The sequence below is a fragment of the Sinohyriopsis cumingii genome, chromosome 14 (assembly GCF_028554795.1).
Source record: "Sinohyriopsis cumingii isolate HCF-2022 chromosome 14, ASM2855479v2, whole genome shotgun sequence".
In the NCBI taxonomy this organism is placed as follows: domain Eukaryota; kingdom Metazoa; phylum Mollusca; class Bivalvia; order Unionida; family Unionidae; genus Sinohyriopsis; species Sinohyriopsis cumingii.
In genome coordinates, this window is record NC_142974.1 from 41,461,794 (window position 1) to 41,605,972 (window position 144,179).

The following is a 144,179-nucleotide window of genomic DNA, read 5'->3' on the forward strand; positions in this document are numbered from 1 at the left end:
GTCCGCGCGTTGTTTTTTTGGTCATGATCTAGGTAAGATGAATTTTCAAAAGGTGTAATAAAGACCTTAACCTCCTTACAACCCTTAAAGGAACCACCTGGGGATCCAATCAAGAAACCTTACTAGCTTTATATAAATCGTTAATTAGATCTAAACTAGATTACGGATGCCAAATTTACAACTCGGCACCGCAAAATAACCTCAAAAAACTAGATAGCATACAAAGAAAGGCCCTAATTATTTGCACTGGTGCACTACCATCCACATCACTAGTGGAACTTCAAATCTTAACTGGAGAACTGCCGCTGCACCTTAGAAGACAAGAACTCACCCTCAGATATGCAGCCAGGCTAACAACACACCCCGACACACACCCCACCCGGCTAGCTATAAATAAATGCAACATACCTTTTAGAACTAAATTATCACAAAACATACCAGCAGGGAAATTAGTCCATCAATTAGTTGAACAACTTCCTATAGACAAACTCCAAGCAGAAATTGCAAATCACTATGACAAAGAACCATGGATAAATATCAACCCCACAGTTAACACCCTCATTACGAAATATGGCAATAAAAACGAACAGGAACTCAAACTAAACACAATCTGTACAGAAGAAATCAACTCAAAATATTGCAACTACATTAAGATTTACACTGATGGATCCAAAATTACAGAACCACCCAGAACAGCAGCAGCTTACGTAATCCCCGAACTTAACATTAAAGTAGGAAGAAGACTACCTAACCTCTGCTCTATATACACAGCTGAATTCTGGGCCATACTTGAAGCACTCAAATGGATCAAAGAGAACAAAATACCCCAAGCGGTAATAATAAGTGACTCGCTAAGCGTCATAAACTCAATACTTAATAACAACACCAAATCAAGAGAAAACTATCTTAGGCAAACCAATTTATTGTTAAAAATACTGAACAATAATAACTTACAAGTAGAATTTATGTGGATACCATCCCATATTAACATACCAGGTAACGATATGGCAGATATAACAGCTAAACAAAAACTAAACGAAACCACTCACATCAACCTAGATTATAGCATATGCGAACTCAATAGCATATCTAAAACCCTCATTGATAATAAATGGCAGGAATTATGGAACACAAGCACTCAAGGCAGGAAACTAAAAACCATCATTAAAGAAGTATGTAGAAATAGGAAACCACCCAAAACAAAAGGCAGTGAACAAAAATTCATAAATAGAATACTCACGGGCAAAACCAAGCTGGCTAACAGCTTCGGACAGTACATAGGACCACAACCACATAACCCTAACTGCTACCACTGCAGGGTCCCAGAAGACATAGAGCATATTTTTAACAACTGCCATGCACTTGAAAAAGAAAGGGCTAAGTTTAAAGTTAAACAGCATAAAATTGGATCCCCTACAACATACCCAGAATTCTTGATGAACACAAACCCCAATATTAATCTAACATTCAAAAATATCATAAGTTTTATACACGAATCCAATCTACTCAAAAAAATCTAAGAAAGTAAATCAAAGACCAGTTAAAAATATAACAAATCACTGTTTGGGAATTATGACGGCCGGCTCGGTCTCGTGGGTTCACAGACTGACACAGCCGTTCATAGCCCGAATAATAAAAACCAGTTAAGGACGAATATTACAAAATCACTGTTTGGAAATTATGACGGCCTGCTAGGTCTCGTAGGTTCACAAACTGACACAGCCGTTCATACCCCGAATAATAAAAACCAATTAAGGCCACAAAAAATTAAAATAGGAAAATAGGAATTAATTAAAACAGGACTCCATAATAACATACAAACAACCATAAAAACAAGTTTTCATTCCAAACCAATAAGATAGGGAATCAAAATAAATAAGGAATTGATGAATAAAAAAAAAAAAGAAAACAAAACAAAAAAAAAAATAAAAAAAAACAAAAAAAAAAAAAAAAAATACTCCTAACCGTCTCCTTGTCTCTTAAACAACATCTGGCTGAACTTTTAAATCAAGCTTCCACAGCTATTTCTACTAACATACTCAGCCAAATCCAGGCAATGTTGGCAGACGACACTGAAGAATTTGAAACTTCCACGCTGGCAGCGGCCCTGGAAGTATCATCATCCAGCGGCGATGAAGCTGATGAACCTGCACCACCTAAACAGAGTGGAAAAAAGGAAGGCTCTGTCTACCGGAATATCGGACTGGGAAAGGCAATTGATGATATCAAAAAAGCGGGCCACTTCGTCAATGCCACAAGACCGGGTGTCCTAATGTGACCTCATCGCTGCCGACCAATCGTGGCGGGAGTCACATACTGCTTGGTTTGACACCTGGGGCATTTCAATCCAACTAAGAAACACGAGTGTGTGGTGTGACTATTCCCACTCATGTCTATTAACCTTTCAGTCAGGTTGTTAAGGACTAGTTAGTCCTACACCTGAGTGGCTAAATTAAAAAGTACTCTTTGAGTACATAAAAGCCTGGGGGATGAGGCTCCTTTTCCTTCCCCCATGAGTAATTAAAAATCACGCAGTGCGTGAATAAAAAAGTGGTACATGTTCAAAAGAACGAAAACCACTATAATCCAACTAACTAACTAACTAGATGAATTTTATGTTTTTAGGGGGATGTTTTCCTTCACGTCCGCGCTTTCAGTATAAATTAAAAACTGATCGTCAGTTGGGCCCATCGTCGACCTGTTAACAGCAAGACAATGAATACAAGGATTGTGAAGCTGCTAGAACTCCAGATGCACCTGGAATATGCCAGGCGCATAGTAAACGAACTATCAGCGGAGGCTATCGTAGAAGAAGCAAGAATAAAGAAGGAAGAGGAGGAGAGAAGAGAGAGGGAAGAAGAGGAAAAGAAAATAGGAGAGAGGATGTCATACAATATTCCCGAGACAGAGGATTGGGGTGCTGAAGCGAATCATCCCGCCTCTGCACTCTCAAGACAAAAAGTAAAAAGAGACTGGAGTCAAAGATGTGTGTGTGGCGCCAGGCCTGGAAGGTGCCACCATTAGATAGGTGCATCTGGAGTTCAAAAAACAGCCCTTTTAAGGGCTACCCAATACTCTAGAAAAAAAATAACTATTAATTTGCCAATGTGTGTAGGTAGAGTAGTGTGAATATAAACACTAACTCTTTATTAATAGTGGGAGTGTATGTGTTTGTGTGTTTTTGTTTGTAAATGTTCAAGGAAGTTTGTGTGAATATTAGATTATGGGTTTCTTTATTGTTTCTTAGCGTATGTGGAGAGTATAGTTTGGGTTTTATTATATGAAATGAGAAAGTAGGGGGATGTTTTCCTTCACGTCCGCGCGATGTTCGGTCATGATCTAGGTAAGATCAATTTTAATGTCTTAGGGGGATGTTTTCCATCACGTCCGCGTTTTTCGTATAAGAACCCACAGTATTCGTCGTTCAAACCATTCTGAAAAGAATAAAAAAAGAAGATGGCTTCAAACCACCTTAACAAAATTGAAAAATTGCAAAACGTCCTGGACAATTTAGGAATGTTTGAGCAAATGTTGGTTAACCTAACCGAGGATCACTACTCTTATAGTCCCCATAGAGTGAAGATGGAGATAAACAATTTACGAGAAATGAAGGTAATCATCAGTGATCTGTTGAAAGAAATAAAGGAAGAGAAGGAGGATGAAGAGGAAAGGATAAGGATGAGAGCATGGAATGAAAAAATTGAAAAAGAAGAAGAAAATGAGAAGAGGAAGAAAGAAGAGGAGGAGAAAAGAAAGAAAGAAAAGAAGAGAAAAAGTGTAAGGGAGAAAATAAGAAGCTGGTGGAGAAATAGAAGAAATTAGAAGAAGAAGAAAACCAAAGGCCCTTTTCAGGGCCAGCCATATTTCTCGAAAAGAGATAGCCTTTCAATTGCCTACCCCTTTTTTAAATTTAAATTTAAATTTAAATTTAAAAAAAAAAAAATCCCATATTCAATTCCTATTGAGGCTAGAGTGTCCCAAGACTTTTTCCCATGTTAAATTCCCCTTGAGGCTAGATTGTCCCACGATTTTTCTCCATGTTAAATTTCCATTGAGGCTAGATTGTCCCAGGGGGTCCTGTAATGATAATTCCCATTGAGGCTAGGGTGCCCCACTTTACTACTCACGTATTCACACATAGACAGATCGATGCCAACACTCTGATGCTAACACGTATTCACACAGAGACGGATCGATGACAACGCTCTGAAGAGGCATAGAATATAAATTATATGAGTAGCACGAGTCTCAAGTGACTCCGTATTATGAATATCGGTCCAAACTCGTACATGAAGTTCACAAACATTTGAACGTGCAAGATAATATCTCACTTCCTACTTTGCAACGAACCTGAATTTGATTCAGACATTGCTCGCATCCTATTTAGGAGACTCAAACATCCGGTATACGGATCCCAGTGAAGTGTGTAATAAAACACATTTGAAACATGCTTATTGAACCCAACGCCAGGGGAATTAAATGTGTGGTCAATGATATGAACAGAGAAAATAAAACAATTTGCTAAGGAATATTTGGAGTCTGCAGACAGTTTGCTTTACATATCAGATTCTGTCAGAATGTCAATACTCATACGAGAAGCCATCTTGATATAAACATTGTTATGAATTGTGTTTAATTACTCTGCTTTTAAGTATATTAGTATTCTAGAAGTTTGTCAATGCATTTCTATCTACCAAGTTGTTATGTACCTGAATTATATATACCATGTTTTTATGTATATGAATTATATATACCATGTTCTTATGTATCTGAATTCTATCTACCATATTATGTACCTGAATTCTCTCTACCATGTTGTTATGTACCTGAATTACAGTCTAACATGTTGCTATGTACCTGAATTATATATACCATGTTGTTATGTATCTGAATTATATATACCATGTTGTAATGTATCTGAATTATATCTACCATGTTGTTATGTATCTGAATTCTATCTACCATATTGTTATGTACCTGAATTCTATCTACCATGTTGTTATGTACCTGAATTCTATCTACCACGTTGTTATGTACCTGAATTCTATCTACCATGTTGTTATGTACCTGAATTCTATCTACGATGTTGTTATGTACCTGAATTCTATCTAACATGTTGCTATGTACCTGAATTCTATCTACCATGTTGTTATGTACCTGAATTCTATCTACCATGTTGTTATGTACCTGAATTCTATCTACCATGTTGTTATGTACCTGAATTCTATCTACCATGTTGTTATGTACCTGAATTCTATCTACCATATTGGTATGCACCAGAATTCTGTCTACCATATATGTACCTGAATTGAAAATATCAATATTTACTGATTCGAAAATAGAAGTCTATTATCACCATTGGCCTTGTGACATAGAGATGGATATGGTATGTTAAAAATATGGTTTTGTGACATTGATAGAGATGAATATGGTATGATAAAATTAGGGTCATGTGACATCGATAGAGATGGATATGGTATTTTTTTTAAAAAATTCGGAATAAGACAGCAAGAATAAAAGTGCAACCGTCAGTTGATTACCTAATTTTTGGACAATGTTTTGCAATATACATTGCACAATTCACTGATGATTATACCTTAACCCAACATCATTTATAACTTGAACAATGTTCCATTGATACTGAGCACAAACATTGTATGTTGATTAAGTTATGGCATGTGCAAGGTGAATTATCATATGAAATAAGCTATGGCATGTACAGTGTGAAAATCATGTTAAATAAGTTATGGCATGTACAGTGTGAAAATCATGTTAAATAAGTTATGGCGTGGACATGGTGAATATCAAAACTGTATATATGTTGACTGTAATCCAGCAAATTAACAGTTTACATGTTTGGCATGATCATGTTCCAGACCCCTCATATCAAAACAGACTGTCGTACATACCCGTATGTTAGTTGACTCCAACTGAACAACATTCGCATTAATCTGCCGTCGCATAACGCACCAACAGAGCAGGGTCCATTTTGGTTGTTCTACTGATTACTTCTCTAAAACTGCACAGACCCTGATCCGCTGGCGCATTATATGAGGGCGTATATGGGTCTTTGCAGCCAGATCTGACTTGTGCGCTAGTATATACGGTATAAGGTATTCGCTACTTAGCCGAATATTTGTGTTGCTTTTCTAATCACGTGGCCATCCTAAATTCCACAATTCTATTGACCATATATTTGTAATGAGACCAAGTGTAATTTTTTGTTTTTGTTGGTTTTAACGGTGCTTAGAACACATTTTTACTGTATCATGCTAAGAAAACAGGAGTCAAGTACGTTTGTGAACGACACACCGAGGCAGATAACCGGGCTAGTCCAGGCGGCTATAAAAAATAATAACAATAATGACGACTTTGTATAGCGCCTAATCTTTAGAAACTCTACTCGCTTTGCAACATTATACAACACCTATAAGATAAAACCATAATAATATTATTACAAAAACAAACAACATGAAATTAGAAAACATTTAAAAATAAAAAACATACTGAGAATATTTCGGGTAGGAAACATTATTAGGTCTTTAAGTTTGTTCTTGCAGCCGAAATAAGTGAGTTTTGAGAGCCCTCTTGAATGTGATCACTGTGTCTTTGTGTCTAAGTTCAGTGGGCAATTCATTCCCCGTTGCTGGGCCCTGGTATGCAAAAGAACGCTGTCCATATGACTTTGTTTTCATAGTGGGAATAATGGGTATACGATTGTCAGAAGAGGAGCGTAAGTATCTTGCTGGTGTGTACACATGGGTGAGGTCAGATAGGTATGTTGGACTAGAGTCCGACATTGAAATGTAGCACAAAGAACAAATTTTGTGTTTGATTCTGGATCGAATGGATGGCCAGTGTAGGGTACAGAGCAGCGGGGAGGTGTGCTCTGATCGTGGTACTCTAAGTATGATCCGAGCAGCTGTGTTTTGAACTTTTTGAAGTTTCTGGAGTAGATATTGAGATGAACCAGACAGAAATGAGCTACAATAGCCCAGTCTTGAAAGTACTAATGAACACACAAGTGTTTTAGTGGCATCAGCTGAAAGATATTTGCGAATTGAGCTGATGCGTCTCAGCTCAAGATAACCCAGACTTGTCGAGGCGGGTATAAGTAACTAGGGCTGGTCGGGGGGGGGGGGGAGGAGGGATATTGATCCCGCAAATCTTGGAGCATGAGTCCGAAGCATTACCGAACTTATCTACCACTAGATATAGAACAGGGTTGCACAAAACGCGGCCCGCGTCTGGATCTGGCCCGTGAACGTGTTCTGTCAGGCCCTCAGGTCAAATTAAAACAACGCAGAAATCTAGCCGGTGAACAGTAGTTATATTAAAGATATGTTTATTCCACTTCATTAAACCACCAAATCTTTATTCTAATCCAACAAAATCCATCATACTATGCAAATTGTTAATTAAATCTTTAGAATCATCAAAATTGGTATTCATGGTAGATATAATTCACGTACATAACAACATGGTAGATAGAATTCAGGTACACAACAACATGGTAGATAGAATTCAGGTACATAACAAGATGCTTTCTTTCTCGTCCGTAACTTCAGGCATCTAAAGCAGCGCGTTCACCAAACTCCAACACTTTTGATAGGTTCTTACAAAGTATCAAAATAACAGGCATTAAATGTCTCATTTCAGAAATAATTCATCACGACATCAATGAATGCCCGAAATACAATTAAGAAAAATAAATATTCCAGGACAAAAAGAAAAACCCCAAAGCCCCGATAACCTATCCAGAATGTCTACATCCAGAAGGTACAAACTATCGACACAATATATATAAATATCCTGAGATACCATTTTGATGTAGGACAAAGGGAAAAATATAACTCTAAAGATATAACAGCAAAGTATCACATCTCTTATCTAAATACAATCCGTTCGTACCCATTATAAAATGATAAAATTCCTCTCGTCTAGACTGGGTGACGGGTAGCTCCGTCACGGTGAAGAGGATTGGTATTTCATTCCCACTAGAAGAAATGGTTCACAGTTTGGTTGGATCTATAAAACACTCCCGGGCAGAAGGGCTACCTCACCCGCTCTCAGACAATCTGGTGGAATACCCCAAAATAAGTATCATTTTCTAACACCAACACCTGTATTGCTACAGAAAATTCCCTGTAAGATCTCTTCAAAGAAACTCAGTCTCTACTTCTACCCACAAATCTTGTATTGACTTACCCTCCAAAAATCATCGTCGTTGTTCTTTCTTAGTAGGATATTGGTATCGGAGAGTTGCCACGAAATAATATGAGTAAACGCTTATACCAAAAAGACAAATTAAATCTTAAGCCCAGACGATCATGCCCAGTTGCGCAAGGTGGCAATGATATGGTGGTTCACTTGTAACAAATCATCCATAGGTCCATCTGATAAGACCAAAATGCAGTGATACAAAAGCCCATAACATCAGTCTCCGCCGCACAAGGTGGTAATGTTTGCTTCACTCACAGGGAATTAACAATAGGAAAACCAATAACCATTTAAATTTGTATCTTCTCTTAGAACGTTTAGGAGACTGAGTCATTTATTTTGACACCTGTAGTTATGAACTCTAATGCCTTGAAAGAGCCTGAACTGACCGAGTAAGATCAGGCCGTTCGCATGAAAACATTACAGGCACGCAAATTTATACATTTACAAGACCAAATTGTAAGTCGACTTTAGAAAAATTTGTGTACTAGAAACAAATGCGACTTCTAGACCACAAAAGTTTACGTTTAGACACTGAGCTCCCGTATAAAAAAAATGTCAAAATTCTAAGGCCAACTCTTGATTTTGAATACGAAGAGCGATCATACAAGATGATTGTCTATCTTCTGTTCCCATCGAAAGCTATGCAGTACCATCTTGTCCGTCATCTATTACCATTGAAATATATGCTGTACGACCTTGTCTATGATCTATTACCATCGAAAGCGATGCAGTGCGACCTTGTCTATCCTCTGTTACAATCGAAAGCGACGCAGTGCGACCTAGTTTATCCTCTATTACCATCGAAAGCGATGCAGTACAACCTTGTCTATCCTATATTACCATCGAAAGAGGTGCAGTACGACTTTGTATATCCTCTATTACCATCGAAAGCGTTGCAATACGCCTTTGTCTATCTTATATTACCATCGAAAGCGATGCAGTACGACCTTGTCTATCTTCTATTACCATCGATAGCTATGTAGTACGACTTTGTCTATCATTTATTTCCATCGAAATAGATGCAGTGCGACCTTGTCTATCCTCTATTACCATCGAAAACGATGCAATACGATCTTGAGTATCCTCTATTACCATCGAAACCGATGCAATACGACCTTGTGTATCCTCTGTTAATATCGAAAGCAATGCAGTACGACCTTATATATCCTCTATTACCAACGAAATCAATGCAGTACGACCTTGTCTATCCTCTATTACCAACAAAATCGATGCAGTACGACCTTATATATTATATATTACCATCGAAAATGCAGTATGACCTTGTCTATTCTACATTACAATCGAAAGCGATGCAGTACGACCTTGTCTACCATCTATTACCATCGAAATAGATGCTGTGCGACCTTGTCTATCCTCTATTACCATGGAAAGAGATGCAGTACGACATTGTCTATCCTCTATTACTATCGAATGCGATGCAGTACGATGTTGTTTATCCTCTATTACCATCGAAAGCGATGCAATAAGACCTTGTCTATCCTCTATTACCATCGAAAGCGATGTAGTGCGACCTTTCCTATTTTCTATTACTATCGAAAGCTATGCAGTGCGACCTTGTCTATCTTCTATTACCATCGAAAGCGATGCAGTGCCACCTTGTCTATCCTCTATTACCATTGAAAACGATGCAGTACGATATTGTGTATCCCCTATTACCAGCAAAAACGATGCAGTACGACCTTTTTATCCTCTGTTACTATGGAAAGCTATGCAGCACGACCTTGACTATCCTCTTTTACCATCCAAAGCGATGCAGTACTTCCTTGTGTATCCTCTGTTAATATAGAAAGCGGTACCATTGGTGTGCATTACTGCGCTACTAGCGAAAATGATGCAGCGCGACCTTTCTGATATTACTGAGAAAGGCTAAGACGCAGAAGTTGGTTATGTTTGATTGACTTACAAGGAATAAATAATTTGACGCCGCAATCTGCCCCCTAAATAACTTGGAATACAAGGTGGTCAGATCTCCAAAGCAACAGGGCCAACCGCACAGTTATTTATAATTTAAAAAAACATGAAAGAAATAGTTCAGCTAATGCACCGACAGTTTCTCCAAACAAAATTTGGGCCCAAAAATTAAACAGCATAAGGTGGTCAAAAACCAAATCATCAGGCCCATTCACACATGGTGAAACTGTTTGAATCAAATCAACCTACAACCTAAGATAAAATTAAAAATGCTTACAAAATTAGGAAAAATATGCTTTTAATCCTGGACATGATCCGATGCACACTATTAACTCTTTCTTCTCTAATTACTCTACACTAACCAGACCACCAATAGTACCGAGTCTTTATGTTCAAATGTCAATATCCAGGTGCAAGACGACAACATTAACATTTGGAAAAACATACAAGAGTCTCAATGTTGGATCAAAAGAAGCTGGCCAGTGACATCAGGACGTTGCCCTTTCCGGTCCGTCTCCTTTGCAGCTTTCGAACACGTAAATTTAAAAGTATGCGGTGCATTCATTAAAGCATCCAATGGGCACTTGTTGCCAATTCGGTGGTGAATTACGTGGTACGCATTGCATACACTATTGGTCGCACACTACTTGAATCCAAGATAAGTGTTATGTGTATCTATATATTTTGTAACTCCTGGTATATGATCGTATCTAATTTTTGTAATTTGTATTCATGGCTGTAAATTGTACAGATTATTGTTATTTGATGGTATATGTCCATAGGGTCGGTTAAAAGATATTAAAGAATGCAAAATTGTGTAGGATTTATATATAGATGCTTACTTACGTATTGACAGGTACTAATTATAGAATTATTAGTAAACATGTTTTCCCATTGGACAGATCGGTCAGATGGTATATTAGAAGAATTAAATTAATTCTTATTGGATGAGTTAGGTCACATGAATATGCATTTTTAACATTATAATTAGTAGTATAATCTGTCACGTGGGGGTATGTTTTGAAATATAATCGTAAAAGGTGTAGAACTGACCAATCAAATTTTATTCCTATTTTTGGAGTACTTCTTATTTCTTGTGTTTCTGTTGTAACCTCAAGTCTGCAGACGTGTTTTATATGGTACTGAGATATTATATGAGAGGAAAAACATTTGTTTGGACGTTTAAGTGAAAACAGAAAGTGCTCATTTTTAACTATGATATTATCCTGGAACTATTTTGAATTATTCAAAACAAATCTACTGGAAGTAATAATAAACTAAGCACAATTATTTCTAAAAGTGTGTGATTGTGCAAAGCGTACAATTTGCAGATGCGTTATATGAACACGTCCGTTGTCAAATCTTCATTTTTGGAGGTGCTCGGTGGTACACGTAGTAAAGTTATTCAGTTTCGGAGGAAAGTAAATCTTGCTTGTAGTTCGCAAACCCATAATATCTAAATAGACGTGATCGGTTTCAAAAGAAACCGGAACTTGTGAAGTTTGTCAAAGAAGTTCTGGACAACGTCATTGTGACAACGTCACGATTTTTAGCGGACCAGTACATTTCCAATGTTGAAATTTATACGGAACTTTTCATTCTTTTGGACTTTCACTGAACTTTATCAGGAATAATTTGGATTCACTTCAAAATACTGTAAGTTCCTCTCACATTTTCATTTACAATTTTGATAATAAAGTTATTTGTTAAGTTTTACAAAACTTATTTGTTTTGGTACTTTCCGTTATTTGGTTTATTACTATAGATTCGGGACAATCAATAAGTATGTAATCATGCCATTCATGGTCGATCTAGCCAGCAATGTAAGTGTGAAATTTGAGCACAGATATGAGTCTATCGGACAGACAAGAAAACTGCCTGAAAAGGTGGATGAACTGGACATATATCCTCACATGAGTGAAAGCGTGTATATAGACGCTCAGACACTCTTCCTTGTGTGTTGGGTGTGTGTGTGTTTGGATAGTAATACAAAATGATGTGCTGGATTGCACGGTTTGTGGAATAATTAAAGTATGGGTGCTGAATTGTAATGGTGTAAAACAAATTGCAATTCTATAAAAAAGAAAATATGGGTAATGTTAACATAAAATTTCACGTTTGGCTCGATAAACTAAACCAAAATGTAAACCTAGGGCAATGTTAATTTTTTGTTAGGTGCTATAAATGTTTGGTTCCATAATATCATTTCCCATGTCAACGTATGGACCATTTTAAAATTACGTTTTAAAATCCCGTTTGGCTCTATAGTGTCCACCACATATTAACCAATGGCTTAATGCTAATTACCGATGACTCTAAAGTGCACCCCACAACTACTGAAAGCTGTTTAGTCATTTTATACGTGAATAAATAAATAAATAAATAAATAAATAAATAAATAAATAAATAACACTGGTGGTATACGATGTAAACGAAAACATAAATACGAAAATCCATGAAATGATTTGCAACCTAAACAGGTATGACACCCGATTCTATTTTGCTAGTGTCAAAGTCACTAAATGTAAGATCAATACAGGAAGTAGAATTTTGCATTGTTCTTCATTCCTCAATGACTTGATTTATACCCTATCAGTATGGCTGCATATGACGTCATGTCAGCAGGGACTTTTAAACAGTATTATAATTTTTATTTTAACACAGTACTTTGAAGTTGTTTTTAAAATCAGTCTATCATTGAACGCACGCCATGCAAACTAAATGTGTCTTCTTTAGTCTGAATAATGAGAAAAACATCGAAAAGAGGTCGCATTATTGGAAAGTTCTATTTAGATGACAACGGTATGTGGGATACATCTTCCTGTGCATCCCCTACATCATGCTATTTTATGTCGGTCAATGGAGATCTAAGCGTGATTTTTTTTTTAAAAAATGGAAAATTATCCACAACCACCATTACTATAGTCAGTTGGAATAGGAGCTCACGAACAAGAATAGGTCCACGTTGTTAGAGAAGAGGGTCTGTTAAGAATTATTTTATTTTAATTTGTCAAAGTCGATATTATCAAAGGTTAAAGAAAATATATAATATATAATATGTGAATATATTTTGGTATTTCTATATCCTACTCTTTAATTACATGTACATATTAATATTCGCCTTTTATCCGAGCTGTTCAATCATACACATCCGAGTAACTTTATTTCATGAGTTATGCTCTAAATATAAAAATTTAAATAATTCGTATAAAAATCACTTAAATAAAATTTTATTTTGTTCTTTATAATTACTGAAACACGTTCAAGTCATAATACATTCGTTTTCATACATATTATGGTAAACAAATGTACATTTCGGTTTATTTCTGCTTTTGAGCTAATTTCGCCCTTTTTGTAACCCTGTTCAGATTTATACTGATCACACACTTTGATGACGTAATTAACATAATACACAAATGGCATTACAGCAGAGAAGTTCGGCGGGTTCCTGGGGTATGGCGAAAAAGAAAGTCCAGGTCTGCTATTCCTTTACAAAATTAAACCCATGTGAAATATTTTTGTGCTAATATGCTTTTGTTGGAAGGATTTAGTTATGAAGTGGAGGCCTAGTTATTTAACAGTTTGCGGTCGAAGCAAAGACTTGTAAGGCACCACTATCATCACTGGCACGTATGATCCAAGAATTTGTTCTCCGCCACTTGTTGTCGATCCCACCATGGCGGAAGTTCGACGGTGGGTTCATCTTTCTCTGTCTATCTGTATTGTAGCACCATGTATCGAGGATTATGTGCAGTTGCTGATCTTGGCTTATATGTGTAATAGAAGAGGAGACATTCTAAAGATCGCGTTTGGGAATCGAACCCGGTTTGTCTCTCTCACAATCCTAGGTACATACCATTGAAGTGAAAGATCCAGAATAGCTCGGCTGGTTAGTAAGTGTCATCATGTATATCATGTATGTCGATTGCTACACTCATTTCCCCATGAATGACACCGTCTTTATCTCAGAGCGGTCAGACTCCATTCCCAACCTGGCCACCAGCTACTTAGTCCTACAACGTAAGACACATCACCCGATATTTTTGGTGGGGGAGGATGATGGGTCTTACTGCCTAACTAATGGCGTTGTGTAGCATGTTTTGATGTCAACTAACAGTATAACAAAAGTCAAATTTTCAGAAATATCACACACAACTGGCAACCATTAACAACGCTTTTCCATAAAGTAAAGTTATGATGGTTTTGTCAGACTTTACTTACCCTGATATCTTTTCTCTAATAAATTCAAATTCTCACAAAAGAAATGGACCAGTTTTCAAGTTTCATTGGTCTACATATCAGTTGGCTGGAAAGCGATGAAAGTCGGGAATGCCAAAATCGGGTTAAGTTGAAATATTCTTTAACGAAATGAATAAAAACATATTATGCCTATTGAAACTGTAAGCAGCATTTCGTTTCATTGATGAAACATATCCCCCACATGAACTTCCTTAAGTATACTTTGGCACACCTCGACAAATTCAAATTTATTTCAGCAAAACAAATTTTCATTCTGCCAGATAAAGACAGCATGGTAAGTATATTAATTGCTCATAAATTAGTGGGAGAGTATCGATATAAGCTGCTAAGTGTGAGATATTCCTGGAAGTTTGACTGACATCAGAGCACACACAGGTCTCGAAAACGCTTAATTACACGTATTTGGATGCCAATTTTTGATCTGGGATGCAGTCAATCACTGATGTGGGAGTCTTCCGTCGCATGTAATACTAATAGATGTGCGGCAAAATTCAATGACTTGCCAGTCCTGCTTCAGTCACCTGCTTTGTGGGAAAATGTGTTGATCAGTTAGCTGTGCTGATATTTACAATGACAGAATTCAGTGACTGAAAGACCCTTTGATAAATACATGTTGCCATTTTATAAGAGTACACAAAAAAACAACATCATGCAATAGCTGGGCGACAAGTTCAAAGGCTTTGACTGGCAGCCGGGTGAAAAATGTACTGATATTTACAGTGATTGAATTCAGAGGCAGAAAGACCTAGAGATGTACATGTGGTCATTTATAAAAGTACATCAGATAAACAACTTTAGCTTTCGTTATTGTGTTCATTTCCAGTGTAGTGGAATATGCAGTGCATGTGACCTCAGAATCAAGACATGTTGAGACTTAGACAAAATGCCAATCGTAAGTGGGTGCCAAGTTGCCTTGAAATGTAAACTTCACCTTCTTCTGTTGGGAAACGGAAAACAACTTCACCCTGTGATTATTTAAGAGGTACATTGACTGACCATACCATTCTTTTGTTCTAATGCCCCTTGCTTTAGCCCAGTTAGTTCTAGTGTTGTAGCGAAATGTATTCATCAAGGCTTCTTTAGCTTGGCCTAGTTTTTATATCAATTATGTTGACAAACAAACTCTTGCCCATTCACAAGTATTATGTTTTGATAGCTGATTCACCATTAACCCTTTTCCGAGTGGTCTAAAGCGCTCTTCGTTACGGATCACTGCCATCTCACCTCTGTCTGCGGCGGTTCGAGTCTAAGATTCAGCCAATGTGGGCATGTGAGAAAGCTTGCCAGTAGCTTCTCGTGGGTCGGTGGTTCTTTCCGGGGTTTTCCAGGTTCTTCCTCCACCATTAATACTGTCCACCATCTATAGCCTATCGTGTGCTGAAAAATGGCGTTAAACCCCACAACAACAACAACAACTTTTCTGACTAAGGTAGCAACTATCAATTTCCTGCTTGCTATCCTTTGATGATAAAACTTACAAACTTGTGTTTTAAGATCAGAATCGGTGAACCAGTAGGCTTGACGGGAAATAATGGCGGACTACGCTAAGTCTGGGATGTACCAGTTTATTAGATTGTCTGTTTTCTCAAATCATCGAGCAGATATATTCAGAAAAAATATACAAATCATTGAAACCAAAGCCTAGGTATTATTTTATTAAAGATTTAACTTTAAAATGCAAATTATGTAGGTCAGAAATGTATGGGACAATGCTCTGCTGTGGAATTCACGAGATGCACTTTAAGGTCTAAGCTGTTTTCTGACTTGATACGTATTTGTGAAAATATGGGGGAAAAACAGCAAATCAGATACTATTTATTTGCCTAAAATTACTACAAGTATGTATACAAATAAATAAACCATAAATATGTGCTCCTGTCAGTGGGCTGTTGTAATGAAGCTATATTATAGTGAGTGATTACATTACAAAAACCTCTCAGTCTAAAAATAGATGCACTCATGTCTGTGTTGATTCTATAGGAAAGAAGGGACTGCAACTTTTGATGGTGGGACTCCTTTTTTTACCAAACTGGGAGTCCTGGACTCCTAGCTTTAAAATCCTAGCGAGACCTCTGCTCATCCTATGAATTGGATATTGTATCCTGATTGCATTATGTAAATCCTTTGCATCAAAAATACACATGGCAACAATATGTGTGCATCAGTTATCTCCAACGTGCATCTCTGATGTATAAATGTGTGTAAATGGAAACACTGCCTGAACATGGTAGCATGAGATTCAAAGCCTGTCTAGTACACTAGTCACATGGTAGTGTGAGATTCAAAGCCTGTCTAGTACACTGGACATGATACTGTGAGGTTTTAAATAGACCTACAGTACTTAGTGGGGGCCCACAGTGGCTGATTGGTCTAAAGTGCTCACCATTATGGATCACTGGCATATCACCTCTTTCTGCATTGGTTCGACCAATGTGGGCATGTGAAAAAGCTTGCCAGTAACTTCTCGTGGGTTGGTGGTTCTTTGCAGGGTTTTACCGGGTTCTTCCTCCACCATTAATACTTGCTGCCATGTATAGCCTATCTTGTGCTGAAAATGGTGTTAAATACTACAACAACAACAACAACTTACTCAGTGCATGTTGTGCTCAGTGTCCCTTATAAATTGTTTATTCATAAAAATTATTATGAGCTCCTTTCATATTTTAATGACATTTTATTGTTTCACATCACATTTTAGTCATATTTCCATTTCTGTTTGATTAACTTTGCAACACATGTTAAATTGGTGTTAATTTTGCTATGCATGTTAAATTGGTGCTCATTTTTATTTATTTTGTGTTACCAAATAATGTTAATAATTGTATTCAGTAGTTTAATCCATTCATAGAAAGACATATTGCTTTAATCTGTGTTTAGAAATATATTGAGGACGTAACTCAGCAGTTACTGATCTATTTTGGCCATATTTCTCAGCAGTTACTGATCCATTTGGCCATGTTAATCAACATTTATTGATCCATTTGGGCATATTACTCAGCAGTTACTGATCCATTTGGCAATGTTAATCAACAGTTACTGATCCATTTTGGCCATATTTCTCAGCAGTTACTGATCCATTAGGCCATGTTAAGCAACAGTTATTGATCCATTTGGGCATATTACTCAGTAGTTACTGATCCATTTGGCAATGTTAACCAACAGTTACTGATCCATTTTGGCCATATTTCTCAGCAGTTACTGATCCATTTGGCCATGTTAATCAACAGTTATTGATCCATTTGGGCATATTACTCAGCAGTTACTGATTGATTTGGCAATGTTAATCAACAGTTATTGATCCATTTGGCAATGTTAATCAACAGTTATTGATCCATTTGGCAATGTTAATCAACGGTTATTGATCCATTTGTGCATATTACTCAGCAGCTACTGATCCATTTGGCAATGTTAATCAACAGTTATTGATCCGTTTGGGCATATTACTCAGTAGTTACTGATCCATTTGGCAATGTTAACCAACAGTTACTGATCCATTTTGGCCATATTTCTCAGCAGTTACTGATCCATTTGGCCATGTTAATCAACAGTTATTGATCCATTTGGGCATATTACTCAGCAGTTACTGATCCATTTGGCAATGTTAATCAAAAGTTACTGATCCATTTTGGCCATATTTCTCAACAGTTACTGATCCATTTGGCCATTTTAATCAACAGTTACTGTTCCATTTTGGCCATATTTCTCAGCAGTTATTGATCCATTTGGCCATGTTAATCGGCAGTTATTGATCCATTTGGGCATATTACTCAGCAGTTACTGATCCATTTGGCAATGTTAATCAACAGTTACTGATCCATTTGGCAATGTTAATCAGCAGTTATTGATCCATTTGGGCATATTACTCAGCAGTTACTGATCAATTTGGCAATGTTAATCAACAATTATTGATCCATTTGGCAATGTTAATCAGCAGTTATTGATCCATTTGTGCATATTACTCAGCACTTACTGATCAATTTGGCAATGTTAATCAACAGTTACTGATCCATTTTGGCATATTACTCAGAAGTTACTGATTCATTTGGCAATAATTAATCAACAGTTACTGATCCATTTGGCTATATTACTCAGCAGTTAATTATCCATTTGGCCATGTTAATCAACAGTTATTGATCCATTTGGCTATATTACTCAGCAGATACTGATCTATTTGGCCATGTTAATCAACAGTTATTGATCCATTTGGCTATATTATTCAGCAGTTACTGATCCATTTTGGCCATATTTCTCAACAGTTACTGGTCCATTTTGGCCATGTTAATCAACAGTTATTGATCCATTTTGTCTATGTTGCTCAACAGTTACTGATCCATTTGGCCATGTTAATGTATTGATCCATTTTGGTCATGTTGCTCAACAGCTTTTGATCCATTTTGGCCATGCTAGTCCGCAGCTATGTATCCATTTTGGCCATGTTACTCAATAGCTATTTATCCATTTTGGCTATATTACTCAACACAGATTGTAATTTTGGAATGCTAATCATTCCACTGTTCATTTTTGGCAAGCTGGTTGTATTGGCATGTCACTCAACAATGAAAACAGTGCCAGATAAGGGTTTATACACATTGATTGAGTGACATTAACTACATCATGGCATCACTACATGTGCATTGAAAACTTTCAACTCTTTCTATTACCACTACAACATATTAATGACTTAGTGTTTAAATTTTCCAATGCTAAAACTTGAAATAACTGCATGCAACAACTTTAACTGTGTAAAGCTATAACCATAATATGTACACATGAAGGAGAACTGACCATTGATTTAGGTACAGCAATTTGTATGATGCTGCATCAAAATGATGAAAATTAGATATTTTGTTTCTTCATCTTAATTAAGTACAATCTGATCATATGTTTCAAAACTTAGAGTACATGAAAAGTTCATTATGATATTTATAGAATTAGGTGTTTTAATATACACAGATATTTGCCCCCTTAATTGTGAGATGTTCTTTTTATAAAACTCTAATATGATCTGATGGGTCATCCTTAGCTTGTGACAAGCTGGGGTATCTTGTCCTGGTATTAAAATCATTTGGATATCTGTGTTACATCTGATGTTTGTGACAAGCTGGGGTATCTTGTTCTGCTTATAAACTCTTATGGAGAACTCTGTTACAGCTGAGTTTCTTGTTCTGGTTCAGTAGTAATATGGAGAACTCTGTTACATCTGATGTTTGTGACAAGCTCATGTATCTTGTCCTGGTTCTAAAATCCTATGGAGAACTCTGTTAATCTGATGTTTGTGAGAAGCTGGCCAGGGGAATCTTGTCCTGGCTCTAAAATCCTATTGAGAACTCTGTTACATCTTATGTTTGTGACAAGCTGGGGTGTCTTGTCCTGGCTCTAAAATCCTATGGAGAGCTCTGTTACATCTGATGTTTGTGACAAGCTTGGGTATCTTGTCCTGGCTCCAAAATCCTAAGGAGAACTCTGTTACATCTAATTTTTTGCTGTATGTGTGATGGTGAGGGCACATAATTCAGGACAGGCAACGGATGTGTTGATATAGTACCTGCCTCTGCTGTAATTTTGCAAGGAACATACAGCCTCTACAGCTTTGGCTGTTATTTTGCAAGGAACATAGCACCTCTACATTATTTGGCTGTAATCTTGCAAGAAACAGACAGCCTCTACAGTATTTGTTTGTAATTTGCAATGTGCATACAGCCTCTACAGTATTTGGCTGTAATTTTGCAAGGAACAGACAGCCTCTACAGTTTCTTGCTCTTTAAATCATCAATTAAAGATATTAATTAACTATATAATTGACAGTTTCTACACATTAAGGTGACTTTTTTGGCATGACTTTTTATGAACATGTGCAAATCTCAAAATATTGTGTCCTAGTATAGATCCTAAAGTAGATGTCAAAATTTTCATCGAAATGCTAGAAAACTGCTTTGAATATTTTGTTCCTTGTTTGATAATTATGGCCAATCCTTAGTAGGCACTCTCTGTAGGTCTTGGCTAAGATCAGTACTAGACCCTCTGTCTTAGAAATTCTAGGTCTGAGTTAGAAATGTCAGATCACAGCAAAGAAAGAGGGAATCTAGAATAATTACGTTCAATTCAAATCAGTGTATAATTTCACTGACTTTAAGAGAAAGTCAGTGAGAAAGAGGGAATCTAGAATAATTATGTTCAAAGCAAATCAGTGTAAAATTTCATTGACTTTAAGAGAAAGTCAGTGAGAAAGAGGGAATCTAGAATAACTATGTTCAAAGCAAATCAGTGTATAATTTAATTGACTCGGATTATCTGCTCAGATTTCATTCCAGTATTTACTTGGTTTTCCACTGACTGAATACTATGAATACTTTATTTCGGTTTACTTCATTGTGTTTGTGTGTGTGATTAGGATTTTTAATCTAGTTTGAACAATTTTTCAGTCACATTGCTACGATGTCTGCAGTGTGGCAGTTTATAGTAATGTCTAGCACTGGGGCATCATGCTTCAGACATGTAGTATGATGTCCCACCCAGTCACATTATTCTGACAGTAGGCCGATCAGTCCTAACACTAGCCTCCTAATGCTGAGTGTTTAGCAAGGCAGCTGTTAGTACCATTTTTGTAAGTCTTTGGAATGACTCAGCCTGGGTTCGAACCCATGACCTCCCGCATCCGAGGCAGACACATTAACCACTAGGCCACAGAGCGGTTGTGTTTAGTTCATTACTTTCTTGCCAACAAGGCTTTTTTGTGTAATGTTTTTTTTTTTTGAAAATGCATGTCCAAAAATTCAGTTAAAAAAACTTGGTGCGGAACTAGCTATTGTTGGTCCACAGGATTCACAGGTAACGCTGACCCTTTTGAACATAGGGGTTGCATGACTAGAATTGAGTGTCTAGGATGTACTAGAAATGCTTGCAAAGAACTTATATGGTTCTGTGTGAATTCAGTTTTCATTTCTGTACAATGAACTACACATTGTATGATTTAGCACTGGTATTTAATTTTTAAAGATCATTTCTAAATTAATATGAAATTTTGTTTTATTTTAAGCATAGAAAATGTTACAGTAAATATTGTTTATAATATTTCACAGGGGAAGATGAGAGAGAACTACTGTATCCAGATTCATTGTTTATTTTTCTTAAATGTTTATGCACAATTGAAATACGACTGGACGCCAGCACTAAACAAGGATGAAGGGCTTGAATTACCACCCATCTACACAGTCTTCTCATGTCATGTGACAGTTATGTCACATGATCACTATTAGTTGCTTATGAAGGCAGTGTGATACTGCCACAAATTTAGAAATCTTAATCAGAGTATGAGAATTTTAATAATGATAAGAAACATTTAATTGCATTCAACCAGCAGCCTTTCATTCCAAAGTACCGATTATGAACAAGGTGTGACATAGTCATGTTACCTGGCACTTTTGTTCTTATGCCTTTCTTGTTTAAATGACCTCCCGTGTTTATATGGTGTCAGTGTGTCATGTGATAAAAGTATTATAACTGAGTTACTTTTGTCATATGGACCACATAAAATAATATACTATAACCAATTTTACATTGTATCAAGCGAACATTATAACAAAATCTTTTAAATACACGAATCCAGTCTGCATGCCCTGTGCAGAATCCAGTCTGCAGGCCTTAGGTTGAGTCCAGTCTGCAGACCTTAGGCTGAATCCAGTCTGCAGGCCTGAGGCTGAATCCATTCTGCAGACCTTAGGCTGAATCCAGTCTGCAGGCCTTAGGCTGAATCCAGCCTGCAGGCCTTAGGCTGAATCAAGAGTGCAGGCTTTAGGTAGCACATGCGTGGCCTACATTTAATCATAGGGTTACTATTTAGAATTGGCTTCTCAGTACTACTGAAATTGTTATAAGTGTATTTTTGGACTATTTAGTCATTATCATCTTATTATAACTCAGCTTGTTATGAGTTATAAGATTGTTGTAAGTGGGTCTTGCTGCATTCTGGAGTTGCAATTTTCATAATAATAATAAAAAATTAAAAAAATTGTGCTTCATCTGTTTTGTGTGTTAAGAACGAAACATTCACTTCACTAGCTTTTTGTACGAACATGGATGAAGTTGAAGTTAAATATGGTCATTGTAAAATAAAGCTGCAGATGGTTTTGTACTGTATGTCCTTGACTGACTTGGAAAATGAAAAATTTCTGCGTTATAATTTCAGGTGTCATTTGTGATCCGTGATGAGGTGGAGAGGTACCACAGATCAGGTGTGAATGCCCTGCAGTATGATCTCACACTTAATCGGCTCTACTCGGCTGGTCGGGATTCCATTATTCGAATATGGAACACCAAAACAAACAAAGTAATTTCTATTTTACACTGCATTCTTAAATACACTAATGCTTTTATAAACAAAATTGCATATGAAAATAAGAATGGAACAATTTGTAAATGGTATGCTTGCTTGTAATTGGGATTTTTCTGAATTCTGGATTTTCCCTTGATATTTTATTCAGATTTCTGGGCAGGTGTCAGAGAATTTCACTTGCCAAGCATAATTTTTAACTTGCCCCATTGATGGCAGATGGTGGATGTTTCTGATCCTGAATTGTAGTGCATATATCTATATGTTTATCCATAATTTTCAAAGTTATGTTAGAACTGTTTTCAGGTTGGTGAAGTAAAACATTTGTTGACTTGGACATTGTACCCAGTTGTGTGTGTTTATAATCATTGGAAGTAAAGGTCAGGATATCTGGTTTATTATGCATATCCTAACTTCTTCAAAAGAAAACAAAATAAAAATGTCCTGAGTGTATTTATATTTGAATTTGTTGAAACTATTTCATTGACTACAAAGTAAATCACTACTTTAAATGAGCATATGTCTTCTTCAGATACATGAATTTATAACACTAAAGATAAAACTGGATATCTGATAGGTAAATTACAAATATTCATACTGCTATTGACATCTGATTGGTTAATTACATGAATTTATAACACTGAAGATAAAACTGGATATCTGATAGGTAAATTACAAATATTCATACTGCTACTGACATCTGATTGGTTAATTACATGAATTTATAACACTGAATATAAAACTGGATATCTGATAGGTAAATTACAAATATTCATACTGCTATTGACATCTGATTGGTTAATTACATGAATTTATAACACTGAATATAAAACTGGATATCTGATAGGTAAATTACAAATATTCATACTGCTACTGACATCTGATTGGTTAATTACATGAATTTATAACACTGAATATAAAACTGGATATCTGATAGGTAAATTACAAATATTCATACTGCTATTGACATCTGATTGGTTAATTACATGAATTTATAACATTGAAAACTATTGAAATCTGATTGGTTAATTACATGACATTGAAGATAACTCTGTGCATATTAAAATTAGCCAAATGCTGATCATCAATTTTCAGTCATTTAGACTAATTTCTATTAAAATTAAACTTTTGGAATCCTTAGGTATTTGCTGTAATCAGTTACAGAGACAAAATCTGAGTGATTGGTTCTGTTTATGCCCCACCATGACAGTAGCAGGGCATATCATACATACACCTGTACATATATATGTACATCCATGTGCAACACCTGTAAATACATCTGTCAATGGATATCTGCATTCTTCCACCACACCTGTACAACCATCTCCTACACCTGTCCATACATATGTACATCCTTTTGCCACACCTGTACATATATATGTCCATAAATCAATCTTTTGTATCCATCTGTACATAAAACTGACATGCCTGCATATATATTTATTATATGCCAATTTTTGTTTCTGTTAACTTATCAGAATCATGCAGTATTTTACTATATTGCACTTACATGCATGATACATGTGCCCAATAGTGTATTAGGAACTACTTTGTAGACAAATCATGTACGCTCATGTAGTAGACATTTTACATTTTGGCTGATACAGTTTGTTTCTGAATGAACCAAAGCAGCTGCTTTGTGGACTGCCACATACCAGCTGCTTTGCAGTATTCTGCATTAACTTTTTTTGATACATTGTTTCTGATTTAGGCTAGCAATAGATGCCAGACAGGTCATAAAATTGTTTGGGTCCCCATAAATAGTGTGCAAGTGATAAGGCATAAACATGTCTTTTTTAGCTGGTAATAAGAATGGCAAAAAATATACTTACAGTTTTACACCTTGAATTTCCTCAAAATATACTTAGTTCTGCAAATCTGAATTACATGAGCAATGTCATGGGTTCCAAATCTTTTTTACACATTTCAAAATAGTACTGTAATTTTGACTACATTCCAAGTGCAATAACATCGTCCTTACTGAGCTCAAAATGAAATGAACATTATCTTCCATAGTGTCTTTTTGATAATTACAATTGAAAGGGTTCATATTTTTCCCACATATTATTCCAAATATTTTTAATGACAGAACAGAAACACACATGCAGATGAGTCAACATGCTGCTCCCTTGTTGCACAAATCAGATGTTACTTCATATCGAATTGACAAGATAAATCTGGGGGTCCCGAGTGGTCTAAAGCGCTCTCCGTTACAGATCACTGCCATCTCACCTCTGTCTGCATGGGTTCGAGTCTCGGATTTGGCTTATGTGGGTATGTGAAAAAGCTTGCCAGTAGCTTCTCGTGGGTCGGTGGTTCTTTCTGGGGTTTTCCCAGGTTCTTCTTCCACCACTAATACTGGCCGCCATGTATAGCCTTTCATGTGCTGAAAACTGGCGTTAAACCCTACAACAACAACAAGATAAATTCAGTCCACTTTCATGAAATTTAGTAGAATCTACAAAAAATATCAAAATGTATTCATTCCAGACCAAATGGAAAGCTGTTGTAATGCGCATTCATTCAATTTCTTTTGAAAGTGATGTCAACTGTGCAACTAAATTCAAATTTAGCATGGTGGAGTTATGTGCACATTAATATTATTGTTGTGTACTGGTGAACCTGTGCTTGTGTATTTGGTGTAAAATACATCATAAATTCAATTACTTTGTTTCTTGTAGTGTATTTTTGTTTATCTGATTAATCCTTAGGTAGAAAATGAAAATGAGCATATAATAAAAAGGTTGCTGCATTTTTTATGGGAAAATATGAACTTGTTTTGTCGGATGGATATACTGCACTCCCAAGGTCATGCAGTTTATTTATCCGGAGAAAAAAAACTAGTTCATATTTTCCCATACAAATGCAGTAACCTATAAACACACATGCACACACACACACACACACACACATATATATATATATATATATATATATATATATATATATATATATATATATATATATATATGTTCATGTGCTGCTCCTGTACATCATCTGTCCATAAATATGTAAATCCTTCTGCCACACCTGTACATCTGCACACACATATGTATATCAGTCCGCCACACTTGTACATTTGCCCATACATATGTATATCACACCTTGGTTAGGGCTTGCTTTTAGGTAATTTTTTTGTTCTATAATGTTTTGGTGAGTATATGTGTTTCTTGAATTCATCTCATTTTTGTAGTAAGAATATTAAGTAAGAACATTTTGAATGCATTTGTAGAAAGGGCATGGTAACCATCCTCTCAGTAAGTCACTTTATATGTTAATGTGTAGTAAGGGCCTGGTAACCACCCTCTCAAAGAGCCACTTTATATGTTAATTTGTAGGAAGGGCCTGGTAACCACCCTCTCAAAGGGTCACTTTATATGCTAATGTGTAGGAAGGGCATGGTAACCACCCTCTCAAAGAGCCACTTTATATGCAAGTGTGCAGAAAGGGCATGGTAACCACCCTCTCAAAGAGTTACTTTATATGTTAATGTGTAGAAATGGAATGGTAACCACCCTTTCAAAGGGTCACTTTAAATGCTAATGTGTAGGAAACGCCTGGTAACCACCCTCTCAAAGAGTCACTTTATATGGTAATCACCCTCTCAAAGAGCCACTTTAAATGCTAATGTGTAGAAAGGGCATGGTAACCACCCTCTCAAAGAGCCACTTTAAATGATAATGTGTAGATAGGGCATGGTAACCACCCTCTCAAAGAGTCACTTAATTTGCTAATGTGTAGAAAGGGCATGGTAACCACCCTCTCAAAGAGTCACTTTATATGCTAATGTCTAGCTGAAAATGTTAGCTTTTATATATTGAATTATTATTATTATTATTATTATTATTATTATTAGTTGTCTTAAATTATTATTATTATTATTATTACATGTGTTATTATTTTAAAATTACATTGTCTGCAAAAGAAATGGTTGATGTTCAGAGTTCTGACATGTCAGTGTCATATTTTCATGATTATGCTAGCATCGTTTATACTGTGCTGGATTCATAATTTAACTGTATGTTAATGTCGCATTCACAGACTATTGTGCATAATGTATATTTATATATAATGCTTGTGATTTGCAGGACCCATACATTTTGTCTATGGAACATCATACAGATTGGGTGAATGACATTGTGCTTTGCTGTGGAGGCCGAACATGTGAGTCAGATTTTCATTATCTATGACAATTATTGTTATTTAGGAAATAAAAATCTGCCATTTTGATCACAGGCATGTTTTCTTTTATAGATGCTTTACTATGGTAATGCGTAATGGGGCCATAGGCTAATGGAAACAAGATATGATTGCAAATTTGCAAATAAATGAAAATAAATTTTAGACTTATATTATTACACTTTCTGCCTCATTGCCTCTGACTTATCACAAAAAATAGCAAAGACATTTGTCATTTTGTCCATTTCTTTTCATGTCTGTCTGTCTTTTCCATGCTGTGCCATTTGAGGCAACTTGATGACAGTCTGTACACTTTAATATTATCTCAAGAAGTTGTGTATTACCTGCAAATATTGATTCTTGTCTTTAGGTAAAAGTCTGAGTTCAACCTTTGTACTGTTTATTTTCTCCTATTTAATTATATCATTCAACTAATATTTTATGTTGGTTTTACTTGTGTGCCCATGTTTAAGAAATAACATACACATTTGTTTTTTCTTTTGCAGTGATATCAGCTTCATCAGATACCACTGTTAAAGTATGGAATGCACATAAAGGTTTTTGCATGTCTACACTGAGAACACATAAGGTAACTTGAGTGGGCAGTGTGAATGGAAAAGTTAGTTATATTTAATGGGCTATGTGAGTGGATAAGACACATATATTTTAAAAAAACTTATATTTAATGGGTGTACTGCCTGGTATGTTTAGTGTACTGTCTGATATATTGGGGAAGTGCTTGATATTTTGGGTTTACTGCCTGATATGGTGGGTATACTGTCAGATATATTGGGTAGACTCATTGTTTATGCAAAGTTGACTTTCTTGTTCATTTATCCATATGCCACAGCAACCTGTCCGACTGATATATCAGCCAGCACACTATGGTTCAAGCTGGGAAAGAAATATAGTATTGTTTTCATTTGCACATAAACACAGACACATACACACATACACACACACATTCACCAAATTAACACTATTGTCATATATTTAGAGATTTATAATATTTAACATAAAACATTGAAAGAAGAAAGTAGTTACACATCAATTATTAAATATACTAGAAATGTGTCATTTTTAGTCCTGGGTTTGCTCTTTCTCACTGATTTGTATATCAAACTTACCTTTTCTTTAAGAACACCAAACAATAGAATTTCACCAAGCATCTTTTTATGCCACATCAGCTTTTAAAAATTAACTATTAATAGACAACAAACTGACTTGCTGCATCCAAAATACACAGCATCTAATTTAACATGTATTTCCATCAAATCAGAAACTTAAGTTTTATTTGGTCAGGTCCCAAAACAAGTAATGGAGGATAATAATAAAAGCTATTCTTTTGTCCTTTTCATAAGGACCTAGGCCATATAAACTTTGTCCTTTTATGTGCTGACACTGGGGTTAAAATATTGTCTACAGTATAGATCCAATGGCAATTGTTGAATTATAAAATCTTGATAAGTCCAGGAAATAAACTTTCATGCCTTTTTTACTTGTGCTTTTTGGCTATAGACAAGGATCATACAGATGCATGGGATAATTAAGACTGCTTTGTGTCCAAAGTCCATTAAATGTCCAAAGTCCATCATATGTCCAAAGTCCATCAAATGTCCAAAGTTCATTAAATGGCCAAAGTCCATTATTTCAAGTCATCAATCAGATATAAAAGGAACAGGAATAAAAGGCTTATTTACACTCGGGTTAAAAGCCAGAGATATATAAGGAAAAACAAGATAGTTTAATTTAAATATAAACTTTTTCATTATTCAGATGTTTAACATGACAACAGAAGGGATTAACAAAGACTAACAGTGTACTAGACTATTCAGCAACCAGATTACACTTTTCAGTTGACCATAATGTGTCACATTTATTAATGTTATTTTTCGAGGGAAAATTCACATTCACATAAATAATGAACTTTTATTGCATTATATATGTTTCCTGTCATGTCGGGGTATTCCTTCCCAATGTTCTACAGAAAACATTGAATTACTTGTTCAAAGCTTTATGGGTACTTTATACAACTTTCTTGGACATCTTACTAGATAATTTTCTAATTCAATTCAGTTTTGAATAAAGCATAAGTTGTCCCTTTTGATATGTCATTCATATTGATTTCCAGTTTTGTTTATATTGGTCAGTTACAACTTATTTTTACTGTGTTACCAAGGAGTTGTTATCAGAAAAAGAGTGTGTTAACCAAACATAAGTACTATGTTTTGTAGATGTTTTTTATGCCACAGATCTATTTATATTCAAGAGAGGGTTGACTTTAATGGCATTCATTTGAATTTTTTTCTTTCCAGGATTATGTGAAGGCATTAGCCTATGCCAAAGACAAGGAGCATGTTGCATCTGCTGGTTTGGATCGATCCATTTTTCTTTGGGATGTCAACACTCTCACAGCTCTCACTGCCTCGAATAACACTGTCACAAGTAAGCAGAGTCATCCAGGAAATAAGCACAGAGATAATTGCAAAATTTCACTGAGGCTTTCAACAAAGAATAAACATGAATGAAAAGGAGAGGATCTAGGTTTATATACATACCCATAAATATTGGTGATGAATATTTTCTTTTTAATGGGCCCCATTTTTCAAAACTTTTTATGATTTAATAAACTGGGAGTTTTACAGTAAGCATTACTATTATAAAAGTTGATGTCCTTAAGGCAGTGATAGGTAAAATTCAGATTCTATTGACTTCAGAAACATATGTATGCCATGTGCTTTTGGTCTTCGGTGAATTCATACTGTACCATTTAATCTGCATTTTGAAATAAAGTTATCTTTACTTTTTCTTGCCAGCTTCTAGTTTGAATGGTAACAAAGATTCAATATACAGTCTTGCGATGAATCAATCAGGCACTGTAATTGTGTCAGGCTCCACTGAGAAAGTTCTCCGAGTCTGGGACCCTCGAACCTGCCAAAAGATGATGAAGCTAAAAGGTCATTCAGACAATGTCAAGGCTTTAGTACTTAACAGAGATGGTACACAGGTCAGTAGAAACTGTTTATGTGTGTTATGTCACCAGTATTTGCAGGTTTTTATATAATAATAATAATAATGAGGGACTTTGTATAGTGCATAATCTTTAGAAGCTCTAAGTGCTTTACAACATTAGACAACACATATAAAACATATAATGATATGATTACAAAAACAAACACCATGAAATTAGAAAAACATTAAAAAACATGCTGAGAATATTTAAGGTAGGAAACATTATTAGATCTTTAAGATTGTTCTTGCAGTCGAAATAAGTGAGTTTTGAGAGCCCTCTTGAATGTGATCACTGTGTCTTTGTGTCTAAGTTCAGTGAGCAATTCATTCCATGTTGCTGGGCCTTGGTATGCAAAAGAACGCTGTCCATATGACTTTGTTTCCATACTTGGAATAATGAGTATACGATTGTCAGAAGAGGAGTGTAAGTATCTTGCTGGTGTGTACACATGGGTGAGGTCAGATAGGTATGTTGGACTACAGTCCAGCGGTGAAACGTAGCACAAAGAACAAATTTTGTGTTTGATTCTGGATCGAATGGATAGCCAGTATAGGGTACAGAGCAGCGGGGAGGTGTGCTCTGATCGTGGTACTCTAAGTATGATCTGAGCAGCAGTGTTTTGAACTTTTTGAAGTTTCTGGAGCAGATATTGAGATGAACCAGACAGAATTGAGTTACAATAGTCCAGTCTTGAAAGTACTAATGAATACAAGTGTTTTAGTGGCATCAACTGAAAGATATTTATGAATTGAGCTGATGTGTCTCAGCTTAAGATATGCAGTCTTGCATATGTTCATGACATGTTGGTGCAATGTGAGAGTACTGTCCAGAGTAACACCTAGGTTTCGTGCTGATTGTGTGAATTTAATGTTGGTGTTGCTGATATTTATTGTTTGAGGTAAAGGATGTGAATGCAAAAGTCTTTATGTTGTGATCAGAATGGCCTCAGTTTTATCATCATTCATCTGCAGATTGTTACATGTAATCCATGATTTCACATCAGAAATGCACCTCTCTACACCTTGGATGGTAGCATCAACTTCAGTTGGGTGGCTGTACAATTAGATAATTTTTTCATCCTTACATTATATATTTTATCTTGTTTTGCTTAGTTATACATTTATTTGGAAGGCATTATCTTCCTATTTTTTGTGCAATCAGTTTTTATATTTTTTAGAATATAACCTTTTGTTGGCACTAGACAGACATTTGTGCTAAGGTGCCATAAAGCACCAATACATTCATATATACCAGTATTTGCATTTTGTAAGTATTTCTTAATAACTGCAAGCACGCCTGCCTGGGAAACAAGTTCTCAGGTATTTTATACATTGTGGAAATCATTGTTTTTAATGAGAAGATTTTGTATACCTCTTTACATTTTGTATGGTTTGGGGGAAAAAATGGAAAAGAATCATTTATAAAAAATGCCAACTACAGAAAATAACTTTCTATCCATTTTTTTCTTCTTCATGTACTCAGCATTTGTAATCTCGTGTCCAGAAAATGTTATTTCTGAGACTGTAACATGTACAAATATTTCTGTCAAGTAAATGACCTAGTTACGCTACATTAGGATAGCTTTCTCAGCTACCTCTGATTCTAGCCATTGTGTGTATAACAAGGGAATTAACTCATACATGTTAACTCCCCTTTCTACCCTCTAGGTTGTTTTCTATTATAACCAGGTGTACTGGTTTTCACTTTCGCTTTCATGCTGTGAAGATGTCCTCTATAAAACTCATTATTATGTGTAGATCTTACTTATTATAGAACCTGTTTATGACAATGACAATGTAGCCTCTTTCACCATAGTGGAGAAAAATCATACATGATTCAGTCTCTTGAGTGTTAACTGTCTTAGCCAGTCAGATAAAAGATTAACTCATTAATATGCATAAATCTTGCTTATATTGAAACTCACGTACCAACCATCCACCAACAAAAGGTGGTCTCATAACAGGTACCTTTGTGTCTAATTAACTGAGCCTTTTAATTTTTTTTATTTGTAGAGTATATTTCTTATTCAGTTTCTTTTAAACTTGATTGGTTTGACGCATCAAGATCTTGGAGTACTTTGATTGTACCTGGTTTATATCATCAAGAAGTTGGAGGACTTTGATTATAATTGGTTTATTTCATCAAGATCTTGGAGGATTTCTTTTTGGTTGGTTTTTATCATCAATAGCTTGGAGGATTTTGATTGTGATGGGTTTAAAGCATTAAGATCTTGGAGGACTTTGAGTGTGATTGGTTTATATCATCAAAATCTTGGGGGACTTTGTGATTGGTTTATATCATCAAAATCTTGGGGGACTTTGATTGTGATTGGTTTATATCATCAAAATCTTGGGGGACTTTGTGATTGGTTTATATCATCAAAATCTTGGAGGACTTTAATTGTGATTGGTTTATATCATCAAAATCTTGGGGGACTTTGTGATTGGTTTATATCATCAAAATCTTGGGGGACTTTGATTGTGATTGGTTTATGTCATCAAAATCTTGGACTTTGATTATGATTAGTTTATGTCATGAAGATGATGGAGGACTTTGAGTATGATTGGGTTATATAACGAAGATGTTGGAGGACTTTGTGATTGGTTTACATCATCAAGATCATTGGGTACTTTGATTATAATTAGTTTATGTAATGCAGATGTCAGAGGACTTTGATTATGATTAGTTAAAATAACAAAGATCTTTGAGGACTTTGATTGTGATTGGTTTATATCAAGATCTTGGAGGACTTTGATTTTGAGCAGGAGGCTATGAATGTTAATTATGTTGTTATCTCTAGACAGAAATTTTATCAGGATTCGGTAAAATAACCATGATATAAAGTTTGTGAGTTTACGTAGGTTGTGTTAATACAATGCCACATGAGTCTGTATACTGAAATGGTCAATTCATTTGTTTTCCATGTGAGTGATATCAATATACTTGGGCCTCTTATTTCTGCTAATGCATGAAGTTCTACCGAAACTTGATTGCTATCACTCAGCTGATAATGAGAGACACAGTTGTAAATTTTATGTTATGGAATTTTACTTGAATCAAAACAAAGTAATCGAAATGATTATTCACAAACTTTTGTTTATTATTATTGATACTTAAACATTAATTTCAGTGTTTATCGGGCAGTTCAGATGGCACAATTCGGCTGTGGTCATTAGGGCAGCAGCGATGTGTAGCTACATACAGAGTTCATGATGAGGGTGTATGGGCCATTCAGGTCAGTAGCCACTGTAAAAGTTGTTGCTAGCATCCAAAACATTTAATTATTTTACTACCATCAAACTTCATGATATCTGGAAAATTGAGTCGTGAAGTACGATGTTGAAAATGTTTTTTTGTTCCTGCCGCACCTCCTTTCCCCCCCCCCCCATGAGAAAAGGTACAAAGAAGGAGTTTTAAAAAATGAATAAAATGATTTTGAAAGAAAACATATTTTCCTGCCACTCTTGATCACAAACTTTTCACAAACGTAAACTATTTGCAGTTTTCAAAGGAACTAAATTTATGTAATAATTTTTCATATTATAAGTGGTGGTACATTATAGCAATCTGGGTATGTCAGTCAATAAAATTTGCTTGAAATAATAATGTTATTTTACTGAATTGGGAATTTATTTTCTTCAGAAACTTAAATGTTCCATATGATTATGAGTAATTTAAAAGTAAGTAAATAAGAGATTATGCAAATTTTCACAAGAATTTTGTAACCAGCTGGAATTGATATTTCTTATCTACAACATGTTTGTTTTCTTAATTGTTAAACAAAACCTGAAAATTCTTGCTTTCTCATTGTTAGTAAAACTCCTAAGTTGCATCATGTATTATGTATGTACGTAAGTGACCCAATTCTTTATCCGATATGAATTTATGAATTATAGCTGTACGTGATGGTCAGATGTGAAATTACGAAAGTAGGAATTGTGTCAGTAAGTGATAGAATGTAGGAGGTTGATCTTGATCATCAATATATCAGTAAATCACAGTATTTTCTCTGGAATAAGTTTATCACTGATATACTGGAAACTATAGATACACTATGATGGTGGAATGATTCTTAAACAAAATGATCTAAACTGTAACAAAAACATTGTTGTTTATCTGTTGATTTGAATAAAGAGGGTGTGGGAAAACAACACGCTGACAGACTGAGCTGCTGATGATAATGAATGAAGAAAACTAATATACCTGTTTAAGTCATGTAGAAAATATGTTATTTTTTATGTTCGTTTTAAATCTAAAGAATTTTTAGGAAATCATAACATAATATTAGTTGTCTTGTATTTTTAAATATTCTTTTTTTCAATAATACCATATCTACATTTTGATTCGTTCTGGTAAATAGATTTTCTTTCCAATTTTGTATGTTTTTAACATCAAAGGATAACTTGCTGAAATTGGAAAGTGATAGTTGCTAACTTACTTGGGAAAGGGTTAATGGTCAATCAGCTATCAAAACACATGCATGTCAATGTACAAGAGTTTATCAATGCAGTTGATACCAACACCAGCTCTTTAATGGCTTGAAGCCTTCATTTCTCCTTGAGCCATAAGTGAACCTGTCATGGGGAAAGGAAGCTATAAGTGAGTGGTTACATTTTTTTTAAAAAACTCTTTCTAAAAATAGATGCACTTGCATGTTGGCTGTATCGATTTGGTTGGGGGAAAAAAGGGTTTAGTTCATTAATTTACTTACTTTAATTCTTCAGTGTGTTGTCCATGAACAGTTATGGTACAGTTTTATTGGCAACAAATAAATTAGGACGAACAGTATGATATGAAAGACCTGTGCATTTGCTATCATGTTTATGGTATAGGGGTTGTTCCAAAAAAGTTTAGAAATGTTTACAACTCCCATTTTATAGTGAACTTTCAGAAAGTAAAAACAAAAATTCATTACTAAGGGTAGTAGATTAAGCGCTTGCAATTACAATACTGTAATCTAGTTACTTGCTTAAAATTCATTACTATGTGTAGCTTCTATTTTTCTCTATTGAATGATTTCGTATTGGGATGTTTTAGAGTAACATTGAATGACCATCCTCCCTCACCTTGGCCCAGTTAGTTCCAGTGTTATGTTCCTCTAAAAAAAATCCCAGGGCGAAAACATTTTCACTTTTCTAACAGAAGGTGGCGAAGTTTACATTTTTTAGGTGACTTAGCCACCTACTTCACCTGGTAACATGACCGCTGACTAGGTGTTTTTTCACACTTATGATATTTGTATCATGACATTTTCAGGCAAATGATTCCTTCACAATGGTATACTCAGCTGGCAGAGACCGGAGGATCTGGGTAACAGATATCAGAAATGCAGAAAACCGAACACTGATCTGTGAAGAAAAAGCTCCAGTTCTAAAGGTAAACAAATTCACAAACACATATATGAAGTAGATGTCATGATTGTATGATGAGTCTTCTGGCTCCATGTTTCAATAGTCGGGTCTAATCAAAGAGATTTAGTCATGAAATAATATGTTAGGGCATGTTTTATGAACAAGAAATATCTCTGACTGGTTGATACTGCAGAGTAGAAGCTATAACTCGAGCATCATCTGTACTGTCTTTCATGATAATCCTTTAGCAGATTGTACGAATTAACAGATATAACACTAAATAATGACATTAACTGTATGACTAACCTTTATGAATTATTTGTTCTCCATGATTTTTGTTGATATTTATAATACAGTCATTCTGTTTTGTTTCTTGTCCTGCAAATGGACATTTTTTTTCTTCCACAGTTTTATCAGTGTATTAATTCTGCATGCTTTGAGTTTTAAAATCAGTGCTTACTGCACTGTGCAGCTGTGAATGATGTGATCATTACATTATGACATCATAAATATGACATCACTTTGACAATAGGAATATTTATAGGCCACTATCACAGGATACCTTGGGGTTCGACTACATATCTCTTGCTGAACAGTGAGTGAAAGAGCAAAGCAAACATCCATAAGTATCCTCTCGCAAGAAGATGTATTGACCAGTTTATGTGGAGACATCCCATAACCCATCCCAACATAATGAATCAGATAATGTTCTAACCAAATGGATGATCTATTTCCGTATTGACTGGACTGGGCCATATACAAGGGATCATAAGTGCCATGACTACAATATACACATGATAAGTCTCTAGAAGACAATCTGTTGTCCATATAGTCAAACCTGGTCTATACTGGCAATTACAGAGACTAGTCTAACCCACATACTACATCAGGACATTCCTTATGCCAAGCTTAGTTCCTCAAATTCCAACAGATGTGCTTCACAAATTTCTCTAGCCTTTGCCACTAGAAGGGACCTCATAATCAGTGACCGTTTGGAAGTCACAGTATCAATTTAGGCGCTCCACGCATTTAGTCAAGGGAATAAATGGGTGCATATTCATTGGATGTTCCACTTCATAATGGAGGCACAACATGAATAGCAGGTGGACAAAAGTTGCAATGCTCTCTACCTCCACTTATAGCTCAGACATGGCCCAAGATACACTTGGAACCTTCATTATCTATTCTCCACTTTAATGATCAGGTTGACAGAATTCGCAACATGCCACCATCCCTTTCAGTCTCAGCCACAGCTTAAGGATTTTCAGGTTGACCAACAAGTTTGCAGGGATGAGTGCATGCCACTGGAAAACAATCCTACAACTAAGTGGAAGCGTTACAGGATGATCAGTCGTTTTCACCCGCATTCCACAAGACGATCCTAATCTGAATGACATGCATACACACCCCTATTCCCATCCTATCAAAGATCCCAATCTTTTGTGGCTGAATGGGGAAGATCTGTCATGACATTAGGGTTACCCAACAGGTTTCCTGGGCACTCTATCATGTTCAGCACTGCTACTAGGCCTTTCGCAAGAGTTCTTCAGCTCCATCACAGTACTTATCAGTTGGTTCTCAACCTAAGCACATTCAATCAACTCTGTTATGCTCTTGGATTTGTAGTGGAATGCAACAGTGGGTCCTAATGCCATCCGTTGTGGAGACTACACTATGTGGACTTACAAGAGGTGTGATTTCAAGTCTCCGCTAAAATGGCTTCCAGTAGTTCTGCGATTTGTCTCCAATAGGCTACAAGCAAAATCAGCAAAACGTTTCTTATTGGTGGACCCATCTGCTTGCATTTCCTCCATGATGGATCATGTTCATGAAAGCCCTCCTCCCACTTTTATTATCGAGAAAAGGCTTCTGTTCATCAGGAATTAGATATTAGTAATAATTCATTTCTATTCTGGACACTTCATCTCTCAGTCATCAACAGGACATCTACTTAGATATTTTCATCCTGAATAAAGTGGGATATCTGTCATGCATATTGGACTAAACCCACACAAATGAATTTGCTCCACAGATTGGACTAAACCCACACCAATGAATTTTCTCCACGTATTGGACTAAGCCCACACCAATGAATTTGCTCCGCATATTAGACTAAACCCACACCAATGAATTTGCTCCACATATTGGACTAAACCCACACCAATGAAATTGCTCGAAATATTGGACTAAACCCACACCAATGAATTTTCTCCACATATTAAACTAAACCCACACCAATTTATTTGCTCCACATATTGGACTAAACCCACACCAATGAATTTGTTCCACATATTGTACTAAACCCACACCAATGAAATTGCTCAAAATATTGGACTAAACCCACACCAATGAATTTTCTCCACATATTAAACTAAACCCACACCAATGAATTTGCTCCACATCTTGGACTAAACCCACACCATTGAATTTGCTCCATGTATTGGACTAAACCAACATCAATGAATTTGCTCCACATCTTGGACTAAACCCACACCAATGAATTTTCTCCGTATATTGGACTAAACCAGCATCAATGAATTTGCTCCATATATTGGACTAAACCCACACCAATGAATTTTCTCCACATATTGGACTAAACCCACACCAGTGAATTTGCTCCATGTATTTACTAAACCAACATCATTGAATTTGCTCCACGTATTGGACTAAACCCACACCAATGAATTTGCTCCACATATTGGACTAAACCAACACCAATGAATTTGCTCCACATATTGGAAGTTAGGACAGTCAGCACCATCACTGCATATGAGTGAAACTGTTCTCTATCTTTCTCCATGCCATGGAATGGAGATCAGAGCACACTTATCTAGTTCATATCAGAGATCTCTCATCCTCAAATGTTCAAGGCATTTTGGAGGAACCTTTCTCCATGGCACAAAGGTTACCCTTCTAGATCATTCGACAATCAGATGCAACTTCACAACTTCTGCAGGAGGGAAATAATTTCCCTTTGAAGCAGATGGAGTCTTTTCCAGTAAAGTTATCTAGGAGTTGTCTCACATACCTTATGGGACAGGAGATGGTCTCTCCAGGGTAAGGTGATGTATCTCCCTCCACCGTTAACCTATTCTCCCTAGGTATTATAATTGGGTAAGTGTATTGAAGAAAAAACAACTTTTTCTTTGAGAATACTTACCGAGTCATAATACCAATGCACCTTCCCAGCCTCCCCACAGGTAAATCCACATAGAGAGCATGCCTCACACTACAGTAATAAGTGAGATGTTCACAGGCTTGGCGCAAATCCCTTCACCAAGGGGAAATCACTCACCTAGATTGGCAGATAAAATTTAGCTAAAAGTGTTAATTGGGAGGATTGTATTTACAAGAGTGTCTCCTAAGGTATTATAATTGACATTTTACTCGAATAAAAATTGTTTTTTCCAGCTTTAGATACATGGAAATATATTTTTAAAGAGTTACAGTTCCAAGCCCAAGAACATTAAATTATTAGTCCCTAATTTAATTGCGGTATACTGTAGTACCTATCACAGTGTGTTTAGAAATACTGTGATACTAAATAGTTTGTAGTACCCAGCTCAATTTATCAAGATACACAGCCAGCAGCTTGATACATTATTGATACACATATCAACTTGAAGGTCTTGTCATTTTGGATTGTCATTGGTCGGATAATGCCATTTCATATATGTTGATTGAACACTTCATCATGCTAATTGTAGAATTTGTAGACTTAAAGATGATTGGGAAAAAGTTAGATCTGTAGACCAGTTAAAGTTAGTGTTGAATATAAATAATTTTTCAGTATGTTTTTTGTTTGTATTCTGGTTCTAATCCCCATGGATTTTGCCCATTTTTGCCAAAGTTTTGACCTGCAGAGATCTAGGTTAGTAGTGAAAATTAGTGTAGATTTTTCATAGTCTATTTTAATTATGGCATTAATATATTAACTACGATGTAGTCTCATTGAAGTATTGGTACTTATATTAGTACTAGTAATATACTGATTACACTTTTTATGCTCAGGTTATGCCTTTTTTGCTCCTTATATTAACAAAAATTACTTTCTCTTGGGGTTGGCATGTATGGTGTATTGGGGTTGGCATGTATCGTGTATTGGGGTTGGCATGTATCGTGTATGAGCAGAGCTAACTACAGTGGAATCACTCCCTGCATATCTAAAACAGCTACAAGAATCACAAGCACAGCGTAGTAGAAAAACTATTTACAACATACACTTTCCTTTTACAGGTGTAACACAAGGTTACTTATATAGTTTAAAATCTGACCCATCACTGATTCCATGCAAATTTATTTTATCTCATTGGCATGTTCGGTCATTGATAATATATCAGCATTAAAGATTCTTTCCAAATTTATTTCCCTGGTACGATTTCATTACTTTACTGACCATTTAATAGCTGCCGTCATTTTACATTTACTTCGACGTCATTTGTATTTTAAAAAAAGCAGTGAATAAGATACATTCATTTGTATTAGATGGCTATTGTTTACCATGGGATGGAGAAACAGTAACCACCAATCAGAAGTTGACTGTAGTTTTCACTGCATAACATACTGGATGAGTAGGCTTCCAACTTGGATGCAGATAAGATACAAAGCAACAAATAAACTTTGCATAAAAGTGGCTATTAATTTATCAGTAAAGTTCTTAAATTATACATGGAGAACAAGCTTGGAATGTCTCCTTTTAGTTGAACATGTTATCACTAGCTGAATGTGCCAGCAGGCTAAGCAAAAGTGTGCACAGAATTGGCGAAAGGGGAGGGGAAAGAGTTAGAATTGCAAATTAGACAGCTTGTGTTATTTTATAGAAGGGGAGTGGGTGTTGTCAGTAGTGTTTATCTTTTCCTGACAAAAACAATTGCCTGTTCAAGTGGTTGCTCTCTGATGAATTCTCAAACTTAAAGAAAAAAAAGGCAAATGACTAATAATTATTCATGACTGCTAAAGGTTAAAATAACTTGTAGAGGGTAAATAATATTTTGTACTCATTCTTCATATCTTGTGTCAATATGGCAGAATGATTGAGACATGGGTATATCAATTAATCATTTCACCACTGCTGCTTTATCTAGAGCTGTGACCTTCAAATGACCTTGTACAGAAATTTCAGAGGATATGAAGGGCTACTTGTCATTTATTTCTCATTATCTTTATTTAAATTTATTAAGTCATAAAATGTGTTACAGATCTTTAATAAAACTGTAGCAATAAACAGGTGTGATAACTTAGTTTTGCTGGTAATGGCTGCCTTCCAGACTTCTTAGGGTCATATACGCCAGCTGATGAAGATCATTCTTAGCTCACCAGTTTACCACTGCTAAAAACAGAAAAACCTTTAAATGACATCTTCTTTAAAGCTGCTCAATAGTACTTGATCAAATTTGACTGACATCAACTTAAAGAGCAAATGATGTCAATCTGTCATGAAATATAGTGATCATTACTAAAAATAAGATGTCAGTCTGTTGTTAAATATAGTGATCATTACTAAAATGTTAATTCCTTAAATATAGTGATCATTACTAAAATACAATGTCAGTCTGTCGTTAAATATAGTGATCATTAATAAAATGTTAATTCCTTAAATATAGTTATCATTACTAAAATAAGATGTCAGTCTGTCGTTAAATATAGTGATCATTACTAGAATAAGATGTCAGTCTGTCATTAAATATAGTGATCGTTACTAAAATAAGATGTCAATCTGTCATTAAATATAGTGATCATTGCTAAAATAAGATGTCAATCTGTCGTTAAATATAGTGATCATTGCTAAAATAAGAAAAACTGTTCATTGACTTCTGCTCAACAGAATTGGCCAAATTTGAGTGAAAGAAGCCAGTATAAAGGGATTTTAGATTTGTACAAATGTTACTGAACATAACTTGACCAGATTTGAGATGAAACACCCAGGCACAAGGGCTTTCACTTTTTTAGCCCTTGGGTATATAGGAATCCTTGTGACCATCCATTCATTCATCTGTCTATCACACTATTGTGAACACAACTAGTCCCCCAGTTATCACCTGAAGATGCACATGTCAACAAATCTCTTTATGCTTGTAATTTGATGAGAGCTATCTTTTGTTTTTCTTGTTGCTGAGTATGACAGTATCTTGTGATGTCTCTGAGTATTGATGGATTGCTGTGATACTTGGCACATATTATGACCATTGTCTCAATATGTGTATATCAACAAATTACAGTAATCAGATATTTCTTTTTGTTGTTCAATTAATTGCCTTTATTAACTTACATATAGATGTATTAATGACAGAATTTGGTGATTGCAGTTAGACTTAAGATTTAAATGGAAGTTTGTAAATGTCATGATTACCATCTGAAGATGTGCATATCAACAAGGGAAGGTGCTCCTGCAGTCTTTGTTAGAGTTGTTGCCCCTTTTGACTTCTATTATTGTGTATTAGAGTCTCGTGTCTAACCCTGACCTTACCCTAACCCTAAACCCTAAATATCTTGATACATAAATATGAATGCATGTTCACAATTGTACTTAGTTTGCAAACCAGAACCATTTTGTGAAATTTTGCAAGTACATATATTTATTTTAGTGTTGCTCCAATTAAGTTCATGAATTGGTCACTTTCACTGAATTGGCCAGTTAATGGATATCAATCTTTGTGGTTGATTTCATTAGGAATCCTACTGTTTCTGCTGTTTCATATTCTTGGCTAATTTGAAATACCCCTTGATTCAGCATGATATTATGTGAACAGATCAAGTTATTTTTATTGGATAATTGATTGAATTGCAAAAGTTGATGATTTATCACAAAATTGTAAGCTGTTTCCAACTTGTATGTATCCCATTTATATAATGATTAATGTATTTTAATTTATTTCTAGCTGGAACTTGCACACACAGATCATCCTTCACTTTGGGTTGCTACAACAGACTCCTGTATCAGGAACTGGGTAATTATTATTATCATCCCTAGGCTTTATCATTCTAAATATAGTGATACACTCTATCTGTCTGTTTTTCTATTACCATATTTCCATCTGTCTATTACCCTATCTTGATCAGTCTCCCTATCCCCATCTGTCTTTCTGTCTGTTGCCCTATCTCCTGTCTGTCTGTCTTTACCCTATCTCCTTCTGTCTGTTTTCTATTTCCCTATTTCCATCTCTCTGTGACCTTACCTCCATCTGTCTGTCTTTCTGTTACCCTTCGCCCATCAGTCTCTCTGCCTGTTACCCATTCTCGATCAGTCTTTTACCCTATCCCAATCTGTCTGTTACCATATCTCCTGTCTGTCTGTCTATTACCCTATCTTCTTCTGTCTATTTGTGTATTACCCTATCTCTTAATCCCCATCCAGAGGTTCCTTGTAGGAGATAGGTTGGGTGTCAAAAGCTCAAATTTGTTACAATAACATTTTCCTTTTTAGTACAAAACTCGATACAAAACTCGATACATGTTTTCCAAGATATAATACGAGTGGATATGGGATTACAAAACCTGGTCCATGCTTGGGGTGATGTATAGGGAATGTTGTATGGGTCAGAGGGTCAAAAATGTTACTTTTCAAGTTGGGCTATTTTTAAACAGATTGGAGATATTGCTATAGTTAGGCATCGGAGTAACCTAAGGCTTAACTTTTTTTGGAAAATTTGGACAGTGTAAACTAAGTAATATTTATGGTTGGGATTCAATATGACGAATCCTGTAGGTGAAAGGAATTTGTCCCCATTTCTTGATTGTATTTCTACTATGCCGATTGCAGACAGACATAGACTTATTGTATGTTCATATGCCATTTTCATCTTGATCAGGATAAAAACAACACTTCCAAATGGACTGCCTGTTAGTTGTCAGTGAATAATACCAAAATATTGTCTTGCGGCAAGTACAGTGTTTATACAACCAAACACAAATATTAATACAAATACAGGTTATGAGGACTTGCATGAAAATTGAAGGAATAAACTTGCCTGTAGACACTCATGTTAAACAATATTGACAGAAACTTCACTTTGCGGTATTTAATTTACCTGTAATAGTTTCAAATTATTACAATCCAAATAACTGTAGATACAAGAATTGTGTACTAAATACTGTCATGAAATATGTAAACAGTGCATACCATATATGCATATCGGATGGGAAATATGGCATGAAAACATACAAATATTTGAATAGACAGTATTTTTGTGTACTGCAAACGTCTAAAGTTTCCAGCTTCACCCGGAAATTTATCCATTTTTTGTATATTGTGCCTATAAGATGACTCCTACTCTGCATAAATTGAATTTTCAGTATTAAAAAAACATCAACTTATAAGCGAGTATATATGGTCATTATACATGTATATTTAGTTAACTATGGCAAATAGCTCCAAGGCAAGTGTTTGTTTTATACCAAGACCACCGATGTTGAATGTGATTTTGTATGCCTTGTATACAGTTCAAGCAAGCTAACCATTTTATATCTCACAGGTTTATTATTGTGCACAATGACTTAGAAAATCATTTCTTTCCATTGTCCTAATGTAACAGGTGGAAAATTATAATAAATTTTACCCTGTATCGTTATAATAAGTAAATTTTATATTTGTCTAATTTCTGCTTATTTTGAATGTAACCTCAAAAATTAAAATTACAAAATACTCCATCAGTCTAAAGCAGTGAATTGAATTCAGTCACATTGCAAAACTTTTAATAATAAATATATGCACTATAATATAAAGACATACACTGTAATAGAAATATATACACTGTACTATAAATATATACACTATAATAAAATTACATACACTAATATAAATTTGAAAGTGCAAAAATGAGAAGTTACTATTGTAAGTACATTTGTTAATTCAGCAATCTTAAAAATAAGATATTGTGTAATGGGTATTTTGTGTAATGGGTATTTTGTGTAATGATTATATTGTGTAATGTGTATTTTGTGTAATGGGTATTTTATGTAATGAATATATTGTGTAATGGGCATTTTGTGTAATGGGTATATTGTGTAATGGGTATATAATGTAATGAATATATTGCATAATGGGTATTTTGTGTAATGGGTATATTGTGTAATGGGTATATAATGTAATGAATATTTTGTGTAATGGGTATTTTGTGTAATGAATATATTGCATAATGGGTATATTGTGTAATGAATATATTGTGTAATGGGTATTTTGTGTAATGGGTATATTGTGTAATGGGTATATAATGTAATGAATATATTGCATAATGGGTATATAGTGTAATGAATATATTGTGTAATGGGTATTTTGTGTAATGGGTATTGTGTAATGGGTATATAATGTAATGAATATATTGCATAATGGGTATATAATGTAATGAATATATTGCATAATGGGTATATTGTGTAATGGGTATATTGTGTAATGGGTATATAATGTAATGAATATATTGCATAATGGGTATATTGTGTAATGAATATATTGCATAATGGGTATATTGTGTAATGAATATATTGTGTAATGGGTATATTGTGTAATGGGTATTTTTTGTAATGAATATATTGCATAATGGGTATATTGTGTAATGAATATATTGTGTAATGGGTATATTGTGTAATGGGCATTTTTTATAATGATTATATTGTATAATGGGTGTACTGTATAATGGGTATTGTAGGGCCTTCTCATCATTCAGTGGCCATGACAACCAATAGTGTTAATGCTTAATGCACTGATGCAGAATGGAGTCTTTGGAAAAGGGAGCAGAGCAAATGTATTCTTTTGATTACCCATCAAAAGGTTTCAGAAAATTTTGATCGGCTTCAAAATTGTCAAATTTAATTTTTTCTTAATGTATTAAATGTTATGTAATGATGCAATTAAAAATGCCTTTTGTTGTGTGTTAATCCTCTCATCAAATTTATCATTTTTAGTCACTTAAAGCTGCCAACAAAAGACTGTCAGCAGGATATGACAATGACAGTGTGACTCCAGTATGTACACAGTCTGATGCTACTATTAAAGGTAAGATACAATTCTTTTTGTTGATGTTGTGCAATAATAGTGATACTGTTAAAATGCATTGGTATGGGATAAGCCAGTCACACATGAGGGTCAAAATTTGGAGGGAGAAACAAGGCCCTCAGATTCTGACCCTGAGGGCAGGATTTATGTATCTGTAGAGGGCAATAATTCCCTCTGCTTTTACATATGGGGGAATAACTCCCTCTGTTGTTTCTACTGAGCACCCATCGATCCTAACAAGCAATTACCTGGATACCCACTCAAAGGGAAATTGTATTAACTGTGAACCTGAACTGCTGTGTCGTATATTCATACATTCCAACCCCCAAAAGAAATATAAGCTATTACTAATATAAGTGGCAGAAAAGCATAATCTTAGCAGCAAAGGAGCAATCTATATATTGCATGCCATAATTACAGAAAACTATGAAAAATGTACATTTATTTTTGCTACTTACCTGGATCTGCGGTTAAAATTCTTGTCACAAATCAGCAAAATCCATGTGGATTTGTAGTTATTACAAGAGTATTGACCAAAACAAATTGATAAATTATTTATGCATAACACTCATTTTAACTAATCTACATGTCTAACTTTCACTGAATGGTTATGAAGTCCACAAATGATAAATTCTTTATTACATTACTGTTGAATTCTTCTTTCGCACTTTAAGTGCTATTGATTTGTCTTTTCATGACACAAGAAGATTTTATGTTTAACAAACTCTCTCCCCTCTAACATTTGTCAGTCATATAACATCCATGAGTCACACTGATAAAGCCCATTATCTGACACCATTTTTTTCCTTCAATTTAGAGGGGGCCCTGAGTGGCCGAGTGGTCTAAAGCGCTCTTCGTTATGGATCACTGCCATCTCACCTCTGTCTGCGGCGGTTCGAGTCTAGGATTCAGCCAATGTGGGAATGTGAGAAAGCTTGCCAGTAGCTTCTCGTGGGTAGGTGGTTCTTTCCGGGGTTTTCCCGGGTTCTTCCTCCACCATTAATACCGGCCGCCATGTATAGCCTATCGTGTGCTGAAAAATGGCGTTAAACCCCACAACAACAAATCCTTCAATTTAGACTTGTCTGCTATGTATATGTTTATCAAAATGTAATGAATCTGTGACACGTACAGTTACGGTGAATAGAAAATAAGAAAATTAGGTCTAACACAGCAGCCAATAGTCACATGACATGAGCTTTGAACTGAAATTGCTATTTTGTATCTCGCTTGCTCCTGACGTCTTTGATCTGAACTTGGAAACATGTTTTTATTTTAATTTTTAATGGGAACCCAGTTACCCATTTTATTACACAGGTTATTATCAATGGGCAGCGTGGCCCCAAGTGGTCTAAAGCGCTCTCCGTTACGGATCACTGCCATCTCACCTCTGTCTGCGTGGGTTCGAGTCTAGGATTCGGATAACATGGGTATGTGAGAAAGCTTGCCAGTAGCTTCTTGTGGGTCCAGGGTTTTCCCGGGTTCTTCCTCCACCATTAATACTGGCCGCCATGCATAGCCTATCGTGTGCTGAAATATGGCATTAAACCCCACAACATCAACATCAACATCATCAATGGGCAGCTACCTGATTACCTGGGTACCCATTGACAATTTTAGGGAATACCTCCCTCTGCTGTTTCATATGGCAAAATCTGTAGAATACCAGACAGCAAATACAGCTGAGGGAAAGGTTTTTTCATTCCAGGGATGAGTGAGTTGAAACACATACTTGGCCCAGGAATCTCTCTACTCAACACAATACACCTATCCACTGTGATACTTGTATTCTTACTGACACCAGCACTAAATGCAAGCTTGATACTAAAATAGGTCAAAACCATTAAAATACCTTGTTTGAAGTGAAGACAGTCCCATAGATAAATCTTATTATAAGAAACAAAGCTTTACCGCAAGAAATATCAGCTTCACACTTAGGCTGCAATTTCTTAAATGATTGTCATATTTACTGTGACACTTATCAGTCATCTAGGTGTAAATGAGTGTCACACTTACTGTGATATCAGTTGGCTAGGTGTAAATGATTGTCACATTTGCTGTGATATCAGTCAGCTAGGTGTAAATGATTGTCACACTTACTGTGACACTCAGCTATGTGTAAATGATTAAATGTCAAGAAGCTTTGGTTTTCAGTGAGATATCACACATCATCATGAGTTAGACATGTGGATGTCAAGAATCTTTGGTTTTCAGTGAGATATCACACATCATTATGAGTTAGACATGTGGATGTCAAGAAGTTTTGGTTTCAGTGAGGTTGACATTGCAGGGGTGGGAGTGGGAGACAAGTGCCCCACTCCTCCAGAAATGCCCCATACGGCTTGCGTCTCTGCGTCTCTGATTGCCTCCGTCAACTAAAATCCAGCTTCTGGCCTTTGTGAGTGGCTTAGCTTTGAAGTCAGGCGGACCATGTTTTCCACTAACAGGAGAAGGGGTGAAGGCGGGCCACTGGCACCTTAAAACCAGCATTCCTCATTCCCTTTGGTCCACCAATTGAGTGGAGATGGGGGATCTGCTGCATGGGCAACAGCTGATTCTCCATACCACCCTGCCCAGGCATCATAGCTCCAATGGAGAGGACACTCCAGCATCTTACAGTGTCAGCACAACACAGGAAGTAGCAGTTTATTTTTTCTATGTCAAAGCTCGATTGACACAGAGGTTAGCACTAGGGCATAACCGATTAGCATTTTTCTACTGATTTCCGATTCCGGATTTTGGGCATGAAATTTTTCCGATTCCGGATACGATTCAATTAATCGGAAATGCTAAATTAAAAGGTTTTTCAAATTAACTTTTTAAACCGTGTTACACACGTTTTGCATATCACACCGATGTCACAAGGGGAAGGATATGGCAGGACTATAGCAAAATGCAACGAAGTTCAAAGCCACAAAGAATCCATGAAATTTTTTATTTTTTTGCCAGTTCCGACCCATTCTTTGTTCAACAATTAGTTGATCTTGCCGCCAGGCTTTTATTTTCCCGCCTTAATCATTTATGTCGGCAAGCGGCCAGTTCCATCCTGTACTTTATTCAACAATTAGTTGATCTTGCCGCCATGCTTTAATGTCGCGGTCAAATAAAAATAAAACAGGCTTTTGTTTGGTCCTATAAAGTTGGCCTCTTGCGGAATCATTTTCTTTTAATACCTCATTAGCATGTGTCAATGTATTCAATATTATACCTTCATTATTGAGGATGTTGACATAAACGGGTAGGACTGTATTATATATTTTAATAAATTTAAATCTTTCGGTCTAACTCGAGTATTATCATTTCACCCCGTTGTGTTGACCATATTGGACTTTTCTGACTTCTTATTTAACTTTATTAACGCACTATCGAATGACACGCAGTGTTAGACACGGTGCTATAGAAATTCAACTTTATTATTTTTATTATCCGAATCGGTCGTTCCTGCCTTGTCCGACTCCGATTAATCGGAAGTTCATACTATCCGGTGGAATCCGATTTCCGGATCAAAAGTCGGTTATGCCCTAGTTAGCACCAGGGGTTACTTCTGATGGACAGCTACCACATGCCATGGCCTGCCTGCTTCACTGGGTGCATGGAGCTTAGAGAACCACCTCGACAAGTGGGCCACAAACTCCACACCAGGAAAGACTCAAAGAAGAAAAAAGAAGACTCCAGCTCTTCGTTTTGCAAGCTGGAATGTCAATACCATGCATCCTGGATTGACTGCTGACCTACAACAGATCGACGATGCACGGAAGACTGCCGTCATTGACAGAACTTTCCTGACTGAACATTGACATTGCCTGCCTCCACGAGACCCAACTGGCTGATAGCGGCACCATCAGGGAAGCTAATTACACCTTCTTTTCGAAAGGGAAGCCCTCGGATGAACCTAGGCTGCATGGTGTATGCTTTGCCATAAAGAACACTCTAGTTGCCTTCATTGAACCTCTGTCATCAGGTACTGAGAGAATCCTTGCCCTCTGGTTGTCAACATCCTTAGGCCCAGTCAACATCTTCAGCATGTATGCCCCAACCCTCTGCTCTACCCACAAGGAGAAAGACAAGTTCTGTGAGGCTCTGGATCAGGCAGTATTCAGTATTCCCAACACTGAAGGCCTCTACTTATAAGGAGACTTCAATGCTAGAGTGGGAGCTGACCAAGAAGCCTGGTCCACCTGTCTTGGCTTTTACGGAAGGGGCAAAATCAACGAGAACGGTCAGCGACTGCTGGAGATGTGCTGCTCCCATAGCCTATGTGTGACCAACACATTCTTCAAATGCCCATTACATTCCTCAGTTATAAATATTAATAGTATGGGGGAGTGTACCCTTTTTTCATGGCAACCCACTAAGCGTATAGGGATTCAGCCTTCCTTCCCTCGAAGGATATCCTGGGATGCTCAGCATTCCATCCTATTACCTATTCTCCTAGTGTTAACATGATTGGGTAACATATTTGAAGGGGAAAGCAAATTTTATAAGTAAATTATGTTTCTCCAAAAATACTTAAATGATCACATTACTTTTCATACCTCCCAACCACATAAACATACAATGCAACCCCGCTATAATGTACCCTGCTTTAACGTGAATTTGGATATAATGCGATCGTGGTGTGGCTCCCGAAATTTTGTATATTCATTCGCACATGAAAAAAATATTTTTTGTTCAAAGTACATTAAATAATGAATAACAAATTTATTATCATTATGGGGAAGAGATTGCATATGAATTCGAATTTAATATGATCGTGGCGTGGTTCCTGAAATTTTAAATACATGTATGTGTATATTTCTCGTACCGGGGAAAGAAAGCAAAAAAATTTAAGTATGAGAAATAGTGTGTGAAACGTTTATTATCATTTTGGGGAAGAGTTCGCGTATGAATTTTAATATAATACGATCGTGGCGTAGCTTGTAAAGTTTAACAATATCACCAGGTTCTTGAAGTGTTATGCCAAAATAAACATTATCGGACATGTTACCAGTAAATAATGTCCGCTTTATTAGCTGGAAATTGAATTGGTATGAAATTGTACATGCGTTCAGCTTTTAAAAATTTTTTTTATAAAAGTGACTCATGATTATTGCAGGCCTACTGCACTTAGTTCTCGGGTTTTACATGTGTATGGGGTTTACTTATGAACTCGTTATTAATTTCCTATTTGTTTATAAAAATATTTTACCGTTACGGTAACGCAAGTTCACAAACGCAATTACGTTCTCTGCACTTTGTGCAAAAAAATAATATTATAATTTTGGGGAAGAGATCGTGTATGAATTCGAGTATAATACGATATATAATACAATCATGGCGTGGTTCCTGGAATTTTAAATACATGTACCTGTATTTTTCTCGTACCTGGTAAAATACTTTTTAAAAGTAAGAGAAATAGTGTGCAAAACGTTTATTATCATTTTGGGGAAGAGTTCGAGTGTGAATTTGAATATAATATGATTGTGGCTTGGCTTCTGAAATTTAATAATTTCAAAAGGTTCTTGAAATGTTTTGCCAAAATAAACATTATCGGAAATGTTACTTATTACTGATCCATGAGTAAAGCCAGTAGGTCGTCTTTGTGATTGTCTTCAATTAATTCTGTGTACCATCGTTGCTCAAACAATAGCCGACATGTGTTTCTTTAAGTGCATACACAAACAAGCAGCAGACAATGCGTTGGTTGATAAAAGATTCTCACAATTTAATAAACATCAAAAAATGAAAGCCGCCAACATGTTTGTTGGGCTTGGCAGTGTTATTAGACGCAACCAGTTGACCAGTAAATAATGTCCGTTTTGTTAGCTGGAAATTGAAAGGGTATGAATTTGTATATACGTTCAGCTTTACATTTTTTTTAAAGTGACTCATGACCATTGTAGGCCAACTGCACTTAGTTCTCGGGTTTTGCATGGCTATGGTGTTTGTTTATGAACTCGTTATTAATTTCCTATTTTTTTAAAAAATATTTTACCGTTATAGAAAAGCAAGTTCACAAACACAAATCGTTCTCAGCACTTTGCGTCATGATTAGTATAGTAGTTTTCACACGTTTCTTTCAATAGTCACAAAATCTGAAGTAAAGGTTATATGCAAGCTGAAAGCATGTGTTGATTTGTAATTATTCTTGTTGTAGCCGTTCAAACGAATAGGCGTACAAGCGTTCATTATTGGAAATTTGCAATGGATAAATGTACACGGAAATGCATGAGAAAATTTTAGCAGTATGAAATTTGTACAGACACCGTTCATAGACCCTGGAACGTAATGAACCGTATACATGCTTTGTCTTTCTTAACCTAATTTTGCTGTTAATTTTTCTGTTGAATTCAGGCACATAATGACGTGTGACAAAATTACTGAATAGTTTAAATTTGTATGCCATTTTTGCAATGGAATTACATATTTTATGGATTAATTTCAAGCCCTGATGGTACGATATCAGACAGCAAGTAAACACTGTTGATACTTTGTTCATGCTGTATATTAAATGTTGAATTCAGATACAGTGATCAGAGGAAAAAATATTGAATATTGTAAAGCTGTGCAAGTTTTCAGTGGAATTACATGCATAATTTATTATAGATGAACCAAAAGCCATGACAGCACGATAGTAAACGGTGTTTATACCCTATTCATCATATACCATAGACATGAATGCATGTATATGTGTGAATGAGTTGTTCTCTCAAAAAAGTAAAATACTGTAGAACCCCGCATTAACACGACCCCGATATTAACTCGATCCAATTTTGTGGGCCCCAATTATCACGTTATAGCGGGGTTCCACTGTACTTGTTGATCCATAATCAGCTTAAAACTAGTGACAGTAAGGGAGATAGGCTAGATAATGGTCATGGATTATTATCCTTTGTCTATATGATATAAAAGACATTTTTCTTCTGTTAGGAGGGCTGGATTCAGAAGGTGGTTAGATTATGTTCCTAATTTTGATGTGATTGGGTAAGTATTTTTGAAGAAATGTAATTTACTTTAAAAATTTGCTTTTCATATTGAGCCATGATTTTCTGTTGTAGGAGGTCCTAGCATAAGGCAGTACTATGTGCTAAACGACAAAAGACATATTTTAACAGTAGATACAGATGAAAATGTGGCATTATGGGATGTGTTAACAGTAAGTAACCCTCACCTTATTTTAATATTTCCATTATACCTTGAAATCATTACTTTCCATGCATGTTATTAAAGTGCACAATGCTAGCCACTAAGTACTCACTTTATTCTTAAAGTCTTTGTAATAATTTTGCTTGGTGTATAAAAATTTCCATAAATTTTCTTCCAGTAAACAAGAGATTAGTGTATATATTATAGTCAGCCCTAACTGCAAACGTGATGTGTTGCCAGATCTGGGTCTGTGCAGTTTTTTAAGAGTAATTAGTAGAACAAAGAACATAAACCCTCTGTTGTTTGCAGTTGGACTTTGATTCATCTCTTGGCATTAGATGTTTAGGATTCACAGTTGTGCATAATCATTATTGGTTTTGAATTCAGATTTACCCAGAGAAAAATGACCAAATCCCATACTCTCAAAACATTTATTTTTCAAAAGTAGAGCTCAGCAGGTCATCAATTCCAATGGTTAAACTTGCATGTGTTATAAACCACTGAACAGGATTTTACCATGACAATTTCTTACCATAAACCACTAAACAGGATTTTACCACAATAATTTATTATTATAAACCACTGTACAGAATTTTACCACAATTACTTATCATAAACCACTGAACAGGATTTTACCATGACAATTTCTTATCATAAACCACTGAACAGGATTTTACCATAACAATTTCTTATCATAAACCACAGAACAGGACTTTACCACAACAATTTCTTATCATAAACTACTGAACAGGATTTTACCACAACAATTTCTTATCATAAACCACTGAACATGATTTTACCACAACATTTTCTTATCATAAACCACTGAACATGATTTTACCGCAACAATTTCTTATCATAAACTACTGAACAGGATTTTAACACAACAATTTATTATCATAAACTACTGAACATGATTTTACCACAATAATTTCTTATCATAAACCACTGGGGGCCCCGAGTGGCCTTGTGGTCTAAAGCGCTCTCCGTTACGGATCACTGCCATCTCACCTCTGTCTGCGTGGGTTTGAGTCTCGGATTCGGCTAATGTGGGTATGTGAGAAAGCTTGCCAATAGCTTCTCGTGGGTCGGTGGTTCTTTCCGTGGTTTTTCCGGGTTCTTCCTCCACCATTAATACCGGCCGCCATGTATAGCCTATCGTGTGCTGAAAAATGGCGTTAAACCCTACAACAACAACAACAACATAAACCACTGAACATGATTTTACCGCAACAATTTCTTATCATAAACCACTGAATAGGATTTTACCACAACAATTTCTTATCATAAACCACTGAACAGGATTTTACCACAACAATTTCTTATCATAAACAACTGAACAGGATTTTACCACAACAATTTCTTATCATAAACTACCATAATCTACTGAACAGGATTTTACCACAATAATTTCTTATCATAAACCACTGAACAGGATTTCACCACAATAATTTCTTATCATAAACCACTGAACAGGATTTTTCCACAGCAATTTCTTATCATAAACCACTGAACAGGATTTTACCACATCTTTTTCATTCTGTTCATCCAGGCAAGAAAAGTGAATGATTTGGGTAAAACAGACCTTGAGGAGCAGATAAAAAACCACTTCAAGATGGTGCATGTACCAAACTGGTTTACAGTTGATTTGAAGACTGGGGTAAGAAAGGAAGAATAATCACCCCTTAGATGTCATAACTATTTTCACAGATTCCGATTTTGTGAAATTTAATAGACAATGACAAGGGAAGTTCATTAATTTTGTTTTTATTTTTATTTTTTAGGTCGCTAGGCATGTGAATTTGTTTTGCATCGTGAGTCTCATCTGTCCATCAACATTTATTAATTCGAGCTTTTCAAAAACCACTAAACCAATTTCAACCAGACTTGTCATTTAGCATCCTGGCATTAAGTGGTTTCAAAGTTGTTTAAATGAATCTGATCTGGTAGCCATCACTGAAAATAGACAAACCCTTAAATTACTTTTCTAAAAACTGTTGAACAGACCTTGACCATATTGGGCACAATGCATTCTGGCATGAAGGACTTCCAAGCTTACATATTAATAATACTGATGTTTCATCATGTATGTACACCTTCACTAAAAATAGAAACTACTTCATCTCATAACCAGTAGGAATGTGACCAAATTTCACTGAAAACATCTCAGTATGGAGATCTTTTAATTTGGTACAAATGCTGCAGGTTTGATGTAGAATATGACTGTTGTTTCTAAAAGTAGAAAAAACTTATAATGTCTTTATTGAAAGCTGTTAAACAGAATTTGACAGCAACCACTCTTACATAAAGAGCTTTCAAGTTTGTTCCCAAGATACAAGTCTTTAAGTGATATCTTGTCAAAACCACTTATCAAATTTTGACCTGTTACATGACTTATCCAGATAACCAGCTATTCAGACACATATTCTGATTGTTTATAGTTTCCCATTTGTTTGGTTAATTTCAGCAAATTTCAGAATTAGATTTTTGCCAGTTGTGCTACTAGGTACTAGGGAAGGAACTAGGAGGCATTGTTTACATTCAGTAGCCCAGATAAGGCATAATAATATAAATGTTTTAGGTTTAAAATCAGACTATTCTTGCCTTTGAATCATCAGCAACTATTTTTCTGCGTGAATATTTTAATATTTCTCTTTGTTATAATAAAACAATGTAGCCATAAATATTTTCATGTCATTGCCATGTCATATTATCATGTCATTGTTGTGTCATATCATCATGCCATTATCATGCATTGCTGTCATATTATCATGTCATTGCCATGCCATATTGTCATGTCATATTATCCTGTCAATTCCATATCATAGTATCATGTCACTGTGATGTCATAGTATCATGTCATTGCCATTCCATATTGTCATGTCATATTGTCACATCATTGCCATGTCATAGTATCATGTTGTCACACCATAGTGTCATGTCTTATTATCATGTCACTGCAATGTCATATTATCATGTCATTGCATTGTCATATTATCATGTCATTGCCATGCCATATTGTCATGTCATAGTATCATGTCACTGCAATGTCATATTATCATGTCATTGCATTGTCATATTATCGTGTCATTGCCATGTCATATTATCACCTTATAGCCTATCAACAATATATGACAGCTGATACCAGTATTCTGGTTGCTCATTTTCTAAACAGATTAAATTGTATGGACCCTGCATCATTCTCATGTGTATTCCTTCCAGATCTCACTTTTACAGTTACATTTATGCCATACCTCTTCTACTAGAATGTCTGTATATTTATCCCTATGGAGTGTGTACTTAACCAGCATGCCTGGGTCTTTGCTGTTCATGTAAGGGCCTGCACTATTCACATTAGGGTCTGTCCTGTTTATGTCAGAATCTACACTGTTCATGTCAAGATTTGAGCTGTCTGTGTTGGGGTCTGTCCTGTTTTTGTAAGAATCTACACTGTTCATGTCAGGATCTGAGCTGTCTGTGTTGTGGTCTGTCCTGTTTATGTCAGAATCGACACTGTTCATGTCAGGATCTGAGCTGCCTGTGTTGGGGTTTGTCCTGTTTATGTCAGAATCTACACTGTTCATGTCAGGATCTGAGCTGTCTGTGTTGTGGTCTGTCCTGTTTATGTCAGAATCTACACTGTTCATGTCAGGATCTGAGCTGTCTGTGTTGGGGTCTGTCCTGTTTATGTCAGAATCTACACTGTTCATGTCAGAATCTGAGCTGTCTGTGTTGGGGTCTGTCCTGTTTATGTAAGAATCTACACTGTTCATGTCAGGATCTGAGCTGTCTGTGTTGGGGTCTGTCCTGTTTATGTCAGAATCTACACTGTTCATGTCAGGATCTGAGCTGTCTGTGTTGGGGTCTGTCCTGTTTATGTCAGAATCTACACTGTTCATGTCAGAATCTGAGCTGTCTGTGTTGGGGTCTGTCCTGTTTATGTCAGAATCGACACTGTTCATGTCAGGATCTGAGCTGTCTGTGTTGTGGTCTGTCCTGTTTATGTCAGAATCTACACTGTTCATGTCAGGATATGAGCTGTCTGTGTTGGGGTCTGTGCTGTTCATGTCAGAATCTACACTGTTCATGTCAGGAACTGAGCTGTCTATGTTGGAGTCTGTCCTGTTCATGTAAGATCCTGCACTCATTATGTCAGAGTTGGCATTGTTTGTGTCAGGTCCTGCTCTATTCATGCCAGGAGTCGGCACTGTTTATGTCAGGTCCTTCTCTATTCATGCCAGGTCGGCACTGTTTATGTCAGGTCCTGCTCTATTCATGCCAGGGTCAGCACTGTTTATGTCAGGTCCTGCTCTATTCATGCCAGGGTTGGCACTGGTTATGTCAGTTCCTGCTCTATTCATGCCAGAGTCAGCACTGGTTATGTCAGTTCCTGCTCTATTCATGCCAGGGTCAGCACTGTTTATGTCAGGTCCTGCTCTATTCATGCCAGGGTCAGCACTGTTCTTGTTAGGTTCTGTGCTGTTCACTGACATACCAACCCTTATGATTTGACCATAAGTCTTACTGATATGACCCTTATATTATGGATTTACAATGGCAAACATTATGAAAATGTGATTTTGCAGTAAAATCTGGAAACTGACTAGATGGTGTTCAAACCAGATCTGGGTTTCATTTTAAATTCAGTGCAGTTGTTCAGGGAACCAGTCTGATGTTTATAATATACCTCAGATACTTTAAACGTGCCATATTTTCCATGCAAAAGGCCTCCCTCCATGACCAAGATGATACTTTTAGCATAAACTAGAAGTGGCATTGAGGGAACTTACAAGATGCAAAAGGGACAATAAGCCTTTTAAGGCTCCCACCTCTCAATGTATGTTTCCTATTGCACTGGTTTTAAAATTAGGGTGGGTAGGTAGGGTTTATTTTTGTTTTACCCTGGGGGAAGATATTACTAGGTTCATTAATGAAAAATGGATGGTCAGCTGACTAGAAACAGTTTTTTGGGGGCCTAAAATGTTTAAACAGTCAACACTGAAGTATGAAAAGGAATAGCCTGACTTTTGGAAAAGAAAGGCAACAGTTATGTTTCTTAGACATTATGTTTATTTGAGTCATTTTGCATGACAGATTATTGCCATTTTAAATTGGAAAAGGAAAGAAACCCAAGACAGATCTTAAGATTATATAAAGTTTAGAGATCTAATTGGAAGACTGAGTTCCTTGGGGCTTGGAGCTGCAGTTTCAGAAAAAATACTGGATGTATTTAAGGTCTAAGTGTACTTGACAGACTTTGCCTTCACTGTATGCTTTCTTGCTGCATTCATCTCTGATCAAACTAATGAAATTTTTAAATGCATGTTTCCATGTTAACGATAGCACTACATATAATGTCATTACACCTTGATGAGAATTGGTCTTAACTTATGGAAAGCTTATGTAACAGACATACTGTGCAGGTCAGCAGGTCTATGTTTGTCAGGGCTTTGCTGTTTAATTTTGGTAACTATTCCAAGTGAAGAATCAGCAATAAGCAAATTTCATTATGCCATTTTATAAAAGTCAGGTGCTTGTTTTATTAAAATTATTCATGGAAGTCTATGCCGGGTTTGTCTGAAAACATTAATACAGCAGTCTGCAGCCTGATTGTCATAGTTCCAATTGGTTGTGTTACAGACCCTGAAATGAGTAATTTTGCCAGTGAAATGAAAACACAGTGCAAATATAATGCATAACGAGTGCAAATGGAATGCAAAATAAGTGCAAATGGAATGCAGAATAAGTGCAGATTGAATGCAGAATGAGTACAGACGAAATGATGAATGGATTGTCAAGAAAACGGCTCAAGTGCAATGTGCACAAGTCTGAACTATGATCATTGAACATAATGGTAAAATGAAATAGAAATGTTTCTCATTAATGGACTTGACATTCAAATATTTTCAAATGGCTACTATATTTCCATAACTACTTTATCATGATAATGGAGACTCCAAATTTTACACTAACAGTTTTCAACTTGTACAAGCCACAGTAAATTTTCACCTCTTACAAGCCATGACATTGTTCTTGTGGAGGTAACATAAGAAAAACAGCTGCTGTTGATATGATGACACTATCATCTTTTGTGTCTGAACAAATTTAATTTGAGCAAAGCAAACTAAGAAATAAAGTTTCCTGACAGATACTCAGCAATTATATTTTTAGACTTATTGTGGTTATATTTTAAAAATTTATTGTCAATTCAATGCAGTCTATTGAATTTTCAATGCCGTCTATTGAATCTTCAGTGCATTCTATTGAATTGTATGCATTTGCTTTTCAATGAAAGTATACTTTTAATCTAACATGATTTGAAAGCTGTAGTTCTCTCCCTTTGCAGTACAATTTAACTCTTGAGAAATGAAAACTGACTTTAATAAATGTATTTCCATTTCGTTCCAAATGAGTGAAGAGGAAAGGAAACAGTGGATGAATTTGATGAACACTAAATCTCAGTGTATTTCACTGACCATAAATGAAGAATGAGATCAAAGATTAATTTATAAACATGAATCAAATGCATATGGAATGCAACAAAATGAATATGGAATACAAATTATCTTGCAAACTTAATGCAAGTGAAATGTAAACCTAATGCAGTGTTTGGAACATTATCCAATTCAGGGTCTGTATGCATGTATGCCTTGAGCCCTGAACCTGTCATGTGGCAGAATTAAGAAACAGCCCAAGCTTTGTACACTTTTGATTTTTCTGGGAGATAATTAAAGAGAAAGGACTGATGAACAAGTGGAAAATAGGAATGTGAAGATATTTACAGCAATAATAATAGTACCAGCAACAGCGATGAGGTGATGAAAATAAGGCAGCCAGCATCAAAAAAAGAAAATACACCTTTACAAAAAAACTGGACAACGACATGTCCCTGGTTCAGAATAAGTGAAAAATAGATGTTTTGCAATATAGAAATCATAAACGTTTTTTGTATAAATAGTTCTCCAAATCCCAAGGGGACATTATGAGCTGAAATACAAAGTATTGAACATTTACATCTGCTTGACATGTTCATTTCCAGTATTTTCTATAATGAATGCTAAGTCCTCTGCTTGGCAAGCCTTGTTTTATAGGCAATGGGTGCATAAGCCATCTACTTGGAGGCCTTCCTTAATTAGAGGTAAGGGAGCAGATTGCCCTAACTGTTAAAAACTGAGATGCATTCGAATGCGTCTGATAGATCATAAATTAACAGAATATTACAAAGTAAAGTATTCTCTTTTGACAGATGTTGACAATTCATCTTGATGAATCGGACTGTTTTGCGGCCTGGATGTCAGCGAAAGATCTGGTAGTTGACATTCCATCTGATACTGGATCGGATACAAAATGTAGGGCTCTTTACAAATATATTAAACAGTTTTTTCAATCTTATTTTTTTAATTATGTCAAAATTAGATTTCTGTGACTGCATGTAGTATTGAAGACTCTGACACTTGCAGTGATTCTTAGAGGCATAGATATCTCCAGAAGAATGAAAGTTAATGTAGACATTTGTAAGGTACATAAAAAAGGAATCAGTACTAAGACCTCTAATGTAGACACATTTTATGTACATAGAAATGAATTCTCAGCTAAGTACCAATAATGTAAAAATTTTCTATATATAAATAAAAATGGATTCAGTACATAGTCCCCTTAATGTAGACATTTTTTAGATACAAAGAAATTGATTGCCTGGTAAGTCTTTTTAATTGAGGCAATTTTTTAGGTACATAGAATTGGATTCTGTATTATGTCCCCTTAATGTAGATATTATGTTCCTGGAAAGCATCCTGGCATGAAATCTTTATACATATGTACATAGTGCTATTCCACCTTGAAATATGGACACCGTTACAAAGAAACCTTTAAATGACTTCTAAAAAAATCTTCTCAATACAGTTTGACAAAACATGACAGAAAGCATCCTTTCATGAAGGGCTTTCAAGTTGTACAAAATGATACTGATCACAGTTACTTAACATTGAAAGCATCAAAAAAACTTTTGCTCAAAAACTAATTATCTCAATTTAACCAGTATTGACAGAAACTACCCTTGCATAAAGACATTACAAATTTGTGAAAAAGATGCCAATCTGCGGTCAAACATGGCAGCAGTTACTAAAACATAAAAAAATGTTTTGATTTGTTCTCAAAAACCACTCATTGAAATTGGCTAAATTAACAGAATCAAATTGGCTAGAAAATATATTGGCATGAAAGGCTTTGAGATTTGCAAAAAAGATGCCATTCCAAAATCATTTATGGTTGCTGTTACTAATTATTGGCAACCTTTCACCAAAAAAAAACTGCTAAACAGAATTCGACTAGATTTAAGAGCAAGCATCCTAGTTTGGAAGCCTTTCAGATTGATACATTGGTGCTGACCTGTCAGTTATGGATATCTTTGCTGCAAATAGAAGTAACATTTAAACTGATAATAAAAATATTCAGTCATGTACATGGGAATGTTACATTGCCAACTTTAAAAAAGAAAAAATTCCAGTCGAATATAATTTCAATATCTTGTTTTTCTTTCAGTGAATATTGGTCAGCAGTTACTTAATGCATTGTTAGAACACTGGCCAAAGACCCATTTGTTAGAAAATCAAGGTGAGACACTTCTTTTTAAGAGCATTGTGAGTAACTGGCCTATGATACATTACCTAGGTCATCCTGTTCTATTTAGTTTTTTTCTTGACAGTGTTAGTTGCATTGTCATGAAACCTCTGCATGCATCCTGAGGAGAACTACACCATCATATAAAAAAGGTCACTGTGATCAACATTCATTGTCATGGGAGTTAACAAATTCAGAAGTTATGTTTGGATCTATGTGCAGAAGGGCTTTGTTCTCTTCTGACAGCTTTAATTCTTATTGCATTCGAGGCAGCGTGTGTTTTATTTCAGTGTTCTCACATCACTTACGTGATGATTTTTGAATTCTCTTGTCAGATTTATACATTGCAACAAAAAGAAATGAGCTTGGATATTACCTATACTACCAAGATATGAAAGTTTCATTGTAATGTAAGTGTTGTTTTCATTTAATTAAAATCGTTCAGTTAAAAAGCCTAATGACAAATGAATGGGAGGATGCTGAACTGCATATGCTGCATCCATACAATTGCATGCATGCAAATTCATGAAATTCATTTTGATTAAAAATGATTATTATTTTCATGCTAATAATGATGATCTTCACTATTGTTATTATTTTAGCTGAAGGTGTGGATGGATCTGGTGAGAATGGCGATTTACCTGTTAGTGGTCCTCATTTTAGAGTCCCTGGGCACACACCAGTGATATTTAGGTAAATGATTGTAATTTGTTTTAATAAGCTTTAAATACAAGGAATGTTGGTTTCAGTCTTTTCTGTTGAAGTTTATTAATTTCATTTATTTTATGTTAAGCAGGGAATTAATTGATTTTCTAATTAAAATAATATTGATATTTCACTGTAGTGAAAAAATAACTATTTTTTCACTAGAGGAACTACTTTTTGGGTCAGAACATACTTACCTCCCTTTGATTTTCTGTGAGTGAACTACTTTTTCCTTATGTAGTGGTTGTTTTCTTATTAATAATCCATGTCTGTTATCCTTGAAACTTGTAGTTTGTTATTCTGGAAATATCAGTTAATTTTTATCAATCTGATGTGGAACTAATTCTGTGCACAGTTACACATAGCATAGCAGAACATGTACGATAAACAGCTGACATTACCGTAAGAAATCTGCTAATTCACTGTGTCACAAACTTTAGGTTACCAACGTATGTGAGCATAAAATAAAAAGAATATTTGCTTGAAACAAGTGAATAACGGATACATTTCATCTCGTGGGTGAAAAACTCTAGTATCTTCATCCACTCAATGAAATATATCCGTTATTCACTCGTTTCAAGCAAATATCCTCTATATCTTATGATGTGGCAGAAAACAGAAGTAACTCATTTGTTCAGAGATTCAGCCTAGTGTCAGTAGTCTTCTCCACCAGTCAGTCAACATAATGTTACGTGGGGTATTGCTGGTAATCAGCAATGACCAAGAACCATACACTGTATTGGATGGAATTTGTCGGTAAAAGCAATGCAGACCTAAGTGTACCATTAATTGATATTGTCTTATCTACACTGGTTTTGTCTTGTCAATCACACTTCATAAATTTACAAGAGTAATTAAATATTTTCGGATAAATTCATACAAATGTTGTTTTATAGACATAAGTCTCATCATCAATGGGACAGTTGTGTTTCTTGTCCGTCAGCTTCGTGTCTTTATCTGGGTATTTGCTTTTATTGAAGATCTTGATGGACTTTGATTTGAAATATTCCACAGCATCATTTGCATGAGTCTTGGCCACTGAATGTCCAGGTCTGTCAAGTCAAGTTCTTCTGTTTAAAGTCCTATAGAGCAATGCAAATATCACTGATAGCTTTTGCCATCAATGCTCATGGTTATCAAAAAAATAGTTTTGTTTGTACTTTCTTATTGATTGGGGTTCCACTAACTTTTACACAAGGATTATTAATATTTATTGGCTTATTGATTATTGATTGGGATTCCAATAACTTTTACACAAGGGTAATTATTATTTATTTCCTACTCTGATTCCACTCAGAATATTGACAGCCTGGTAACAAGTCCTATTATGTATTTATATTTGTGCAGTGAGGTTGGAAGAGGAAAGACATTATTTCGGCTTCTATGTCGAGATGCCGGAGGTGAGACGGAACAAATGCTTCTCAATGAGTCCGTACCAGGTTGGGTGGTTGAAGTTCTTGTTCATGTAAGTACTGTGCAGATTGTAACAGAAAACTGCTTTCTTGAATATTCTTCTTAGACTGCCTTTTCTGCTTTAACTGACAGAAGACATGGAAATCTCAGCTGACAGATTATATTATTTAATTTTTGTGAGGCTTTCTGTCTGTAAGTTCTGCTAACATAGGTTAGAAGAACTTATAGGATGGCCTGTTATCTGCATTAATCGCTCCATTAATGCAAGTTTTTTATCACTGGTCCAAAACTACTTGGAGATTGCCATGATACCTTGCACTCACATTAATCATCATGTATCAACATATGGCCTTCATTGAAAGACTTCAGATTTCTAGTGGGGTTTTTTAAATGGTGCTGATCTGACACCCAATATGGCACCATTGAAGCCATCTTGAAAGTCTTGTTATTGCTACACCTTCTGAACAGAGAGTCATGTTGATGTAGGGTTTTCACCAGAAGACTTTGTAGAAGAACTGTTTGGAACAAAATGAAATGATGTCACTTGAACTTCCAAAATGGCTGACACAGTGGCCATCTTCAGAATCACGTTATAGCTACTCCTTCTTAATGGGTGGCCTAATCAGCATGTTTTTCTTCGAAAAAAGACTCCCTGAGATGTTCAGTTAATCCTAAATGAAAATGGTGCTGATCTGATGTTCCATATGGCTAAAATGGTACTGATCTGATGTTCCATGTGGCTTAAATGGTGCTGATCTGATGTTCCATTTGGCTAAAATGGTGCTGATATGATGTTCCATATGGCTTAAATGGTGCTGATCAGCACCATTTTAGCCAAGTGAGATACCAGATCAGTACCATTTTAGCCATATAAAACACCAGATCAACACCATTTAAGCCACATGGAACATCAGATCAGCACCATTTAAGCCACATGGAACATCAGATCAGCACCATTTAAGCCACATGGAACATCAGATCAGCATCATTTAAGCCACATGGAACATCCATGTGGCTTAAATGATGCTGATCTGATGTTCCATGTGGCTTAAATGGTGCTGATCTGATGTTCCATGTGGCTTAAATGGTGCTGATCTGATGTTCCATGTGGCTTAAATGGTGCTGATCTGATGTTCCATGTGGCTTAAATGGTGTTGATCTGGTGTTTTATATGGCTAAAATGGTACTGATCTGGTATCCCACTTGGCTAAAATGGTGCTGATCTGGTGTCCCATGTGGCTAAAATGGTGCTGACCTGATGTTCCATATGGCTACAATGGTGTTGATATGGTGATCCATGTGGCTAAAATGGTGCTGATCTGATGTTTTATATGGCTACTTTGGTGCTGATCTGATGTTACATATGGCTAAAATGGTGCTGATCTGATGTTCCATGTGGCTTAAATGGTGCTGATCTGATGTTCCATGTGGCTTAAATGGTGCTCATCTGATGTTCCATGTGGCTAAAATGGTGCTCATCTGATGTTCCATGTGGCTTAAATGGTACTGATCTGGTATCCCACATGGCTAAACTGGTGTTGATCTGGTGTCCCATGTGGCTAAAATGGTGCCGATCTGATATTCCATATGGCTAAAATGGTGCTGATCTGATGTTCCATATGGCTAAAATGGTGCTGATCTGATGTTCCATATGGCTAAAATGGTGCTGATCTGATGTTCTGTGTGGCTAAAATGTTGCTGATATGATGTTCCATATGGCTAAAATAGTGCTGATCTGATGTTCCATGTGGCTAAAATGGTGCTGATCTGGTATCCCACATGGCTAAAACCATGCTGATCTGGTGTCCCACATGGCTAAAATGGTGCTGACCTGATGTTCCATATGGCTACAGTGGTGTTGATCTGATGTTCCATGTGGCTAAAATGGTGCTGATCTGATGTTTTATATGGCTACTTTGGTGCTGATCTGATGTTCCATGTGGCTAAAATGGTGCTGATCTGATGTTCTAAGTGGCTAAAATGGTGCTGATCTGATGTTCCATATGGCTAAAATGGTGCTGATCTGATGTTCCATGTGGCTTAAATGGTGCTGATCTGATGTTCCATGTGGCTAAAATGGTGCTCATCTGATGTTCCATGTGGCTTAAATGGTGCTCATCTGATGTTCCATGTGGCTTAAATGGTACTGATCTGGTATCCCACATGTCTAAACTGGTGCTGATCTGGTGTCCCATGTGGCTAAAATGGTGCTGATCTGATGTTCCATATGGCTACAATAGTGTTGATCTGATGTTCCATGTGGCTAAAATGGTGCTGATCAGATGTTCCATATGGCTAAAATTGTGCTGATCTGATGTTCCATATGGCTAAAATGGTGCTGATCTGATGTTCTGTGTGACTAAAATGGTGCTGATCTGGTATCCCACATGACTAAAATGGCAACCATCATTAGCTTATTGCTACTCCTCCAGAACAGAAAGTCCAGTTAATATGTGGTTTTTCTTCTGATAATGTCAGGTTGGTCTTAAATAAAAATGGTGACAATATGACATCCAGTATGGTTACTATGGCAATCATCATGAAACTCTTGTTATTGCTAATCCTGAGAAAGACAAGATTATATCAGCATGGTGTTTTCCTCAGAAAACCTAGCTAGTCATAAATGAAATGATGTTGATCTGACATCTGGCTGCCACAGTGATCGTTTGGTAAATATTGTCATTACTATCCTTATTGCATGCCTCATCATGCTCACATGGTTTTTTAGAAAAGGCTTCTGATGATGTCTGGTTGGTTCTAAATGAAAACTGTGCCATCATACGTCCACTGCCACAGGGGCTGATTTGAGGGTTTTGTTATTCCTCAAAAGTATTAGAGATGCTTTCAATACTCATCAGTTAAAGATAAGAAATGGTCTTCCTTGAATTCCTGGAAATTCTTTTTGGACATGGATAGATCAGTCCTTTTGAAGGACTCTTGCTTTGGGTATTGTATTTGATTTATCAAAAGCCCATTGCATATTGTTTAGAACGATTTCTGTTTGTAATGTATATTTAATTTGAATGTATTGTTTATTTGGCTTTTCTCTGTGATTATATGTTATGTGGATCTATATTGTGCAACTGACCTTAGTAATTGAGTTAAGGGCCTACTTGATTAGTGACATTTAGTTTGTAAACAACATAATTCATTGCTAATATTTATTTATGATTGTACATTAAATATTTGGATCATTATTAATGGCAGTAAACAAGTTTACTTGTATCTGAGGGCTAGACATTTGTTTTTGCTTGAAAATTCCTGATCTTGTTGACAACTTAGAATGTTGACATTCATCCTGGTTCTGTTATTGTGTAGTTTTTTATATTAATGTTGTACTTCAGAAATTACTCATTACTACCTTAAATTGTTGTGTTCACTTTTTAATTTGGGAGAATTCATTTAAATTAATCGTGGAAATTATGTTGTTGTTGTGGGGATTAATGCCATTTTTTAGCACATGATAGGCTATGCAATGGCGGCCAGTATTAATGGTGGAGAAAGAACCTGGGAAAACCACCAACCCACAAGAAGCTACTGGCAAGCTTTCTCACATACCCACATTGGCTGAATCCTAGACTCGAACCCACGCAGATAGAGTTGAGATGGCAGTCATCCATAATACTGAGCGCTTTAGACCACTTGGCCACTTGATTAACAGATTTTATCTTGCACAATCTTCTAAAATGAAATTGTCCAATAGGTGATATTTATTAATTGAAAATATTAATTGTGACCTAGGTCAAATAGAGGAGTATAAAATCTTGCTTACTGGAAAAAATGTTTATTTCTGCAATTACATCTTGGCATAAGTCGTTTATATTGTGTTGTATTTTGATTTGGGTAAAATTACTTATTATTCTCAGGAAATACAAATTGCTCAATTGTATTCTTGGACAGAGAGACTTGAATTATTGTAAAATTCTAATAAGGATATATTCTAGGATTATTGTGATTCGACAGAAGACAGGACACAGGCCATAACAGGCACATCAACACCTTCAGCATTGACTATTTGGAAACCACTAAAGTTTATTCAGAACTTGATTCATCAGGACTCTGTGTTAATAATTCTAGGATTATTTGGGATTTATTTTGCAATACCATATGTTAGTTTTACATTTTCACTTTGTGTTCTAGGGAACTAAATTATTTGTTGAATTTGACAAAACTTGTTAGATTTTGCTCTTTTCTGTTACTTTGTTTAAAACCATACAGTCATAACAATTAGAATTTATTCGGAACACAACTTGAATTAATTTGGAATTCTGTACATAGGCTTTAATTAACAATGCTATAAGTTCATTGACAATTTTCACTTGATACTCTTGGGAAGAAAAATCCAAATCACACACTGTTACAAAGTATAAGTCCATAGAGTCATAACAGATGGGACTACTTTATTTAGCTGTAAATCAAGATATATAAACTGCTTAACTTAAACTCTAACTGACTAAATGGCCTTACCACACTGCTTGGGTTAGTCAGTACTTTTAACAACTATTAGTATTCTTTGATCCTCAAATTGCAAGAATATAATGTTAATTTTGTTGAGAATTCATCATGAATATATTTCTTTTTTCCAGTAAGTTACATTAAATGTCACGTCATTACAATAGAAGTTTTATGTCATGTCATTGTGATGGCATATAAATTTATCATGTCAATAAAATGTTATACAGATTGATGTCATGTCATTGTGATGGCATACAGATTTGTCATGTCAGTAAAATGGCATACAGAGTTATGTCATGTTATTGTGATGGCATATAAATTTGTCATGTCAGTAAAATGTAATACAGATTTATGTCATGTCATTGTGATGGCATTCAGATTTGTCATATCAGTAAAATGGCATACAGATTTATGTCGTGTCATTGTGATGGCATACAGATTTGTCATGTCAGTAAAATGGCATAAAGATTTATGTCATGTCAGTAAAATGGCACACAGATTTATGTTATGTCATTGTGATGGCATTCAGATTTATGGTAGATTTTACTTGGCATATAAATTTGTCATGTCAGTAAAATGTAATACAGATTTATGTCATGTCATTGTAATGGCATATAAATTTGTCATGTCAGTAAAATGTAATACAGATTTATGTCATGTCATTGTGATGGCATACAGATTTGTCATGTCAGTAAAATGGCACACAGATTTATGTCATGTCATTGTGATGGCATACGGATTTGTCATGTTAGTAAAATGGCATACAGTTTTATGTAATTGTGATGGCATACAGATTTGTCATATCAGTAAAATGGCATACAGATTTATGTCATGTCATTGTGATGGCATTCAGATTTATGTCATGTCAGTAAAATGACATACAGATTTATGTCATGTCAGTAAAATGGCACACAGATTTATGTTATGTCATTGTGATGGCATTCAGATTTATGGTAGATTTTACTTACTTAAGTATACTAAAGTCTTGTTACATTATTTAAAATACTTTTTTGAGTACAATAATATACAAAAGGACATCAGTTAAATTTAGATTTTCTTTAATTGTTTGCAGGGAAATACACCCAAAACCAACAAGATTCCATTCTTCTTGCAACCCTATCAAACCACTGGTATGAAGACAGTGATAAAGAAGTGAGTAAAAGACAGTAATTACTGAATGTTAATTTCAGGTCATTTTAAAAATTGAGACACCAGTAATTATTTTCAAAATAAATTTGTTCATACTGTATGAAAGCTAAATATTTAAATTTCATAAAATGGAAATGGAAATATACTTTACAGTGCAGTCTGGAGGAACATGAGATGGTTCAAAATTAAAAAATGTTAAATCTGCTTATAATATTTTATAATATTCTAATGATTAAATAATATAAAAACTCCTTTCCTTGTATTTCTGTCATTCCTTAATTTCATTTGAAAGTAGTTTCTCTTTTAATAACTTTAATGGTGTACCAACAGTATGTCCAAAAATGTGTTTAAATGGACTAAAACATAAAAGATTCTGATTCTGTAACTTATTCCCAAACAATAAACAAAAGCAAATGACCTTGGTCTTTTTCTGTATCAATGCAATCTGACTGAATCAAAATTGAAATGAAATATTATGAAAATCTCGTGACTTTCAGATGATATGCAGAATATTTAAACTGTCAGATGCCACATTCACAGATAGCTTGTTGGAAAACTCCAGATATAAAAATTTGACCCTTTATCAGATTGTGCCTTATAAAAGGAAATGTAAGTTCAAGTGCACTGGTGTTTAACTCAGATGGTCTCCATTTTCTCAAAAGGATTCCATGTTTCACAAAATAACAGACTAGTACTTGTGTGGCTTTAGTTTTCCTCATATCTCTCTGATGTAATATTGTACATGTTTTACTAATGGTTATATAGACTTGTAATAATACATCCCAGTGCATATTGTCTTTGGCATGGTACATTTTTATTCCCATGGTTATATAGTCTTGTAATGTACCCCAGTGCAAAGTGGCATTGTCTTTGACATGGTACATTTTTATACCCATGGTTATGTAGACTTGTAATGTACCCCAGTGCAAAGTGACATTGTCTTTGACATGGAACATTTTTATACCCATGGTTATGTAGACTTGTAATGTACCCCAGTGCAAAGTGACATTGTCTTTGACATGGTACATTTTTATACCCATGGTTATGTAGACTTGTAATGTACCCCAGTGCAAAGTGACATTGTCTTTGACATGGAACATTTTTATACCCATGGTTATGTAGACTTGTAATGTACCCCAGTGCAAAGTGGCATTGTCTTTGGCATGGTACATTTTTATTCCCATGGTTATATAGACTTGTAATGTACCCCAGTGCAAAGTGGCATTGTCTTTGACATGGAACATTTTTATACCCATGGTTATATAGACTTGTAATGTACCCCAGTGCAAAGTGGCATTGTCTTTGACATGGTACATTTTTATACCCATGGTTATGTAGACTTGTAATGTACCCCAGTGCAAAGTGACATTGTCTTTGACATGGTACATTTTTATACCCATGGTTATGTAGACTTGTAATGTACCCCAGTGCAAAGTGACATTGTCTTTGACATTGTTCATTTTTATCCCCATGTTTATATAGACTTGTAATGTACCCCAGTGCAAAGTGGCATTGTCTTTGACATTGTTCATTTTTATACCCATGGTTATATAGACTTGTAATGTACCCCAGTGCAAAGTGGCATTGTCTTTGGCATGGTACATTTTTATACCCATGGTTATATAGACTTGTAATGTACCCCAGTGCAAAGTGACATTGTCTTTGACATGGAACATTTTTATCCCCATGTTTGTATAGACTTGTAATGTACCCCAGTGCAAAGTGACATTGTCTTTGACATGATACATTTTTATTCCCATGGTTATATAGACTTGTAATGTACCCCAGTGCAAAGTGGCATTGTCTTTGACATGGAACATTTTTATCCCCAAGTTTATATAGACTTGTAATGTACCCCAGTGCAAAGTAACATTGTCTTTGGCATGGAACATTTTTATCCCCATGTTTGTATAGACTTGTAATGTACCCCAGTGCAAAGTGACATTGTCTTTGACATGGTACATTTTTATTCCCATGGTTATATAGGCTTGTAATGTACCCCAGTGCAAAGTGACATTGTCTTTGACATGGAACATTTTTATCCCCATGTTTATATAGACTTGTAATGTACCCCATTGCAAAGTGACATTGTCTTTGACATTGTTCATTTTTATACCCATGGTTATATAGACTTGCAATGTACCCCAGTGCAAAGTGGCATTGTCTTTGGCATGGTACATTTTTATACCCATGGTTATATAGACTTGTAATGTACCCCAGTGCAAAGTGACATTGTCTTTGACATGGTACATTTTTATTCCCATGGTTATGTAGACTTGTAATGTACCCCAGTGCAAAGTGGCATTGTCTTTGACATGGTACATTTTTATCCCCATGTTTATATAGACTTGTAATGTACCCCAGTGCAAAGTGACATTGTCTTTGACATTGTTCATTTTTATACCCATGGTTATATAGACTTGTAATGTACCCCAGTGCAAAGTGACATTGTCTTTGACATGGAACATTTTTATCCCCATGTTTATATAGACTTGTAATGCACCCCAGTGCATAGTGACATTGTCTTTGACATGGAACATTTTTATCCCCATGTTTATATAGACTTGTAATGTACCCCAGTGCAAAGTGGCATTGTCTTTGACATTGTTCATTTTTATACCCATGGTTATATAGACTTGTAATGTACCCCAGTGCAAAGTGGCATTGTCTTTGGCATGGTACATTTTTATACCCATGGTTATATAGACTTGTAATGTACCCCAGTGCAAAGTGACATTGTCTTTGACATGGAACATTTTTATCCCCATGTTTGTATAGACTTGTAATGTACCCCAGTGCAAAGTGACATTGTCTTTGACATGATACATTTTTATTCCCATGGTTATATAGACTTGTAATGTACCCCAGTGCAAAGTGGCATTGTCTTTGACATGGAACATTTTTATCCCCAAGTTTATATAGACTTGTAATGTACCCCAGTGCAAAGTAACATTGTCTTTGGCATGGAACATTTTTATCCCCATGTTTGTATAGACTTGTAATGTACCCCAGTGCAAAGTGACATTGTCTTTGACATGGTACATTTTTATTCCCATGGTTATATAGGCTTGTAATGTACCCCAGTGCAAAGTGACATTGTCTTTGACATGGAACATTTTTATCCCCATGTTTATATAGACTTGTAATGTACCCCATTGCAAAGTGACATTGTCTTTGACATTGTTCATTTTTATACCCATGGTTATATAGACTTGTAATGTACCCCAGTGCAAAGTGGCATTGTCTTTGGCATGGTACATTTTTATACCCATGGTTATATAGACTTGTAATGTACCCCAGTGCAAAGTGACATTGTCTTTGACATGGTACATTTTTATTCCCATGGTTATGTAGACTTGTAATGTACCCCAGTGCAAAGTGGCATTGTCTTTGACATGGTACATTTTTATCCCCATGTTTATATAGACTTGTAATGTACCCCAGTGCAAAGTGACATTGTCTTTGACATTGTTCATTTTTATACCCATGGTTATATAGACTTGTAATGTACCCCAGTGCAAAGTGACATTGTCTTTGACATGGAACATTTTTATCCCCATGTTTATATAGACTTGTAATGCACCCCAGTGCATAGTGACATTGTCTTTGACATGGAACATTTTTATCCCCATGTTTATATAGACTTGTAATGTACCCCAGTGCAAAGTGGCATTGTCTTTGGCATGGTACATTTTTTACCCATGGTTGTGTAGACTTGTAATGTACCCCAGTGCAAAGTGACATTGTCTTTGACATGGTACATTTTTATACCCATGGTTATATAGACTTGTAATGTACCCCATTGCATAGTGACATTGTCTTTGACATGGAACATTTTTATACCCATGGTTATATAGACTTGTAGTGTACCCCAGTGCAAAGTGGCATTGTCTTTGACATGGTACATTTTTATACCCATGGTTATATAGACTTGTAATGTACCCCATTGCATAGTGACATTGTCTTTGACATGGAACATTTTTATACCCATGTTTATATAGACTTGTAATGTACCCCAGTGCAAAGTGGCATTGTCTTTGACATGGTACATTTTTATACCCATGTTTATATAAACTTGTAATGTACCCCAGTGCAAAGTGGCATTGTCTTTGACATGGTACACTTTGTATAACTCCCTGAATTATGTTCTAAGTCATTGTGTTTACACAGTGTCATACACTGTAAATAGCGACAGCTATTAAAATTCTTGGGAAGAAATAGCCAACACATTTTATGTGTACTGTATTTAGTTAGTAAAGTACAAGCTTCTTCTATTTTGTCACTATTGACACCTATTTCACTGAGTTATACCGCTTCCATCTAGTAAATTTTCTTTTTTTCTCTCACTGTCTCTCTTGCTCTCTCAAGATTTGCATGCTTGACAGTTAATAATGATAACTTTTAAGTTTGCTAGCTTAGCTTTTGTTTCCATATTGTTATTAAATTAATTGTGGATTACTCTATTTTAATTATATGTTGGGCAATCTCATCTAACAGAATCAATTGTTTATGCTTCCGATAGAGATAGATTATCAGCCAGTGACATGATACAGGTCAGAAAGGTCATTGAACATGTGTATGAGAAGGTACTGGGTCAGGGGTCAGATGCAGGGTCACAGGCAGCAGCCAATGGCAACGAAAAGCCAGAAGAAGGGGATGAATCACTTGCTGAGGAGAAGGTGGAACTTTTGTGCAATGACCAGGTAGATATTTGATCATTCAGCACTTTAATTTTCACTATGTTGTGAATGTTTTTATTCATCCATGTGTCTTGGCATCTGTCCATCAGTTTTTCTTTGGTCATCATCTCTGTTATTATTGTTTACAAGAACATGATGATTGTATTTGACATGATGTTTCACTGTATTTTTTTCCAAGCTGCATCCTTGAGTCATATAGTACAGTAAATTTGAAAAAGATACAAACATTGACAATCCCTAGAACAAAGCACACTAAAATGACTGCCTATGTGTCATTGGTCTTCAGACATTACAGTCATTAAATCTTCTTGTCTTCAGTGCATCCAGTTGTTGCTTAGTCCAGGGTAGAAATAGCCAGGACATAGGTGCACAGTCATCTGGCATACTTCCAGGCACCAAACAATGCAGTGGTCACAAAGATTTTTACACCTGAATTTATAAATCACTTAATGTACCCGCCTATTTTAGAATAAAGTGATAGACCACCAATGCCTGCTCAATCAACCAACCATCGTACATACCTGTTGACACAAGTTTATTGCCTAAATTTCAGGTGTAGTTGTAATCATCACACACTACCCCACTTCCACGATGTAATCCTCTTAAAGTTAGAAATGCAGGCAGTAGCTCCATAATCAATTTCATATATACAACCCAGTTGTCATTGTAATTCTAAAGTTACATGTATATAGTTGCACTGTTGTGAACCATTGTCTGGAACAGAACCATTTAAGTTGTTTGGGTGGAACAGAACCATTTTAGTTGTTTGGGTGGAGAGATTCACTTTTATAATCAAATATACTACTCCCTGCAGTAGTGCAAAGTTGCAGTTATAAATAAAATTTTCAATTAATATTGGGTTTAATTTTATTTATTGTTCTCAGTGTTTCTGAGAATGACTCAACTTTTTATTGAGATCCCTCTTTGCCCATGAAATCAAATGGTTTACTCCCCAAATGAGGTTAAGCAGTTATTCAAACCTTTCCTTTTGTTCATCTCATGTACATTATGAAGACAGTACCCTTGATCTCCTGTATAAACTTCTGTCAAAGCGTTTGTCAATCTAAATACAGAAGTTGTTTATTTTGTTAAAATCACAGTATCTGATACGTGCATTTTATTGTTGGTCAAAAGGTCAGACACTTTGGATACATGTTTTGGAAAATACAGTGTTTTGAACATCACGTATTTTGAGTTGAAATTTAATCTGGTAAAGGATGTCAAGACGATATGCATCTTTATGTGTATTTTCATTGGAATTACTATTGCATCTTTATGTGTACTTTCATTGGAATTACTATTGCGGATACAATGAGATCAACTGGTGAGTATACTTAAGTAGCCAATATTCTTGTGCACATATATGTATGTACCAGTGAATGGTTCTCTTCCAAAAAATGTTAAATATTTAATAACTGCTTTAATTATTTCTTCTTTAATGTATATCTTATTTATAACTACATCAAGTAAAAGTGCATAATTTTGTGCCTGACCCTCCACCTCCACCCTGTCTTGCATAACTAAGAAGATACATGTGCACTATTTTCTTCATTTAACTGACTCGGTTGGATATTGCATGTAACAGCACACATGATGGGACTTTGTGGACCATGACCATTGTGTTACACTGGGTTTTCAGTTTACTTGGCCTTAATCATTATGAAGCTTAGACAGTTCATTCTGTGATATGCTTGCTCATTCCTATGTCTGGTGTCAGGGCAAAAGTTGCTTGCTTTGGTAGCAGCTTTTTCTTGCTTACATTTTTCAAACTTGATGTTCTTCATACTTGGTTTAATCATTCTTGTGGACTTCACCTTTGACCTTGGAGTTAACATCAGTCATAGAACAATTTTGTTGAGGTCTTGGTTAATGTTTTTTCATTTGCCTATATTTCCTAAACCCTTGATGGATTTTCTTTCATGTTTGGGGATAATTATCAAACTAAGAAGATTCATTATGTGACTTGCTTGCTCAACATCGATGGATTTTTTTTATGTGTGATGAATCATTATAAAGATAAGATGGTTCATTCTGTGACACATGATTGCTTGCTCTGTGGCTTTAGGCTAAATGTTAGTCATTAAAAATTTTATGCTTGGGTTTTGTTAAAGCTTTTTTAATTGTTTATATTTCCTTAATATCTTGTTGGAGTTTTCTTACACACCCTGAAGATAAATTGTGTAGCTTATTAGGCGTATATTCCTGGATGCATTCAATCAAATTTAATCGAATTCTGTTAAACAGTTTTTAAGAGAAAGGCATTTAAAGTTGGTCTGTGTTTAGCTTTGGATCAATATTATATGTAAGCATTTAAAGATCATGCTATCGGATAGATTTATATTCACTAACATTATGACCAAACAAATTTTATCTTCCATGTTGTCACTTGCTTAGTTGAGTGGGAACGTTTTGACCTGTCATGTAGAAGAAGACTCAGATCTGATAATGAACTTTTTTTGTTTCAAGTTCATATTTGCTTTTATAATTTGAATTAGGCAAGGGACTTTGTGTAACTACTGATCATATTTTCCATGTGAATGTACACAAACAGCAAGCATAAACAGGAAGCAGATGACATTACCCTTAGAAATTGTTACTTCAATACACTTTGGAGAAGCAGCTTAGTTTGAACATCAAAGAAAATAAGTGTAATTGTTTTGAGTGAATAATGGATATATTTTATCTTGGGTATGAAAAGCACTAGAATTGACTTACAAATGGATATATCTCATCTTGGGTGTGAAAAGCACTAGAATTGACTTATAAATGGATATATCTCATCTTGGGTATGAAAAACACTAGAATTGACTTACAAATGGATATATTTCATCTTGGGTATGAAAAACACTAGAATTGATTTACAAATGGATATATCTCATCTTGGGTATGAAAAACACTAGAATTGACTTACAAATGGATATATTTCATCTTGGGTATGAAAAGCACTAGAATTGACTTATAAATGGATATATCTCATCTTGGGTATGAAAAACACTAGAATTGACTTACAAATGGATATATTTCATCTTGGGTATAAAAAGCACTAGAATTGACTTACAAATGGATATATTTCATCTTGGGGGTCAAAAACACTAGAATTGACTTACAAATGGATATATTTCATCTTGGGTGTGAAAAGCACTGGAATTGACTTACAAATGGATATATCTCATCTTGGGTGTAAAAAGCACTAGAATTGGCTTGACTAGTGAAAATAGTTTTTCACCTGTTTGATGAAATATATCCGTTAGTAACTCAATACAAACGACAATCCTCTGTATCTGACCTTAGAATCACAGTACCAATCAGCATATGTATGTAAGTGTGATATGAAGAAAATGTTTGCATTTTGTACTACAAAAGGAAATACAAAAGATCAAGTCTGCTTTTGTGCACATTAGTATAGCTTCTAGTGACCTTAAAACTTAAGTGAAAGACATAATGCAGAGATACGTTTTCAGAATTAGTTTTCAGAGGAAATAATGAGTGGGGTTAGCATAAGATGTTGTGGGTGCATGCAGAAGATGGAGGGGGTGAGTATAAGATGGAGTGGTGTTGACCATAAGGAGTGGGGTGAGCATAAGATGGAGAGGGTGCAGGCAGAAGATGGAGGGGGTGAGTATTAAATGGAGTGGTGTTGACCATAAAATGGAGTTTGATGAGCATAAGATAGAGTATGTGTGAGTAGAAGGTGGAGTGGGTTGAACATAAGACAGTGGTGTGAGTATAAAATCGAGTGGGGTGAGCATAAGACAGTGGTGGTGAGTAGAAGGTGGAGTGGGTTGAATATAAGACAGACTGTGGTAAAGTATAAGATGGAGTGGGTGAGCATAAGATGGCATCAGGGGATAAGACAGAGTGTGTTGAGCATAAGATGGCATGAGTGGGGATGAGATGGAGTTGGTTGAGCATAAGGCATGGTTGAGGATAATATGAAGTGGGTTGAGCATAACATGGCATGGGTGAGGAAAAGATGGAATGGAGTGAGCTGAGCATACATGTATGTAACAATTACCAAAACTACTATCCAACATTTGTGCATACTAGAGTACTAGTACACAATATGTGCATTCTGGGCTACTATGATCCAAAGTTCAAAATCTCGTTTTCTTTTTTCCTAGGTACATTATTTGCACACGATTTTAAAATCTTGAGAGCATAACCAATGCTTTCTACATTTATGTATCTTTTTATGGTTAGTTTTAGGTACATAGGCCCTCCACAGAATGCATTGATTACTGCATTTATATATCCATTTGCTAATAGTTTTAGGTACACAGGCCCTAAACAGAATGCAGTGATTACTACATTTAGGTATCCTTTTGCTGATAGTTTTAGGTACACAGGCCCTAAACAGAATGCAGTGATTACTACATTTAGGTATCCTTTTGCTGATAGTTTTAGGTACACAGGCCCTAAACAGAATGCAGTGATTACTACATTTATGTATCCTTTTGCTAATAGTTTTAGGTACACAGGCCCTAAACAGAATGCAGTGATTACTACATTTAGGTATCCTTCTTGCTGATAGTTTTAGGTACACAGGCCCTAAACAGAATGCAGTGATTACTACATTTATGTATCCTTTTGCTGATAGTTTTAGGTACACAGGCCCTAAACAGAATGCAGTGATTACTACATTTAGGTATCCTTTTTGCTGATAGTTTTAGGTAGATCAGTTCCTATACTCCACAAATTAGATAGGCCAATGCCTGGGTTTGTCTGAATATTATCTCCATGCCCAAGAGGTCGGTTAAGGTTTTTTTAAGAAACTCTTTATGACACATACATATAGGACAAGTGATTAATGAAAAGTCACTTGCTCTCAACTTGTGTGTGAGAAGAAAGTTTCTAGATCACCGACAGTCTGGGTAAATATTTCGTTGAAAAAAGTGCTTTAATGTACCTTGCCCTGAGAATATAAATTATGCCATTGGTAATTTTCAAACATAAAAAAAATTGAACAATGCGATGTGATGAAGTTCTGTATCAAACTTTTAATTGTAACTGCAGGTGCTGGATCCCAATATGGATTTAAGGACTGTGAAGCATTTTATTTGGAAGCAAGGAGGTGATCTGACTCTGATGTATCGAAAATTAAGCAACAAATGAAGGTTTATCTCATCATAGTGGTGGCCTGCATATTATTCATTATAAAAGTAACAGTCCAGGCAGAAACAAGGAGATTCTGTGATATAACTTGGATTGTATTCCAGGATTTGAATGCCTTACTTTTAGAGGAAGTAGAGAATTTTACCTGTAGAGAAAGTGGACAATTTTACTCAAGTGGAGAAAGTGGAAAATCTTTGCCTTTCTCGAGAAGTTGGAGAATTGTACCTTTGTGGGGAAAGTGGAGAATTGTACATTTGTGGAGAAAGTAGAGATTTATGCATTTACAAGTTGTAGTGAACTGTACCTGTAGTGAAAGTAGAGAACTTCCCTCATGGAACCAGTGGAGAATTGTATATATTGAGACTGTTGAGAACTATATCTATAGCATTACAGAAATTGTTGAACTGCCACCAACATATGTCATTTGCCTTTCAAACTGTGTTTAGAATGCTGGTATGGTTGTGGAATGATAAACACATTAAAACTTGTAAAAGTCAGCTGTGATACAGAAATGCAAATTAAACATCTGTATCAAATGCTGGATCAGCCATGTAAGATTATTTGGGTATGTAAAAATATTGTTTGTCATGGAATAATTGATTCTGTCATTAGTCATGGCATAATTGATTTTGTCATTAGTCGTGGCATTATTAATTTTGTCATTAGTCATGACACAATTGATTGTCATTAGTCATGGCATGATTGATTTTTTCATTAGTCATGGCATAATTGATTCTGTCTGTAGTCATGGCATAATTGATTTTGTTATTAGTCATGGCATAATTGACTGTGATTAGTCATTGCATATTTGATTTTTTCATTAGTCATGGCACAGTTGATTGTCATTAGTCATGGCATTATTGATTGTCATTATCCTTGCCATGATTGTCATTAGTCATGGAATAATTGATTCTGTCATTAGTCATAGCATAATTGATTTTGTCATTAGTCGTGGCATAGTTGATTCTGTCATTAGTGATGGCAAAATTGATTCTGTCAGTCATGGCGAAATTGATTCTGTCAATGTTTGAAAATATTATTTTAATTCTGTGAAATGTGCAAAATTAAATTTGTCATCTTTTTGTGATTTTTCATTGATAAATCATCCTTGCAGAGAGTAATTATATATAATGAGATTGGTATATCACATATATCAATTTTTCAGTCATATCACTATGATGTCTGCAGTGTGGCAGTTTATAGTGATATCTATCACTGGGGCATTATGCCGCAGACATGTAGCATGATGTCCCACCCAGTCACATTATCCTGACACCAGGCCAACCAGTCCTGACACTAACCTCTTAATGCTGAATGCCAAGCGAGGCAGCTGTTAGTACCAGTTTTGTAAGACTATGGTATGACTTGGCTGGGGATCAAACCCACATCCTCCCACATCTGAGGCAGATGCTCTACCCACTAGGCCAACGGAGCGGTAAAACATTTTGTAATTTTGAGATATGGTATAGAGTGAAGTGTGTGACTAGAACTGTTGCCATTATTGTAAAATAACCTACAGGTCACTGTTTTGTATTGGATTCGGAAATCAACCTTTTCACAATGTCATTTAGATTTATTAAAGTTTTATTGTCTAGTTTTTCTTTGAAGTTGTTGAATATTGCATAACAGGAAAAGTGCATCATAAAAGAATTGCTGTTAATTGAAAGTCATATAATAGGAAAAGTACATCATAAAAGAAATGATGCAGTCAATTTTGGAGTACTTGGTGTTCAGTAAAAAGAATTGTCATTTCAAAACCATTGATTATCCTTACAGATACTGACATGTCTTCTTGAATAAACTGGATACTACTTTCAGTACCCATGGATTTCATTCCCTAATTTAAGTAGAAGCAATCTGTGATGTAACTTTATAAAACAAAATGTAATTATGAAACTTTCTTTTACCTTTTTTGTTTTTCTTTAGTTAAGTTTCTCTTGTGAATGGTAAGAAATAGGTACATGTATCACTGCCCAGATGGTAAGGACAGTGGTGGTAGCAATGGTGTCAACATTGCGAGGTAATGTGTAAGTTTCTTACATTTATATATTTTCTGTCATATGATTTTTTCTAAAATTTTTTAATTTGTACCCTGATATGATAGGATTTCTTTTCTTGCTTGTAACAGTGGCATGGGCAGTGTCAGAATTTTTAAAAAAAATGACTTCTAAATCAGTTGCAGTCTTCAACTGAAAATATATGAATACAGTTTTTAGCCTGTTATGGTATGATTAATGGTCTTACCTGAAAAGCAGAAAGCTGCACCGTAATTATGTTGTTCACTGGTGTTTCACTGCATTTTCTGCAGGTGTGACACAGCATTTTAACTGGCATTTCACAGCATTTCTGCAGGTTTGACACACCATTATAACTGGCATTTCACAGCATTTCTGCAGGTTTGACACACCATTATAACTGGCATTCCACTTCATTTCCACAGGCAAGACAATCTGTTCCACTGAGCCCTTGATCTTTTGTAGTTGTTCATAAGACAGTACAGAAATGTATCGCTTATTATTGTTCACTCATGGCAGGATTTATTATCATGTTTAGCCATCGATAAACCAATGCTTGATGATGAAGTCATCTCCTGTTTTTTTTTAAAAGAAGTATCCTGATCTAAAAATACAACACTGGTAGATACTGTATTAATTTGTGATAATCTGTACAAAACATTGCATTTTTCAAAATTAAAATAATGTGATTTTTCAGATCAGTAATAATGTGTTCTTGTTTTTATCAAAATGATGTTTTTTTATAGTAATGCCGATATTGTAAAACCCTTGAATAGGCGAAGTATTGAAATAAAAATGATATGACCTGATTTACAGAGGTTTTCATTAGGATTTTTCCATCCAATTTACCTGTCAATTTATTTGAAAACAATTGAATTATTCCCTCAAAAAGAATTATGAATTTTTGCCATATTTTTGAAACAAAATTTGTGTTTATAATTTTAATTGTTTACTGCAAAATTGTAATTTGGAAAACTTAGATGTTAGTCACAGTCTAAGACTAAAACATTTTTTTTTACCATGCAAACTGGCCATCAGAAAGTATGAAATTTATGTAAATATATGTCACTGATTACAGTGGTTTGCATAACCCTTTACTCTCTCCCCCAGTAGGACACAGGTATCACTTTACCTGTTGACCATAATGTGTGCATCAACAAGGTTCCCAGAGGCAATTCCTTTTAGGAATATAAAATCTAAAACAATAGTAAAAGCTTTGATATAAAAAAAAAAGTATACTCAGTTTGGCCTTTCCAAATCTGTTCCATCAGGTTACGGGTCAAATTTTAGGTCTGGAACTTTCCAGCGTATAATGCTTGAATATTGCATTCAGCAATTCAAGTCAAAAGTGAAATTATGGTTTGACAGAACTACAATGGAGAGAGGTTTTGAGTCTGGTAATAATGGGGTTCTGTCTCTCTTGCTCATTCTTCAAAATTTCTTCAGATTATATATTACGGCCCTTACAAAGTTAAGAAGAAAATGAATGAGTTAAATTATAATATTAGTGCTCATTGGATCTAAATAAATTATAGGAGTTGCAGTGTATTGAAAAACATAGCCAGGTTGAACATGCAATTAATTTAGTTGTACCTGTCCCACTCGGTGAAGATTTAAGTGAAGGAATATCATTGGATTCTACCGATAGTGGAGTGACAAGTCATCAGAATTCAGAAATTATGAAAGATCTTGACCAGAAACTTTCACATTTGCAATATCAAGAATAAATGAGCTTAAACAGTTATTAGTTGAATATAAAAACTTATTTCTAGATGTTCCTACAAGAACAAACAAACTTTTCATGACGCTGAAATCTTAAATTCCAGATCTGTGAAACAAACCTGTACAGGATGAACCCTCTCAAAAAAGGAATACTTGAAAAAAGAAATTCAATATTTGTTGAAGAATGATTTTGTAGAGCCCAGTAAAAGTGATTGGAGTTTACTATGCAAACTGGTTCCAAAACCAGCTAAAACTTTCCGTATGTGTACTGATTATAGGAAGGTGAATAGTGTGACAAAAACAGATTCATTCCCATTACCAAGAATTGATGACTGTATTGATAAGATCAGGAATGCCAAGTGTGTCACCAAATTTGACCTTCTGAAAAGATTTGGCAAATTCAAGTAATGGAAAGAGCAATGGAAATTTTGGTATTCATGACTCCAGATGGAATTTACCAATATAAAGTAATGCCATTTGGGATGAAAGGGTCGCCAAGTACCTTTCAACGTCTCATGAATATGCTTACCTCTGGTCTAGACAATTGTGATGCTTACATCGATGATGTCATCATCTACGACACCTGGAAAGAGCATCTCACAACAATTCGGGAATTCTTTGACAGACCCACTGATGCATGTTTGACAATTTATCAAAATGTGAGTTCTGCCATGCTGGTGTAACTTTTCTAGGTCATATCGTAGGACATGGACAAGTTTAACCAATAGATGCTAAGGTCAAGGCTATATCCAAATTTCCTGGGCCTGTTAACCCTTTACCTCATGCAAGCGTCTTTGGACGCCTCTACTTCATTCACATGGAAGTGCCTTTTGTCGCCTCTACTCCATTCGCATGGAAGCACCTTTTGATGCCTGCTGTAAACATCAGCCATTTTCAGCTGGTTTTCATAGTACCACCTTTAGGGAAACCCCCCTATTAGATACTACATTCATTTCTGCGAATGACAATTACATCAGATCACGTGGTTGCTGTTTATGCACTGGTCGATATCTGCTATTTAAAGTAACTGGGTAGTAATCTCCACTCCTAAATGGCGTTCACGGATTTCATTCAGTACTTACAAAGTTTTCATGATTAGAATCACAACTATGAAACATTCAATGACTTAGGTAATGGCTCTGATATTGATGTAGGCAGCAATTAGTTTTTATAAATTATCAAATTCAGATGACTTAGTGATGTAGACGCAGATTAAAAACATGTAAATTTTGAGCATGAGAAATGGCATCTGTGGTTAATCATGCGGCCTCACTGACATGACGGTGAACGAGTTCTCTCAAGATTTTAAAACACATAAAAAATTCTTCTGTGAAAAATAATTACACAGCAATAGCAATCGGACTAGATGTGTACCAAAAATGTAAAATGGTTAAAATTGCTGTTAAATGTAACATACACTACACTGCTTAACAGTTCACAGACAGGGCTATGCATATGGGCTCGACTAGGTAACAGGTGTTCTATTTATAGCGTGCTGCACTTTGTAACCATGTTCTGTGAGGTAAAGGGTTAATATAAAGCAACTGATGCGATATTTAGGTATGGCCGGAAACTCGAAAATTTTATTCCAATTTTTCAATAATTGCTGAACCCGTCAAATTTATTGAGTAAGAAAAACAATTTCCTTTTGACTGAAAAATGTCAGCAGGCTTTTGACAAGTTCAAAGCCATACTTAAAAGCATGCCAGTTCTTACAGCTCCAAATTTCAGCCAACCATTTAAATTGTATGTTGATGCATGTGATATTGAGGTTGGACCAGTTTTGAATCAAGAAGATGAAAATTTCTAAGAAATTAAATAAGCACCACATAAATTATTCAGCAATCGAGAAGGAATGTTTGGCTTTGATATTGGTGTTGCAACATTTTGAAGTTTACCTTAGTTCAACCATCTTCGATTATTGTGTTTAATGACCACAACCCACTTACTTTCATCGGAAAGATGAAAAATAAAAATCAAAGAAGGTGAAGTTTCTTGTCACAGGAATATAATCTTGACATCAGGCACATCAAGGGAAAAGATAATTTAATAGCAGATTCACTTTCCCTTGTATAAAAATGTATTATTTCCTGTATACTGTGTGTAATTTATACAAGTTCTTTTTTACATCATGTATAATTAGTCTGTGGTAAAAAGAAAGCTTTATCATATGAATATTTCTTTTTCTTTATGGGGGAAGTGTTATGTATATTTTATTTTATTTATATCTAATCTAATTATTTGCAAGTTTTAAGATCTTTTTTTAAATTTCATTATATGTCAAAATAATATAGTTATGTTTATTAGTAACTCAATTTTTTTTCCAGAAAATAGTTTGACCTTGACTTTTCATTTTAGTAAACACATAAGGCTGATCGGGTTCTCGATTTAATTCAAAATTAGTAGCAGTAACGTCAACAAGTTTATTATATTTTTAATTTGTTTTTTTTTTTGTGTGTGGGGATAATAAGGTTGAGATTAAGGCTGTGTTGGATACGTGACCCTCGACTTGTAAATGGTTTTTGGTGAAGTAACCACAGCTTTTATTCTCGATGTAAATTGATTGGTTCTTATCAAGGACATACAAGGGCTACGTGAAATTGTTTTATGTAAACATCATCATGTGACTCTTGTCCGGGCATGTGTTTTATGCATTATTCAAGTTTTAAACCATTGCTTAGGAGATCTCCCAGTCTGGGCTTGTAGCACTTGATGTCAATGTGTTCCTTTTTTGTGTCAGTTATTTTGTATTATTTGGATTCAAAAGGATTAATTCTTTTTTCCTGGAAATATAAGTGTGCTCATACAAAATTCTTGAACAAAAACATTTTTTTTTAAAATTATTCGGATTTTCAGCACTGGAGTGTTATTTTTGGTGTTTCTACAAGGAACTGTAGATGACAACACTGTACCGGATACAGCATATGTCATCGCCTTCCATCTTTGATTCTTCGTCAGGATTCAAAATTAAAATCATTAGAACATTTCATTATTAGGACTTCCAAAATTTTATTCATGGATTACTCTTGGATTATTTTTGGATTTGATTCTTAAAACCGTAAATTCTATTTAAAAAAAAAAATCTTCTCATTTTTATAGTATTTTCCCAGGGAAATAAATTATTATCTTTACACAAGAATCCTTCAACGCAGATCCTTTACGAATGAATCCTTCAAAGTATACCCTGTACATGGGACTCCTTCCCAGCAGACCCTGTACACATCAACACTTCAACGTAGACCATGTAAACATGAAAACTTCAAAATAGACCTTGTACACATAAATTCTTCAATGTAACCTTGTACACATGGTTCCTTCAAAGTAAACCCTGTACATGTGAATCCGTCAAATTAGAGCCTTTTCACATGAAACCTTTAAAGTACACCATATACACATGAATCCTTCAAGGCAGACCCTGTATACATGAATCCCTCAAAGGAAACCCTGTACAATGGAAACCTTGAAAGTTGACCCTGTACACGATAAACTTTCAAAGTAGACCCTATAAACATGAATCCATCAAAGCAGACCATGTGCACCACATTCCTTCAAAGTAGACCATGAATATTTCAACGTAGACCCTGGACGCATGTTTCTTTCAAAGTAGACCATGAATATTTCAACGCAGACCCTGGACGCATGTTTCTTTCAAAGTAGACCATGAATATTTCAACGCAGACCCTGGACGCATGTTTCTTTCAAAGTAGACTGTACACATGAACAATTCAAAGCAGATCTATACACATGAATTCTTCAAAGTAAACCCTGTGCAAATAAAGCCTTCTAAGTAGACCATGTACACATGTAACAAAGTAGACCCAGTACACTTGAATCCTTCAAAGTATACCCTGTACACACGCTTCTTTGAAAATAGACCCAGTACATGTGACACCTTTTAAAGTAGACCCTGTACACATGAATCCTTCAAGGTAAAACTTGTACACATGAAACCTTTAAAATAGACCCTGTACGCATGAAACCTTTAAAGTTGACCCTGTACACATGAAACCTTTAAAGTTGACCCTATACACATGAAGCCTTTAAAGTTGACCCTGTACACATGAATTCTCTAAAGTAGACCCTGTAGACATGAATCCTTCAGAACAGACCCTGTACACATGAAAACTACAAAATATACCCTGTACACATGAAACCTACAAAATGAAGTAGAGCCTGTACACAATAAACCTTCAAAGTAGGCCCTCTACACATGAAACCTTCAAATTAGACCCTGTACACATGAATCCTTCAAGGTAAAACTTGTACACATGAAAACTTTAAAGTAGACCCAGTACAAATGAAACCTTCAAAGTAGACCCTGTACAAAAGAAACCTTTAAAGTTTACCCTGTACACATGAAATCTTCTAAGTAGACCCTGTACAAATGAAACCTTCAAAGTACACCCTGTACAAAAAAAAACTTTCAAGTTTACCCTGTACACATGAAATCTTCTAAGTAGACCATGTAAAAATGAAACCTAAGTATAGCATCCACACGTGTGACATTCAAAGTAAACCCTGTACACATGAATTGGTCATGTATGCATTTAGTACCATTTCAGTAACGGGTGTCAATTTTCTAGAATTTGATTAGACACAGATAAAGTATTCACTTTATTGGAGCCTCATATGTCCTTTGGAGGCTCATTATTTATGCATCCAAGAAACATGTATGGTAAAACTTGATGTTAAAATATGTGGTCATTTTAGGATGTCTCCAACCTAAAGGTGTGATATAATGCAAACCAGACTGAATCTCATGCACTGTGATGTCAAAATGAAAGCTACACATGTTTAAAAAATTAATTTGTACTACTCTATAATGTGATGATTAGACCCAACATCCTCTGTTCTCATATTACTATCGATAAAAACTAGAATCAATACTTCCCACTTGAATTGTTTTCCTGAAGTATGTACTGCAATATGCAGTGTCAGGAGAATGATGGAATTAAAATAACATCCCCCAACATCTAATTTGGACGTTTAATCTTCACTCTGTGTCCTCATGTGCTCCCCCTAGTATGTATATTCATGTGTACCTTCAAAACATTACTGTAAGTAAATACTTTATCACACACTTCACACTTGAACGGCTTTTCTCCAGTATGTATCCTCATGTGCACTTTCAAGTCTGCACTACATATAAACATTTTTGCACAAAGTTCACACTCAAACGGTTTTTCTCCAGTATGTATTCTCATATGCTTCTTAAAATTACTATTTTTGCTCAAAATTGTGTCACAAACTTCACATTTTAATGTTTTTTCTCCATAATGTATGCTCATGTGTAACTTTAAGATTGTGTTGGAACTAAAAGTAAGTTTACAAACTTTACATTTATATGATTTTTCTCCAACATGTATCCTCCTCGTATGCTCTCTTAAATGTGAACTCTGCCTAAACCATTTATCACAAATGTCACATTTGAATGTTTTTTCTCCACTGTGTATTTTCATGTGTACCTTCAAATTTGAACTCTGACTGAACAATTTATCGCAGACTTCACATTTATATTTTTTTTCTCCACTATGTTTCTTCAAGTGAATATTTAAATGCGAACTCTGGCTAAACCATTCTTCACAAAGATCACATTTGAATGGTTTATCGCCAGTATGTATCCTCATGTGTACCTTCAAGTTCTCGCTATATTTACACACTTTATGACAAACTCCACATTTAAACGGCTTTTCTTCGGTATGTATCCTCATGTGTAACTTCAAGACGTTACTGTAGGCAAACACTTTTTCGCAAACTTCACACTTGAATGGTTTTTCTCCAGTATGTGTCCTCATGTGCACCTTTAAGTTTTCACTATACTTACACATTTTCGCGCAATATGCACATTTAAATGTTTTTTCTCCACTTTGTATCTGCCTCTGCATTTTTAAAGTATTGCTGTAGACAACAACGCCATTGTTAAAGTATTGCTGCAGACAACAATGTCATTTTCCCTTTAGAAAAGTGTCAAGACTGCTGGAACAAACAACCTGTATCACAGTGATTCTACAGATAACAGATAATGATTCACCTGCATGTTCATACGCAACGAGGGCATCGCAGCGGGTGTAAATTTCAATCAAAATGTCGCCGGCTTTTTCCATCGCATGCCAGAATTTTTTAATTTTTTAAAATATAAATCGTATGAAAATAACGGCTAATTTGAAGTGTTCTCAAGCCTGTAATTATCTTTACGGCATAATACCTTCTCAACGACACAATGAATATCTAACCTGTTGTTCCTAACTGCCATTGTTGCAGACAATTGAAACATAACGATTTCTGCATTTTATTTCTTCCAATAAAAGTTGCAGGAATATCATTAAAACTTAAAGTGCAGGTATTTCCTTGATTGTTCAAACGTCATCTTTTATTTACATCGTTATTTTCAAGACGTATCATTTTATGAGGCTCAGTTCTTCTCATATCTTAGTCCGAGTTTCTTCTGACCCTTGCCACCCCATTTTTGATATTTGGACATTTATGTTAGGGTGTTGGGTCAGAGCGCATTCCTTATCGAAAAGTTGGATTTCGCCGACACCAAAATGGGGTTGCCGCTTATTAGCCGGCACACCAAACTTGAACAACCTTTCATCGAGATATACCTGCATGAAATCGATAGGAATATGATTTATTTTCTCAGAAATTGCGATCATAGCATTCTTTATGTCTTTAATCCGCTGATACACGAGACGAAAGGACGTCGTTGCTAAAATTTGACCTGGATCTGGCCATTTGTATTCCTAGTCACTTTTTGTTGTTTGTTGTGGAGGGTACTCTCTTCCTGTTTGATCTTTTCAGACCAGTTAGGGAGGCCCTCCTGCCCTGCATGTTAATGGATGCTATCTTGTATGTGTTGTTATAATTGTGTTGTTGTATATTAAATTTTTATTTTATTTTATTTTTATATTTTTTTTGTAAATAAAAATTTTTTGGTTTAAATTTTTTTTCTTCATTCTAAATATTCATCAGTGTCAAACCAGCATTCTTCTATCATTCTCTGTTCTTTTTCTTTTAGTCGTCTTCTTTTTTCTCTCCTCTTTTCTCTGTTTGCGTCTCGTATTTCTGGATTTGTTGTTACTGATTGATGCTCGTTTATTTCAGTGGTATCTTGTTTTTCTTTTTCTCCAGTGTTTATTTTAGCTTCTAGGTTTGCTTGTGCTGTTTGTTTTCCTATTGTTTCTGCTTTGTTAGTCAGTGGGTTTGTTAATTTAGCCGTTTCTAGGATCAATGTTGGTCGTATTGGTGGGATTTGTTCTGTTTTTCCTGTTGTTTTTTGTGGTAGTTGTGTTGTCTGTTGGGTCTGGTGAAGTTGTTCCTGTTGATGCTGTCGAGTTCTGAGCGTTTGTTTGGAAATTGGATTTTCTTGCTGCTGAGATCGCCTTTCTTCCATTTTTTTTTTTTTTTTTTTTTTTTGCTTCAGTGGCTTTATTAATTTTGCTAGGATCATTGTTGGACGTATTGGGAGCGTTTGTTGCAGTGTTTTTTGTTGCATCTTTATTCTCTATTAGTTGTGGTGTCGGTTCTATAATCGATGTTTATTTTCCCATTAATCGGTGGGTTTGTTAATTTTGTCGGTTCTAGGATCATTGTTGGTCGAATTGGGAGCGTTCGTTCTGTTTTTCCTGTTGTTATTTGTGATAGTTGTGTTGTCTGTTGGATCTGGTGATGTTCTTGTTGTTGCTGTGGGTTTCTGAGCGTTTGTTTGGAAATTGGATTTTCTTGCTGCAGAGGTCTCCTTACTTCCGTGTTTTTTGTTGCGTCTTTATTCCTTTTTAGTTGTGTTGTCGGTTCTATAATCGTTGTTTGTTGTATTTGAGGCATCGATTCAGTTGTCTGTAGTATGTGTATGTTCTGTTGAGTCTTGTTCCTTTGGCCAGTTGATGTATTTCTTTTGTTGTTTTTTGTACCAGTTCTTCTTGTTGTTGCTGCTGTTGTTGAGTTCCTTGCGGTTTTGTTTTAGTTGTATTTTCTTGCTGTAATGACTCGGTACTCTCTTGTATTTCTTGTTGCTGTTGTTGTTGCTTTGGTCCTTGTTGTTGCTGTTGATTTCTCTATTTGTTTTGGGCCTTGCTGTTGAGATTGCCTATTCTCAGTTACTTGTTGGTTGTGTTGATGTTGTTGTTGTTGGTTCCTCTCTTGTACGTCTCTGTTTTCTGCTTGTCTCTGTACCAGTGTTTTCTGGTGATGTTGGTCTTGCTGCTGCTGTTGCTTATGGTCTTGTTGTTGCTGTTGGTTTCTCTGCATTTGTTTTGGGTCTGGAGTCCCTTGCTGCTGACTATTCTCAATTACTTGTTTATTTGGTTGATTTTGTTGTCGTTGTTGGTTCCCTCTGTTTTCGGTTTGTGTCTGGTTTGTTGGCCATTTAAAGGGTGTATGCCCTGTCATTTCACATCTATTGCATTTGCGGTCGAAAATGCATCCTTTGTACCATGTTTTTGCTACAAAATCAAAAATGTAGAATGCTCTCTTTATTTCCTTCAATTTTCTTTTTTCAATTTCTAGTATCCGTGTCCCATCGTATATTCTTGTTAAAGGGATCGTTCCCAGTCTCGATGATATTACTGGAATCTGGAATTTTTGTTCAAAGCGTTTCAGTACTGCTTCTAGTGGGATTTCCAGTGGAATATCAGTCACATGCAATTCGCCCGTTTTTTAAAACTTATTTTCCTTAAAATGGGCGTTGGCTCCTTTACCGTAACTTTTTCTTTCCCTATGTATATCTCTCCGCATGGTAGTACAGGTGTTTCCCCTTTTGGTCTTATGATGTACCCTTTGTATCCATTTGGATTTATTGAGTAAACTCTATTCATGGGGGCCCCGAGTGGCCGAGTGGTCTAAAGCGCTCTCCGTTACGGATCACTGCCATCTCACCTCTGCGTAGGTTCGAGTCTCGGATTCGGCCAATGTGGGTATGTGAGAAAGCTTGCCAGTAGCTTCTCGAGGGTCGGTGGTTCTTTCCGTGGTTTTCCGGGGTTCTTCCTCCACTATTAATACTGGCCGCCATGTATAGCCTATTGTGTGCTGAAAAATGACGTTAACCCCCACAACAACTATTTATGCAGTCCGGATTTGAGACTTTCAGTGCAGTCATTACAGTTGCTATACCAGGTATTTTTTCTCTAGGTATATGCGACATATCCAGTTCTTGCGTTCCTTCCTTATATGTGCATTAAATGTGACTCCCTTCATGCGTGTCGATTCTCTTCAGCCTGAAGAACTTTCCTAGTTTGTTCAGTTCATTTCTGGTCGCCATGTTTCCACGTGCTTTGCTTTCATTTGGTTGACAGTCGATTTTTCCTGTTTCCATAGTAAATTGAGTATATTTCCTCTTTTCTTTTGTTTGTAGATTCTTGTATTAAATCATTAATTTCGTTGTTGAGACTCTGGCAGTCTTAAAACGGTCACACGTATTCACGGACTAAGCACCGGTCTGGTGGGGGCATCCAAATCGCTGTTTAGTTTGCTTGGTACGTGTCATTCTAACGAAGACTGTACTTCTCAACTTGCTTGTTTAGGCGGTCTACGTTCAGTATTCCTAGTCACGTGACTACACAACTCTCGCAACCATATCTCAATGATATCAGAGGTCATACAGTCACGTAATATCAACAACAGACCATTTGCTGTAGGAAAACAAATCGAATAAATAAATAAATGTAATTTTTATAGAAAATAATATTTAAAAAAATTCTCAAAATATTTATTGTGAAAACAACGACGAAAATCTGTAAATGTTGCAGAAATTTGAAGAAAACCAGATTCCCTACGAAGAGTACATGTAAATGTGGTAGTCACGTGACTCTAACAACACAAAAACATCGCTGACACGTGCTCGGTACGTCTGAAAAATGGTTTTCTCCACCCTCCTACGATATCGACAGGTTTCTGTTCGTTGCTCTCAGAATAAATATGTTAAGAATTAAGTGTGCATTATATTTATTTACAAACATTAAGTGACTTCTATATAATATGTCCAAATTCTATGTACAACAACTTGGGCAAATTTATTTCGATATCACGTGACTATATGACCTTTTTTATTTTTTTATTAACCCCGTAATAGGTTAACCACTGGGTCGGGGAACCATCCCAAGGTCACCTTCCAATCAAACATTTCCGGTTATCAGTTTATCTAGGGATAATAAATATAATTTTCAGAGAAAGAAAAAACACACACACGCATGCACACATGCATATGGCACACAATCTAGGTGACTTGGACTTTGTGATACTACAGTATTTTGTTCCTGTTTACCATTAAGTCAGAGATAAGTTACATGTTCATTATTGTGGTCCATTTTTGAAGAAACTGGTCCTCTTTTTTTATTTACCTTAGCAGTTTATTTTTCAATGTTCTTATGCATTGCAACTTTTTGCTTGAAAGCAAAAATAGAATGATTTTTCATATTGAATCTGCAAGTACAAATATAATATTTTGCCAAAATAAGCAGGAAATTACACAAACTGTCCAGTTGTTCACTTCCTAAGAATGTATCTTTTTTTGGACAGATGTACGATATTTGGGCAAAAAGATGCAAAAACTTCAATAAAACGGTACCAAAGCTGTGAAATAATACTGCAATCAAAAAAGAGATGCTCAATACTTTCATTTTCGCTCTTACAGAAAGTACATTTGTTGTCATCTAATATGTTAATTCTTTTCAGAAAATCATTAGTAACGATTATTCTATGGATTAATTTAAAGTTATAAGAGATCAACTTGGTATCCTTGGTACAGCATTTCGCCCTGCTATAAATCTCAGACCACTCCTCGCTACTTATATTTTTATTAAATACTTGCATCCAAGTTTCTTGCTTCGCAATGTGTTGCCTTGTAGCTTCCTGTAAAAGATCTTTGTAAACAAACTTGAGTGAATTTTGTTTTCGCAAGTTCATTATTTTATCCTCCTGCTTATCAAAATTATTATGTACTAAATGGTATTTTATGGTATCTTTCCATGCTTTTGGAATTTTGGATATTAAGGAGAAGTATTTCAAGAAATCATCGCTTCTAGTTTTTTGTTTAATTATTTCAAAAGGTATTAAATTACCATGATCATCTACTAGATCATTCAGAATTTCAAAACCGGCTTCTGTCCAGGATTTATAATGGTAGAACTTTTTTTTTTTTGTGGGGGGGGGGGACAAATTTAAAATACTCATGGATAGATACTCGTTAGGACTTTGCGGTTCTTTTTTCCAATTAGATATTGCCAAAATTACATCTCTCCAAAAACTGTTTGTAATGATCTGACTAAATTCGCCCTAAATTACAAATATCTTTTTTATTTCTGAGTATAGTTGTATTAACTTAGTTCTGCCACGTTCCATTTTCCTTTTTCAGCAATCTTTTAACCCATCTTATCTTAATATACCTAATGAATGAAAATATGTGTATCATATTTAGTCCTCCCTCGTTTTCTGGGGAAACTAGTATATCACGTTTTATTCTCTCTATTTTTCCACCCCATACAAATTTAAATAACGTGCGATTTAGTTCTGCTTTAACTTTTGCTGATGGGTTTGGAAGTGCTGAAAAAAGATGTATAAATATGGGCAGAACAAGAGTTTTTACAACAATTACTTTACCAACTATTGACAGAAGTCTTTGACTCCAGCTTGTCAGTGTTCGTTTTGCCTTTGTTAGTTTCTTCATATAATTAATTTCCACCATTTGTTGTAAATCTGGAGAAAATTCTATGCCAAGGAGTGTAAAGTTAGAAGAGGACCAAATTAGGCCCATTTCGGGACATATTCTTTCATTAGAAAATTTCCTGTTTCCAATCCAAATAGCTTTTGTATTTGTTATGTTACATTTAAGTCCAGTTTATATGTAAAAAATCTTGCAAGATAATCCTAGTTGCTTCAAGAGAAAAATGAGATCCATCAAGAAGAATAAAGGCGTCATCGGCATACTGACCCAATTTATATTCACTGGCGTCAAAGATTAGTCCCCGTACATCCACATTTTGCTTTAAAGTTATAGTTAAAATCTCAACCCCAATGATAAACAAATAAGGTGCAAGGGGATCTCCTTGACAACATCCTCTTTCAAGTCTAAAAAAGATGACATATGCCCATTATTTATAATACAACTTTTTGAGTCATTGCAAAACAGTTTAAACCACTTACAAACGGAATCACCAAAATGAAAAGATTGTAATGCTTCTTCCACAAAGATCCAGTTAATTGAGTCAAAGGTTTTTTCAAAGTCTATTAACAATAATAAACCATATCTGTTTTCATTCTCAAGTTGGTTCATGATATCATATAATAGTCTGGTGTTTTCTCCAATGAATCTACCATTCATATATCCTTTTTGAGTATCACTGACTATTGATGGAAGGACCTTTTTAATCCTAGCTGTAATGGCTCCCGAAGCAATCTTATAGTCAATAAGTAAAAGTGATATAGGTCTCCAGTTTTTAAAATATCTTCTGCCTTTTTCTTCCTTTGGTAGACATGAGATGACTCCTTTAGTCTGAAAATCTGAAAGCCTTCCTACAGTATGTCCGTAATTTATTGATCTACATATAAATCCCCCAAGAGACTTCCAAAAGAATTTATAGAACTCTACAGTGAATCCATCCGAGCCAGGACTTTTTCCATTTTCCATCCGTTTTGGAGACATACCGAATTCATTGATTGTAAGCAGACCCTCGCATGATTCTCTTTCCTACTGACTAAGTTTAATATCTATTTCGAGCTGATTGAGTAGCCTCATCATCAAATGGAGCAATTCTACTTTTGTACAATTCCATATAAAACTGTTTTCGAGCTTCTAAAATATCTATTTGGTCAGATATATTTATCCCATCATCTAAAATAATTTCCTTTATTGTCTTATTGACATAGTTTCCTTTTTCAAGATTTAAAAAGTACTTTGTGCTTTTTTCCCCCAAATTCATACCATCTAGCTTTAGCTCTTAATATAACACCTTCCATGTATTTTTTATCTAGATTCCTCTAATTCTGCCTTTTTTTCTCGAAATTTTCCACAGTTTCTCCATCTAAGTTATTCGACAGTCCCCCCTGAATTTCTATTATTTCCTGCTCAATTGTCTTTAATTTTTCCCGTTTCTCTTTTGCTTTCCTAATAGAATAACATATAGTTTCAGATCTTACTTTCATTTTCAAAATTTCATAGAACATTTGATCATTACAAGAAAGAGAAACATGGAGAGTCATCTTTTTTTCCCCCTATGTAATATTTATTTACAGTGTCAGTTATACACCTTTTGACCAAATCAGTATACTCAAGAGATGGGCATTAAATTTCCAATATCCTTTTCCCCTTGGAAACGTTGAAAAAGCCACACTCAAAACAATAGCTGAATGATCAGTCTTATACCTTGGTAAGATACACGCATCAGCTGTATTCATATGAATGTCATCCGATACAAGAAAGTAATCTAATCTACTTTGTTTCAAGGGAGATTTTTGCCTCCAGGTATACATCTTTAAGTCTTGATTGGAATTTCGCCATGGATCAATTCCAATTCGTTTTTCAGGTATTGAATCGCTACCCTAGACTGTTGGTGTTTGTCATGTAAAATATTATAAGTATCCAAATCTCAGTCTTGAACAGTGTTCCAGTATCCGCATATTATAATTGATGAGTTCTCAAAAAATAAAATCTCCTCCTTTAACTTTCTAAAAAAACTAGGAGTATCATCATTATAACCATACAAATTCACGAGGGTTATTCTGTTGCCATTAATTGTAATATCTAATATAATAAATCTCCCTTGACTGTCACATCTTTCTCTATGAATTATAAATTCAAAAGTGTTTCTAAAAAATATTGCAACTCCAGCACTATTACTAGAGCAGTGGCTAAATATACATTTGTATCCCCATTCAGCTGCCCAATATATTTCATCGTTCTTTGTACTATGAGTTTCTTACAAACATACTATAGATACATTCTTTTGTTTTACCCAGTGGAAAATATCCCTTCGTTTAAAGACTGAACCTTGCAGGCCTCTAACATTAATATATATAATTTTTATATTATTATCCATGAAAACAGCAGAAATTTTAAATATACATGTTCTCGTACAGGAATATATGAAGTAATTATCACCTTGAGTTTATCATATGCACGGCTTTCACGCTCACACTCACACAGAATACAAACGTCCATACTAAAATCATCCGTGGTGTTACAGTACATGTTGTAGATTTGTTACAGTACATGCTGTAGATTTGGCTCCATTTAACACTGATACAGTATACGATGGACAACAAGTGAAGCAACTCCATTTGCGATAACTCTTATGCACCTCTGACAGACCTGTCCGGAGCTAAGATAGTTTTGTAAACCAAATAGCACAGATTAATAAGAGTATAAATTACAAATTAATGAATGAAAGAAAGGGTAAAAGGGAAGAAAAATAAAGTATGAATGAGCGCATACATGGAAGTGGTGGGTGATTGAATGAATGAGCAAAAATGGGAGACTGAAAAATTGAACGTTGAAGAGTAATGTTGAAAAAGGTGAGTAAACGACTGAGTAAATGTGTATATGAGAGAAAGATGATTTATGAACTACTGAGTGAATTGATTATGGAGAGATATGACACAGTGGAAGAGCGAATAAACAAATATATTAATTAAGCACAAAACTGGTGAGGGAAAGACGTGTCTTATAAAAAAATATTAAAACAAATTAGAGTAGAAAAAGGAGTATCAAAACGAAAGTTCACATACCTATTTGATCAATTTCATAAGTTCACAGAATTGCATATTACACTTATATTCTAATTTTCTCATCAATTTCATCATATATGTCAAATTTTATCATTTTTCCTGATTTGGTTTTACCATACACAGATCCATTAAAGTACTATGCACGGTCAATTTCTTGATGCCTGGATAATGTATTGGTAAGTTCAGTATTCTTCCTGAAATGGACTGTTGTTGATATCACGTGACTATATGACCTCTGATGTCATTGACACGTAGGTTCCGAGATTTGTATAGTCATGTGACTCGGAATGCAAATGGCCAGATCCAGGTCAAGTTTCAGCAACGACGTACTTTCCTCTAATCTGTCAGCGGATTAAAGACATAACGAATGCTATGCTCACGATTTTTGAGAAAATAAATCATATTCCTATCGATTTCATGCAGGTATATCTCGATGAAAGGTCGTTCGAGTGTGCTGGATCGGCTAGAAAGCGGCAACCCCATGCCGACACCAAATGGTGTCGGCGAATTCCAACTTTGCGATAGTGAGTGCGCTCTGACCCTACACCCCAACAAAAATGTCCAAATATCAAAACATGGGGTGGCAAGGGTCAGACGAAACTCGGACTACCCATATCTATGAAGTGTATATCGATGTGGCCATGTAAGCGCATTTACCTATGTTGAATTAAATATTAAATATTCTAATATTTAATAACTATAATATTGTTTAACCAAAGTCTAGTGAATGCTTTGTAACCTAACTGTATCACTGTTCCGGTGCCTAGTGGTTAGAGCGTCCGCCTCGGATGCGGGAGGTCGTGGGTTCAAACCCCGGCCGAGTCATACCAAAGACTTACAAAAATGGTACTAACAGCTGCCTCGCTTGGCGCTCAGCATTAAGAGTGTTGGGACTGGTCGGCCTGGTGTAAGGATAATGTGAATGGATGGGACATCATGCTACATGTCTGCGGCATGATGCCCCAGTGCTAAACATCACTATAAACTGTCACACTGCAGACATCGTAGTGATATGCCTGAAGATTTGTTAAAGCTGCATTAAAAATCCAAATCACACACACACACACACACACACACACACACACACACACACACAACTTACCTGTCATGACTTGGGACGATTTTTGATTTAATCGCTATGGACTATTATACGGGTGAGCAGGTACTAAACTGTGTGATGAAAGGTCTAATCATCGACAATTTTCTGCACCATCTGACATCAGAGCGCGCGGCATTCACAAAAGTAATGCCACACGTAATGCGGAACAGCATCTCCAAAGGATGTTTTCAAGGTCACGAAATATCATGAACATGTTAGAGTTGTCACGGATGAATTTTGGCACATGTGCGTATCATTTAGTCCAGAAAAATGACGTCAGTGTTCGAAAGAATATTTGCGCGGGATTGATTCGGTTCTCACGCAACACTTTATCGCACACGACAAGATTGCGGAAAAGAATTCAATGGAGGTAAAACCACGACTTCGCAACATTTTTGTAAAATCGCTTTTTGGAAGTCGTTTAACAGCATCAGCCGCTGACTCAGTCACTTACAACCGACCACATGTTAGCCATCTTAAAACCACATTTAACAACAGCTGAGTTTTTCATGATATAGTTGGACCAATGATTAGCGCATTAGCTGAGTTTGGAAATACGGTTCCATCATCTTGCTTAGATTTGTAGGTGTACTGCTTGTACAGAAAAGTCAATGACAGAAAAAAAATCTTCGATTTTTCTCAAATCGATCTTTTTACCGATAGCATCTGTTAATTCCCTTTCTCGTGATGTCATGGAATAATACAGTATTATTAACACTTACCGCAAATCCAGCTGGAGTTCAGACACGTAATGGATGAGCAACAATTGCTGTAAATTGTGTTCGATGGCGAGCAAAGAAGTAATAGCACAGGGGGTGAACAGAGAAAATGGCGGCCAGACATGGGTGAAAAAATGACGCAAAAAAAAATACATGGAACCGTACCATTCCATTATTTTGACGGCAAAAGATTCTTCATAGCACTTGGCTCAGGGTATTTTTTTTTATTATCGACGCAAGCACAGCTCAGATTCAACCAAAACATCATCATCAAAAACAAAAACAACAACCAAATCTTCAAGCATTTTCGATACAATATAAACTTTAACGAAGTGCAGAATTTGATATTTGTGTCCAGTACACCGAAAAAAGAAACAACCGCTCCTTTACTTAGGGTCATTCCTTCCAAAGTGTATTCTGCCACAGCAGCTGCCGATGAAGGCTTAAACATGTCTTACGTTCATCTAGTAGTTGTCCTTACTCATCATCATTCTGCCAAGAAATCAGATCTTAATAGAGTGAATATTAGTATAAAAGGAGATCTTAGAGACAATATTGTATTTTGTGAAGAAAACGTCACCAGGAAACATTTGATAACGAATCTCGACTGAATGGTAGGGCATGTACCCCGTGCACCTCTATACCAAGAAGTAGCTCGACAGCGAGGACATATATGTTGAAATCGGTCTTTTGTTCGGTGGCGTCCTGACAACCTATGATGACTCGATTGTTGAGTGCCTTAAAAGATGCTTCCTTGACTCAAGGAAAAGAATTTCTCCACAAAGTACTAACTGACTAACAAAGTCCTATTAAAGCATTTCTGACATCTAAAAATAACGTGCTGATGCATGCAGAAAAGATCTCCTTGGTCGCAGAAGCACCTGCTGTAAGTTCACTTTACTTTCCCGACCTAATCACTGATTTATCCTCAACGCGACGGCAAGGACAAGGTAGAAAGATAGTCAAAATTCTGTCAGATCTCACATACACGCCCAGACGAAATAGGAAAAGAATAACAGTCAGAGATGTTTTTACGTTTCTGATTAATAAACCAGTGACGCATGGAGGTTCTTGCGAAAGTAGTTAAGTGGGATACTATAGGGACAATGGGACTTAGCATTAAAAAGACCCCTGGGACAATATAGGGACAATGGAAATTTAACATGGAGAAAAATCGTGGGTCACTTTAGGGACAATGGGAATTTAACATAGAGTTTGGGACTGTCTAGGGACAATGGGAATTTAACATGGGAATAGAGTTTGGGTTTGTCTAGGGACAAGGGGAATTGAATATGGGATTTTTTTTTTTTTTTTTTTTAAAGTTTTTTTTTAATTTAAATTTAAATTTAAATTTATAAAAGGGGTAGGCAATGTAAAGGCTATCTCTTTTCGAGAAATATGGCTGGCCCTGAAAAGGGCCTTTGGGTTTATGTTAATATTAATATTAACATAGATGGCATCTGTCACATCTTCTTCTTCTTCTTCTTCTTAAACTCCTTCTAACTACCGGTCCATACACAAGTACCCTCTTGAGACATCCTTGTCTTTCTATGTAAACTCTCCTCATCCATTGACTAGTATCTGTCCTATCAACAACAGTCCACTTGGACCTGACATACATGAGCATGTCCGTCCTAAACATCATGGAAGACACAAGGGTGGATGACTCAACTGTGGTCCACATCTTGAAGCGACGAGAATAGGTGAATCAATGCAGTGAACTGTGCTTATTTATAGGTACAGGAAGGATTGAAACGGATTGAATTCATTCACCAATCCGAACACGCGTTACAAAATTCAGTCAGCTCGCATCCAATCTGAAGAGAGCAGTCTGTGACGTCATGTGGTCTATATAGATTCGTTAGCGCTTGTGTGCAGTCAATCTATGCGACAGTGATTCAACATGACGGAAGCTCAGAAAACGATCCATTGGGGTGCACCAGCAGGGGAGACTGCCCAAGGGAACCCGGACTTACTTTCAGAAGAGGTACACTGGGATTTTGTGGATTTTCTTACCTCGCAAGAATTTGTTCCAGAACCTTCGTTACCTTCTTCATTACCGCAAGTGGAGAATTTTAGACAGAGACAGAAAGAAGAATTGGAGAAATTTATACAACGACAAAAGGAAGCGGAACAAGCTTTTCTCCTACAGCAACAGCAACAGCAACAAGAAGAGGTAAGAAAAAAACAACAGCAACAACAGCAAGAAGAAGTAGCAGCAAAGAAACAAGAGGGTGAAAATCAAACGGCTACGGTACTGTTGGACATTTTAGCGGAGTTAAGAAGTCTGAAACAAATGTATCAGACTTCTTTATCACGACCGAAGAGACTACGACCTTCCCGAGCTAAACACGCCAACCCTGTGACTAAGCCTGTCGTACCACCCTTAGTGATTTCAACCCAATCATCAGAAGTAGGCCTTGGCCGTGGCAAAGGCTTAAGGCAGTTAAAGTTGATATGTTAAACTCACTCCTACACCAAAATAAAAAGGCCCTTTTCAGGGCCACCCACATTTCTCGAAAAGAAATACAATTTCAATTTGCCAATAACTCAAAAATAAACCCCACCCATTTTACCCTTATAGTACGTGTCTGTGTATGAGTGAGTGAGTGTAGCTTCTTATTTTAAAATCAAAACTCAAAGACACTTACCTTATATCATTCATGTATTCTTTTATCCATTTTTTACAATCCAATTCACAATTCACCACAGAACACTTTAATTAAAAGTTCATTGACTTCTTCTTTCTCCTTGTTTAGTCTCTCTGTTTTTTGAATTTCTTCACCGTTTTTACCTCATTTTCTTCCCTTCTTCTTTTCTTCTCCTGTTTCTTTGCTTCTTTTAAATAGAATTGTCTTCTGTCTTCCTCTTCTTCCTCTGAAGAATCCCTCTCTTCTTCCGAAGAATCCCTCTCTTCTTTTGAAGAATCCTTCTTTTCTTCTGACTCCTCTTGTTTCTTTTTTGGGCAATCTGGAGACCAGTGTCCTTTTTCTTTACAATAATAACAGGTATCTTGACTTTTGTCTCTTTTAGTCCCTGTTTTTGTTCTTTTTTGATGGTCTGGACACTCTGAAGACCAATGCCCTTTCTTCTGACAGATATAGCAAGTATCTTGACTTTTATCTCGAAAGGAAGGAGAGTAGTCCGTCGGCTGGTCTGAAGAGAATTTTCTAATGACCCCTCGCAAAGCTCTGACGAAACGTTCCATCTGGGTAGTCTCTTACATCGTTGTGCTCAGCTTGAGAGTGAAATGAATAGTGAAAGGACAAGACACACACCCTTTTTATATACGCTGGTTTGCCAAGACTATAAATTAGTCTGTGGTGTTTAAACTTGAGTCATTTGACGTTTTGCACTCAAGATGAAACGATCCCATTCATTCGAGAAGAAAGAAGAAGAAGAAAGTAAGAGGCAGAAACGTGATCTATCGCCTCGTACCAGGGCTGAAATCTTGGCACAAATTCATGCCAGTGATTTTGAAGAGGACATGAGTGAACCAGAATCCGAACCCTCTAAACCAAGTTCACCACCCTTAGTCAACCCTGAAAAGTACTATTCCATTCGAGAGACGGAAAATCGCTCCTCTAGAAAATTTAGAACCACGGCTTACACCTACACGGTGAAGTTTAAAGATTTCAAGGCTGACGTACCCTTGGAGAAAGCAGAAGGGTTTATCACCGAGATGTGGGATTCTTTGCTCACCTCACTCAAGCGACAATGTCAACCCAAAGAAGACGATCGCTTGACACTATCCATAGATCACGACGGTTTGAAATCCCCTGTTTGGATCGAGTTTAGCAGACCTGCAGAACTAACCCCTTCCAAAGTCATGGACAAGATTCAACACGTACAACAATCTAATGACCAGTTTGACATCACCGATGGTAAAGCCACACTGAAAATGGCTCACGTCTCTCTTCCTCAAGGGACAGGACGCAAAAAGATGTTATTGGTGGACGACCTTCGCAACGTTAAGCGTAGTCTTGTCCGAATTAACAACCCTCAAGACCAGATGTGCTTAGCCCGTGCCATCGTGGTGGGACGAACCTATGCCAACAAGAACGACACGGTAGAATGGAAAAGAACCTGGGAGAACATTCGAAAATCGAACCGAACCAAACAACGAAACGAAGCAGAACTCCTGTTGCAACAAGCTGGCCTGTCCAAAGACACACCCTGTGGCATTCCTGAGATGCAAAAATTGCAAGATGCCCTAGCTCCACGCTACACCTTGAAAGTGCACCCTCAAGAAATGCGCGGGTCTCTGTTGTTTCGAGGCAAAGACTTTAAGGACGGAAAATACATTCATGTCTATCATCACGATGACCATTTTGATACCATTACCAGTATCACTGGATTCCTGGGATACGGTTATTATTGTGAGAAATGTGATTATGGTTATAACAATCGAGAGCAACACAAGCATTGTGGATTGAAATGCCCAGGATGTTTGGCCTCTCCACCCTGTCTGAGCGAAGAACCAGTGCCTTGTTCAACTTGTCTGCGTACGTTTGTCAGCCCTGCCTGTTACCAGCAACATCTGAAGACGCAAGGTTCACAGCAGAAATGTGCTTGTCAACTCTTGAGACTGTGCCCTACCTGTGGACAAGGCATACTTACCAACAATGCCAAGGCACACGTATGTCGAGGAAAGAAAAAATGTCACATTTGTCACCACATCGTGGACTTGGAACACGAATGCTACGTGCAAAAATACCAACCCCCACCAGAGAAAGAGGACGGTCACAAGAAGAAAGGCAATTTCATCTTTTTCGATTTCGAATGCATGCAAGAGACTGGCATTCACATCCCTAATTTCTGCGTGGCTCATCGAGCGTGCGAGAAGTGCATTCAAGAACCTATCTTCAGTCATTGCCCTCACTGCAGCAAGATTCCTGGAGGGCGTGAAAAAATCTTTCGGGGACCTAACACGTTAGCCGATTTTGCCCAATGGGTCTTAGACCCCGTCGACAAGACGTGGAGCCAAGAGGACATCGAACGTTACGGAGATTGTCATCGTCATGCCACGGTGATGGCTCACAATTTCTCCGGATACGATGGACAGTTTCTTTTGAGGTACTATACGGAACATGGCACCGAACGTCCTAAAGTGATTTTGAACGAAGCCAAAATCATTTTCATGCAAGTGGGACAAGTACAGTTTAAAGATTCGATGAGTTACTTGGCCATGCCTTTGAGCCGAATGCCTAAAACGTTTGGAATGACAGAAATGGCTAAAGGGTACTTTCCACACTTTTTCAATACGGAAGCCAATCAACATGCTGTTCTACCCCATTTGCCTGAGGCTCACTATTACGACCCCGACAACATGCGTACCGAACAACGAGAAGCTTTCTACGCTTGGTACCAGGCTCACGCCTCGGACCCTTTCGACTTTCAGGAAGAAATGTTAAAGTATTGTCGTTCCGACGTGGACATTTTACGGCGTTGCTGTGGAAAATTTCGAGAACTGTTCATGGAACACGGAGGGGTCGATCCTTTGAAAGAAGCTTGCACCATTGCCAAAGCGTGTTCCTTAGTGTACCGCCAACGATTCATGCCTGAAAACACCGTGGCTGTCATCAGTCCTCAAACGACCCACTATGTCAAGCGTCAATACTCAGTCAAATCCCTACGTTGGTTACATTACTTGTGCGACAAGAAAGACAAATGGATTCAACATGCCCGTAACGGAGGAGGCGAAAAGACCATCGGAACGTATTCGGTAGATGGCTGGGACTTAGAAAACCCCAAGATCGTGTACGAGTTTAACGGTTGCTTATTTCACGGATGTCCCGTCTGTTACCCTGACCGTGGCACTAAAAATCAGTTTTTGCAACGAACCATGGAAGACTTGTACCAGGACACTTGTCAGCGACGCCTAAAGTTAGAACAGCAAGGATACCAAGTGGTGGAAATGTGGGAACACGAGTACGATCACCGTTTGAAAACCGATCCCGAGTTTAAACGCCTCGTGGAAAGTTACCAGTTCATGGACCCGCTGAACCCGAGGGATAGTTTGTACGGAGGAAGGACCAATGCCACCTGTTTGCTGTACCAAGCCGACGAAGAGAAAGGAGAAGAAATCAAATACTTGGACGTGTGTTCGCTGTATCCCTACGTGTGCAAATATTGTCGCTTTCCTGTAGGGCACCCGCAATTGTTCACGGAACACATCGACCTGAAAAACATTCGACAATACGAAGGCTTGATCAAGTGTAAAGTTTTGCCTCCCACGAAACTATACGATCCCGTCTTACCTCACCATTGTCAAGGCAAACTGATGTTTCCCTTGTGCCGTACTTGTGCCGAAACGTGCAACCAGGACCAACCTTGTCATCACAGCCAGGAAGAACGTGCCTTGACGGGAACCTGGGTCAGCGTGGAATTGTTCAAAGCTCTGGACATGGGATACCAACTGTTAGAAGTGTACGAAATTTGCCACTTTCCCAAGACACAACAGTATCACAAGGGTGACCCTACTCAGAAAGGCATTTTCGCCGACTACGTGGATGCCTTTTTGAAACTGAAACAAGAAGCCAGCGGCTATCCTTCCTGGTGTCACACTCCCGAAGACCAAATACAATTCAAAGAGAAATACTACGCACAAGAAGGCATCTCTTTAGACCACATCGAAAAAAACGAAGGCAGGCGATCGTTTGCCAAAGTGATGTTAAATTGCTTGTGGGGTAAAATGGCACAACGACCGTGTTTACCCAAGACGGAATATTTGACAGAACCTTCCCGCTACTTCCAGATGATTCACGACAAAACCAAATACATGAAACACGTGGACGTCGTTCGAGAGGATTTGATCTTGGTCAATTACGAAGAAGATCTGGACTTTGTACAAGACGACCCTTTTGGAAATGTCATCATTGCGGCTTACGTGACAGCTCATGCTCGCTTAAAATTGTACGAAGCTTTAGAACTGTTAGAAGAACGCGTCCTGTACTTTGACACGGACAGTTGCATTTACATCCATCACCCGATTCAACAGCACCCTGACATCGAAGGAGACCGTTTAGGAGCCTGGACAGACGAGCATCCCGACGACAAGATTCTAAGTTTCGTCAGTGGTGGTCCCAAAAATTACGGCTACGAATACCGGGACAAACAAGGAGAAGTGCACACGACGTGCAAAGTGAAAGGACTGACTCTGAATCATCGTACCAGTCGAGTGGTCAACTTTGGGGTATTGAAAGAAGCCTTGCAATCGGGAGAGGATGGAAACTTTAAAGTGACCACCTATCAACCGAACAAGATTGTACGTTTACCCACTCACCACATCGTCAGTCGACCCTTGGAAAAAGTCTATCAAATTGTATACCAGAAGAGAGTGCGACTTCCGAATCACTTCACCTTACCGTACGGTCACGTCGGTATTGGTCTGTATATGAAAAGGAACCCTAGGCAAGATCGATAGTTCATTGTTCATTGAAGTAACTTACCATGTCGTTGACGAAGAAGAAACCAGATTGGTTAGGAGTCAAATGTTGGACATCACCGAGACCAGGGTTTTGAGGCTTGGACACAAGAGGTGGCCCAGTATGCACGAGAGTTATTCAAGGAAAAAAGTTACTTTTCAACCTGTGTTAGTGACGGTGCCAGAAGAACCCGTCACCCAGGACAGGACTGTCGTGGACAGGCCTGAAAGACCCTTTCGGGAGGACACTTGTGTGACCTTACCCCTACTATAGAACTGGTTAGAACTTTACCCAAAACATGTTGTACAGACACTTGTGTTTATTCCACGTTCATGGCTATCATGTGCCTTTTATTCTTGTACTTAAGCCTTTGGCTTTTATGCATTTTTGTTTTTCGTATTCATGTTTGAAACATTCAATAAACGTGTTCTGAAAAAGTATATAAACTCTTGTCTTGTTTGTTTTTCGTGTCACAAGTGACATTTCTCACACCATGGCTACGTCTGCTGTCTCTGCTCCCTCTTCCTCTACTGTCAAAGTCATCGACGAACACTTAGATCGTGCCAGTTGGGAGGCTTTGTATCTTCGCCATCCCTTTAACATGCTCATTGCTGGACCTAGCGGTTCGGGCAAAACCGAATTCGTCAAACGTTTGATCGAACATAAACATCATTTGATCGATCGACCCCCTCAACGAATCGTGTGGTGTTACAAAGAGTGGCAATCGGCGTACAACCTCTTGCGAGAAAGTCAAGGCGATTCCATCGTGTTTGTGGACGGCATTCCTAAAGAAGACGACGGCATCGTCTCTGACTCCCGTCTAACCCATTTGGTCATTTTCGACGACATGTTAGGAGAAGACGAAGAAGAAATTAAACTGTGGTTCACGCGCAAAGGGCATCACCGTAATGCCAGTGTCGTTTACATCACCCAAAATTTGTTTCAACAAAGTAAAGCCCATCGCACCATCAGTCTCAATGCGCATTACGTGGTCTTGTTTAAAAGCCCTCGAGATAAATCGCAAGTGCAAGTCTTAGCCAAACAGTTAGGAACGCCTTGGCTGACTCAGGCGTACGACGATGCCACTCAAACTCCACACGCCTATTTACTCGTCGATTTGAAACCTACGACTCCCGAGGATTTGCGATTTCGTACCCACTTGTTTCACCACTGGTGCCAAGACGGAGGGCCTGTCCTGTACACGTCTCCGTCCTCGACTTCATTTCACTCCCCATAAAAAATCTATAAAAACCTCAGACCCTTTTTCGTCTGTCTCACTCTCAGTGCGAAAATGACGTCCCTTCAGTCGCATCTTCCCGTCAAATTGATTCGTGCCTTGTATGGCATCAGTCGAGAAAAAGATCCACAAACACGAGCTCGTGTCTTAGAAGCTAGTCTCAAAGAAGTCTTTCGATGGTTCACGGTGACGGCACGTCAATTACTCCAAGGAATCATTCAGATTCCTCATCAAACCCAACGCTTTTTCGATCGAAACAAAGTTGCTTTGGTCCAACTGGCCGATCCCCGCATCGACACTCAAACCAAAAAACAAATCATTTTGAAACCTGGAGGGAGCGGTACTCTAGGAGGGGTCATCATTCGCTCACTCTTAAGATGGAATCCTAATGCCCCCAAAGTTATACCCAAGACAAAAGTCCAACGAAGCCCCAAGAAGAAAAAGACCAGGTCCCCAAGGAGAACTTCTCCAGTGGCAGGACCCTCCTCTGACCAGACACCACCCCGGAAAAAGAAAAGAAGCCCCCAGAAAAAGAAAACTCCACAGAAAACTAGTCGCAAGAGAGGCACTTCGGCCAGGACGCAACCTTACACTCGCAAACCACGACCTGCCACGGCGGTGACTGCGTCTCCGGCAGCTTCACGTTTGTCCACTTCTCCGTTAATGACACCCAGAACTGAAGAGTACTTGGAGACGTTGATCACACCAAGAACTTCTCCGTTGATGACCCCCAAAAGAACTTCCCTAGTGGCAGGACCTTCCAATTTAGTGGCAGTGGCTGCTGCTCACAAAGTACCTTCTCCCAAAATCAAAGTTCAAGAAAGATCGGGCATGTTACAAAGTTTACTGTATTTGTCCAAGCAAGAACTGGCTCGATTTAGTCCGTTGCGTACCCCTGCACGACGTGTCATGCCTGTCCTCAAACTGATACGACGTAAAGACAATCAGTGGCGACGCGTTCCAGTATAAAAAAGGTCTGTGACCAAGTCGGGTATCAGTGTTTTTTCGGTGCTCCTGAAGACTCAAACATGACACCCTCCAGAAAACCCCAAGGAAAGAAAAGGAAAGGACTGCCACCACGTTTAGCCAAACATGGGGACATGTTATCTGTCCTGTCCAAAGCTTCTCCACCCCTACCAAAAAAACTCATTCAAACGGCCTCCAAAGAGGTCATCGATACCGTGTGCGAATGTTGTTTGAACGTTTTGAAAGGCACGATCCCTTTGTCCAAACACCAGAAACAATGCTTAAGCAAACATCGTCACGTTCTTCCCCAAATGGTTCGAAAGAAAATTCCCATTCGTCAAAAAAAGAAGATGTTAGTGCAACGTGGAGGTATTTTACCTCTCTTGTTAGGCCCCATACTGAAAAGAGTCTTGGGAACCATGTTGGGAGGACTGGTGGGAGCAAGATAAAAAGGCCTTCGGAAGTCCCAAGATCTCAGAATCGACCCCTGACAACCCCATGGAAGGACGAAAACTAGCTTTAGTGCCTTACAAACGATGGATGGAATACCATCGGTGGCAAGAACAACGCACCCCGCATTTACCTCCCAATCCCCATTTGAGCGAGATGTCCCAGTTACAACACGAATTGCAGTCCTTGATGGATCGCCAAGATTTGTCCGAAACAGAAAAATCGCAAAAGTACGGTCAACTCTTGCAACGACTGCAACTCTTTCACCAGAAAGCTTTAGACGAAACAGCTCTACCCACTCTGAAAGATTTTAAGACCTTGAAGAAAAGTCCAGCACCATCACCATCACCAGTACCAGTACCAGTACCAGTACCACCAGTACCCGTGACCAAGACAGAAAAAGGAGAAGAAGAGGAAGGGTTTCAAACTCCACCAGAAAAAGTACGCAAGTTAACAACACCACCTACCTCCAGAATTGGATGGATTAAAAAGATGATGGCCACCCCTTCTTCCTCACAAGAGAAAAAGAAAGTGAAGACAGAAGTGAAGACAGAAGTGAAACAAGAACCGATATCCCCCGCTCAGACATCCTTCTCCTCTTCGACGCCTATTGCTGGCCGCACACGCAAAGCATTGCAATCCAAGAAAATACCCCAAGAGAAAAAGAGTAGCATCCTCCAAGAGTGGGTGTCTTATTAACACACCAACCAACACAAAAAAAATGGAAAAAGTCTTAGCCAGCATTTGCTACGATCCCTCGCATCCTGCAGGTTACGCAGGAGTTCAAAAATTGTATCGTGCTGCCAAAACTCGACTGAAAAGTCTCCGTTTACCTCAAGTGCAACGATGGTTACAAGAACAAGCTACCTACACTTTACACAAACCCATTCGACGCAAGTTTGCCAGAAGTCGCACCCGAGTGCAAGGCATCGATCATCAATGGCAAGCCGATTTAGCCGATGTCTCTCATTTGGCCAGCTACAATCGTGGCTACAAATATTTGTTTTGTGTCATCGACGTCTTTTCCAAATTTGCCTGGGTCGTGCCCTTGACTTCCAAATCGAGCAGCGAGTTAGTGCGAGCCCTGCAACGAGTGTTGAAACAAAGCGGTCGTCACCCTCTTCGATGGCAAACGGACAAAGGTACCGAATTTCTGAACCAAGCTTTCCAAAAAGAATTAAAGAAACGTGACATTCATTTTTTTACCACCGAGAATCCCGAAACCAAAGCCAGCATCGTGGAACGTTTTCAATGCACTTTGAAAGAACGCATGTGGAAATATTTTACGCATCACCACACTCTGAAGTACATCGACATCTTACCGCACCTGGTGCAAGCGTACAACCAATCTTACCATCGAAGCATCGGACGTGCCCCGCAAGACGTGACTCCCGACAACGAAGTGTTGGTGTTTGAGCGTCTGTTTGGTACGTCCCCGACGAGGGCTGTCCCCAAGAAAAGTGGAGAGTTGGCCGTAGGAGATTGGGTGCGCATTGGCAAAACCAAACGCACTTTCGACAAAGGTTACTTACCTAACTGGACGACCGAATTGTTTCGCGTCACTGGACGAGTGCATGGCCGTCATCCTGCCGTCTATAAATTGGAAGACATGAACGGAGAAGTGCTCAAAGGAACGTTTTATTTGCCCGAGTTACAACGTGTCACCAAAAAAGAAGACGACGTGTACGACATCGAAAGCATTCTCGAACTCAGAACCCGTAAAGTGGGCAAACGACGTGTCAAAGAAGTCAAAGTACGTTGGAAAGGATATCCGCCCAGTTTTGATTCTTGGATCGACGCTTCGCAAGTCATCGACTATAAAAAGAAGTGTCCATCATGCCTTTTCACACAGCAGACGCAGCTACGTCGACCACTCCTCCTTCACCTAGTTCTTCTGTGCAAGATTTACAAAAACAACCCTCGTGGGTGTGGTGTGGAGAACGTGTGCCTAAAATGCAAATCGTCTTTTTCTGCCAAATCTTCGTGGTGTATTGTGTCATCGGGGCAGCCATCGCCAATTTGAGTTTGCAACAAGGAGACAAACAATTGTGGACCATTTTATTGAGCAGTTGCATCGGTTACCTGCTTCCTAATCCCTCCCTGAAATTCACCTCGAACGGGAACCCCGGGAACCTTGTGTCCAGTGCCAGTGCCAGTCACCACTTCAATCACAACCAGAACCCCATTTTGGACGGAGACACGCCTCTGACGTCCACTAACCCCTCGGACAGCCACAGAACTCTGGAATTATGAGTCACCAAAACCAATTTTACTTAACTTTACCCAGTGACAGTTCCATGGAGGTGTTTCCCAAGAACACGTTGTGCTGTTACACGGCCAAATTACCTCAGGCCATCCAGTTAGATCACGAAGCCCATTGGGTAGTGGCTTTAGTAGAAATGATTCACCCGACCCAAGTCCTCAATGTCCTTCCCAATCAAAATTTTTTTGATGTGGAAGTTCATGACGAGCAAATGCAACAGTGGATGGATAGCAATGTCAAATATGACAAGAAAACCCGTACACAAAAGTACACCACCTATCACTTGTTCATTCCCCCAGGCTATTATTTTAGTGGTCAACATTTGGTCAGCACCATAACCTCCAGGTTTAATGTCGTGTTTCTGAAAGCTTTGGAGCATGTCAACAAAAATGTCACCATGGAGTACCACAAAGCAGCTCGTCGCTTCTTGATGAAATTTGAACGAAGTAAAATCGTGTCCATTTTATTTTGTCCTGAATTGTTTGACATGTTGGGCGGAGACATGGACATGAGAAAGGCCATGCTCAAGAAAAACGAATTACCCATCGTTTACGACAACGAGTCTTTTAGCAAGTTATTTCGTGCCCCGGTAGAACTGAACCAAGGACTGAATTTGATGTTCGTGTATTCCGATGTGGTGGAGTACAACGTGGTGGGACACACCTCCGTACCGTTACTGCGTGTCATTCCTTTCAAAGTGGATTCTGCCACGAACGCTGACGAGGAAGGTGGAAACACTTACCACGTCCACCGCGAATTTGTCCATCCTCACTATTTGCCTGTCAGTAAGTCGTATTTGGACACGGTCAACATTGCTATAAAAGGAGATCTGGGACAAAATATTCCATTCACCAAAGGAAAAGTCACGGTGAAACTCCATTTTCGAAAACGGTTCTCTCACGACTCGTAAGTAAGTCATGTATCCAGTGTACCGAGAGGTTGCTCGACAGCGAGGACACGGTTTAGGAGACATGTTAAAATCGGCCTTTCGTTCGGTGGCCCCGGTGTTGAAACCGATGGTGACACGCGGATTGCACGCCTTGAAAGATGCGGCACTGACGCAAGGCAAAGAATTTCTCCAAAATGTCATCATCGACAAACAAAACCCTAAAGAAGCCTTCATGAGGGCAGGCAAAAATGTCTTGCTGAAAACGGGCAAAGACATTTTAGGCCAACGAGAAACACCTATAAATGCCCTGCACGCTACCGAGTCAGGCATTCAGCAAGGACAAGGCAGAAAGAGACGACGAAGAAAACACCTTTCACCAGACTTCAAGCGAGAAAGGCCAAGAAAAGAAGAACCGTTCGAGACTTAGACGTTTTCGATTATTGAGAAAAGAGACAAAAAAATGATGCACCGAGAATCTTGCGCTTGTTCCAAGACGGAACTGGATCTGTTTGCCATGCCCCCTACCATGATGACCATGCAAGAATCCCAGTGGGTGGAATTTCACCCCGTCTCCTCACTGACCGGTTCCGCACCCATCGAGTTTGAAATCAAAGGACAGCCCGAAGATTACATCGATCTGAATAGCAGTTACTTGTACCTGAAAGTCAAAATTCTAGATAAGACTGGAGGTGCTATAGACGATGAAGCAGTAGCTCCCGTCAACAATTTCATGCATTCCTTGTTCAGTGGAGTGGACTTGTACTTGAATAACAAACTGGTCAGTAGCAACATGGATACTTACCCTTATCGTGCCTACCTGGAAAATCTCTTGACGTACGGAATAGATGCCAAGAACACTCATCTCAATGCCTGTGTGGTATGGGAAGCTGACGAACCTACCAAGTTTGAAATATTGGAAACTGATGAAAAGAAAGACAACAATGACGGATTTCTAGAACGAAGAAAGAGAATCACGGGAGCCGACACAAGTTTAGAACTGATGGATCGTTTGGATTTGGACATGTGGTTGCAAGAAAAGTATTTGCTGAACGGGGTGGATGTCCGCCTGAGACTGAATCGTAGCAGTGCCGCTTTCCATTTGATGGCTGATAGTGACGATTACAAAACCAAAATCCTAGAAGCCAGACTCTACGTACGCCGTGTGGAAGTGTTACCTAAAGTGGGAAACGACATCAGTGAGACGTTGAGTAGAACGACCGCCAAGTATCCCATACGACGCGTGGAAGTGAAAACCTTCACCATTCCCAAGGGACAGCGATCCATGATCGAAGATCATCTGTTCCAAGGACAGTTACCCAAACGTTTGATCGTTGGTATCGTCGAGAATACAGCCTTCAACGGAGCTGCCGAAAAAAATCCTTTCTATTTTCAACACTTTGGCGTGTCCAAAATCGAAGTCAGTCGCGATGGCAAGACCTTGTGTACCCGACCTTTCGAACCTGACTTTACCAAGAAGAATTACTTGAGATGGTACTTGTCCCTGTACGAAGCCACCGAACAGTTAGGAACCAATACCAGTCACGGTATTACGTACGAGGATTATGCAGGAGGCTACGCTTTGTGGGCTTTCGATTTCACTCCAGACCAAGGCAGCGACGAGGGACATTTCCACCCTATAAAATCTGGCCAGATTCGTGTGGAAATTCAGTTTAAAGACCGAGACCCTGATGAAACGGTGTACGTCATCCTGTATGCAGAATTCGATAATACCATAGAAATCAACAGTTTGAGAGAAGTCATCCTAGATTACTAGAAACCATGGAAGACTGTTATCCCTCTTTACCTAGTGGAGAAACTTTTAGTGTTGGATTATTGTTAAAAAATGTTAGAGTTCTTGTTGTTTAGTGTTAAGTGATTTTTGAATAAAAAAATGTTGTGTTTTGAAAAAAATTGTTTGATGTTATATTGTTGGATTATTGGTAAAAATGTTAGAGTTGTTGTTTAGTGTTAAGTGATTTTTGAATAAAAAATGTTGTGTTTTGAAACAAAAAATGCCTTTGTCTTTTGTTTAGCTATAAGAATGTTGGATTGATGCTCTTTCATTTCTTACTATCCCTCTCATGACACTCACTAAACGTTGCGACTCAAAAACCGTGTGGGGGATGTTTTCCTTCACGTCCGCGCTTTAACTTTAAGAACCGGGTTGTTTCCAGTCTAACCATCCATTGTCGACTCATCCTCCTAAGAAGATGTGCTCCAAACTAGCTAAACTCAACGAAGCCTACGTGAATTTGCATAGGGTCAGACACAGTCTGATACCGAAGCCAGAAGAAATAGAGAATGTGAGAATGTTAAAAATCACTGAAGACCTGATAGAAGAGCTCTTCAGAGAAGAAATGAACAGGGAAAAAGAAGAATGGACAGAGAAGTACAGACTTCAGAGACAGCAGCAACAACAACAACAAGAGCAGCAGCAGCAGCAACCTGAACCTGACAGAGGCTTTGTCGATTGCCGTATCGACATCAAAGAGTTCTTCTTTTCTTTCCGAAGAAGCAGACCTATCGCCAGAAAGTCTATCCTCAGAGGACATCGCATTCTTAGAAACTAAAAAAAGAATGCCATAGCAAACAAAAAAACAGCCCTTTTCAGGGCTACCCCAATACTCTAGAAAAGAAATAACGATCGATTTGCCAATGTGTGTAGGTAGAGTAGTGTGAAAATAAACACTAACTCTTTTTTAAAAAATGTGAGGGTATGTGTTTGTGTGTTAGTAAGTGCTTAAGTAAGTTGGTATGAATAGTAGATTAAAATCATGTTTTTTTGGTGTTTGAGGTGTATATTTGGAGTTAGATTGGATTGCTTTGCGTATGTGGATAGTCTAATGAAGTGATTTATAAAAAAATTTTAAAGTAGTGATGGGTAGCATAAAAAAGTGAGTGAGTGTTTCTTTTAGGTCCGCGCGTTGTTGTTTTTGGTCATGATGTAGGTAACATCAATTTTATGTTTTTTTTAGGGGGATGTTTTCCTTCACGTCCGCGCTTTCACTATAAATTGAAACTCGCTGGGCAGTCTAGCTACCCTTGTTAATTGATCAACACCAAAAATGAACACGAGACTGTCTAAACTGTTGGAACTTCATGTGCATCTGGAATATGCCAGGCGCCTGTTGAATGAACTGGCCGCGGAAGCCATTGTGGAGGAGGGAAGGATAAGAGAGGAGGAGGAAAGAAGAAAAAAAGAAGAGGAGGAGAGAAGATATAAAGAAGAAGAGGAAAGAAGATACAAAGAGGAGGAGAGAAGAAACAAAGAAGAGGAGGAGGAGAAGGAAAAGAAGAGAAGAAGAATAAATTTCAGAATCCCAGAGAGCGAAAATTGGGATTCTGAAGCGACATATCCTGCCTCTGCTCTCTCCCCCCAAAAAGTAAAAAGTAACTGGGGGATAAGATGTGTATGTGGCGCCAGGCCTGGAAGGTGCCACCATTAACCAGGTGTCCATGAAGTTCCAAAAAACAGCCCTTTTCAGGGCTACCCAATACTCTAGAAAAGAAATAACCATCAATTTGCCAATGTGTAGGTAGAGTAGTGTGAATATAAACACTAACTCTTTTTTAAGATATTGTGAGGGTATGTGTTTGTGTGTTTGTGTTTGTACCCGCTCACGTACGATTGTGTGGATAGTAGATTATGGATTTGTTTATTGTTTCTTAGCGTATGTGTTTGTGTTTGTGTGTTTGTGTTTGTACCCGCTCACGTACGATCGTGTGGATAGTAGATTATGGATTTGTTTATTGTTTCTTAGCGTATGTGTTTGTGTTTGTGTGTTTGTGTTTGTACCCGCTCACGTACGATTGTGTGGATAGTAGATTATGGATTTGTTTATTGTTTCTTAGCGTATGTGTTTGTGTTTGTGTGTTTGTGTTTGTACCCGCTCACGTACGATTGTGTGGATAGTAGATTATGGATTTGTTTATTGTTTCTTAGCGTATGTGTTTGTGTTTTGTGTTTGTGTTTGTACCCGCTCACGTACGATTGTGTGGATAGTAGATTATGGATTTGTTTATTGTTTCTTAGCGTATGTGTTTGTGTTTGTATGTTTGTGTTTGTACCCGCTCACGTACGATTGTGTGGATAGTAGATTATGGATTTGTTTATTGTTCTTAGCGTATGTGTTTGTGTTTGTGTGTTTGTGTTTGTACCCGCTCACGTACGATTGTGTGGATAGTAGATTATGGATTTGTTTATTGTTTCTTAGCGTATGTGGAGAGTATAGTTTGGGTTTTATTATATGAAATGAAAAAGTGGGGGATGTTTTCCTTCACGTCCGCGCTTTTCGTATAAGAACCCACAGTATTCGTCGTTCAAAACATTCTACAAAGAATAATCTAGACAAGATGACGCAAGTGACTGATTTATTTAATCAATTGAGGCATATCTATTTCTGGATAATAGATGCAGAATATGCTATAGAAAGGATACAAAAGGAATGGGAGCATGAAGATAAAGAACACTTGGTAACCAGTCAAGTCGAACGTATAAAGGCCGCCAGACATATAATAGAAGGAATGATAGAAGATGAAGTCAACAAATCAAGAGGATTTATTGACCCACCTTATGTAAGAGTGGGGAGCTTGAAGGAAGCACTGGATTATGTCATCCAAGTCCGGTGCTTCCTAGAACATATAGTGTATTGGACGGAGTTGTCATATATGAAGAGGGGACTGAACAGGTTGAAAAAAGGAGAAGAAATAATGAAACAAGTGATGACCCAAGAAGTAGAAAACATAAAGGAAAGGTGGACTAAAGAAAGAAAGGAAGAACAGAATAAGAAGAAGAAATTAGAATTCGACCAACTGAATAACAACTGGATGAAAATACAGGCCAAGTTCCGAGCCATGGGTCACCCGGACTGGATACCAGAAACAGAAAAGAAAAAGAAGAAAGGAATGATGGACAAAATAAGAGGATGGTGGAAAAAGTTAAGAAGTTAAAAGAAGAAAAAACCCAAAGGCCCTTTTCAGGGCCAACCATATTTCTCGAAAAGGGATAGCCTTTCCATTGCCTACCCCTTTTCTAAATTTAAATTTAAATTTAAATTTAAAAAAAACTTTTTAAAAAAAAAAATAAAAAAATCCCATATTCAATTCCCCTTGTCCCTAGACAAACCCAAACTCTATTCCCATGTTAAATTCCCATTGTCCCTAGACAGTCCCAAACTCTATGTTAAATTCCCATTGTCCCTAAAGTGACCCACGATTTTTCTCCATGTTAAATTTCCATTGTCCCTATATTGTCCCAGGGGTCTTTTTAATGCTAAGTCCCATTGTCCCTATAGGATCCCACTTAACTACTTGCGAATATTCCAAGATATAACTCGACTTATTAGCCATGCCTCTGACGATAATGATAATGCAAGAATCCTTGTGGGTAGAATTTCATGCCATGCCTGTAAACATCTCAGCTCAAACGAGTTTGAAATCAACGGACAAGCTGAAAATTACATCGAGCTGAAAAACAGTTACTTGTATCCAAAACATCGAAGTTCTTAAAAACGGATTACACCAATTCAGGTGTTGATGCCTGAGTGGCTCTCGTTAGCAATTTTATGTATTCTTTGTTCAGTAAAGTGGGTTCGTACAAAAGAAACAAACTGGTTAGCAGCTTGCACACTTACTTTTGCCAAGCCTACTTCGGGGATCACCAAAAGAAGACAAGAACACACATCTGGATGTATGGGTGGCATCGAAACCTATTACACTTGGTCTTTACAACAACACAGAGTTGACAGAAGATAACGATCAGCATAATGTATGATTTAACCGTGGCTTAATGTATGATTTAATCGTGGCTTAAATGATAATCCTGTAAAGATCATTTAGTTTAGAAATTATGGATCGTTTACACTTGGACATGTGATTGTAAGATAAAATATTTGTTGAATCGTGTGGATATGCGTATGAAACTAAATCGAAGTAGTAATATGTTAGTTTCAAACTAACATCGAGGACACAAGTCCCAGCGTATGACTTGTGGAAATCTTAACTTGAGTGGTAAACAACATATGTCAAACTCTGACTAGAACAATAGCCAATTATACCCTACGTAGGTTGGTAGTCGGTGCCTTCACGATTGTCTCTGGATTCCTAAGGTAGAAGGAAATGAGATGTCTTTCAAGTTAAGCTGCCTAAACATTTATTCATTGGCCTTTCCAGCAATGCTACCCTCAACGGATCCTTTGATCAAAGCCCTTCCATCAGCTCAGCGATTCCAGGACAGATGTTTCTCATAATGGTCAAGTACTGTGCACCAGACCATTGCACTTACCCTTGGCGAAAAAAAATCACTTCATATCATACTTGACTCAGTTTGAAGACACGAAACAATCAACAGCCTGCTGCCAACAGTGACAGAGGAGAACTCCTGATCAATAATGGGAAGATCTATGGCCTGGTTCCATACCATTATGTTTTGTCACAAAGACACAGACAAAACTAAGATAATATTAAAGCCTACTCAAATACAAATTGACCAATAACAATAAAACGGGAAAGGAACAAACAAATAGGACAAAATGACACCCTTCTATTTTAAACATTTCTTTACGTCTTTCTTTCCATTTTCGTTTCAGCACCGTATTTATTGGCTTATCAACTAAACGTACTCACGGACACATACACACGCGCGTATGCATCATCTATATTTGAAGGACCATGTAAGTTGACGTACTTTGAGAGGTCTATCTTAACAAAAGCATGGATGTTTGTTCCTTTTCTGTGGAATTCCTTGCTTTTACAGACGAATATGGGGATAAAAATTACATGAATGTTACATTTTTATTTAATGTCATGTTGGGATTTCCATACACATTGAAAAGAAAAAGCTGGTATTAAATAAAACGGTCACCTCTGAAAAATGACATTCAATAGGAAGCCACGCAATTGCAGTACAACGAACTTGACAAGCCGTAATAGAATTGCATCCTCGTTGTTCTATGTAAACATTCAAGAGTTCTTTAGTTCTGTGTGTTTTATTTATTTCATTGTTTATTTTTCATGTTTGTCTTTGTCTTGTGAAGATTATATATATATATATATATATATATATATATATATATATATATATATATATATATATATATATATATATACCACATACATTAAAAATTACTTGGCTTTTAAAGGTTGGTGTAAAGCAATTTGGTAAAGCCATACTGTTGGTATATCAAATTGTGATCCACCCATGGCGCAGTAATATGCATATATAAACAATCTTGGAACTGTGTCTATTCCTATAGATCAATTATGAATTTCCACTCATTAACCATTAGTGGGGTATGAAAATAACGATACAAAGGAATAATAATCCCCGTTTTCTAAATGAATTTAACATGGTACACAATTTAATCTCAGTCTCTTCTTTTTCCGTTTTCCACTCCCCTGTCATGGACAAGGGACAAAATATTCAGAAATCTGGAGAGAAAAAGAAATTGTGCTGAATAAAAAAAAAAAAATTTTTATACCTAAATTGCATAAAATGACCTCAACATCGTTCTTCGTAACGGTATGTTTACACTTCCCTTGGGACCCATCTGAAGTGTTTATATAATCAATGACACAGTAAGGTAAATGTTACGAGGCACACATATGAATGTGTGATTTGGATTTTTAACGTTAACATACCTTTAACAATGTTTCAGTCATATCGTTACGATGTCTGCAGTGTGGCAGTTTATAGTGATGTCTAGCACTAGGGCATCATGCCGCAGACATGTTGCATGGTGTCCCACCCAGTCACATTATCCTGACACCAGGCCGATCAGTCCTAAAACAAACTTCTTAATGCTGGGCCCCAAGCGAGGCGCCTGTTAGTACCATTTTTATAAGTCTTTAGTATGACTCGGCTGGGGATCTAACCCAACACACGACCTCCCGCATCTGAGGCGGACTCTATAACCACTAGGCCACCGGAGCGGTCTTCACACATATATAATGTATTTATGCTTTGTTGATGTTGTTGTTGTTTCTTGAACCTATTATAAGGTTCTAAAAATCGATTATTATTAATTAATTATGAAAATAGCCAAAGCTCTCTCTCTCTCTCTCTCTCTCTCTCTGTTGACGATCGTATCAATATAAGGGCGATAATCCATGAAAAAACGAGAGTGGAGGATTTTCGCTTATGTAATACCACAAAGTCTCTGGAGAGAGAGAGAGAGAGAGAGAGAGAGAGAGAGAGAGAGAGAATTGTAGATATTAGGGAAGGAGGTAAAATTATTAAGGGGAAGGAAAAGTTGCTAGAGAATTATGATCATATTACCAAACTGTACACACGTCACAACAATTAGAGAATAAGGGTATTGGAGAGTATATTTAAAACATACAAGCAAAGAACGTGTCATTATAGAAGAAAAAGAAGAGGTTGAGCCTTAACGGGGGTGGGGGGAGGACGGGGCAGGGGCATTGACCAAATAATCAAAACCCTGCCTAAGCGCAAACCACCTAGATCAGTTGGAGTTACTGATGAAGTTTACATAAGTTTTATGAATGAACTCTTACCCGTAACAGAATGGCTTTATAATCAGTATTTCTCTACATGGAGAAATACCATTATCAGTGAGGGAAGGGTTGATAACCATTCATACAAGGGAAAGATGGGAAAAGAGGATCTAAACATTGGAGACCCATTTCATTATTGAATGTTGCCTATAACCTAGCCGAATCATTGCAAAGAAAAGAAAGGAAAGAATGTCTACAATTATAAACAAAAACCAAAGCTGGGGGGTGGGGGGGGGGAAGAAATACAAGTTACAAAATTACAATTGACAATTTAAATATGCAAGGATATAGAGGAACATTGATATTATTTGATCAAAATAAAGCGTTGACCGCCTTGAACACAACCATATTGACATGATATTGGAACAATTTGGTTTCCGAGTCAATTTCCGATGAAAACACAGCAGCCTGGGCACTAACGTCTCTATGTATTATGGAGTGAACGCAGGTCGCAAGAACTTATATATGCAGCAACTTTAACTAACTTGAACGCAATTGATTTTCATGATAATTTATCTGAGAAAAAAAATTGGACATCTTAAAAATTATCTATTTCTGGAATGGAAAACTGCTTTGCTTACCGAAATAATATTTATTTAGGGAAAAACAAAAAGGTTCAAATAATTTACCGAATTATATATTAAATAAATATCCATTATTAAGATTAAGAGAAGCCAGAAACTAACTGGCCATGCAGAGTACGAATACGAAGCGCTGTATATATAATTGTTTGTGGTTCATCTTAAAAGACATGCCATATATATATATATATATATATATATATATATATATATATATATATATATATATATATATATATATATATATATATATATATATATATATATATATATCAGGCAAGTTATTATGATATGCCTGTATGTGTGTCTATGATTTAGAATTTTAACGTAGCATTAACAATGTTCCAGTCATATCGCTACGATGTAAGTGAGTCTGTTTATAGTGATATCTAGCACTGGGGCATCATGCTTCAGGCATATAGCATCATGTCCCTCCCAGTCACACTATCCTGACACCAGGCCGACCAAACCTTACACTACCCTCGTAATGCTGGGCGCCAAGAGAGCCAGCTGCTAGTACCATTTTTATAAATCTTTGCTATGACTCGGCCGGGGTTCGAACCCTCGACCTCCTGCATCATACGCTCTAACCACTTAGGCTACCGGATCAGTCAGTTATGAAATATTTGGAAAAGAGAAATATATGGAAGAAAAAAAGAGGACCAAAACCTATACAATATCATAAGCGAGGAATCCACTAAGAATACGAATGTAAAGGTACAACGGATAAGTAGTCAATTGAAATGGGTAGAAGCATGGAAAACATGGGCTAGAATAAAATAATTTAAAGTACAGAGTATGTCATTTAAGTACCTACATGATGAGTGGCTTACACAGACATATGATTAGCCTTATGCCGACGTTCTCCCTCGGTAAAACAGGGAGCTCTACAAAAAAAAAAACAAAAAAAAAATTATACGTCATAGTTAACTGCACGGAAATGAAACAGAGATGGCCAATATAAAGGACTATTATTTTCCAAAGGGGCATATCACGGCAATAAGTTACTATATTTGGATAAAATACCAAATAAGGACATTCTGACGAAGATAATCGATTTCGTTCCCAAACTATCATACAGTATGTCCAGGTGATTATATCAAGAGGCTTGTCCACCTTTAGAGTGTGTGTGATTTGGATTCTTAACGTAGCTTTAACAATTTTTCATTCATATCGTTTTATTGTAGTAGTTTATAGTAATGTCTAGCACTACGGGAGGTCGCGGGTTCGATCCCCGGCCGGTCGGCCTGGTGTCAGAATAATGTGACTGGGTGGGACATCATGCTACATGTCTGCGGCATGATGCCCCAGTGCTAGACATCACTATAAACTGCCACACTGCAGACATCGTAGCGATATGACTGAATTAAGCTACGCTAAAAATTAAAATCACCCCTTCCACACACACACACACACACACGTCTTGTATACGGGGTCATGCACTTTAACGGGCTATATACATACAGATAGTTTTTAAAAATGACTGTATTTGTCATCATGTATAAATTGCATGATGATTCGATTTCAGATAGTATGCCTACCTATAAATAGTGTGTATGACTGTATGACTGTATGGACATCTGTACTTCAATAATGGTCCAATACCAGATCGATTTCACATCGTAACCCGTTCAATTCAGTAATGGTCACAACACCAGATCGATTTCACATCGTAACACATGCAGTTCAATAATGGTCACAACACCAGATCGATTTCACATCGTAACACATGCAGTTCAATAATGGTCACAACACCAGATCGATTTCACATCCTAACCCGTTCAATTCAGTAATGGTCACAGCACCATATCGATTTCACATCGTAACGCATGCAGTTCAATAATGGTCACAACACCAGATCGATTTCACATCGTAACGCGTGCAATTCAATAATGGTCACAACACCAGATCGATTTCATATCGTAACCCGTGTAATTCAATAATGGTCACAACACCAGATCGATTTCACATCATAACGCGTGCAATTCAATAATGGTCACAACACCAGATCGATTTCACATCGTAACGCATGCAGTTCAATAATGGTCACGACACCCAATCGATTTCATATCGTAACCCGTGCAGTTCAATAATGGTCACAACACCAGATCGATTTCACATCGTAACGCATGCAGTTCAATAATGGTCACAACACCCAATCGATTTCATATCGTAACCCGTGCAGTTCAATAATGGTCACAACACCAGATCGATTTCACATCGTAACGCGTGCAATTCAATAATGGTCACAACACCAGATCGATTTCACATCGTAACGCGTGCAAAATCGGATGATTATAGTACCGCAGTTTTATTGAAATTAATAACACGTGAGTTAAATTGGAAATAATAATTCACAAACCTGTCAGATGACAAGGAATGTCAACCATCTATGGCATACACACTACTTTGCTATTATTACTTTTACATTAAGTACCTTCTCAATTTCCTAAACAATGATTTTTCTAATTAAAGGGAAAGGGACGTTAGATCTCTGTAATAGCCTAACAAAATGTCGAAATTTATTTTCTTTATTTTAAAAGTTGTTTGATATTTTGTGTATGGATACATCTTTGTGTTATACAATTTGGTGTATTTTTCAGACTTATCGCGTGCTATGACGTTATTGGTGTCCGCGCGGGAAGTGTAGATTGTGGAAAATGTGCAAAGTGCAGTTGACTTGAATGCATTTATAATAATTAAACACTCGACGCAGTCATAAAACAACGTGACACTTTCAAGACGTTTTCCTTATTAGGACAAGTTTAAATCTCAGAAAAATTTGTGTTGTTTCTCTCGTGCGGGGTACTTTAAGTTAGAAAGAAAATGTTTAGATTCCAAAGCAGACATTACCCAGTCAACGGGCTTGATGCCATGTTTAATCTTACATATTAAATCAGAGTTTGAAATTGTCTATTACTGGTAGTTTATTTATGGTAAGTGCTAGGGGTACTGGATATCGAGTATATATCAAATGCTACATATGCACACTTGATATAAAAAAATAGTGTAAAATTGACAGTTAATTTTGTTCCTCAACATGCTTGTGTTCAATATTTTCAAATTGTATCAAATTTCATCCTCTATGAAGTGCTCAGAAACTAACAGCGCATTCGAACATACGTTTAATTTTGAACAGAAATACTTTTTTTTCCGAATCAAGGCTAACATTTAAAAATGAAAAGAAAACAGTTACTTGAGGTTTTCACTGACATTATTCCCTGTCCGCAATATGTATATTGTTTTAACATCATTACCAACACTGTTACTTGAGGGTTTTACTAAATTATTTAATGGCTTTCCGTAACGTTACGTCTATGACGTCATGTAATAATATCTGAACATAAAACGAAAAGAAATTGAATGTTCTATACGATATATACAGCACATTGCTTATTTTAGTAAAATATTTTCATACGAGTCTATTGTCTAAAAAGAAGTAATAGAAAAGAGTGAAAAGCAACAAGCGTTGTAAAATTCAACAAATGATTTATTTCCCGAGAGTAGAAAGTGAAAATTAAAAAGAATAACTGACGATATTGTGAAATAAATCCCAAAATAATCCTACAGTTACAGACACAAGTCCTGATGATAAATGTTCTAACTAAACGTTAGTTAAGATCCAAATTAAATCTAACGCTGAAGGTGTTGATGTGCCTGTGGTGGCTCACAAAGTGTTGATATGCCAACAGTCTTTGTTTGATCACAGCAATACAACCTGAGAATATATCCTTTTATTTGCATTTCACTATACATCCAGGTCTCTATTTCCAAAGATGTTATCAGAGCACGTTTGTATTTCCAGAGAAGAAATAATTTAAATAATTAAAATTCCGGCCCAAATGAAATACTGGTCACAACAATAATTCAATTAAATCTGCTCAAATCTTAAAGCATGAATGAACAATATTTCCAATAACAATATTATATAGCCCTCTACTTGACCTCAGATCACCAATTAGCATTTTCTAATAAAAATCATTACCTTATGGAAAATTTCAATCTTGGATGTTCTAAATGTTTACAAGATAAAATGTTAGTTGTAATTAGAAATACATTACTAAATTTGTAATAGATGATGTGGAATGGTTCAGGTAGTCTATGTATATTTATAAGGTAATTCCAATAACATACATCCAGTCCAAATCAAATATATTTACTTCTTTTAATAATGATCTTAATATTAAACCCATACACAGCCATAATATTCTAGCTATGGATTGATTGTTTACAAAATTTAAAAAATAAAAAGTCAGGTCAGTTGATTTTGGATAAGGTCAAGTCAAACATATAATGTAACATTACAATAGCATATAATTAAATAAAAATAATTTTAAAAAATAACAAGCAAACAATGTAATTTTAAATATACATGACATTATATGCGGTATATTATCTCCAATCTAACTTCATGGTATTTAAGGAAGTTGAGTTTGTTCGAAATATGAATATTATAAACTATACTATCCATCCTAAGCCTGTAGCCTCATTTCAAGTTTTATACGGATCATGTTGCCTTGTTTTGAGTTTAATACCGATCATATTGCCTCGTTTTAAGTTTAATACGGATCATAGTAGGATTCGTGTCGTTAATGCTTATGCATAGATGACGAAGCAGGAAAGTTGAATTTCACGCATCAGTCTTAGGAAAACGTTCGTTTCTTTGCATACATCTCCATCCGACTACATCACGAATAGGATTTAGCCCATGTAATTGTCATCTCTGTTGAATAGAGAAGGAGAATGTAGACAAAATGAATCTTTTTCCTCTGCATAAGTAGGAGTGGGATAAAATTATTATGATAAAATACTCCGTATCAATTGTTTACACAAACCAAACTGAAAACAAAGAATAAAAAAGGCGAAAATAATGTTTTACAAAATATGCAAATAAAATAGAATTGCGATAATACACATTGTGCAAATTTATTTTAATGTAAGACCCCAAATTAGCTTCGTAAGGTGGCTAAAACCCCAAAGCGATCAGGCCCAGCCGCACAGTGTGGCATCCAAACTAGTTAATCAAGATATATAATCCAAATTTAGATTTATAAGGTGGCTTAACCCAGCCATCAGGTTCCCTGCACAATGCGGAAAACGCTAAATTTAAAATAAGTTTCCCTAATTATTAACTCATTAAATAAACTCCCAATAAAATATCTTAGGTAGATCCATTATGCCACCACTTCCTCTAAACAAACAGCACAAATAATGTTTTACAAGAGTATAAGTAAGGCAAAACGACATCATTCACCTTTCGGAAAAAAGGGAGTTAAAAAGAAAAGATCCCGGATGTACAGCGCCTTCCTCCTATAAAGTCTGAACGTCCCTTCCACTGCCGGTCATCTTGTACCTGTCTGAGTGCGTATGGGTCTCTTCCCACTCACCACATGTTCCGGGGGCGGGGGGGGGGGGGCATTAATGTATGGAAAATGGACAAATCAATTAGCATACACGGTGTGTGCATTAAAGCGACGAGGGACGCAGCACTATTCCGTCTCCCTCGAGAAAATGAATAAGTTCCCCTGTGGGAGCATTAACGGTCGCGCAGCCCTAGTGGGTGAATGCGACCTAATTCGAACTAACGCAAAGAAATCGTGCCATTAAACATTGAATAAATAGCGATGCCCAGCAATATTATAGAGAAGTTATTTAAGTTGCAACGGGTACTGGATAATTTGGAGCTAGTAGAAGAAATGCTAGTCAGGTTAGAATATGTTTCTTATAGCCCCCACAGAGTCACATGGAAATAACCAATTTGAGGAAGGCAAAAGAAAGACTAAAGGATCTCATCAAACAGGAAAAAGAAGAAAAAGAGGATCAGGAGAAAAAAAAACAGATGAGAAGATATAACGAAAAAATAATGAAAGAGGAAGAAAATGAAAAGAGAAAAAAAATGACAAGGAGGAAGATGAAGCCAAATGTATTGAAGAAGATAAGAAACTGGTACAAAAGACGAAGAGAAGAGAGACAGACGAAGAAGAAACCCTAAAACCCTTTTCATGGTCACTCATAAATATGGAAAAGGTATATAGAATCTATTTTGGGGTTTGGACCGAGACAAAGAAATCACAGTCAAGGGGTTATATTATTTGTCTCCCCACGAGGCTTGCCCGAATGAGGACACATATAATGTAACCCCGTGACTGGGGTTTTCTTTTCTCGGTCCAAACCCCAACGTAGATTATTTTTCTCACCCAATATTTTCCTTTAAGGTGAAAAGAATTATTCACTAGTGTTCTCGTCCAATGTTTACATGCGGCGCATGAATATAAATATGTTAATGAGAGATGTGGTGTGACAGTTACGTCCGACGTACACAGTTTATACGCGTGAGCAAAGAAAAATAACAACATAAAACGTCGCATAGTAATGATGTATTATCACATTTAATATATGGATGTTATATGAAATTGACAATAAATAATTAATATTTATTGCAAGAAACTGTTTTATTTTCATTAGTTCCAATTTTGAAAAGTTATATTCTAATTAATAAAACTATATAGGCTACTCAGCTCTACTGTAGTTATAGTTAGAACAAGCTGTAACGAACAGTAACATTTTGCTTTATTATTCATGGGTAATTAGAGATCTATGTCACTATCGTATATCACTATTCTTTTCTTTGGAGAAGGTGAAACTGTTTGTGACATACTTGTGTTGTCCTTAATATTGATTGTAAAATTACCGCCGTGTGTAATTGACCCTCCAAAAACGGACTCTAGCGGATAACCATGTCCTAAACTTTACAGTTCACAGATTCTTTGAACATTTATTTTTCTGTCCTAGAAATATGACAAGTGTTACAGTGAAATTTGCTTATGGATTTATGTGCTGACGGATAATTTTTTCCCTCTGGCTGGTAAGTGTATTTTTTGTCATTAAATATTGTGGGTATATTTTTTATTCAACCGGGGCACAGTGGAGATGCTTAACAAAATTAGAATAAAGCATGTTTTATATGACACATTCTTGGCTGTTGCTAAGTTTTCCGTAGTTGTTAAGAGAGTTGGGAGGCTATGAAGTGTATAGGTCCATAGTCTATGTGCTTGGAACACTGTTTTCTGTTATATTTCATTTCACAGAGCATTGAGAATTTTATCCTATCTGTAGCACTCATTTTTCAGATTAGCGTCATTAAATGTAGCTAACAGTATATAATTTGTTTCACACGAAGTATTTACAACTAGTTAGGTAGCTTTCGCTACATTAATGACGTTGACCTGAAAATGTAGTGAGCTAGGCCTGTATATAGGATAAAATTGACCATGCTGTGTGGAACGAACTAGCATAATACCATAAAGGTCGACAAAGTATGCGTTTGTGTCTTTGTTGCTCTCGAAATGTTTTTGCATGGTGTGTTCTCAAAGATGGATTTACCTTAAGTTACTATGCTTTTGCTATATATTTGTTGCTGTTGTTGTTGTTTGATTTTAGTACAACTACGTCAGGCACAGCAGTAGACAACAAGGTTTTCTTTTTTTTTAAAGTAGTTCTGAGCGGGTGGACAGCTTGACTGAGACGACTGGTCTGAGATGACTAGATTGAGATAAGAAAAGTAAAGTTAGCAAAACAGCTAGATTTCTCTGTCGCATTGGTGAGAAATATATTCTCTCTTGCCTTTTTTTTAATCGGTCGTATAGTTGTTTGTTTGATAGATTTATGTAGATACATATATTTATGTCTATGTCTCTATCGTATTTGTCCATATAGTAGCGCGTATTCAGGTCAGCCCCTTGCAACACCGTTCCTTCCGATTGTGGTCAGCCACTTGCAACATTGCTGTCATTGTTTCCCCAGTGTCCAGTAACGTGACGTCACCACTCTCCAATTCTCCTTGTCGCTAGACAGCCCCAATACATTGTCGCTATACATCCCAATGTTTAATTTCCTTTGTTGCCAGGGTATCCCACCCATGTTAAATTCTCCTTTTTGCCAGGGTACAAAAGCACCATTTTATCATTAAGGTCCCATTGGCGCTAGGGTATCCCCATTCACTACTACAGTGATGTCGTCAAGATGGCGTTGTTCAGAATTCTTTCGAATAATTTATAACAGTTCCATAATAACATTAGTGTTCAAATAATGAACACTTTCTATCACCACTGAATCTTTGAAGGGATTGCATACAACCTCACAGGAACACAACACCAAATCATGGCTATTAGATGAAAATGAACGATGACTGATGATTTAATTTTTGTATTAAAGCAATAAAATTAATGAAGCCCATCTCGGGTTGTTTTACTGAGCTAGAGTTTTCCTAAATGGTCGATAAGTTTTGCAAGTTAAAAGATGAACATATTATAATCGAATGAAGATACTTCATGCCAATACTTATTCTCTGTGCATCAGTGTTGAAACTGTTTAATGTCGACATAAAAACTATAAATTTAAGTGACACAAAGCGTCTTCAAAACAGGCAAGGCGTCTACTGTTCGGATGGTAAAAGAGACATGATAACTACTCTACATATCTATCAATGAATTGCATGGATCAAGATTATAACTTTATTCATTTAATTGATCACTAATCAGGAAAGGTTTAACAAATAATCAATGGGTGCGTTATCGCAAAAAATAGGATTCGTGAAGTGCAGTATCTGTTCATAAAGCCAGTGACAAAAAAGTAATTAACCTGCGTATATTATGCAACCACGATCGGTATAAAATTAGGTTCAACAACGTAGCTTTGTTATGATGTGTATATCATTACAATGAACAACGTAGCTTTGTTATGATGTGTATATCATTACAACGAACAATGTAGCTTTGTTATGATGTGTATATCATTACAATGAACAACGTAGCTTTGTTATGATGTGTATATCATTACAACGAACAATGTAGCTTTGTTATGATGTGTATATCATTACAACGAACAATGTAGCTTTGTTATGATGTGTATATCATTACAATGAACAACGTGGCTTTGTTATGATGTGTATATCATTACAACGAACAACGTAGCTTTGTTATGATGTGTATATCATTACAATGAACAATATAGCTTTGTTATGATGTGTATGTCATTACAATGAACAATGTAGCTTTGTTATGATATGTATGTCATTACAATGAACAATGTAGCTTTGTTATGATGTGTATGTCATTACAACGAACAATGTAGCTTTGTTATATGTGTATATCATTACAATGAACAATGTAGCTTTGTTATGATGTGTATATCATTACAATGAACAATGTAGCTTTGTTGTGATGTGTACATCATTACAATGAACAATGTAGCTTTGTTATGATGTGTATATCATTACAATGAACAATATAGCTTTGTTATGATGTGTATGTCATTACAACGAACAATGTAGCTTTGTTATATGTGTATATCATTACAATGAACAATGTAGCTTTGTTTTAACATGGTAACAAGCGCTGATTATATTGACAATGTTATGTATATCTATATTTTTGTAACTCCTGGTACATGACTTTGTTTACTTTATTAATTTGTATTCATGGTTGTGGGATATATATAATATTTTTGTCATAAATTGTATACGTGATTTGAATGTTAGGTACACGAAGACGGTGGATCTATAAATAGGTGTTTACATACATGTTGAAAATGAGTAATAATACTCGTAAAAATAAGATTTAAAATGGTGCCTATGGCATACTTTCCCAGTGACAGATGAGTAGTGAAGGGGGGCACTTTACCGTCAATGGGAATTAGCATTACAAGACCCCTTGGGCAAGATTACCGTCAAGGGAAATTTAACATGGAGAAAAATCGTGGGTTAGATTACCGTCAAGGGAAATTAACATGGAGAAAGAAAAAATCGTGGGGCACTTTAGCGTCAAAGGAAATTAAACAGGGTGGGCCTTTATAGCGTCAAGGGTTTTCACTAAAGTTGGCCTTTATAGCGTCAAGGGGAATTGAACATGGGATTTTTTTTTATATTTTTAAAAATTGTTTTAAAAAAGGGGTAGGCAATGGAAAGACTATCTCTTTTCGAGAAATATGGCTGGCCCTGAAAAGGGCCTTTGGGTTTATGTTAATGTATTCATAAACATAAATGGCACCGCATTGGTCTTCTTCTTGTCCTTAGGCTGCGTCTTACTGTTGGTCCGTACATCAGCACTCTTTTCAGGCATCCTTGTCTTTCGACGTAGATCCTACGTATCCACAGGCTGGTGTTTGTCCTGTGGACAACGGTCCACTTGGATCGGACATACATGAGCAAGTCTGTCCGAAACATCATGGAAGACACAAGGGTGGATGACTCAACTGTAGTCCACATCTTGAAGCGACGAGAACAGGTGAATCAATGCATTGAACGGCGCTTATTTATAGGTACAGGAAGGATTGAAACGGAATGAGTTCATTCACCAATCCGAACACGCGTTACAAAATTCAGTCAGCCCGCATCCAATCCGAAGAGAGCAGTCTGTGACGTCACGTAGTCAATATAGATTCGCTAGCGCTTGTGTGCAGTCAATCTATGCGACAGTGATTCAACATGACGGAAACTCAGAAAACGATCCATTGGGCTGCACCAACAGGGGAGACTGCCCAAGGGAACCCGGACTTACTTTCAGAAGAGGTGAATTGGGATTTTGTGGATTTTCTCTCCTCGCAAGAATTTGTTCCGGAACCTGCGTTACCTTCTTCATTACCGCAAGTGGAGAATTTTAGACAGAGACAGAAAGAAGAATTGGAGAAATTTATACAACGACAAAAGGAAGCGGAACAAGCTTTTCTCCTACAGCAACAGCAAGAAGAAGAGGTAAGAAAAAAACAACAGCAGCAACAGCAAGAAGAAGTAGCAGCAAAGAAACAAGAGGGTGAAAATCAAACGGTCACGGTACTGTTGGACATTTTAGCGGAGTAAAGAAGTCTGAAACAAATGTATCAGACTTCTTTATTACGACCGAAGAGAATACGACCTTCCCGAGCTAAACACGTCAACCCTGTGACTAAGCCTACCGTACCACCCTTAGTGATTTCAACCCAATCATTATCATCATCAACATTACGCAGTCCAGAAGTAGGCCTTGGCCGTGGCAAAGGCTTAAGGCAGTTAAAGTTGATTGCTTAAACTCACCATAAAGAAAAAAAGGCCCTTTTCAGGGCCACCCACATTTCTCGAAAAGAAATACAATTTCAATTTGCCAATAACTCAAAAAAAACCCCACCCATTTTACCCTTATAGTACGTGTCTGTGTATGAGTGCGTGAGTGTACGTTCTTATTTTAAAATCAAAACTCAAAGACACTTACCTTATATCATTCATTTATTCTTTTATCCATTTTTTACAATCCAATTCACAATTCACATCACAACACTTTAATAAAAAGTTCATTGACTTCTTCTTTCTCCTTGTTCAGTCTCTCTGTTTTTTAAATTTCTTCACCTTCTTTTCCTCATTTTCTTCCCTTCTTCTTTTCTTTGCCTCTTGTAAATAGAATTGTCTTCTTTCTTCCTCTGAAGAATCCCTCTCTTCTTCCGAAGAATCCCTCTCTTCTTCTGAAGAATCCCTCTTTTCTTCTGACTCCTCTTGTTTCTTTTTTGGGCAATCTGGAGACCAATGTCCTTTTTCTTTACAATAATAACAGGTATCTTGACTTTTGTCTTTTTTAGCCCCTGTTTTTGTTCTTTTTTGACGGTCTGGACACTCTGAAGACCAATGCCCTTTCTTCTGACAGATATAGCAAGTATCTTGACTTTTATCTCGAAAGGAAGGAGAGTAGTCCGTAGGCTGGTCTGAAGAGAATTTCCTAATGACCCCTCGCAAAGCTCTGACGAAACGTTCCATCTGGTTAGTCTCTTCCATCGTTGTGCTCGGCTTGAGAGTGAAATGAATAGTGAAAGGACAAGACACACACCCTTTTATATACGCTGGTCTGCTATGACTATAAAGTAGCTCATGGTGTTTGAACTTGAGTCATTTGACGTTTTGCTTTCAAGATGAAACGATCTAATTCATTCGAGAAGAAAGAAGAAGAAAGTAAGAGGCAGAAACGTGATCTATCGCCTCGTACCAGGGCTGAAATCTTGGCACAAATTCATGCCAGTGATTTTGAAGAGGACATGAGTGAACCAGAATCCCAAGCCTCTAAACCAAGTTCACCACCCTTAGTCAACCCTGAAAAATACTATTCCATTCGAGAGACGGAAAAGCGCTCCTCTAGAAAATTTAGAACCACGGCTTACAAATACACGGTGAAGTTTAAAGATTTCAAGGCTCAAGTGCCGTTAGAGAAAGCAGAAGTGTTCATCACTGGGGTGTGGGATTCTTTGCTCACTGCACTCAAGCGACAATGTCAACCCAAAGAAGACGACCGCTTGAGACTTTCCATACAACACGACGGTTTGAAATCCCCTGTTTGGATCGAGTTTAGCACCCCTGCAGAATTGACTGCTTCCAAAGTCATGGACAAGATTCAACACGTGCAACAATCCAATGACCAGTTTAACATCACCGATGGTAAAGCCACACTGGACATGACCCACGTCTCTCCTCCTCAAGGGACTGGACGCAAAAAGATGTTATTGGTGGACGACCTTCGCATCACCAAAAAGAGTCTCGTCCGAATTCGCAACCCTCATGACCAGATGTGTTTAGCCCGTGCCATCGTGGTGGGACGAACCTATGCCAACAAGAACGACACGGTAGAATGGAAAAGAACCTGGAAAACTATTCAACAATCTGACCGAGCCAAACAACGAAATGAAGCAGAACTCCTGTTGCAACAAGCTGGCATGTCCAAAGACACATCCTGTGGCATTCCTGAGATGCAAAAATTGCAAGATGCCCTAGCTCCACGATACACCTTGAAAGTGTACCCTCAAGAAGTGCGCGGGTCTCTGTTGTTTCGAGGGCAAGATTTTAAGGACGGAAAATACATTCACGTTTATCATCACGATGACCATTTCGATATCATTACCAGTATCACCGGATTCCTGGGATACGGTTATTACTGTGAGAAATGTGACCATGGTTATAATAATCGAGAGCAACACAAGCATTGTGGATCGAAATGCTCAGGATGTTTGGCCTCTTCACCCTGTCTGAGCGAAGAACCAGTGCCTTGTTCAACTTTCTGCGCACGTTTGTCAGCCCTACCTGTTACCAACAACATCTGAAAACGCAAGGTTCACAGAAGAAATGCGCTTGTCAACTGCTGAGATTGTGCTCTACGTGTGAACAAGTCATACGTACCAATAATACCAAGGCACACGTATGTTCAGGAAAGAAAAAATGTCACATTTGTCACCACATCGTGGACTTGGAACACCAATGTTACGTGCAAAAATACCAACCCCCACCAGAGAAAGAGGACGGTCACAAGAAGAAAGGCAATTTCATCTTTTTCGATTTCGAATGCATGCAAGAAACCGGCATTCACATTCCTAATTTCTGCGTGGCTCATCGAGCGTGCGAGAAGTGCATTCAAGAACCTATCTTCAGTCATTGCCCTCACTGCAGCAAGATTCCTGGAGGGCGTGAAAAAATCTTTCGGGGACCTAACACGTTAGCCGATTTTGCCCAATGGGTCTTAGACCCCGTCGACAAGACGTGGAGCCAAGAGGACATCGAACGTTACGGAGATTGTCATCGTCATGCCACGGTGATGGCTCACAATTTCTCCGGATACGATGGACAGTTTCTTCTCAGATACTATACGGAACAAGGCACCGAGCGTCCTAAAGTGACTTTGAACGGAGCCAAAATCATTTTCATGCAAGTGGGACAAGTACAGTTTAAAGATTCGATGAGCTATTTGGCCATGCCTTTGAGTCGAATGCCTAAAACGTTTGGAATGACAGAAATGGCTAAAGGGTACTTTCCACACTTTTTCAATACGGAAGCCAATCAACATGCTGTTCTACCCCATTTGCCTGAGGCTCACTATTACGACCCCGACAACATGCGTACCGAACAACGAGAAGCTTTCTACGCTTGGTACCAGGCTCACGCCTCGGACCCTTTCGACTTTCAGGAAGAAATGTTAAAATATTGTCGTTCCGACGTGGACATTTTACGGCGTTGCTGTGGAAAATTTCGAGAACTGTTCATGGAACACGGAGGGGTCGATCCTTTGAAAGAAGCTTGCACCATTGCCAAAGCGTGTTCCTTAGTGTATCGACAACGATTCATGCCTGAAAACACCGTGGCTGTCATCAGTCCTCAAACGACCCACTATGTCAAACGTCAATACTCGGTCAAAGCCCTACGTTGGTTACATTACTTGTGCGACAAGGAAGACAAGTGGATTCAGCATGCCCGCAACGGAGGGGGCGAAAAGACCATCGGAACGTATTCGGTCGATGGCTGGGACTTAGAAAACCCCAAGATCGTGTACGAGTTTAACGGTTGCTTATTTCACGGATGTCCCGTCTGTTACCCTGACCGTGGCACTAAAAATCAGTTTTTGCAACGAACCATGGAAGACTTGTACCAGGACACTTGTCAGCGGCGCCTAAAGTTGGAACAGGAAGGATACCAAGTGGTGGAAATGTGGGAACACGAGTACGATCACCGTATGAAAACCGATCCCGAGTTTAAACGTCTCGTGGAAAGTTACCAATTCATGGATCCGCTGAACCCGAGGGATAGTTTGTACGGAGGAAGGACCAATGCCACCTGTTTGCTGTACCAAGCCGACGAAGAGAAAGGAGAAGAAATCAAATACTTGGACGTGTGTTCGCTGTATCCCTACGTGTGCAAATATTGTCGCTTTCCTGTAGGGCACCCGCAATTGCTGACGGAACACATCGACCTGGTCAACATTCGACAATACGAAGGCTTGATCAAGTGCAAAGTTTTGCCTCCCACGAATCTATACCATCCCGTCTTACCTCACCATTGTCAAGGCAAACTGATGTTTCCTTTGTGCCGTACTTGTGCCGAAACGTGCAACCAAGACCAACCTTGCCATCACAGCCAGGAAGAACGTGCCTTGACGGGAACCTGGGTCAACGTGGAATTGTTCAAAGCTCTGGACATGGGATACCAACTGTTAGAAGTGTACGAAATTTGCCACTTTCCCAAGACACAACAATACCGCAAGGGTGACCCCACGCAGAAAGGCATTTTCACCGACTACGTGGATGCCTTTTTGAAACTGAAACAAGAAGCCAGCGGCTATCCTTCCTGGTGTCACACTCCCGAAGACCAAATACAATTCAAAGAGAAATACTACGAACAAGAAGGCATCACTTTAGACCACATCGAGAAAAACGAAGGCAGGCGATCGTTTGCCAAAGTGATGTTAAATTGCTTGTGGGGTAAAATGGCACAACGACCGTGTTTACCCAAGACGGAATATTTGACAGAACCTTCCCGCTACTTCCAGATGATTCACGACAAAACCAAATACATGAAACACGTGGACGTCGTTCGAGAGAATTTGATCTTGGTCAATTACGAAGAAGATCTGGACTTTGTACAAGACGACCCTTTTGGAAATGTCATCATTGCGGCTTACGTGACAGCCCATGCTCGCTTAAAATTGTACGAAGCTTTAGAACTGTTAGAAGAACGCGTCCTGTACTTTGACACGGACAGTTGCATTTACATCCATCACCCGATTCAACATCACCCTAGCATCGAAGGAGACCGTTTAGGAGCCTGGACAGACGAGCATCCCGACGACAAGATTCTAAGTTTCGTCAGTGGCGGTCCCAAAAATTACGGCTACGAATACCGGGACAAACAAGGAGAAGTGCACACGACGTGCAAAGTGAAAGGATTGACTCTGAATTATCGTACCAGTCGAGTGGTCAACTTTGGGGTATTGAAAGAAGCCTTGCAATCGGGAGAGGATGGAAACTTTAAAGTGACCACCTATCAACCGAACAAGATTGTACGTTTACCCACTCACCACATCGTCAGTCGACCCTTGGAAAAAGTCTATCAAATTGTATACCAGAAGCGAGTGCGACTTCCCAATCACTTCACCTTACCGTACGGTCACGTCGGTATTGGTCTGTATATAAAAAAGGAACCCTAGACAAGATCGATAGTTCATTGGGACTACCAAGACCGAGCGAACAAGATGAATACTTTGAAAGAGACATCGTTCCAGTTTGGGGATTGTAAAAAAGTTGTATCTTCCTCTAGTGTGACTAATATTGGATGGATAAGACCCAGACATTGCGACGGAAAATGTCCGGAAGGAAACTGCGATTGTCCATGTGGTTACCATTGTAATTGCGTAACGGAGTTTGCAGACGAGTGCGATTGTGAGCCTTGCGATGGATACGATGCTGTACCTTGTGACCTGAGCGATGCCGTAAAGCATCATGGGAACTTTAGTGCCCCTACCCCTATCATGGAAAGTGATGCTGTGCGTGTCAAACCTGTGGGATGCGAAAGCGATGCTGCTCGTCCTCTTGGACATTTTACTGGGTTTCGTTTTAAAGGGGAATGTTCACCTTCACGTCTACCCCCCTACGGATGTCATCCAGCCCTGAGCAAACTCCTGTTCCTGTCACCCAACCCTCATCGAAACGAACCTGTGAAAGACGAATATTCGTTCCCTGTGCGTTTGTCGGAATACTGCGACTTTGAAAATCGTCTTCAATCGTTCAAAGGAAAATGGCCAAAGTATCTGGGAGGACCGACCCCCGAAGAATTAGCCAGAGCCGGATTTTTCTACTTGGGCGAAGGAGATAAAGTCAAGTGCTTCAGTTGCGGTGTGTCACTTCACCACTGGGAACCGCAAGATTCGGCCTACGTTGAACATGCTCGATGGTCACCGAATTGTCATTACTTACCCTTAGTGGGACCGAGACATTGAAGTAACTTCTTACCATAAAAATCTGTTCATGGATACTTTACAAGAGAACATTCGTGCTTTGCCTGTGGAGTTGAGAGAACGCATTTATCGAGAACTGGTTAAAATACAAGTCAAACGTAAAGAACAATTGCATCCGTTACGTCACCGGTGTTTGAACCACTGGTACCTGAAGGCTATACAAGGATTGATTCAATTGAAAGTGTTCCATCGGACAGACATTGATCAATGATCCTCTAGTTTTAAAAAGGATTGGTTTGGTATGGACGATTGTAGTTACATCATTGTAAACGTACTGCATCGAATTCCAGAGGAAGAGTTAACGAATTACCAACATCTTTCACGCAATGTCAACTTGGTGAAAGAGGAAACTTCTGAACGAATTGTAATGTGTAGATTAGTGACTCAACGATTTAAATTCGACACTGAAGTAAAACCATGTTTGTGCAAAGAGTACATTTCTTGTGTCAGACCAAAGAGGATTTAGTATGACCTATTCATGGATACTTTGCTAGAGAACATTCGTGCTTTGCCTGTGGAGTTGAGAGAACGCATTTACCGAGAACTGATCAAAATACAAGTGAAACGCAAACTCAAAATGATTCATCCGTTTTTAAATTATGCTCTGTTCCAAAGTACAAGAAGACTGATTATGAGTGGATATTACATTAGGCACAAAGTTAAACGAGGCTATTGGTCACCACCCAACGATTCCAAAAACAGTGTATATAATTATGGATGCTTTACAAGAGTACATTTTGGGCTTGCCTGAGGAGTTGAGAGAAAGGATTTATCGAGAGTTGGTGAAAATACAAGTGAAACGTAAAGAACAATTGCATCCGTTACGTCACCAGATCTTTAACCACTGGTACCTGAATGGTATAAGAGGACTGATTCGTCAGAAATTTTTTCACTGGTCAGACCTTGTTGAATACTTTCAGTATATGAATGATGATGGGCTAGACGTTCGTAATTTTGGTTACTTGGAGATTCACTTACTGCAACGTATTGAGGAAGACGAGTTAAAGGATTACCAACATTTGTTACATGGAATCTGCTTAGAAAAAGACGAAACATCTAGACAAACTCTGACGTTTCAGTTACAGTATGTAACATTTAAATTCCCTACTGGAGAACGAACGTGTTTGGTTAGAAATTACCTTTATTGCTTCCGAAACAAAGACACTATAAAATCAAGTTACCATGCCACGGATTATGTCACATATCATTCAACAGATTCCGTGGAAGGAACTCAATGACCATATTCAAACCGTGGATCATTACCATCAATTATTACAAGAACTGTATCCATTCAATTTGGGACGACAAGTGGTGTGTGTCTTAGTGACTTGTTTTCTGGGATTTCGTTTACCAGCTGATTCTTTGTGGACTCTTTACGATCAGTACTTACCACCTCCATGGCCTTAAATGGTCACGAAAAACTCCTTTTGCTCAAAGCCTTGCGTTTTCATCTGGATACTTCTCGACCTCAACAGGAAAAAAAGATTCGTCAACTTTTAGCTACCCAAGACGTGTATGACGATGTGTGTGTAGCTTGTGACTTACACCCCCATTAGACAGATGTTCGTGATTGGAAAAAGGGGGGTTTTGAGGCTTGGGCCCAAGAAGTGGCCCAGTATGCACGAGAGTTGTTCAAGGAAAAAAGTTACTTTTCAACCTGTGTTAGTGACGGTGCCAGAAGAACCCGTCACCGAGAACAACCACTCGCTTCAGGACAGGACTGTCATGGACAGGCCTGAAAGGTCATTCCGGGAGGACACTTGTGTGACAATACCTCATGTAGAGACTGTAAGAACATTACACACTGTCCCTAGGACATCTTCGTTACCCAAAACATGTTGTACAGACACTTGTTTATATTCCACTTTGATTGTTTTGATGTGTTTTTTATTCCTGTACATCACTATTTGGGTTGTATGTATTTTTTTCTTTCGTGTTCATATTTGAAACATTCAATAAACGTGTTCTGAAAAAAGTATATAAACTCTTGTCTTGTTTGTTTTTCGTGTCACAAGTGACATTTCGCACACCATGGCTACCTCTGCTGTCTCTGCTCCCTCTTCCTCTACTGTCAAAGTCATCGACGAACACTTAGATCGTGCCAGTTGGGAGGCTTTGTATCTTCGCCATCCCTTTAACATGCTCATTGCTGGACCTAGCGGTTCAGGCAAAACCATATTCGTCAAACGTTTGATCGAACATAAACATCATTTGATCGATCGACCCCCTCAACGGATCGTGTGGTGTTACAAAGAGTGGCAATCGGCGTACAGCCTCTTGCGAGAAAGTCAAGGCGATTCCATCGTGTTTGTGGAAGGCATTCCTAAAGAAGACGATGGCATCGTCTCTGACTCCCGTCTAACCCATTTGGTCATTTTCGACGACATGTTAGGAGAAGACGAAGAAGAAATTAAATTGTGGTTTACGCGCAAAGGGCATCACCGTAATGCCAGTGTCGTTTACATCACCCAAAATTTGTTTCAACAAAGTAAAGCCCATCGCACCATCAGTCTCAATGCGCATTACGTGGTCTTGTTTAAAAGCCCTCGAGATAAATCGCAAGTGCAAGTCTTAGCCAAACAGTTAGGAACGCCTTGGCTGACTCAGGCGTACGACGATGCCACTCAAACGCCACACGCCTATTTACTCGTCGATTTGAAACCTACAACCCCCGAGGATTTGCGATTTCGTACCCACTTGTTTCACCACTGGTGCCAAGACGGAGGGCCTGTCCTGTATACGTCTCCGTCCTCGACTTCATTTCACTCCTCCCATGAAAAAAATCTATAAAAACCTCAGACCCTTTTTCGTCTGTCTCACACAGTGTGAACATGACGTCCCTTCAGTCGCATCTTCCCGTCAAATTGATTCGTGCCTTGTATGGCATCAGTCGAGAAAAAGATCCACAAACACGAGCCCGTGTCTTAGAAGCTAGTCTCAAAGAAGTCTTACGATGGTTCACGGTGACGGCACGTCAATTACTCCAAGGAATCATTCTGATTCCTCATCAAACCCAACGCTTTTTCGATCGAAACAAAGTCGCTTTGGTCCAACTGGCCGATCCCCGCATCGACACTCAAACCAAAAAACAAATCATTTTGAAACCTGGAGGGAGCGGTACTCTAGGAGGGGTCATCATTCGCTCACTCTTAAGATGGGATCCTAATGCCCCCAAAGTTATCCCCAAGACAAAAGTTCAACAAAGCCCCAAGAAGAAAAAGAAAAAGACCAAGTCCCCAAGAAGAATAACTTCTCCAGTGGCAGGACCCTCCTCTTACCAGACACCACTCCGGAAAAAGAAAAGAAGCACCCAGAAAAAGAAACAGAGAAAAAGTCCTCAGAAAAAGAAAAGTCCACAGAAGAAAACTAGTCGCAAGAGAGGCACTTCGGCCAGGACGCAACCTTACACTCGCAAACCACGACCTGCCACAGCGTCTCCGGCAGCCTCACGTTTGTCCACTTCTCCGTTGATGTCACCAGGAACTGAAGAGTACTTGGAGACGTTGATCACACCAAGAACTTCTCCGTTGATGACCCCCAAAAGAACTTCCCCAGTGGCAGGACCTTCCAATTTAGCGGCAGTGGCTGCTGCTCACAAAGTACCTTCTCCCAAAATCAAAGTCCATGAAAGATCGGGCATGTTACAAAGTTTACTGGATTTGTCTAAGCAAGAACTGGCTCGATTTAGTCCGTTACGTACCCCTGCACGACGTGTCATGCCTGTCCTCAAACTGATAAAACGTAAAGACAATCAGTGGCGACGCGTTCCAGTATAAAAAAGGCCTGTGACCGAGTAGGGTATCAGTGTTTTTAGGTGCTCCTAAAGACTCAAAGATGTCACCCTCCAGAAAACCCCAAGGAAAGAAAAGGAAAGGACTACCACCACGTTTAGCCAAACATGGGGACCTGTTATCTGTCCTGTCCAAAGCTTCTCCACCCCTACGAAAAAAACTCATTCAAACGGCCTCCAAAGAGGTCATCGATACCGTGTGCGAATGTTGTTTGAACGTTTTGAAAGGCACGATCCCTTTGTCCAAACACCAGAAACAATGCTTAGGCAAACATCGTCACGTTCTTCGGAAAATGGTTCAAAAGAAAATTCCCATTCGTCAAAAAAAGAAGATGTTGGTCCAACGTGGAGGCATTTTACCTCTCTTGTTAGGCCCCATACTGAAAGGAGTCTTGGGAACCATGTTGGGAGGACTGGTGGGAGCAAGATAAAAAGGCCTTCGGAAGTCCCAAGATCTCAGAATCGACCCCTGACAACCCCATGGAAGGACGAAAACTAGCTTTAGTGCCTTACAAACGATGGATGGAATACCATCGGTGGCAAGAACAACGCACCCCGCATTTACCTCCCAATCCCAATTTGAGCGAGATGTCCCAGTTACAACACGAATTGCAGTCCTTGATGGATCGCCAAGATTTGTCCGAAACAGAAAAATCGCAAAAGTACGGTCAACTCTTGCAACGAATGCAACTCTTTCACCAGAAAGCTTTAGACGAAACAGCTCTACCCACTCTGAAAGATTTTAAGACCTTGATGAAAAGTCCAGCACCATCACCAGTACCAGTACCAGTACCAGTACCACCAGTACCCGTAACCAAGACAGAAAAAGGAAAAGAAGAAGAAGAAGGGTTTCAAACTCCACCAGAAAAAGTACGCAAGTTAACAACACCACCTACCTCCAGAATTGGATGGATTAAAAAGATGATAGCCACCCCTTCTTCCTCACAAGAGAAAAAGAAAGTGAAGACAGAAGTGAAGACAGAAGTGAAACAAGAACCGATATCCCCTGCTCAGACATCCTCCTCCTCTTCGACACCTATTGCTGGCCGCACACGCAAAGCCTTGCAATCCAAGAAAATACCCCAAGAGAAAAAGAGTAGCCTCTTCCAAGAGTGGGTGCCTTATTAAGACACCAATCAACACAAAAAAAATGGAAAAAGTCTTAGCTAGCATTTACTACGATCCCTCGCATCCTGCAGGTTACGCAGGAGTTCAAAAATTGTATCGTGCTGCCAAAACGCGACTGAAAAGTCTCCGTTTACCTCAAGTGCAACGATGGTTACAAGAACAAGCTACCTACACTTTACACAAACCCATTCGACGTAAGTTTGCCAGAAGTCGCACCCGAGTGGAAGGCATCGATCATCAATGGCAAGCCGATTTAGCCGATGTCTCTCATTTGGCCAGCTACAATCGTGGCTACAAATATTTGTTTTGTGTCATCGACGTCTTTTCCAAATTTGCCTGGGTCGTGCCCTTGACTTCCAAATCCAGCAGCGAGTTAGTGCGAGCCCTGCAACGGGTGTTAAAACAAAGCGGTCGTCACCCTCTTCGATGGCAAACGGACAAAGGCACCGAATTTCTGAACCAAGCTTTCCAAAAAGAATTAAAGAAACGTGACATTCATTTTTTTACCACCGAGAATCCCGAAACCAAAGCCAGCATCGTGGAACGTTTTCAACGCACTTTGAAAGAACGCATGTGGAAATATTTTACGCATCACCACACTCTGAAGTACATCGACATCTTACCGCACCTGGTGCAAGCGTACAACCAATCTTACCATCGAAGCATCGGACGTGCCCCGCAAGACGTGACTCCCGACAACGAAGTGCTGGTGTTTGAGCGCCTGTTCGGTACGTCCCCGACGAGGGCTGTCCCCAAGAAAAGTGGAGAGTTGGTCGTAGGAGATTGGGTGCGCATTGGCAAAACCAAACGCACTTTCGACAAAGGTTACTTACCTAACTGGACGACCGAATTGTTTCGCGTCACTGGACGAGTGCATGGCCGTCATCCTGCCGTCTATAAATTGGAAGACATGAACGGAGAAGTGCTCAAAGGAACGTTTTATTTGCCCGAGTTACAACGTGTCACCAAAAAAGAAGACGACGTGTACGACATCGAAAGCATTCTCGAACGCAGAACCCGTAAAGTGGGCAAACGACGTGTCAAAGAAGTCAAAGTACGTTGGAAAGGATATCCACCCAGTTTCGATTCTTGGATCGACGCTTCGCAAGTCATCGACTATAAAAAGAAGAAGTGACCATCATGCCCTTTCACACATCAGACGCAGCTACGTCGACCACTCCTTCTTCCCCTAGTTCTTCTGTGCAAGATTTACAAAAACAACCCTTGTGGGTGTGGTGTGGAGAACGTGTGCCTAAAACGCAAATCGTCTTTTTCTGCCAGATCTTCGTGGTGTATTGTGTCATCGGGGCAGCCATCGCCAATT

The 144,179-nt window shown here is 37.4% G+C and overlaps 1 protein-coding gene across 1 annotated transcript; it reads left to right on the forward strand.

Moving 5' to 3' along the window:
* The first annotated feature begins 13,550 nt into the window (after positions 1-13,550).
* Positions 13,551-81,276, forward strand: LOC149783630 (WD repeat-containing protein 48-like). Its single transcript, XM_089931878.1, has 19 exons — positions 13,551-13,631; positions 22,601-22,741; positions 26,833-26,908; positions 27,430-27,512; positions 29,239-29,368; positions 29,740-29,930; positions 33,067-33,171; positions 35,193-35,312; positions 42,166-42,234; positions 45,185-45,275; positions 52,313-52,410; positions 53,953-54,060; positions 59,647-59,749; positions 60,942-61,013; positions 61,622-61,712; positions 63,072-63,189; positions 68,665-68,744; positions 73,264-73,444; positions 78,455-81,276. The coding sequence occupies exons 1-19, from the start codon at positions 13,572-13,574 to the stop codon at positions 78,551-78,553; spliced, it is 2,016 nt and encodes a 671-aa protein (XP_089788004.1). The 5' UTR covers positions 13,551-13,571; the 3' UTR covers positions 78,554-81,276.
* The last annotated feature ends 62,903 nt before the right edge of the window (positions 81,277-144,179 follow it).

What these genes read in the sequence shown, in the direction of transcription:
- LOC149783630 (XM_089931878.1), top strand. Translation starts at nt 13,572, where the DNA reads ATGGCATTACAGCAGAGAAGTTCGGCGGGTTCCTGGGGTATGGCGAAA. An exon ending in CTCGAATAACACTGTCACAA is followed by an intron (nt 29,369 to 29,739) that starts GTAAGCAGAGTC and finishes TTTTCTTGCCAG; the next exon opens with CTTCTAGTTTGAATGGTAAC. An exon ending in AAAAAGCTCCAGTTCTAAAG is followed by an intron (nt 35,313 to 42,165) that starts GTAAACAAATTC and finishes ATTTATTTCTAG; the next exon opens with CTGGAACTTGCACACACAGA.